At 34.3% G+C, this 144,179-nt stretch overlaps 1 pseudogene; it reads left to right on the forward strand.

Annotated features, from left to right (window-relative positions):
• Positions 1-36,735: 36,735 nt before the first annotated feature.
• LOC149533013 (geranylgeranyl pyrophosphate synthase, chloroplastic-like) lies at positions 36,736-97,862 on the forward strand (annotated as a pseudogene).
• The last annotated feature ends 46,317 nt before the right edge of the window (positions 97,863-144,179 follow it).

A 144,179-nucleotide genomic window follows, 5' to 3' on the forward strand; every position in this document is an offset into this window, starting at 1 on the left:
TGTAAAAGCCAAGCAGAATGGAGGATTGACCAAAGATCTCTAATCTACAAAGTAAAGTTGTAAGTTGTTATCAGATCAAGCCTTACTGGTACTTTCTAATAATTGTATTAGTTTAGGTAAATCCTTTGGACTTAGGTTGACCTAACATTCATTTTTAAATCCTTTAACAAGGTGACATTCCATGTGAATGATCATAAGTCCTCTAACAAGGCTCACTCCTAATAGGGTGATTAAAATCCTTTAACTAGGTCAGATTTAATAGTGTACATTGTAACCTTTAATAAGGTTGGCCTTTCATGGGGCATCACTTCATAAGAGTGAGAATTAGTAGCATGTTACTAGTGGTTTTTCCCAAGTTGGCTTTCCACATAAATCATTATGTCAAATGTGTTTATGAATCTTTATGTTTCATGTTTACATTTCTACAAAGTTGATTTGATAATAACCTACAAATTTAAGTGATTGCATAATCTAATGGATGCATGCAAGATGAAATTTTATGGATATGGGTTCACTAAGCTATGAAATTTTTTATTTTTATTTTTACATCTAGACCTTGGATAACTAATTCACCCCCCCCTCCCCCCCCCTGCCCCCCCTCTTAGTTATTCTAAAGAATTCCAACAATTGGTATCAGAGCCATCTACTTAAGAGAGCTAGTTTGAAGGTACTAGAAGAAAAAAGATTAAGATGACAAATAGAGAGGTACCCAAGCTCAACAAGGATAAATTTCTTGCATGAAAAAGTCTGATGAAGCTACACCTTGGAAGTCTTGGTGGTCATGCAGAATCTACCATCTCCACTAAGCATGTTAATCCTACTGGATTCCTAACTACTAAAGATCTAAAAAAGAAGAAAGAACATAATTAGGCAATGTTGGAGATTACCTCTACCCTAACATATGCCAAGTTTGATGAAATCAAGAGTTGTAATAGTACAAAGAAAATATGGGATGCTCTAGTCACCATCTATGGAGGAGACACAAATGTTCTAAGAGCCAAATCTGAGAGTCTTAGAGGTATGTTTGATGATATGAGAATACAAGAGGGTGAGAGTATTACTAAATATTTCTCTAGGATAAAAGATGTTGTGAATGCTATAAGAGAAACCAATGGAAAGATAGATGATGATACTATGTTAAGCAAAGTGTTGCCTATGTATGCCATTAGAATTGCTGTTATACAAGAACTAAGATGTATACCTAATAAAAATTTGACTCTTGAAGGTCTAGTAGGTAGACTCACTACTTTTGAGCTATCTAATTTTGACAACTACAAATTTGAAAATGTGGAATCTGCTTTCAAAGCTAAGCTGTCATTGAAGGAACCTAATGAGAAGAAGAAGAAAAAGGTATAATATGTTTCTAGTGATAGTGATATAGATGAGGAAGATGTGGAATAGCTCGAAGCACTACTTACAAGGAGATTTCACTAAGGTAAAGACAAATACAAAGGTAAGTTACCTATTATGTGTTTCAATTGCAATGAGGTTGGTCATATTACTACTAGATGTCTAGAGAAGAAAAATTATAGAAGTGGTGACAAGTATACAAGTAGAAGTGATGCAGGAGCATCCAGAGGTATAAGGGCAATCCTGTGTCAATCAAAAAAATGTACTTAGACTTAGTTTCTATTTTATGTGTTTTCATTTCTGGATACCCATTTGGGTCAAATAAAGGTTCCAACTCTCATAGTTCCACTATCAGTGTTCTAGGATAGAGTATTTGAACAACTTGAAATACGTGTAAATGCCAAAAAATAGGAGTATGTAATTGAGCCATCATTTTGGTGAACTAGAAGGTATAAATTGGCCGAATGATTGTAATTATAATTTAGAGCATTCTAGAAAAAGAATTAGGTCGAAAGGCCCCATGGTTTGAAAGTTATTGCAATTTTTTGGTTTTTAGAGACCTCCTAAGAATGCTTCAAAGTTAGGTTAGGGGCATTAAATGACCTCAAATAGGTCCAAAAAATGGGGGACAAGTGAATATCCTCCATAGGGCTATAGAGAAATTTGAGAGCTTTCCAAAAATGTAAACGGTTCGTCAATTGGAGCTATGGTTCAAAAGTTATGCCTCCCAGAAGTTTGGTTACTGTTTCTAGATTCTTTTAAATTTGTGCCGACTTCTAATGCGAGTTCTAGAACCTTCTATTTGGTCAGTGGATGCCTACTAGCTCTTTCTAGAATGTATTCCTAATCCTTAACCCTCTGGGGTCTATTTAAGAACATTTCTGGCATTGTAAAAGGTCATTCAAAGTGGAGTTTGAGAGGAGGTACTAAAAGAAGACATTATCTCTAGATTTATACTATTGTAAGCCCTTAGGGCATGTTTTGAAGTCTATTTTCTCTGTACTGAATGTAATAGCATATTTACATAGCTAATACAAATTTCCCCTTTCTTGTTGTGTCCATTATATGCTTAATACAAATTTACCCTTTCTTGTTGTGTCCATTATATGCTTAGGTTGTGTCCCCATCAAGTGGTATCAGAGCAAGTTTTCCTGAGTGTGTAGACAGAATGCCGACTGTGAGGCAGTTTGCACCATGACTGTGTGGTTGTGGGTTTGAGTTAAGAAGATGCCTCCATGAAGAGAGCATGGTGGAAGGGCTAGAGCTATTAATCCTGAGCAGGTTAGAGCCCTCAAAAAGCAGGTACAAGCATTGCAAGAGGAGCTCCGTAGAGGAACAAATGTTGCCACAGGCAACAAAAGTGAGGAAGACAATGATGAAGAAGAAATTGGACTAGAAGGGGAATTTGGTGGGAAAGTTCTGAATCAGGCAGAGGAAAGGCTTTTTAGGGCCATTACTAAGTTTGGGAAAAGACCTATAATTGATGTGGGTGTATTTTCAAGAAATTTGAAACCAGATGAGTTGATCGATTGGATCAATGAACTGGAAGAATACTTTGAGTATGAGGATATCAGGGACCCAGATAGGGTTAAGTTTGTAAAGGCCAAACTGAAAGCACATGCCAAAATCTAGTGGAAAGAGGTTCAATTGGAATGAAATAGAAGAGGAAAGGAGAAGATCACAAGGTGGGATCGTATGGTGGACAAATTGAAGAAGTAATTCATTCTTGTTGATTATGAGCTTGATTTGTTTAAGAAGATGCATGGGTTAAAGCAAGCAAAAAAATCAATCCAAGAATATACAGAGGAGTTTTATCAACTTTTGATTAGAGTAGGGCATGTAGAAGCAAATAAGGAGAAGGCTACTCGTTATATCAGTGGGTTGCGATCTAGCATCCAAGAGGAATTAAGTCTGGTAAGAATGACCAGCGTTGAAGAGGCATACTAGTTTGCCCTACGAGTTGAAGAGAAGCTAAATAAGAGGTTTGAAGGGAGAAAAAGAGGGCCTGGTCAAGGAGGAAGGGGTAGTGGTAGGTTATCTGGAGGCTGAAATGAAACCCAAAAGAAAAATGAAGATGTGGGTACTAGCAGGAACCACAGGAATGAGGGTTTCAATTGCTCCCTAGATCAAGACTTTGGAAATCAGAGAGGAAGATGTAGAGGATGTGGACAAGGAAGAGGAGGCTTTCATGGTACCTATTTCCATTGCAATGAAGAAGGTCATCATGCCTTTGAATGCCCTCAATGACAAGGAAGGACAGATAGGATAGCTAAGGGTCAAGCTAGGGTTGCTCATGTGGATGAGGATGCACAATCATCACATTCAAAGGATGTAGAAAGAGGAGAGACTTTAGTAAATGAAAGTGTCCTACTAAATGGTGAGATTGAACTAGGACAAAGGAGGAGTTTATTCTGTATGAGATGCAAGTGTGAGGATAAATGTTGTGATGTGATCATTGATGGCGGTAGCACTGATAACTTGGTATCAGAGGAGATGGTCTCTAAGCTAAAGCTCAAGAGGGAGAAACACCCCCAGCCCTATCAGATTGTTTGGGTGAAGGATGATCATAAGGTCTTGGTAAGTGAACAATGTTTAGTGAAATTCAAAATTGGGAGTTACCATGATGAAGTTCTCTATGATGTTATTCCAATGGATGTTTGCCATCTATTGTTGGGAAGACCATGGCAGTTTGATAGGCATGCAGTACATGATGGTCATGCAAACACATACTCTCTAACAAAGGATGGAGTTCACCACAAACTAAAGCCCATGAAAAAGGAAGGTGAAAAGGTATGTAGCAGTGTTAGGATTTTTCTTGTTGATGGAAGGAAGTTTTTAGACGGCATGAAACATCAGCGTATGTGCTATGCTTTGATCCCTAGGAAAGATAAAGAAGATAGTAGTGAAATACCACTTGAAGTTTCAGATTTACTAGGTGAGTTTGGAGATATCATCTCTGATAATGTTCCAGAAGGATTTCCACCAGTAAGGCAAATTAGTCATAAGATAGATTTAATACCAGGAGCTAGTTTGCCTAACAAAGCTTCTCACAAGATGACTCCTACTGAAATTGAGGAGCTAAATAGATAGGTTTAGGAGCTAGTGAGGAAGGGCTTGATTCAGGAGAGCCTAAGTCCATGTGCAGTACCTATAGTACTAGCACCAAAGAAGGATGGAGAGTGGAGGATGTCTATAGAATCTCAAGCTATAAATAGGATAACCATCAAGTATCAGTTTCCTTTGCCAAGAATGGATGATCTTATGGATTGCTTGAGTGGAGCTCAGTACTTCACAAAGATAGATCTCAAGAGTGGCTATCATCAAATATGGATTTGAGAAGGAGATGATTGGAAAAATACCTTCAAGACTAAGGAGGGTCTCTATAAGTGGTTAGTCATGCCCTTTTGATTGACGAACACCCCAAGCACCTTCATATGGCTTATGAATGAGGTACTCAAGAAGTTCTTGGGAAAAAAATTTATTTTCTATTTGGATGATATTATAATTTTCAGCAAGACTTTGGAAGAACATTTATTGCATATTCGTAGTGTCCTTGAAAGGTTAAGGGAAGAGAAACTATTAATTAATTTGAAGAAGTGTATCTTTGCTAAAAGGGAGTTAGTCTACTTGGGGTTTGTTATATCACCTGAAGGTCTCAAAATGGATCTAGAGAAGGTAAAAGCCATCTTGGAATGGCCTACTCCAAGGTCTACTACTGAGGTTAGATCATTTCATGGTCTGGTTAGTTTTAACAGGAAGTTCATTAAGAATTTCAGCGGCATATGTGCACCCCTGACTGACACAATAAGAGGGGATAGAAAAGAGTTCAAATGGACTGCAGCAGCCATGAGAAGTTTTGAATTGTTGAAGAAGAAGGTGATAGAACAACCTATGTTGGCACTTCCTAATTTTTGAAAGGTGTTCTAGGTGGATTGTGATGCTAGTGGTAGTTCTATTGGAGTTGTATTAAGCCAAGAAGGTAAGCCTATTGCATATTTTAGTGAAAAATTGAATGATGCAAAAAAGAAGTATTCTATTTATGATCAAGAGTTCTATGCAATAGTTCAAGCCTTAAAGAAATGGAGGCATTATTTATTGCCAAAGGAATTTATTTTTTCTACTGATCATCAGGCATTACAGTACTTAAATAGTCAACGTAAATTGAATCAGAGGCATCTGAAGTGGGTAGAGTTCTTGCAGAGCTATACATTTGTGTTGAAGCATAGAAGTGGAAAATCTAATAGGGTTGCAAATGCACTAAGTAGGAGATAGTTGTTGCTTACAGTAATGAAGGTTGAAGTAGTTGGGTTTGATGAACTCAAGAATCTGTACCCTAAGGATCCTAATTTTGCTGAAGTGTGGAAAGCTTGCAAGGAGCCTGTTGCTATAGACATAACTAAGTGGTTAGAATATCTAATTCAAGATGGTATGTTATTTAAGGGTAGTCAATTATGCATTCTGAGGAGTTCTATGAGGGAAAATCTGATTAAGGAGAAACATAGTGGAGGGATGGTAGGACATTTTTGTTGAGATAAGACAATTTTCATTCTTAGAGAACATTATTTTTGGCCTCAAATTTCACAGGATGTGAAGAATTTTGTACAAAGTTGTCAGATTTGTCAAGTTGCCAAGGGATTTAGTCACAATACTGGACTATATTAGCCATTGCCTGTTCCATCAAAGCCATAGGAGGACATAAGTATGGATTTTGTTCTTGGATTGCTGAGGACACAAAGGGGTAATGACTCAATATTTTTGGTGGTTGATAGGTTCTCCAAAATGGTACATTTCATTCCATGCCACAAAACTCATGATGTTGTCCATATTGCAGACTTGTTTTTCAGAGAGGTGGTAAGACTACATGGTCTCCCAAGGAGTATAGTTTCTGATAGAGATACTAAATTTGTAGGGTGTTTCTGGAGAACATTGTGGAAGAAGTTGAGAACAGACTTGAAATTTAATTCCACACATCACCCATAGACTGACATCCAAATAGAAGTGGTAAACAGAAGTCTAGGAAATTTGCTAAGATGTTTAGTTGGGGATAAGCCCAAGGGGTGGGATTTGATTCTACCACAAGCAGAGTTTTCTTACAATAACTCTATAAATAGGAGTACTAGTATATCACCATTCCAAATTGTATATGGAAGCAACCCAAGGACTACACCAGAGTTGAGGAAGATAGAGCAAGGGGAGAGGGCAAGTGCTAAAGCTGAAGAATTGGCTAAACATATCAAGTGTCTACATGGGGAGGTTCAGGCACACATTACCAAGATGAATCAAGACTATAAACCTAGGGCTAATCAAAGGAGAAGACGTAAGGAATTTCAAGTAGGGGATATAGTCATGGTACACTTATGAAAAGAAATATTTCCAGTCGGTACTTACAACAAGCTGAAAATGAAGAAATTTGGTCCCTCAAAAATTTTGAAGAAACATGACTTAGGAAATGCATATGTGGTGGAGTTGCCAGATGGTATTCACATTTCTCCTATTTTGAACACTTTAGGCTTAACAGAGTATCATGATTATAGTGCAGATGAGGAGCTGATGTTAGAGCCATGTCTAATTCCTACTTCTAAGAAGGCGAGATAGAGGAGATTATGGATAGTCGTGTGGGAAAGAGTACCAAAAATAGGCAGTATGAAGAGTATTTGGTCAAGTGGAAAGGATGGCCGATAGAGGACTAAACTTGGATTTTAGCAGCCGAGGTTTCCCATTTGGGATTTCATCTACCATTCATAAAGTGACAGGGTCACTTTTCAATCTACCGTGGGTGTCTGATGCAGGAGCATCCAGAGGTATAAGGGCAATCCTGTGTCAACCAAAAAATTTACTTAGACTTAGTTTATGTTTCATGTGTTTTCATTTCCGGATACCCATTTGGGTCAAATAAAGGTTTCAACTCTCATAGTTCCGATATCAGTGTTCTAGGATAGAGTATTTGAACACCTCAAAATACGTGTAAATGTCAAAAAAATAGGAGTATGTAATTGAGCCATCATTTTGGTGAACTAGAAGGTATAAATTGGCTGGATGATTTTAATTATAATTTAGAGCATTCCAGAAAAAGAATCAGGTTGAAAGGCCCCATGGTTTGAAAGTTATTGCAATTTTTTGGTTTCTGAAGACCTCCTAAGAATGCTTCAAAGTTAGGTTAGGGGCATTAAATGACCTTGAATAGGGCCAAAAAATTGGGGATAGAAAAACTGTCTTCATAGGGCTATAGAGTGATTCGAGAGCTTTTCAAAAATGTAAACGGTTCTTCAATCAGAGCTACGGTTCAAAAGTTATGCCTCCTAGAAGTTCAGTTACCATTTTTGGATTCTTCTAAATTTATGCCGACTTCTAGAACCTTCTATTTGGTCAGTGGATGCCTACTAACACTTTCTAGAATGTATTGCTAATCCTTAACCCTTTGGGGTCTATTTAAGAACATTTCTAGCATTGTAAAAGGTAGTTCGAAGTGGAGTTTGAGAGGAGGTACTGAAAGGAGAAATTATCTCCAGATTTATACTATTGTAAGCCCTTAGGGCATGTTTTGAAGTCTATTTTCTCTATAGTGAATGTAATAGAATATTTACATAGTTAATACAAATTTCCCCTTTCCTATTTTGTCCATTCTATGCTTGAGTTGTGTCCCCATCAAGAATAGATGAAGACATCAAATATTACAAAGACAATGGCAAGAAGTCTTGTTACATTTCTAAAGAAGAAACCAAAGATGGATCAGATGATCATGATGATGAAGTGGTGTATGTTGCAATGAAGGATGAAGTTGATGAGAATGAAGCAAATGTACTAGTGTCTTGTGTGAACAATAATGATAGATGGATTATTAATAGTGGGTGTTCACATCACATGACTGGTGATAAAAGTAAGTTCATTACCCTGAATTATTATGAAGGAAATAGTGTAAGGTTTGGTAATGATGCACCTTGTATGATAAAAGGAAAAGGTTATATAAAACTCATAGAAAAGATTTTATGTGAAAATTCTTATTATGTTGAAGGACTAAACAATCTAGGATACAAGGTTGAATGTGAAAAAAATATTGCTAAGATATATGACATTGATGGAAAGATAATTGGAAAAGGTGATGAAACAAGAGGTGATCTATTTTATCTTGATATGGATGATGCTACTTGTCTAATTGTGGAATATGATAATGTGTGGCTATGGCACAAGAGGTTATGTCATGTTAATTTTAATAACTTGGTCAGTATCAATAACATGAAAAGAGTGAGAATTTTCCTAAGTTGAAGAAACTTGACAATATAATATGCAAATAATGTTAGTTAGGCAAAATGAAAAAATCTATTTTTAAAAGTAAGACTCACACTTCTAAAAGAATTTTAGAGATTGCTGATACTAACTTGTGTGGACCAACTAAAGTGTAAACCTACAATAGTGATAAGTATATCATGCTATTTTTTTATGATTATTCTAGGATGGTGACTATCATGTTTCTGAAATAGAAATCTAATGCTTTTCAAATGTTTATGTGGTACTTAGCAAGAGTTGAGAAGGAAACAAAAACAATTCTAATATGCTTCAGATCAAACAAAGGAGGAGAATTTATACCAAATGAGTTTTAGATGTTTTGTAATGATAGAGGAATCAAAAGACAAACATATGAACCTAGAACCCCTCCACAAAATGGAATTGTTGAAAGGAGGAACAAGTTTATAATGGATTGTTCTATGACACTCATGATGGAGAAGAATGTTACTTTGAAATACTACAGAGAGGCTATAAGTATAGATATCTATACCTTCAACCATGTACAAGTCAAGAAAGGTACTCATTAAACATCTTTTGAACTATCATGCAGATATTCACCCAATGTTGAATATTTTAAGGTATTTGGAAGAAAATGCTACTTTCTCAAGGATAATAGAAATTTTAAATTAGATAAAAAAAAGTGAAGAAAGTGTAGTCCTTGGCTATTCCATAAGAAGTAAATCTTATAAGTGTTTAAACAGTAACACTAACAAAGTTGTGGAAAGTGCAAATGTGAAATTTGATGAATGTATAAAGGTACATGAAGCTAAACCTATGAAGGAAATAGAGGAATACAAATATTTTGTATTCTTCTATGAAGGTATGTCTGCTGATGAAGATTTTGTAAATCAAGTTGCAAACAAACAACCAATTTTAGTGACTGTTGAGTCATAGACTATGAATTTTGAGTTGTATTCAGAATTGAATTCCATTTTAGTGCTAAGTTCCAGAATGAAGATTATGCACATTATGATTATGAGATTAGTGTACATGAATGAGATGCTAAACTACCTAAAAGAGAAGCACATAGTGACTCAAAAGTTGACAGACCAAATGGAGAAAGTAGATTTGCACCAAGATTGTCAAAATATGTCAAGAGACATCACCCTACAGAACAAATCATTGGAGATAAAGATGCTAGACTAATGACAAGGAATAATTTGAGAAGTGAGACATGTTTTCTCAACATGCATGAAGCGAAGACAATGAAAGATGCATTAGAGAATGAGGACTAGAGTAAAGCTATAAAATAAGAGATTGACTAGATTGACAAAAATAAGACATGGACTCTAGTTGGTAGACCAAAAGACAAAAATGTGATTTGCAACAAGTGGGTTTTCATAAATAAGATAGATGAAAATAGTGAAGTCAAAAAGAAAAAAGAAAAATTATTTTGCAAGGGATATTCAAAAGAAGAAGGGATACACTATGGTGAAACATTTTCTTCTACTGCAAGATTGGGAGTAGGAAAATTGCTTGCTTACTCTACATACAAAGTTTTCAAAGTTTATCAAATGGATATCAAGTCTACATTCCTTAACGAAGTACTAGATGAAAAGGTTTACATAGAACAACTAGAAGGATTTTTTGATGTTGACAAAAGGAATATGCTATATAGACTACACAAAGCTTTATATGGACTGAAGAAAGCACCAAGAGCATGGTATGAGAGGCTTCATAATTATCTTGTGAAGATTGGATTTGAAAGGACTAATGATAACAACAATTTGTACTTGAAGATAGAACAAGAAAAAGGTATTTTACTATCTAAATTTTTTTTTATGATATCATATTTGGAGATTAGGATGCTTTATGCAAAGCTTTTACAAATGAAATGAAGAAAGAATTTGAGATGTCTATGTTTGGAGAGATCAAGTTCTTTGTGGGATTGTAAGTACATCAAATAAAATATGGTATACACTGTTGGAAATAATCAAGACTAGCTAGGTTACTGAGAGGGGAGGGGTGAATTAGTTACCTCAAAAACTTTAAATCAATTCAATACTTGATCCATACATCATTCATTCATCTAATCTACTATATGCATGAGAAAGATAAACCTTTACAACACATGAACACAGAATTTTGGTGACCCAAAAACCTTCCAAATAGAAAGTAAAACTAGGGTGGGGATGATACCCACAAAAATTTATTGTTGCAGTATGAAGTTAGCATGTTAGGGCTTACACTGATCACTTCTGATGATCTACCCTATTAAGAGCAATTTGGACTGATAGATCCACCTTGTTAGAGGATTTACAAACATACAATGAAGTATGGACTCTATTAGGAGATTTATACAAAGACTGTTAAGTCTACCTTGTTAAATGATTTACAAAAATAATTCACCTATTAGGATGAAATAGTGGATCTACTTACAACTTGATTTCTGATTAGATCCTTGAAGTATAGATCACCTCTTATGACTAATGAATCTTTACTGCTCCTTGTAGACCTTGCTGAATACTCTCCTCTGCTGTTAATTCATGTTTATTCTTCTTAAAACATTACATGTTCATTCCTTAACATAATCATATCTATTTCAAATGATATAATACATTACATATATACTATTCCAATAATTACAATTGCAAGGTTGGCCAAAACACAAGTGAACAAAATATTACTGAGTCGGCCAAACATTAGAAAAAAATTCAGGTTCTTCAAGCTAACTTGGTAACCTTCTAATACTCAACATCCACTGCATTACTTGGCATCATCATGCACTTGGTATAAGTAGAAGCTTAGTCCATACTAATCACACAACATAGCTTGGAACTTGATAACTATTGGATACTCAGTAGATATAGTATCACTTGGTAAAAATTGAATCCTTTGTTTACCTTGTTTTCACTCGATAAAAACTATACTTCCATCACTCAATAAACACTAGCTTCCATCACACAAACTGATGACTCAGTAGACACTTCAAAGCTTGGTGAACATTGTATGCTTGGTAGATACTGCTAGGCTACACACTCACTCGATAGCTACAGGAATGCTTGGTATGAACTACTTAAGTGATGAACCTACAAGGTAACCACTCAATGCTTGGTATACACTATAGAATGAGTGATGAACTCAGTAATAATTCAGAATCAAATAAGTGTTGTCACTAATGAAAAATACAATATAATGCCAACAATCTCCCCCTTTAGCATTAGTGACAAAAAAACTTATGAGCCAAACATTGTGTACACTGACACATTGGATTTGATTTTTCAAAATTGATCTCTGTAAACCTGTTGTATATACATTTCTTACATGTCTTTTGTAATAACCCCTTTTTACTCTTTGACCTGGTATTCAAAATCTATTATAAGTTTAGGAAAATCATTCAAATTAAAAATGCCTTGGATCCTTATTATTATTCAAATTGAGGAATTAAGCATTATAATTTAATTAGTTTAATTAATTTATAAAGTTTCACTCTATAGCACCAAGCAAACTACTATCTTCTGGTCATGACTATCTAGAGATGGTAGATTGACAGTGCATAGGGTGCGTGAAATAAGCTACAAGTGGCTCCCTAGAGGATACTGTCAGGTGCTCGAATTTACTCCACCTCTCTACTCCCTATTTGAAGATGTCATAGCTCAAGTGAGAGCAAGCTTCCTGGACTATAGTTGAAAATATGTTTTAATGGTAATTCTTAAGATTGTTGTAATTGTAACGATATCTCAATATTGTTGTACACATTATTACCATTTGAAATATTTAACATTATGTGTATACATATATATGTACATGTATACACACACACACACACATGTATATATATATATATATATATATATATATATATATATATATATATATATATTGGTCTGATTGCATTCAATTTATATTCATAGATCATTGTCACCAATTTAAGTCGATGAGACTTTGTATTTAATTAAACTTACATTATAAACCAATCATCAATTGGTAGTATGTGCAGTTAATTGCAATTGTTTATAACAAAATTAATCAATTATTTTGCGAACTCTATAATGTGTTATAATGCACGGATTAGGCATCGTACCTAGCAAGAAAGGCTTGCAGGTTGACAGTCCATGGTACAATGTGGATACCTACTATGTGACCAATGGTTTAAGAAGATATTGTGTGCACTGAGTAGGATATAAATGTAGCACCTTATTATTATTTTCCTTCCTTTATTGCTAGATTGATGCATTTTTTTCTACTACCCCTTTCTTATGACCTAAACCTATATATATATATATATATATATATATATATATATATATATATAGTGGGATAGTTACTTATTTAAAGTCACGACTTTATAGCTTGGTTTAACTTTTTCCTATTGTATGATTTAGTGCTTTGCATAACATTTATTTAATAAGCTTTTTTGTTTGTAAGTGTCAAAATTAATAATAATTAATTGATTAGGGTTTCTTTCGAAAGGATGTTTATAATAATCAAATGATACTTATTGAACATAAATAATATTGGTAATAATAAGATTAATATACACAAAAATTTTAGTGTATAATAATATATTTATAACATGAATGTTTATATGGGACTTGGAGATTATATATTTAATATTTATTACAACTTGTATGCCATTTAATTGAAATAATTCAAAATAGTACCATTAAAGAAGTAAATTGATTATATCAATTTTTTTGTAAATATTTGAACTTAATTACATAATATATTTTGATAGAGAAAAACATATTAATCAGGTTCATTACAGTCCCCCCTTCCTAGTTTTGCTTGTCCCCAAGCAATGCTGTATGAGAAAGGATTTCTTCTCTAACCTAGGTAGCATCTTCCTTGGGAAGATTTTTCCATTTTACTAAGTATTCTAGAATAGTCCTATTTCTCAATCTTCTATCCCGATGCTCACGAATAGTCTGAGGTTCTAGAATGAGATTTCCTTCATTATCTAGTGGTGGTAGATCAACACAAGGGTTTATATGATTCCCGAGGACCCTTTTTAGTCTAGATATATGGAATATTTTGTGGATTTTACTATTTTTAGGTAGTTGTATATCATATGCGACTTCTCTGATCCTTCTTAGGATCCAGTATGGTCCATAGATCGTGGTTTTAGTTTTTTTGCTCCATTGATCTTGAGTGAGGATTGCTTGTATGGTTACAATCTTAGGAATATTAGATCCCCAATTTGGAATGACCTTTCTACCCATTTCTGATTGACATAAATCTTCTGTTGGCCTTGAGCATGGCAGAGATTATCTTTGAGAGCTTTCATGATATCAGTGCTTTGTTGAATGAAGTCCTTGGCTCCTAGTATCCTGCTTTCTTGGATGATTAAATCTCCAAATGTAGTGGCTTCATGTCCATATAAAGCCTTAAATGGACTCATCCCTATTGACATGTGATGGGTATTATTATAAAAATATTCTCCCAAGTATAACCATTTGACCCATGTATTTTGTTGTGCTGTCACATAATTTTTGAGGTAGCCTTCTATCCATTTATTGACAATTTCAGTTTGTCCATCTATTTGGGGATGATAACTAGTGTTGGGGGTTAGTTCAGTTCTAGCTAACCTAAAGAGTTCTTTCCAGAATAGGCCAAGGAATTTTCTATCCTAATCACTTATGATATTCCTTGGCAATCCATGAAGCTTAAAAATCTCTTTAAAGAATAACTCTGCTATCTATGGTGCTTTAAAATGCATGGATATGGGAAAGAAATCTCCAAATTTTGGTAGCTTATCCAACACTACTAGGATGGAGTCTTTTTCTTGCACTTTAGGTAAGCCTGTGATGAACCATAGAAATGCTTTCCCACTTTTGATTGGGAATAGGTAATGGTTGTAATAAACAAGTCGGGTAATTCTATTCAGATTTATTTTTTTGACATGTTATACATTCTTAGACATGCTTTATGATGTCCTTCTTCATACCTTTCCAAGAGTATCTTTCTCTTACCTTTCTGTAAGTTTTGTAAAATCCAGTGTGACTAGATAGAGGGTTGTTATGATACTCTTTCATAATCTTTCTTTTAACTTTGGAATTTTTTGCTAGCAATATTCTTCCTCTTATTGTATAAGCTCCTCCACAATTTTGATTTCATCATTGGTTGTGTTTCCTTCAATGATCTCATTGGTTCTTGGATCTTTAGCATATTCTGCAAAAATTTCATTTTTCCAATTATCTGTGATACTAGTAATGGTATTCAATTGTCCTTGCCTAGATAAAGCATCAGCTACCATGTTATGGGCTCCTTTGACATACTCAATATCAAAATTATAAGCTTTGATTTTGCATATCCATTTCTGCTGGCGATCATTAAGGTCTTTTTGACTCATGAAGAATCTTAGGCTATTGTGGTCTATTTTAATATTGAACCTTCCACACACTAGGTATTGCCTGAATTTTGCCAATGCATGCATGATAGCCAACATTTCCTTATCATAGATGGAGTAGTGTATTTCTATCTTAGAAATCTTTTGCCTTTTGAAAGAAATAGGGTGTTTGTTTTGCATAAGCACAACCCCAATACCTTCACTAGAAGCATCACATTGTAATTCAAAAGGTTGTGTAAAATCTGGGACAACTAAGACTGGGCACGAACTCATTCTTTCTTTTAATTCTTCAAAAGCTTCTTGTGCCGCTTCATTCCATCTGAAATTCTCTTTTTTGTCAAGTCTATCAAAGGAAATGCTAATTTTGAAAAATTCTTCACAAACCGTCTATAGTAGCTACATAGGCCCAAGAATCCTCTGAGTTGAGTTAGAGTTTTGGGTTTTGGCCATTCCCTTATTGCTTTAATCTTTTCCTCATCCATGCTTACACCTTTGGCATTGATCTTATGACAGAGATATAAAATTTCTTCTAATCCAAATTCACACTTTGATGCTTTTGCAAATAGGGATTCAGATTCCAATAGACTCAGGACTTCATCAATGTGTTGGAGATGTTCTACCCATGATTTTCTATAGATAAGAAGGTCATCAAAGAAAATAAGAAGGAATTTCCTAAGTTTTTTTTGGAATATATGATTCATACATGATTGGAAGGTGGCTGGAGCATTAGTTAGGCCAAAGGGTAGAAGTAGAAACTCAAAATACCCATAATGACATCTAAATGTTGTCTTGGGAACATCCTCCTTCCTCATTCTGATTTGATGGTATCTTGAACGTAAATCAATTTTAGAGAAATATACTACTCCATGAAATTTATCTATGAGTTCATCCACCCTAGGAATGGGATAGCAATTTTTTATAGTCTTCTTATTTAGGGATCAATAATCCATACACATCCTCATTGTCTCATCTTTCTTTTTCACAAGTACTACTAGTGATGCAAAGGGACTAGAGCTAGGTTGTATGTGTCCCATTGCCAAGAGTTCTTTAATGGCCTTTTCAATTTCATCCTTATACTTTTGAGGATGTCGATAAGGGGTGGTGATCACCAGTTTAGCATCCTTTTCTAATTCTATAATATGCCCAAATCCTCTTTTGGGGGGTAATCCTGGGGGAATCTCTTCAAACACTCTTTGATGTTTCTTAATGATAGGCTCAATGTCAATATGGATGAAAAATTATTGTGGAGTTGATTTATTTAATATTAAAAATTGTGCAATCTATTCTCCTTGATAATGTCATAGTATTCTTTCTATTCTTTTGCATGAAACCAATTTTGCAGAATCATCAGGTATTCTTTCCAATGTTATTTCTTCCCCATTGTGCTCAAAATGGATTTTTAGGTTTGGAAGGTCGAACCTAAAACATCCTAGAGAAAATATCCATGGAATGCCCAAAATTACATCTAAGTCTAGTGGAACCACATGTAGGTCTTCTCTGATAGTATGCTTTCTCCCTAAAGTGATTTCTTGTTGTGGAATCACTTTCGTGCAACGTACCAATGATCCTGTGGCTCGAACAGTAGTAAAGCCTTTGAACTTCTCAATTTTTAATTTCATTCTATTAACCAGTCTTTCATTAATGTAGTTATGGGATGCTCCACTATCCACTAGTGCAATGAATTTTTGTCCATTAAGGGTGCATCCAATTCTTAAGACCCTATTTTTGGAGGGTTGAGTCATAGTGGCTTTTACTTAGTATTCTTCTCCCTCTATTTCTTCTTCATTGCCTTTGTCACATTTTTCCATTTTTCTCACCCTTTCTTCCTCATCATCCTCTTCCATTCTTTGGGTGCAGCGTTTCTTCCCACATCTATGTCCGGGCACCCAGTCTATTCCACAATTTCTACAAGTGCTCCTTTTGCAGCTATGGCTAGGCTCCCACGACTCTTGGCATTTAAAGCATAAATTATTTTTCTTTAATTCTTCTTATTCCTTAGTTGGAATGAACTTTTTGTAGGATTTATCTTTCTTGTGATTTTTAATAGTGGCCTTATTCAATGATTTTTTGTTTGTGTTTGAAATTTCCAATCTTAATGCCATTTCAAAAGCGTCATCTAAGGATGAAGGTTTTAAGGCACTTACTAGACCTTTTAATGAATCTTTTAACCCTTCTATGAAAAAGTAGGTAAAACGTTCATCATCTACTCCTGTGACTTGGATAGAGATCCTTTGGAATTCTTTAATATAATCCTCTATTGTTCCTTGCTGTCTTAATTGAGTTAATTTCTTAAAGTTTTCTTGAGGATGTTTTCTATCAAATCTCTTAATGAGGTTTTGAGAAAATTCTTCATAGGAAGTAATATTTTGGTGTCCTTGGATGATAAGTCCATGATGCCACCAATCATGTGTTGTACCTTCTAAGTGTAGGATCATGAATTGAAGTGCATCTTCTTCCATCATTGGACTAAGTGTAAAATAGGTATTCAATTTTTCTAGCCATGCGCGTGCCATAAGTTTTTCTGATCCATCAAAATTTGGAAGTGTCACTTTATTTACTTTACTTCTAAAATCTTGATTCTGATGTCTTTTTTCTTTCCTATGACTTTCTTGCCTATTGGCTTCACAGAATTCCCTGAATGTTACTAACTCCCTAATTTCTAGTTCAAGACTGGCATAAGCTCTAGCATTTTCAATAGCAGTATTGGTTGCCTGACCTTCTTCTTCCCTCAAAGGGCCTTCCCTTGATAAGAAAGGGCATTTGGGTACTTGAGATGGTCAAGCTCTATTATTTTCTAAATGGTTTGAGCTTATGTCTCTTCCTCCAGAATTATGGTTTTTGAGATTGTTTATGGAATTTCCCATATTTTGCAAGGCTTGAAGAAGCGCTTGATTTGATCTTTCTATTTTCTCTGCTAAGGTTTGGTTTTTCTGTTCCATAACATTTCTAATTTCATTAGATAATTTATCACTCATTTTTCCTCCTCTTTTCATTTACTATATTTTCAATATGGCAAAATCAGGCTCTGATACCAATTGTAATAACCCCTTTTTACTTTTTGACCTATTATTCAAAATTTATTATAAGTTTAGGAAAATCATTCAAATTAAACATGCCTTGGATCCTTATTATTATTAAAATTGAGGAATTGAGCATTATAATTTAATTAGTTAAATTAATTTATAAAGTTTCACTCTATAGCACCAAGCAAACTACTCTCTTCTGGTCATGACTATCTGGAGATAGTGCAAAGGGTGCGTGAAACAAGCTACAAGTGGCTCCCTAGAGGATACCGTCAGGTGCTCAAATTTACTCTGCCTCTCCCTCCACCCACTCCCTATCTAAAGATGTCATAGCTCAGGTGAGAGCAAGCTTCTTGGACTATAGTTGAAAATACGTTTTAATGGTAATTCTTAAGATTGTTGTAATTGTAACGATATCTCAATATTGTTGTACACATTATTACCATTTGAAATATTTAACATTGTGTGTATACATATATATGTACATATATATATATATAGATATATACATACACACACACACACACACACACACACATATATATATATATTGTATTATATGTTTGAATATATAAATATATATATTGGTCTGATTGCATTCCATGTATATTCATAGATCATTGTCACCAATTTAAGTTGATGAGACTTTGTATTTAATTAAACTTACATTATACACCAATCATCGATTGGTAGTATGTGCAGTTAATTGCAATTGTTTATAACAAAATCCATCAATTATTTGCGAACTCTGTAATGTGTTATAATGCGCAGATTAGGCATCGTACCTAGCAAGAAAGGCTTATAGGTTGACAATCCATGGTACAGTGTGGATACCTATTGCATGATCAATGGTTTAAGAAGATATTGCGTGCACTAAGCAAGATATAAACGTAGCTCCTTATTATTATTTTCCTTCCTTTATCGTTGGATTGATGTATTTTTTTCTACCGCCCCTTTCTTATGACCTAACCCTAAATATAAATATATATATATATATATATTGTGGGATAGTCACTTATTTAAAGTCACGACTTTATAGCTTGGTTTAACTTTTTCCTATTGTATAATTCAGTGCTTTGCATAACGTTTATTCAATAAGCTTTTTTTTTTTGTAAGTGTCAAAATTAATAATAATTAATTGATTAGGGTTTTTTCCAAAAGGGTGTTTATAATAATCAAATGATACTTATTGAACATAAATAATATTGGTAATAATAAGATGAATATACATGGAAATTTTAGTGTATAATAATATATTTATAATGTGAATGTTTATATGGGACTTGGAGATTATGTATTTAATATTTATTACAATTTGTATGCCATTTAATTGAAACAATTCAAAATAGTACCATTAAAGAAGTAAATTGATTATATCACTTTTTTTGTAAATATTTGAACTTAATTACATAATATATTTTGATAGAGAAAAACATATTAATCTATGTTCATTACATCTTTACATATCTCCCCCATGCATATGGCATGGTATATACATAGCTTATCACTATACATATTATCACTATATTCTCTCTTATTTTCTCCATTGTCTCTTACTCCCTCTTTGACTTTTACTATCTCGTACTCATAATAATCTCTCTGTTTTTTACAATAATGACAAAGGTAATCATACTTATACAAAGACACCAAAATGTGAGAAAAACTTAGAATGTACCTTAAGAATAAGAGCCAATGCCTTATCCTAGTTCTCTTGCAAAATTTTGCAGGTGGAGAGAGCCACTTGAAATTCTGTAGAAAGTTCAATCATATGATCTACTATAGGAAAATTGCTATCATGGATCAATGTTTTTGAATAAGCAATGTGGTTCTGCATTGTGCCTATGATGGGAAGGATCATGTTCTATATGTCTAATAGTGTAGACTGGATCCTTGCTTCCTCTCTCAATAGTTTTGCCTACATATCTCACAGTAATTTGATCTTGATGTGATGCGTGGAGCTTGAACTGGGGTCAAGCTGCAACTTTTGAGCACTGACCCTCAGATCTTCATCAATTTTACTCAATTTTACCTTTATTTATTTTGTGTACTCAGTAACATCAGATAGCTTGGCAAAAAGGGATGTTACATTTGTAAAAGAATTTTTAAGATTTCTCAAAATTGATGATAGTTCAACCTAGTTTATTGCAATGTGCTCAAGCACTTTATTATCAAATTTATTCTCTACCTTTTCTATAAGCTTCTCTTGACTAGAAGTGTCCTAATTTAACTTTTGTATGGCCTCTTCTAATTGTAAAAAAATTTTGTTGAGATGAATCCACATCAACACCTATTTCCTCAGTAATTATATTTTTAGCACTTACAATAATAGTGAATTCTTTATCTCTCTCATCTCTAAGTCATTTTTGTCTTGCTCTTTGCTCTAAACACTAACTGACCAGTCTCATTTCATCAACTGTGGCAGTATCCAAATCTATCTTAGGTATAATAATTTCCTTGTCCAAGTCTATATCCTCATCAATTTCCTTGCTAGTAAGCAGAAGTTTTAGTGGAGTCTTTGGTTTTACTTAAGTGCTTACAATAGTTGATGAAGTTGGACTAGTAGAAAAACTTGAATTGAGCTAACTGGAGGAAAACTAAGAGAGGCGCTAACTATATCCAAAATTGATGTGCTTCTCAAAAATGAAGTATCAATAGGTAATGTACCAACTAGAATATTTACAACTAAAGTACTAATTGGAAAAAAAATTGATGCAATTGAAGCTATGGATGACAAAACTGTAGAACAAACTGGCAAACTTATTATACAAGCTACAATAGATGACTTAGGAGCTAATAAAGAGGGCTATAGCTTGGTAGATGAAGTGCTTGATACTTCCATTGAAGATACTTGCAGCTGGGAGATGACAGGTGATGATTGAGTTATTGATGTGGCAATTGTGCTCACAGTCTCACTTGCAAAAGCTATCTCCATAGTAGATGTAACAGTCTTTGGTGGAGAGTGAGGAAGGGATGCAAATACTTCTGCTGCAATTTTTACTAGATCTTCTTCATCCTTGTCTTCCTCTTCAACTTTAGCATCATCCTTTAGTTCCTGATAGTCCTCAACACCAAAAGTGGCACATGGAACATTATCTCCTACATCATTTTCATTGTCATCATTATCATCTTTGATTTCTACAGGATCATTACTTGGCTTTTGTATATGATAGATGTTCTTCCACATGTTTTTTTTCATCTCTTACAACATGCTCAATGTCCTTAATTAAAATCAAACATGTGTGAAATCTAATCATCATTTTACCTTCATTGTTCTTCATTGCTACCTTTATTTTTACTTCAGTAAGACTAAGTAGAAGATCCTTCAAGGATTGATCATATATGTCCTTTGCCACTTGGGTGGTTGACTCCCACCTTGGTTGCAATCTCACCAATAACTCTTTGGAGATTTGAGGGGCAAGCTGGTCTGGGGAGTATTTCCATTTTCACATCTTATTAAGTGCCAGTTCCTCAATCTACATTTTCTCTGCATCAGTCCTTGTTTCAAATTTCAATGCCTTGAAATTTGTGATGCCAGTTCCCTCTTCCAATTGTTTCAATCTTTCTTGGAAGGTCGGTTGGGGCTTGTAGAATACTACTTCACCTTTTTTCTTACCTTTTTCTCACCTTGTGAAAATAGCTATGGAGGCTTTGGGTGACTTGGTAATGATTACCTTGCCCTTCTTTTTTACTGGCTCTACCTCCTTCTTTGATTCTTCCTCTATATTTTTTGGTTCCTACTCCTCTTCTTCATCCTCATCTTTTCCTTTAGTAATCATTTTGGGCTCGGTAGCAATTTTTAACTTGGCAGCCTTTCTCTTGCCTTTATTAATTGCTTGAGGAAGTTTGATTTCAAGCTCAATTCTGACCTTTGCCTCTTCATATGTTCCAAAAATTGGTTTCTTTGGATCTACTGGCTCATTCACTAGTGCTTCAATAATATCCCTGGTTTCATCAATATTCACCTCATAAGGAAGAGGTTTCACCCATGCAACTCGGGGCCTGACTGCTTGAATGTATACTTTATCATAATCAACCATAAACCATACATCATCTTTGTAGTCTTCAACCAATTTAGGTGGAATTTGAAACCTATTATTCATACTTTCCTTGAAATCTTCAAAATAATTATCCATGATGCTATCAAAATTTACACCCATTTCTGCTACAAACTCATTTATCTGATATAGAATAGGAATATCTTTTCTCCACACAACAATTCCTTTGGATGGAAATAATTTTTGTACATAGAAGAAAAGACATGTCAACAAAGAAAAAAAATTTCACGGTTTGTTCTTTGGAGTCCTAATGCTGTCCATATTCTTGTTCAGTTGTATTAACAATAATTCTAATAGATCAAATTCTAGATTTTTCTTCACAACCTTGAATGCCAAATACACGGCCTCACAGGGTACACTATTCAAATGACTCGAGCTATAAATCTTGTGAGCAATGACATGAATGCCAAACCTTAATTCAACATTATAAATAGTGCTAACCTTCAAACCTCTACCATCCCATTTAACTAGGGTTTTCTTTTGAAATTTGTCTTGACCTAAGGTTTTGGTAGCTTTTGCTTTTCTTAGCATGGGGAGACCAGTAATCCTACAAATCATCTTATTGGTGATTAATACTAGTTACTGTAACCATAGTTGACCATTGTTCACACAAATGAGGATGTACCTAATCCACTTAATCTAGAAACTTCTTGGCATATGCGAGATATGGGTTAATCCTTTGGTCTCTAGATGCTTATGCTTGGGTTTCAAAGAGCCATCAACACTCATTTCTCCTAAGGCATTGTCCATTTCTAGGTTTTCAAACTCTTGAATAGAACATCTAAAATGAGCATGAATATTGTTGATAAGAAGTACCTTTGGTGGAGTTTACGATTGAGCTCCATTGGGGTCAAGTGATTCTGCAATTGATGGAACTAGCTTAAAAGATGGAACCTTCCACTCCACACCTTTAACTAGCATTTTTGAACCTCCTTTTGCCTTGGTGTTGCTTCTACTCTCAAATGCCATTGATGCTCAGTAAAAGATAGGATTTTTTTGAACAGATCCTTCACTAGAAAATTGTTTGAAATCGCTTGGGATTTGCTTGAGTCCACCTAAAAATCTCTTAGCTTTGAAATCACGGTGAAGAATGAAATCAAATTCTACCTTTTTGATGAAAATTTTGTCATTAATGTGTTGTATGAAAGTAGCTAAGATGATATAGTGCTTGACAGGTTTTCATTCATTCACTTGCTCGGTAGAAGCTTGCAACTCGGTGATCAAACAAAACTTTTATTACTCCCGACCTAGCTTGATTGAGTCTATGACTGACCTTGCTCGGTATGAACCAATTTCTTGTGACCCTTTATATCTAAAATGCTGATTAGATCTTTTACTTTCTTTAATTTGGAACTACTCCAGATATAACTTGATGATACAGTTCTAGATCCTCCTTTATGAATCTAATTGGAAATGGTGGAGTCACCCATTTCTTGAGTGACATGGACATTATCTGAACTATTCTACTCGGTAGATTTAGGAATCCACTATTGTCTCATCTATTTCTGAATGTTATCATCTTTAGCTTTCTTTTCATCTTCAATTCTTCCTATATTCGTGCAATTCTTGGCCACATGACTGAGTTTAGTGCATGTATAACATCTTACTATTGTATCTCTTTTTCTCAAGTGATGTCTTGAGCAGTCTTTGCCAATGTGTCCATATTCTCCACAATAATGACATCTACACTAGGTATTGTAATCCCATCCAAAGATTGCCTTAACAAGTTGTTCATCTAGATTGAATGATTTTGATCTGCATTGGAATGCCTTGTGACCATGCTTCTTGCATTTGTGACATTTGCCTTCAAATTTTTATTTTTCCTTGCATTCATTAGCTTTGTGACCATGCTGATTGCAGTTGTAGCATTTTCCATTGAATTTTACTTTTCCATTGCTCCAACATTTGTTTGATGTATGACCTAACTTACCATAGTGATTGCAAGTAGGTTTTTGATTCCTTTGAGCACCTTCTTTGGAAGATTCACCTTCTTCACTATATCCAAGTCTTACTTTACCCTTTTTTCTATGAAGATTCTACTCATTTTGTTGGTTTAATTGATTCATATCTTCTTGAGACTTCATCATTCTTTCAATGATTTGCTTTTCAATATTTAGGTCATTTTCCAATCTTTCACTAATTTTTCTTTTAGTGATTAAATCAATCCTTAGGCTTTCATTTTTAGATCTTAGATTCATGAATTCTTCATTTGCATTGATCCTTTCATTTGTCTCATTTTCAGATTTGTTTCTTTGTTCTAAGATTTCACATAGCCTGATTGATTGGATTTCTTGTTCTCTTTTAAGTTTTCTTACTTCTTCCTATAGAGAGCCATTCTTTTTTAGGAGTTCCTTGATTGCCTCATTTGCTTCATTTGAGCTACTTAATGGTAAAAGGTCTTCAATCTTTTCTTAAACATACTGATGATCATTCATTTATCTTGCAAGTTCCTTCCTTCTCTTCAGGGATTGAGAAAGATGCTCCTTTGCTTCTTTGAGTTGAGCCATGACCATTTCCAGATCTAGCTTTTCATTTTCAATTGCTTTGTCAAGTATGAATATCTCCATTTTTCCTTTAGATCTTTGCTCAAGCTGTCAAACTTTGTCTTAGGAACCACAATGCTCTGATACCAATTGTTGGAAATAATCAAGACAAGCTAGGTTATTGAGAGGGGAGGGGTGAATCAGTAACCTCAAAAAATTTAAATCAATTCAATACTTGATCCATACATCATTCATTCATCTAATCTACTATATGCATGAGAAAGATAAACATTTACAACACATGAACACAGAATTTTGGTGACCTAGAAACCTTCCAAATAGAAAGTAAAATTGGGGTGGGGATGATACTCACAAAACTTTGTTACTGTAGTATGAAGTTAGCCTATTAGATCTTACATTGATCACTTCTAATAATTTTCCCTGCTAAGAGCATTTTGGACTGCTAGATCCACCTTGTTAGAGGATTTACAAACATACAATGAAGTATGCACTCTGTTAGGAGATTTCTACAAAGACTGTTAAGTCTACCTTATTAAAGGATTTACAAAATGGATTCACCTATTAGGATGGAAAATTGGATCTACTTACAACTTGATTTTTGATTATATCCTTGAAGTATAGATCACCTCTTGTGACTGATGAATCTTTACTGCTCCTTGTAGACCTTGCTGAATACTCTACTCTGCTACTAATTCACTTTTATTCTTCTTAAAATATTACATGTACATTCCTTAACATACTCATATCTATTGAAAATGATATAATACATTACATATATACCATTCTAATAATTACAATTGCAAGGTCGGCCAAAACACAAGTGAACAAAATATTACTGAGTCAACCAAATAGTAGAAAAAACTTGGGTTCTTCAAGCTGACTTGGTAACCTTCTGATACTCAGCATCCACTACATTACTTGGCATCATCATGCAATTGGTAGAAGTAGAAGCTCAATCCATACTAATCACACAACCTAGCTTGGAACTCAGTAACTATTGGAGACTCGGTAGATATAGTATCACTCGGTAAACACTGGCTTCCATCACACAAACTGATGACTTGGTAGACAGTATGAAACTCAGTGAACATTGTATGCTTGGTAGATAGTGTTGGGTTGCACACTCACTCAGTAGCTTCAAGAATGCTTGGTATGAACTACTTAAGTGATGAACCTACAAGGTAACCACTGAATGCTTGGTATACACCGTAGACTGAGTGATGAACTCGATAATAATTTAAAATTGAATAAGTGTTGTCACTAATGAAAAATACAATATAATGCCAACAATATACATCACTCGATCAAAATATGTAAAGGAGATATTAAAAACTTTTGGATTGGAAGATTTCAAACTAGTAAGTACACCTATGGTGATAGGACATAAATTGTCAAAGAAAGGTTGATTCAGATGAGGTGAATCAAACATTATATAGGTTTATGATTGGTAAATTGCAATATGTAGTGCATAGCACACCTAATATTACATTATCTATTGGGATAGTTGCAAGATTCTATGCCAATCCAAGGGAGAATCATTTAATGATTGTTAAAATAATAATGAGATATCTAAAAGGAACAAAGGATTATGGTCTATACTACAAGAAAAATGAGAAGTTTGAATTGAGAGCCTACACTGATGTTGATTGGGCTAGAAATATAGATGACAAAAAGAGTACTAATGGAGGAGAATTTTTCTTAGGAAAGAGGTTAGTTACTTGGACTAGCAAGAAGCAAAATTGTATATCTCAATCTATTGCTGAAGTAGGGTATGTTGCTATTGTAGTAAATTATACAAACATTGTATAAATCAAACAACTACTCAGAGGTATGAAGAAGGAAATCATTGAAATTATGATACTTTATTGTGATAATAAAAATTCTATCAATATATCAAAGAACCATGTGATGCATACAAAGACTAAGCACATTTCAGTCAAATATCATTACTTAAGAGAGTTAGTTAAAGATAAAGAGGTGAAAATGGAATATGTTAGCACAAAAGAGAAAATTGTTGATATCTTCACAAAAGTATTACCTAAGGATTCTCATCAGTATCTAAGAGGTAAACTAGGGGTGATACCCCTATCCAGAGCTAATTGAGAAACATGAGAAGTGCCCTACATCACCTAGAGTTGAATATTGTATCTTATAACTTGATGTAGTGTATCTTACTTTAGGAGCTACCTAATGTAATCAAAGAGCCAAAATAACAAATTGGTCACAAGCTAGGTGATAGAGGGAGTACTTGCAATTTTTTAATATCTACATATTAAGATGATAAGTCTTTGGCATTGTTTCCAAAGAGGGAGAATTATACAAAAGGTTAGAATTATACTGAGGAAGAATTGTTGTCAAAGAGGGAGAAATCCTAATTAATCCTCTGGAGGAAGAAAACATAGAAAATATATACCAAGTAAGAGGAGAATAGTGTTGTTGAAAACATAAGAAGAAAGAGGGAGTGATCAACACTGCTAGAGAACTACAAGATGACTAATGAAGGGAGTCATAAGGAAGAATAAAATGTATGTTGATTAGAACAAAGTTTTGTAACCTATACAGAAGTTGATGATAGAGGCAGAGAATCAATACAAGGAATTTTTTTTTGTGGTATTGTTGTTGGTATGGTTTTCCATCAATGCCAAAGAGGGAGATTGTTGAAAATAGATTTATACAAGTATGTAAGTGTGTTTCAATCATTTTTTTGTCATTGATGTCAAACTAGTATTCATTGGTAAGAAAATTTCTTATATGATATGAGTACTATCATTTACTTGATTAATGAAGAGGATTTGATAAAATGAGGTAAAAATAGCACCTAGAGGAATGGTTGAGTTATAATATGGAAAAGAAGTACAAAGATTAGATAAGACAATGATAGTATAGTGCATTGAATATCTACTTAAGGTTACAATAGTTGGATATACTGATTAAGTCTAGAAGAACAAGGAAGAAGAATTGAGTCTACAAAGCTTGACCAAGTGGACAATAGGTGTAGAGTAAAGTTAGTGCAAGCTGAGTAAAAAAGCTTTGGAACTAAGTAGAGTCAAAGATCAATTTGTGTCAAGTGAAATAGTGTAAGTCAAGTAAAGTTTAGTTGATGTTGAGCACCAGTAAACTTGATCTCATTTTGAGTGTTTTGATAGTGGATGTCGAGCAATGTAGTTTGTGAGAAGAATTAGAAGCTAGTTAATGTCAAGTGACAACATTATGAGAAAGATCATGAATTAGCTGAATCTGAGTTGAAAAGTTTGATTTCTTAGATTGTGTGAACTGTGTGGAAGATAATCTTGATGAGTTGGTGGCATAGAATTCAAGATGAACCATTTTGAGGTGAATTCGAAGAGGATTGAAGGAGAAGTTTCTAGAGGAACTAAAATAAAAAGGAGGGTAGATTCATTGAATCCTATCTAACCCTAGAATGGATGATGGAGGATGAGTAGAAAAAGATCTAATTTCTCTTTATAAGGGAATACAAGGCATGCAACAATAGTTGGCTAATTGGAATAAAGAGCATAAAGGAGAACCCAAGAAAGACTAGGAGTCTAAGGTTGTTGTTTCATATGGAAAACAAACTATAGGGTCTACATTGGCATACAAAGTAATGAGACTTAAGAGGATGAATGCTTGAATGGTGAACAAACTATCAAAGCTAAAGTGTGGAAAAGCCAAGTAGAATGGAGGACTGAACAAAGATCTATAATCTGCAAAGTAAAGTTGTAAGTTGTTATTAGATTAAGCCTTATTGCTACTCTCTAATAATTGTATCAGTTTAGGTAAATCCTTTGGACTAAGGTTGACCTAGTAGACATTTTTAAATCCTTTAACCAAGTGACATTTCAAGCGAATGATCAAAAGTCCTTTAACAAGGCTCACTCCTAATAGGGTGATTGAAATCCTTTAATTGGGTCATGTTTAATAGTGTGAATTATAACCTTTAATAGGGTTGGCCTTTCACAAGGCATCACTTCAAAAGAGTAAGAATTAGTAGCATGTTAGTGGTGGTTTTTCCCAAGTTGGATTTCCATGTAAATCATTGTGTCAAATATGTTGATGAATCTTTATGTTTCATGTTTACATTTTTACAAAGTTGATTTGACAGTAACCTATAATTTTAAGTGATTGCATAATCTAATGGATGCATGCATGATGAATTTTTTTTATGGATATGGGTTCAATAAGCTATTAAAAGTTTTATGTGTGCATCTGGACCTTGGATAACTAATTCACCCCCACGTAGTTATTCTAAAGAATTCCAACAACCTCGTGACTCTATGATTTTAATGAGCCTACCCCCTGTGTACATCATGAGGAAGTGATGACTTCCAAATGATGTCACTTGTATTTGTAGAAGTTACTATAAGGTGACGATCGTACAATAACTTATATTATGAGATCAAAAAATTGAGTATATGGTGAATGTATTCAAAAGTACATTTTGGAAAATATGCGACTAATGACTAATAAGTTCAGCCACACAACTAAATTTTTTTGTCATGTGACTAAAATTGATCATATTCTACTATATTTTTGCAATTTACAAGCATAGATGACTAAATAAGTGACTAATCTAGTCACCAAGTAAAATCACAATGTCAATCAAATAAAAATGACTAAACTACCAAATAAATGACTAATTAGTTAGTTGCTAATAATCAATCACCAAAGAAAAATAACTAAGTAAATTACTATTTCTCCTTTATAATTATAAAATTTGATTATATAATAATATGCTAATACAACTTATTAGTCCCATTTCATGAGTAGTGCTTGTTTGTTAGTAGACTTATTGCGTGAGAAATCCATTTACACTCATCCAATGCTAAAATCTGACTTTCAGGTGATATAATAAAAATTGACTAATAAATACCATTAGTATAGAGATATTATAATCATAATCAAAATCAATATTTAACAACATTAAACAAATTATCAATTATGGTTTATTGTGATAATTTGCATTTTGCATACTTGCTTTGTAGAATAGGGCCAATTACAAACCTAAAATAGAGGATGGTAATTAATATAGTTAATAAGACTGATCCAAATTAAAAAAATCTCATTGGTTTGATGATTGTATCATGTTATAGTGGTCCAATTATTAAATATGTAGAATATGTGAAATAACAAGTTGATTGAATAGTATATTAACTAATTTTGGAAGTTCAAGAGATTCTAGCCTGAAACAATGTTGTGAGGGTTAGTAGACATAGAATTATGGTCTGAAGGAAGAAGTAAAGGTAATTTATCAAAGAAAATAATTTTTTTTTTTATTGTGTATATTTCTAGATTAAATTGTGTCAAAATTTCCAATTAACTTTATAGAGATACATATGCATATTTGTAAGAGACAAAGTGTTTAAAAGTATTTTGAAAGCTTGAAAGTTAAAACAAAATTAATATTTTATCTCACAAATATATAATATAATTTTAATATCTTAAATTTTAAATTAAATTTATTTTAATTATCTTATATTAAAAATAAAGACAAAAAGCTAACTAATTGTACACATCACTAAATAGATTATTTATTATATTGTGTAATAATTACTTACAAATAAAGAAATAAATAATTAAGAATAAAAATAAATTAAATTAAAATTAAAATTAAATGAAAAAAATTAATTTATTAAATAATTTATAATAAAAAGTTTGGGTGGATAGAAAGCATAAACCAAACTTTATCTAAATTTAATTCCACAAATGAGGAGGAGAACTAGCAAGGAATATTGTTCATGCACCTGAATGTGCTTTGCACCACATTGTATATGGTTAGTGCCAAGCTTAGAGTGCTTTCTAGCCTTTCATCTACCATAGACCTCTAATACTATTAGATTTTGATTTGATGAAAGGTAAACAACAAGATCTATTTCCCTAGCACAAGTAACACAAAAATCGATTCTTATTGTCCTAGCACAAAAATTAATTCATCATCATTGTAATAGTCATGAACTATTTGGTGATTTATAAGTGATGCTCCTCCTCCATGATGACAAGAATACTAAAGATAAAATTGCAATCAATCACTTTGGATAAGGTTTTTTTCAATGTATATCCAAGTACAAAGAAAATATTATTTTTCTATCTTGTTGTTTCTAGTTCCCAAGTAGCTCTCATATTCCCTTCTAAAAAAAATCAATCTTATTCTTTTATTTTATGGAAAGCTTTCTTGTACATATTTTAGTTTATATTTGAGCTTTCTTGAAGGAGTAGCCAAATTAAATGATATATTGATATCTGATAGAGCATGAGCATTTTGATCAAGAACATTTTCAATATCACCTTCAACAACATCACTAAGAATTCTTTTATCCATATCTTTTGAGATTAGTTACATGTGTGCGACTTCTTGCCCCTTGAAGAATTATAGCTACCTTAGGCATCTATATTGAACTCCTTTCCACACCAAGACCAAAAATATCGAGGATTTTGATGAGAAACTACTTTAACCAAAAAATGTGTAACCCACCTTCATTGATATAAGATAGATCTTAGGATGAAGCCTATTAGGATTTACCTAATAAAACCCACAATAAATATTTCAAGATGATATCTATTTAGGACTCATTATCATTATTATAAAGGAATTCCCTATTTAAAATGTTGATTTTCTTGTTTAAGGATTCATTATCATTATTTTTAAGAGAACATGTTGACTATCATGTCACTCTAAAGGTTTTGTTTGGAGACAATAGAGAAATTGTACATGTATGATGTGCCAAGAATATCAGAGATAGCTATAAGAAGAAATAACTAAGAAACATAAGAGAAAAATAATTGGAAATCAAACATTAATAAAGGGATACAATTTATGACTATCATGTGTCATAATATGAAACACAAATATTCATTTTGAAGGTAGTATTGGGATAAAAAAATGATTTTTTGTATTAAAGTAAAGTTTAAAGAATCTTATTAAGTTACCATGAAAAAAATGTTAAGACATGCATATTGGTTACATGGAGAAGTGGAATATATCCCTCCAAGAAGTGTTCTTCACTAATTTTTATAAGTTTTTGATAGTTCTATAAAGGAAATGCAATCACCATGAAGTACAACATTGGACACATCTATGAAAATTACAAGGAAAGAAGATAGTGATTGATAGTGCCAATGTTAATGGTATTTTAAAAGAGATTTGTTGAAAGTCAAAGGCACTAATTTTAAAATAGTTATAATAATTATCTCCAATAAAAAACATGTGCCTTGTAATGCAATAAAGAACATAATCATGATAGTATGGTGAACAATAGATATAATGGTAGTCATAGTGAAAACAAAAATTCAACACAAGTTCACTATTAGAATGCAAAAAAGAAGGTTGTGGAAATGATATAAAAATTCAAAGGGAGTGATATGTGTTTAGGATAATAGTAACTCAAAAGATTGAAAATATGAGATAAATGTTATCATAGCGGTATGTGTTTGGAGTAGTCATTGCAGTGACTTGAAGGCCTAAAATTAGTTAATATTTATGTTATAAGTGAAAGTGATAGTTAAAGAGATCATTCTCAGTTGAAGAGATGACATGGGACACTATTCAAGTGTACAATATCATGGAAAAGAATAGTGATTTCATTATGATAATAGATTGTTACAGTAAATTATGTAATAGAGAAATAGTAAAAGGAAGTGATTTGATATTATGAGAGGATGAGATCTCTAATATTTCCGTAATGGTAAATGAAAAAGAGTTACCATGAAGAGGGAAATAAGTGAGATCCACACAACATTCCTATTTAAGTTAGCAATGACAATACTATTGTATTTATAAGCTAAACTTTGGGCATATAATAATTAATTCTTTTATTAATTATTATCATGCAACCTAGCTAAGTTACTTGTTATGGTTTTGATCTCCTTTTATAATTTATATTTTTGCTCATCAAGAATGTCTCATTTGTGGATCTAGGAATTCTAGCCTCCATAGCTTTTGCTTCTCTCTTTCTGTGATAGGTTTTTGCATGTAGGTGATTCTTGGGACCTATGGGTTTGATATTTCATCAAATTCAACTACCACCTATGGTAAAAAATGACTAGAGCCTCACAAATATCCTTCCTTGAAACTTCATTAGTAGCTATATTTATTTAGACGATGAATTATGGAATATTTAGCTTACAATAAATTTTGTTTGCATGATTTAAGATCTCATTGGTCTATTTTGAATATTTACACATGCTCTTTATATTAAGATTGATCTCATGTAATCCTTAACTTCACTAAATTTCATTTGTATATTTTAAGATCTCTTTGGTCTAGTTGAAAGTTTACACATTCCCTTTTTATTAATATTGATCTCATTTTCCATTTTTCTTCTTGTTGTAACATTAGTTTGAATTTTTTCACATGCTATTTTCTTTAAGATTGATCTCATTTTTTTTAATGTTGTTAAATTCATAACATTATTGAAAATTCATACTATGTATCTCTCTTTAGCTCTATAACCTTCCAAAGACATATTGTTCCTCACAAAAATGCATTCTTATTGAATCAACAACTCGAGCAAAATCACACCATTTATTCTTACATGGTAGATGCCAATGAAAACTAGATCACAGGGATAAGGTAATATAATGTGAATGAATTATCAATAGAGATTGGAACAAACCATAGATATTTTAAAATTTTAAAACATGTGACGTGCAAATGTATAACTTTATAAAAATGAATATAAACAAAGAAAATGATTATCCAACCTATCTATTACCCATAATTTAAATAGAACTCATTCATCTAAAAACTCATTACATCACTCTTACAAGACTAGTCTTGGATTAGTATAAATAAAATAAAATAGTGAAATCAAATCAAATTCTGATATAATGGAAACTAGAAGCCCCAACCATATTTTACATAGACAACCATACTTAATAGTTTGTTTCTACATCGTGCATCACATTCAATTACCCTCTTATCTTCTCTAATATACTCCACTCACCTATAGATTCAATGCCTTTTCACTCCACCCAACCAACCAAATAAATTGCATGTAATCCTTGAGAATTAAATATCTCCTTTATCGATAGCATATATGAAGAAGATTGGAAATACAACCCTTACTTAAATTGCATGTGATGTTGGTGATGAGGCTAATTATTGACTTCATTTTATGATAGTTTTAAACACTTTATTTTACTTCCACCAAGACATTTGTGAACTTATGTTTAATTGAACTAATGATTAACCTATGGGTAGATAGTATGTTATATTTTTCCAATATTATATATATATATAAAATATAGTATTTTATATAACCATCAGAACGTGTGTTCTAATATTTGAATTTAATTTGAAGTTAGTTTGTTTTTCTTTTATGTTTCAGAATAAGTGTCGATCTTCTATTTATAGGGATCGAACCAATAGTGTTAGAAGTTAGAAGAAATTTTATGACAAGAAATTGTTGACCCTTGCAGTGAGTTTTTTTTATAGTTGTATGTATCATTTTCATGTAATGAATTTTTGGAACATAATGAAATAACTCTTGGTTTACATTCTATGTTAATAGATTAGCAGAAGCCAACCAAGGGGGCCCACTTGGGAGGTGGGTTAGATTAGAGTAGTATAGATTTGTTTTCAAGCATATTTAGTATTACAGGTAGAAGTTATAAGTTCCTTCTTGTAGCATCATACTTTGTGAGTGTTCCTACAACATTTATAAGAATAGTTATAGTAGATGAACTAAGTTGGAATATATATTAGTATTTAATTGCATTTCCAGTATTTGTTTTAGTAAAGAGTTAAGTGTGTTAGTTTTTTGTAGCGCTAGTGTAGGTTCTTTCCTTGCATTTTACTTTCCTATAGCATAAGAATAATGACTCATTAAGAAACCTAGTACACATATTGTATAGACCATTTCAAGTATACGTCACTGGGTTGAAAAAATTAAATGCACTTCATGGTGGGGAAAAATAGTCCTTAGATTGAATACACTATTCCTAAGTATGGCCTTTGGCATGATTATTATACACTTGTTCTACAACGAACCATTTTTGGCACCATTGTCAGGGATGTTGTCAAGCTAGGAGCATTCTTGAGTCATAGTTCTTAGTTAAGTTTTTTACAAATTTTTAGTCTTAAAGCTTTCTTCACTAGTGTGAAGAATTCAAATGCATGCATCGAAGAGGAAGATGACATGACAAGATGAATATGGTAGATTAAATCCATGAGAGCCTATTAATTTGAATGAAGAAATTGAAGATGAAGAAGTTAAGTTTCCTTTTGAAGATGCAAGCCCTATTTTTCCTACAAAATCATCCTCAAGAGTAGAACCTATAGATACAAGTGGTCTTCAACCTTTTGCTGAAATTTTGGTCAGTTTCCTTGATAATACTACTCCAAATCCACCAATTGTTAATAATCCAATACACAATGTTCCTTTTTAGCAGCAACCTCATAATCTAATACCTCCAGTAATGACACAACCTACTTTTCTATTTCCTCTCCCAAGCCTCATAAATACTAATAATCTCAAGAATATACCTACAATTACTCTTCCAAAGTTCTATGGCCTTGCAACCGAAGACCCTGATACTTTCTTGTTTGAATTTGACATAATCTGTCATAGCTTTGACTACAACACTGATGCCCATAAGCTCAAATTATTTCCAGCAACATTGAAAGAGTAAGCTTTACAATGGTTCATGGGCTTAGGAGCCAATGCAATAGGAACTTGAGATGAAATGCAAAATTTGTTCTTGGATAAATATAAAGAGTATTGCAAAGAATCTAGTTCAAGAGGAGATGATATCTTTAGGATATCACAAAAGGAGGAAGAAACATTGGAAGACTATGTTTCATGTTTCTTGTATATATTGTAGAAGAACCCTCAGCACATGTTGTTTGAGGATTCACAAAAGCTAGTCTTTTTGAGAGATGTGAATGATAATTGTCTAAAAGCACTAGACCTAATGGTTGGTGGTGATGTATATCAATTCTCCTGGGATGACCTCAAGGAAATCTATCAAAAATATTCAAGGTCAACTATGAAGAAAGGCTGAGGACCTCATTCCATAGTCACTAAAGGAATCAGTTAGGGTATTTCAAAGCTCAAGATATCTAACCTATTGTCAAACTTCAAGTAGGACATCATAAATGATGTCATTACACATCTTGACACAATGACTACAAAGAAGAAGCATGCAAAAGCTAAATTATAACTAGCTGAATACTACCCTCATTGCTAGAAGCAAAAGATGGATTTCCAATGCAAAATAGTTGCTAGCATGGAGAACCAACATCTTCCAATTGAGTACATCAAGATAGATGGAGATGATGAGCAAGTATTATTTGTTCCTCAACACTAGCCATGGACCGAATGTCAAGGTATGCCTCAGGACCCTTTGTAAAATTCAAATTTATATGGTAATCAGTGGAAAAATTGTAATCCCCAAGGCCCCCCACAATATAATCAACCTAATTGGAGTAATGCTTGGAAAAATAATCTACAACAGCCCTAATGGACTCAGAACTCCCAAACATCCTAGCCCAACCAATAGAATAACCAATGGCAGAGCCAATAGGACCAATCAAAACCATCCTAGGGGAATTTGTAGTCTAAAAACCAGTGGAGAGGGCCTCAACAATAGGCTAACCAAATTATAATACTCCACAATTACCACCCCCAGCTCAACAACCTACACTAATACCACCACTTGTGAATCTTGGACCTCTAAAGCAGACATAGTTACTATTGTGGTGTCCACAACACACCCCCCATTCCTCACTAGGAATGGGAACCCCCTACTTTTTTCAACTCTCGAACTCACAATTCGAGAGTCGGGAGAAGAAAATTTGGTTAAATGTTTGAGTCATAGAGTCAAAATTGAAAAAAACACAAAAAAATTAAAAAATTGAAAACACAAAAAATAAAAAATTGAAAAAATCACAAAAAAAAAAAGAAAAGTCAAAAAAAACAAAAATATTAGACAATGGAGGGGTTATAAAACCCTTGCCCCCCCCCCCCCCCCTTTCTTTTCTTCATTCTTTTTTACAAGTAACACATGCATTGGAGTAGGGAGGGTAAGCTTCTTCCCCTCTTCCCCACATAATAGTCTTTCGCACCTGTGTAGTGCCCCATTTGGGCACATGTGCACTGTGACCTTGGGCACGTATGTGGTGGTGCTTGCATGGTGCTTCCCTAGGGAATGCGTAGTGTTTCCCTTGGTTGTATGCACAACACTCCCCTTGGGTGCACATGTGGCAGTTGTGCCACACAATGTCATCTTAGGGCATGTGCGTAACGCTGCCCTCGAGCGGGCACGCAGTAGTGCTCGCATCGTGCTACCCTCGAGTGGGCAGGTGCGCAACACACTCACGTCACACTACCCTCAAGTGCCTGCACGATGTTGCCTACATGGGATTCCCCTTGGGCATGCATGCTACCCTTGAACGTGCGTGTGGCAACGTCTGCCTTATTTTAATTCTTTTTTTAATTTTCACAAAAGTTTTTTAAGAAAATATATATATATATATATATATATATATAATTTTAAAAATTAAAATATATATATATATATAATTTTAAAAATTAAAAATATATATATAATTTTAAAAAATTATAAAATTATAAAATTATAAAAAAATTTAAAACAAAAAATAAATAAGTCCCCGAGGGAGACCTTTTTTTTTTCTTTTACATTTGTTTAATGCTATCTTAGGACTAATAACATTTTCTTTTCTCGTGATGTGCAAGTAATGTGATTAAATGGCATCCACATCTAGAGCAGTAGTGAAACCAATTGTTTTCAAGTTTCAAGGTGTACCCCCAAAGTTGAGGTTATATGATGATTACACTAAGATCAAAGATACTGACCTCATATACACAGACTTGGGAAATTTTTTAAAAGTTTGCAACAATCTAACACAAAGGTCAACCATGATGTTTGCACTAATCCATTCTAGATTGGTGAATGCAATGTCACATCCATGGGCTATACAATCAACTAAACTAATCATGACCTTGTCTCAACACTTCATTCCTTATGAAAGGGTAGTTAAGAGTGTCACCAGGGAAGTTGAGTTGGATCTGTGACTTGATAACATCAAGAAGGTCTTCCACTTTCCTAGAGTCAATCAGTTCTTCCGAATCTCCTATAAAGTAGTTGAAAGATGGTATAAGGAGCATCACCAAGAGGCCATTGATATCATACATTCCTCATACCTCATTGAGAAGCCACCTTGGGGAAAGACAATCAACAAATTGGATATGACTTGGGGATACATGAAGGATGACATTAGATACTCTATCATTCTCCTAAGCAGAGTCATGGGTTGACCTGTAATAGGTCATCTCACTCCATTCATGGTCAAATTCATTAAGACCATCAAGCATGCAAAGATACAACTAGATTGGGCCACCACACTAAGTGAAAACTTGTGTGAGTAGCTAAGGATGGTGAAGGACAAGAAGAAATTCTATATTCTTATATGGTGTATCTACTTGCAACAAGGGCAACAAACTATCCTGGGTTGCACAAGAAAGGTAGTATCCATGACCCCAATGCTTGGCCATACATAGTTTATCCTCAATTGGTGAAGAAGAAGCTCTCAGCTCAAAGTAAGGAGTATAGAATCATGAATGATGCATTCATCTTTGCGATCATTTGGTTCATTGAGGGAGATTATGGGAAGAGGTTGTCCAATGAAGCCAAGGCACAGATCATAGCTCTCAAAGCCTACTTCATCCAATTCAATACATTCACATATATTCAAGTAGGTGGTGCATCTATCAATCTCAAGAAGCTCCCAAGATATCCAAGTGACAAGCTGGTTCTATTGGAGATCTCCCAGTAGATTGAGTCAACATATGAGAGGATTAAAAGACAATAGAGACCCTGCTAGGAATGGCCATTGGTCATTTGGCCATATCAGGTGAAGCAAAAATAGGATATTCTGACCTTCAAGTGGGAATGGGAGAACTATCCTCTTAAAGAATACAACTCTCCTCAGCCATACTTTGACAATGTTGGTAAAGTGGAAAGCCTAGTAGGAAAGGACTTCCATCATGAGGATGTCATTGAAGATCATTGGATGAATGCCACAAATGACTATAATGTCTGCATTAGGGACAGTGTAGGATGACTTTGTATTTAGTAGAAAAGGCTCTCCATTTGAATATCCCTGATGAGATAAAGCTACAAGACTCTAAAGAATCACTGGATCCCCTATTCAATGTAGATAAAGTTGGTGAAAGACCCATTTTGAATGCAGAGATTGATAGAGAGGAAGGAGATGACATCAATCATCAAGCGAGACATGTCATTAGAACGACAAAGTATTGGATCAAGAAACCTTTACCACTTGATTTGATTCCTGATACTATAATCTTCCATGCACATGCTTGCCCAAAAAGGGGTAAGGGAAGAAAATTCATAGTTCCAATCTTTGTGCTCCAGTCTCCTATTATGCCTGAGACAGTCTACCAGCTTGATCACCTAGTGGGATATTATCACCCTCTTGAAAGGAAGGGAAAGAAGAAGAGAACCTCTCCTCAAAGGATTCAAATAGAATAGGTTGCAAAACATGTGTCTTCCTAGCAGCATGAGTAGAGCTCACAGGATTCCCAAGGTATTGGAGCCTCTCAAATATAGGATGAACCTTAGTTGCCTCCTGTTGTGCCAAGCCAACCAGAAGAGGGAGAGATTCTAGAAGCCTCCATTCCTCCTGTACAAGAAGAGCTTCCTTCTCCTTTTGTCTCCAAGAAACATAAGAGGATCAATATTAAGATGAAGAAAATGCAAACGATCAGTAGAAGATTAGTACCTAATCCATCTATTCTTGAAACTATTATGGAGGAAGAAGAAGATGAGGAAGAAATAGAATCAGAAGAGGAGGAGGAACAGGTACCCCTATAAAGAATAACTTAGTTAGAAAAAGCTGTAGAGTTGGAAAGAAGAAAGAGTGCCACTAGTACCCTGCCATCCACCCAAGTAGAACCATTAGAACTATCTTCTTCAAAAGATGAAGTGTAGCAATGAGTGAATGAGAAAAAGGAGCAAAGTGAGGATTTTTTCTCTATGAAAAATTTTGATTTCATGCCTGTGGGTATAAAGTTGGTTGGGGATAAGATTAGAGGCACCCCCCTATAGGTGAACTCCAATAGGAAGATTAGATGTAGATACGACCAGATACATAGGTTCCTGATCTAACTCCTCCATCTCCACCACAGATTATGGTGGTAGATAAGGGTTTAGTAACTCCCCCACCTCCAAGTTTAGAAGAAGAACAAGTTCAAAAGGAACCATCCCCACAAGAGCAACCAGAGCCAAGGGCTACTAATGAAGCATCAAAATATGGATAGATGGTAGAATATGCACAACAACCTTCCCAAGATGCCGAGGAGCAAGCTACAGGATCTACAGAGACTGAGGCTACAACAGGAGAGTCTTCACAATAGGAGATGACTCTAAGAAAGAGCGATAAATGGAAGGAGGTAGTTGAACACATCCCTTCATCATCAAGAGCTAGATCCACAAGAAAACATATCTCAAGATGGTTCCAAAAGGAGATAATGATAAGTGCCAAGAATTAGTTCCATGCTTTAGAGGATGATATTTTTGATATTGCAAAGATCTTGAACAAACCTAACTCTCAATTACATGATGCAATACCATTTGTGTTTATCACTACCATATGAATCTGGGATTTATTTTCACAAGTGGCCCTCCCTCTTGAAGGTATAGATGCAGAAGCCATTAGCCTTGAGGATTATTAAGTGAAGGCTATTATGTTGGGAAAGCCTACATAGGATTCAACCTAACCGGTGATGACTATGGGAGTCAAAGAGGTTCTCAGGCACATGGAGTAGGATGAGATTGAACTATGAACTCTTTAAAGGCAAGTTGAGATCCTAAAGGGATATCTAACCAAATTTGTTGGTCCTCTTGATCTTGAGCATCCTAAGGAGACTCTAAATACCATTCCTAGAGAAGGGGAAGGTGTACGGCTCAATCCATTTTTGAGAGCTTGTCAGGAATGGTGAGAAAGCCTTGAAGATAGAGGTGTTACCACACTCACAGGAAATTTGAAGTTACTACATGCTATGCAAGAGAATGTGAATAAGATTGTAGCAATTTTGAGGTAGGAATTTAGTATTGTGTATGAGGTATGGGTATGGAGCAAGGATTTTTAGACTTCACAAGCCATAAAAGGGAAAAGGTATTGCACTTTGATTGATGTATATACCAGAGAAGAGCTAGACTTGATTGATGATTGGATAGAGAAGATAGAAAATGGCAACAAAGTAATGGAAACATTACACAAGGAGATCCATCAGCTGAAGGACCAAGCCTAAGAGAAAATTTTGGAAGTAGAAAAGTTGTATAGTGATGCATGCTTGGATATTTTTGAAGAGGAAGCATCCAGTGATGAAGACATCAGACAATCCTTCAGAATAGAGGAAGCACTATTAGAGTTGGACACCAAACTTGAAGATTTTGCAAAGAGTCGAATTGAGGTGGACAACTACAAATAGAATCTAAAGGATAAATATGAGGCTTTAGATCTTCCAGATGCAGCCAAAATTATAGAGATGATAGAGAAATTCATGGGCAAACATCCAAACATAGCTTTGGAATGAAGAAGAACAAAATCGAGATGCTAGAATTTCAATTTTGACACTTAGTAAAATTTTGAGATTTTGACAATGTCGAGGTTCATAGCTCTACCATCCAAAATTATAGAGATGATAGAGAAATTCATGGGCAAACATCCAAACATAGCTTTGGAATGAAGAAGAACAAAATCGAGATGCTAGAATTTCAATTTTGACACTTAGTAAAATTTTGAGATTTTGACAATGTCGAGGTTTGTAGCTCTACATTTTCATGCAACTCTATAGGTTTGTTGCTCCACATTTTCATATAGGTCCATAGGTACACAAGTCTATAGCTCCACAATTTAGACATGCACTGACAGTTAACTACCAGTTCCAAAAATAATGCCTTCCATGCATCAGGGACGCATTCAAACCATAGCTTAACTCTGACACATGCCTAGTGAAGGACCAGCTTCTATGTTTGGTACATCCATGCACTTCCACCTTGACTGATGGATTCCTCCTACTTTCTCTCTCATGCTTTCATTATCTTTGACAAGTAAAGGGCTCATGCATCCAATTAATGAATAAAATATGGATGGAGTCCCTCTAAGCACCAATTAGATTGTTAGTTTGTATATATTTAATTTTTTTTAATGTTTTAAAAGTATTTTATTGCATGAAGATATCTCTCACTCTCAACACAAATTGAGAATATGATTTCTTATAAATACCCCATTGTAAAATGTAACAAGGGCTGTCATTATTGTGCAATAAAATTATGCTTTTGGTGCTTGCATTTGGAGTGTAGTGATTATTGCCTGAATGTGTCATGTTTTTGTGAATTTTATTCATGAGATTGTGATTGAGCCAAAGGTTTATTGCATTGTTTCTAGTTGTGTGATCTTTTAGTTTTGTGTTTGTTACAGATTTACAAATTCTGCTGATGTATCTAGCTTGAGGAGAAATCACAAATTGTGCCTACATAACTCTTTGTCTCACACGAGTGCACTTTTCATGGCCTTGTGATTTGATGAAGAGTGAATTATCATTTGGTTATTGAAATTTCTCATTGATGATTGCATTAGTGGATTCTAGGAAGCACTACTCTTGTTTTCATTGTTTCCTACCAATTTCTTCAAAAGTTTAACTTGTAGCATGTTGTTTTCTGTAGCTTATGTCTATTTAGGATCTCAATTTCTTGTTATTTGCTTTCAATTTTGTTATTTTTTTTGCTAACCCCTTGTTAGAATAGGAACTCCATTTAGTTGCACTATTAGATTGCATTCATTGAAAAACTAGAAAATACACAAATATCATTCTTTTGTGTGCTATTTTGAGATAGAAAATAGATTTACTCCATTCCAAGATCATAGTAGAACCAACAAAGGCCTCCTTGTGAACAATCACATTTATCTTCAACTGAGTATATTTTGGTACATTGCAAGACAAATACTGAACCTTGGAGGTGATCCCAAAAAGATTAGCTTTTCAAGAGAGAAATTGCACAATGGATTCCTATCATTGACCTCATGCAAAATGACCACCCAATAGAAGTGATGCTAGAAGGAGGGACCCTTTTGACTCCTGAAAAGAAAGAAAATTTGTTAAAGTTTTAGAATTTCACACTTTTACAATAATATACACTTCACAATTTTTTTTTTTAAAATCCTAAATTTTCTGACAAATTCAAGTCCACAGCTCCGTAGCTCTGTAGGTATAGAGGTCCATAGCTTCGTAGCTTTGCAGGTGCACAAAACTCTATGGTGCACAAAGTTCAAAATATTGAGAAAGTGTACTTCTGCAGAGGTGTGCTTTTCTCCAAAAAATTGATGCAAGTTGGAGGATATTGATCCAAAATCCCCATTTCAGTTAGCATTAAGGTCTATGCCAAGTGTACATGAGTTTCTCAAGCTTACCCACTCCTATAAACCACATAGTGACAAGGGAACATCCTGAGTTCAACCACTTCCATTCAAACTTACATCATCTTCTTCAACTCCACCTCCACTCCAACCACCTAGTGAACCACCACATATTCTGATAGCTACTCCCCAAAAACCACCATTAGGTCCACAAAACCATCCAATGGCCTTTTTTTCAAATCTCATGGACTCGCCAATAAACTTGAGAGGTGCACTCCATGACCTCCCAAAGAATCTCGAGAAGTTTTTCCTAAGATTCATCTATGGTGAAACATGAACTGCCAAAGATCATGCCAAGGTTTTCAAAGAAATTTGCAATCGAAAGCAAGTGGCCAATGAGCATGTGGTTCTTCATTTATTTCCCTACTCTTTGGGAGAAATTTCCTTTAATTGGTACATCAATTTTCCACCTAGATGCATTAGAGATTGGGATACATTTGAAAAACTATTTTTGGAACAATTCAAAACATTCATCAATCCAACTATGATACATCAACAATTCATATCAATCAAAAGGAACCCAATTGAGATAGTTTCACGCTCCAACCATCACTTTCATATGGCCTACCACAAGTTGTAAATGCCATACACCATATTGGTTGAAGCTGCTATTCAGATTTATTTGAATGCTATGGACCCTCTTATTGCGATCTTTTTGAGGAGACTTCCTACAACAAATATTGACACATTGGACAAAGTCTTTGAAAAATTGATCACGTTCATGAAGCAAGACAATCCTAATGGAGGAGGAATGATGCTTTCAGCACAAGTAGTCCCTACAATACCAACATACCCCATGGGAGCATCCATAGTGCCTAGCTAGTTCATACTTATGAACCCAGTTCCATTACAGCAAGCACCCATTCCAAAAACTCAAGCAATAACATATCCTAGGTATGAGCCCCCCAAAAATAGCTTTCTTTGAATAGAAAGCAATGGTTCTAGTGGAAGTAGATAACAATATTCTTTTGGAAGTTGGTCAAATGAAGAAGACCATGTCACAAATGAACAATGAGCTGACACATCTTAGGTTGTCACAAGGAAAAAATAACAACTTCCAAAGAAATAATGCTGGCCCCTACAACAAAAATTTTGGTTAGAATTACAATAGGAACTTCAACAATAACAATAATAGCAACGATCTAGGAAACAATGGTAGAGGAAACAACTTCAATCCTCCTGATCGCAATAATGGCTTCCAAAGGTAAAACCAACAATGGAACACTCGACTGAATAATGGAAGCATTCCTACTAATAACAACAACAACAAAATTCAATATGCTGATATCAATTAGTATGATGATAGCCAAAATGTTCCTAACAATGATGGTTCATACTACAATGGTAATCAAGAGGTGAATCAAAACTCATAAGTAAATGACAATCCTCCTATTCAATTCAATGCTATGCTATTGGAATCTTATGATTCTACACAAAATACACAAGTGGAACAACAAGCGAATGAGGAATTCCCATTCCCATTTAGCCAAGAACCAGACCTTCAACATGATGAGATGTTTTCCTTTTGAAATAAAAATTGGAATACATACAACCTCATAAATAGAAAGGATCCCTTGATGGATGGGATTCATCTAGGTTTGCAACCAACTCCACCTGATCCAAGAGCAAATAACAATCTACCACCGGTAAGACCAGTCCAAGGAGGACAACAATATAATAATCAAGTGAACATACCAATAATACTGAAGAACCCCACTTGGTCTACTAAAAAGTACAATTCAGTAGAAGATTTGAATAAAACTAAAGCCAATATGTCCATGTTTGACATGTTACAGAATTGTCCACAACAAAGAGAAGATCTTATGAAGACATTGGATAATACAAAGGTTTCACACAATACAAATGTTGTCCCTCAAAAGATAGTGTCATAATAAGTAAATGTTGTAGAAGTGATACCTGCTATGTTCAAAGAAAAAGTTGAGGTACCCCCATTTTTGTTGAGCATAAGGATATATGGGAAGAATATTCACAATTTCCTCATTGATTTAGGAGCTTCATGTAAGGTAATGTCATTATCAATAGCTCAAAGGCTAGGAGTTAGTCCTCAACCCTCTAATCGAGTGGTGATATAGTTCGATAAAACAGAGGTAAAATTCATTGGTGTATTGAAAGATGTGCAGATATAGTTAACAGTTGATCCTCAGATCCAGGATGTTGTTGACATACATGTGGTAGATATCTCGAAGACATATAGATTACTTCTAAGCAAAGAATGGACAAAAATTTTGAGAGGATGGTTCTCTACAAACTTCACTCAATTGTGGTTGCCATGGAAAGGATTGAACAATCAAATCAAGATAGATGCTGAGCCCAAATTGAAAACAATAATCATAGATTACAATGCCCCGAATGAGATAGCATTCTTACAATTAGATTTGGGTTCATACAAAGTGATGGTATTGGATATGGTTCTAAACAATACACCTCAAGATCAAAATGAAGAACCTAAGGTGTCATTGCCCAAAAGTGAAACCGTGACATAATTCATAGACAGTATGGTGATTTACAATGTTTAGGAGAAGAAGTTGATCCCAACATTCTCCTCCTTCTAGGATTTTTTCGGTTACACAAAGTTAGTCGCTCTAAATTCAAATGTTCATCATGTCAAGAAGCAGTTGCAAAGGTATTGACCCACATGATGGAAAACAAGGATACAAAGACCTCAATAGATGAACTCACAGAAAGTCAAAATTCTGTGAACTCATCCCACCTTGTTGACAAGATTGAAGAAGAAAGTGGAGGTCTAAATGTATCCTATAGTGATACCTCTTCAAATGGTGGAGGTTTGACTTCTCCTCCTCTAGGGATGATCAAAGTACAAAGAAGAAGATGATATGTGAAAAATAAAGGATGGACTTTAGTAGTCATTCATCCTAAACCTAAAGTTGAGGAAATCAAAGAGCTAATATGGGAAATTCAATATAAACAAGAAAAACACACACTTCCTATATCTATAGGTTATGAAGGGAATTCATCAAGTCCTGCACAAGGAAAGTTAGAATGGGTTCCTAAGAAACAATCATTCAAGGCTCAAGTGAAAGAGAACTTAAGGATGAATAAGCATAAAGTTAGAAAACCCAGGGAAAATGCAATTTGGACACTCCACTTCAATGGTTCTAGGTGCAAGATGAGAGCCAGTATAGGTATCAAATTAATCAACCCAAAAGGTAGGTCTTTCTATGCTGCATATCGATTGAAATTTAGATGTACTAACAATGGTGCAAAATATGATGCATTAATCTGAGGACTCTTCTTTGCACTGGAGAAAGGAATCATAGCTCTTAAAATTGAAGGGGATTCCCAATTGGTCATATGACAAGTAAAATCCATATACTCATGCAACAAAAAAAGATTACTTGCTTATAGAAAAAGGGTATGGCACATATTCGATTACTTTGAGGCCTTAAACATCAAGTCCATTCCAAGAAGCAAGAACATGGTAGAAGATGCTCTTGCCATCTCAGTTAGTGCATTGCAACTAGTTCAGAGAACCAAGTTGAAAAGATTTTTAGTAGAATTGGTTGTTGTTCCATCCATCCCTAATAATATCACAAACTTTCAGGTCTTTTAAGATGATCAACATATACTTGAGTTTATCATGTGTAGTTGTCATTTTGAGGGACAAGAAATTGATGATACACTAGATGATAGACCTAAAGATGATGGACTTGAAGATGAAGATGGGATTCTAAATTTAAAAAATAACACTATTCTGAAAGGGATGGTTGAACTTGAACACATCTTTGATCATGATGAATCGGCACTCAATAGAAGGGGAACTCAAGAAAAGGGAATTGAAGAATGTGATTCATACAATTTGGGTATTGATGAAGAACCAAGAATGGTACAAATATGAAAGGTGTGCAACTCAAAAGAAAAGGATGACATGCTCAAATTACTCATCAATTATAAGGATGTCATTGCCTAGAGCTATGAAGAGCTAAAAACTTATGATCCTAAGATTATCACACATGACATTCTATTGAAGCTTGATGCAAAACCATTCCGACAAAGACAAAGACCGGTAAATCCTCTCATTGAACCCCTAATCATGAAAGAAATAAAGAAGTTACTAGATGCTAAGATCATATTTCCCATCCACCATTCCACATGGGTGGAAAATTTGGTTCCCATGTGGAAGAAGATAGGAGAGATTCATCTGTGTTGGCTTTCGTAACTTGAATCTAGCATCTTAGAAGGATAACTATCCTCTACCCTCTCTAGATGAGGTATTGCAAATTGTTAATGGTTCCAAAATGATGTCATTCTTAGATGGTTACTTAGGATATAATTAGGTGATGGTTGATGAAGAAGATAGGCTAAAGATGACTTTCACAATGAAGTGGGGAACTTTTGCCTATAGAAGGATACCCTTTGGACTAATTAACACAGGAGCTACATTTCAATGTGTAATGGATGAAGCTTTCAAAGGATTGATTAACAAGTGTATAGTTATCTACATGGATGACTTGACTATCTTTTCAAAAGATCAAAGCACCCATATTGCTAATCTAAGGTAGGTATTCAATAGATGTCGCAAATATGACATATCTCTCAATCCCAAGAAATGTTCATTTGGCATTACTAAAGGAAAGCTCCTAGGACATGTTATTTTTGAGGCTAGAATCTCCATTGATCTAGATAGAGTTGAGTCTATTTTGAAATTAGCACCTCCACACAGTCAGAAGGAATTGAAGTCTTTCTTTGGAAAGATAAACTTTGTGTGAAAATTCATAAGTGGATTTGCAAAGATAGTTTTTCTCCTTAATGACTTACTCAAGAAAGGGGCTAAGACAGAATGGGTGCCTGAGATAAAAACATCATTTGAAGATATCAAGGTTACCATTTCAACGACCCTAGTTTTGGTGAGTCTAGATTATGAGTTACCTTTCAAGATCTATTCCTTTGCTTCCAAACACTCTTGTGCAGGGATCCTGACACAAAAAAGAGAGAAGGAAGATGAGAGACCAATTTATTTTATGTGTTGTTGTTTGAAGAATGCAGAGGTGAAATATTATAACCTTGATAAATAGTCATTTGTGCTTATCAAGGCAGTAAAGAAGTTTTGTCACTACATACTTAGAAGTAAGGTGTATGAAATTGTACCTAATCCAACAGTAAAGATGCTTTTGATGCAGAATGAACTTGGTGAAAGGAGGGGAAAGTGGATGGAAATACTTCAAGAATTTGATCTCAAAATTCAATCTATGAGATTAGTCAGAGGTCAAGGGTTGTCTAAAATGATAGCTGATTACCAGGATGGAAATGAAAAGGAATTCAAGTTTGATGATGAGATAGATGAGGATGATCAAAAGAAGATGGTTGTATCACAAGTTGACATTAACCAAGGAGTGGTGACAGATGTGTGGTACCAAGACATTGTTTATTATCTCTTACAAGAGCAATGCCCCAAATGGATGAATAGTTCACAACATAGGGGACTTAAGATGAAATGCGAGTCTTACATGTTACTTGATAACAAGTTGTATAAAAGGAACTATGAAGGGATCTATCTGAAATGCTTAGGATGTGAAGAAGCCAAGGATGTCTTGGAACATTTCCATGACAAGTATAGTATAGGACATGGTTCAGCAGAAGCAACATCTCACATGATTTTAAGATTTTTTTATTTTTGGCCCTCGATATTAAAGGATACTTTTGAGCATGTGCATTCTTGCCATATATGTCAAACCAATGTTAACAAAGAGAGGCACCCAACAATGCCACTACAATGAGTGTATGAGGTGCACCCCTTCACAAAGTGGGGATTGGATTTCATAGGACTAGTCAATCCACCATCATCAAGTGGACATGCATTCATCCTTACAATTATGGATTATTGTACATGATGGATGGAGGCAGAGGCATTCAAAAATTGCACTGCTAAGGTGGTGACTGACTTTCTAGAAGAACACATTGTTACTAGATTTGGAATGCCTTTTTCCCTTGTGTGTGATAATGGGTCAGCATTTGCATTCGCATTCCTAACCCAAAGGGCATTTGAAAACAAAGTCATTATCATATTCTCTTCAAATTACTACCCACAAGGAAATGGGGTAGCGGAATCTACAAACAAGAACTTGATCAGAGTAATAAAATGATGATTGAAGGAGAATCCTAGGGATTGGCATACACAACTGAAATATGCCCTATGGACAAATCAAGTGAGTCAAAAATACTTTGGGGACTTCTCCATATTTTCTTGTTTACGGGCAAGAACTAGTGTTCCCACTTAACCTTAGAATTCTTGTTTTAAAATTCATGAGTGGGTATGCTGAAGATGCTGAAAAAGTAAAAATCAAGTTGATGAATCTTTTAGAGATGGATGAAAAATGAATAGCTACATCAGAGCATATGGCTTAACATCAAGAAATTGTAAAAAGATGGTTCAACAAGAGGGCCATGATCAAATCATTTAGGATTTCTGACCTTGTTCTACTCTAGGACAAGGCAAAAGAAAAGTCGGGTAGTCACATCAAGTTTCAAGGCCCTTATCAAATCATGGAAATTCTGGGAGAAAATACTTTTAGGCTCAGTTCCTTACAGGGGGAATTTCTTCCCTTGCCCATAAATGGGCAGTTTTTGAAGCATTATTTTGAAGCCTAAAAGACAAAAAAAAAAAAAACCCAAAAGTTAGATTTCATTTCCGCATTTAGCTTAGATTTTCATTCCAGCAAGTGTGTTTATTTTTTCAAGAGTGTTTGCTTTCATGTTGTGTGTTTTCTTTCAATTGTTTGTTTCTTTTTAAAGTTGCGTTAGTCCTAGGGGGTAAGGTGTACTTGAGATTTTCTCTTAAGATTTCACTAACCACTCTTTGGTTTCAATTTCAGGAAGAGGTATTTATTTGTCAAAACATTTAGATGATTGTGTTCTTATACCAACCAAGCAACAGATATTTCTTGTCTAAATAGGGGATTTTTAGTTTGGAAATCAAAGGCCTAGACCACTAAGTTCTCAACACTTTGCAAATTTAAAGATTCGATTGTTTTAGGTGTTGTTGATTTGAAGTCAAAGATGGTGAGAGATAATCCAAATTTCAACTAGTTTAAATAGGAGCAGTCTCCTCGAAAGGTTACTAAGATCCATGATTTAGCGTGAGATTTTTTTGAAAGTTCTAAAAGAGGAATGCAAGGGATGTTCAGAAGAGATTAAATCCAAGAAATGACACTGATGTTCTGACTACACAGTCTAAGCGTAGTTAGGATATAGAAATTTAAATTAAAAAAACAAAATATAGTGTTAAGTCTAAAGGATTCTAAAGATCGAAATTGGCAAAGGATACGTTCTCAAAAAAAAGTATCATGTATTCAAAGTATTGTTCCATCAAAAGTAACATTTTGAATGACTTGAAGCAATTATTCAAAAGCCAAAATATTTGAAAGAATGTGGCATCCCGCCAAGAGCCCTTGAACTGATTCTCTCATCTGGTCAAGTAATTGATTAATAAAAGCCTTCATAGAGATTCTAAATGAATGAGCTAAGAGGAGTGGAAGATTGTTTTGAGTTGTCAAAAAACTTTGATTGGCTACATCCTAGCACATCAAAAGGAATGAATACACAATGCAAACACTGAGTTGGAAAGTTTCAAGTTCTAAGATTTTGATTGAAGAGTCATTCGAAAGACACTCGAGATATCCAAAGCTTGGTTGGTGTTTGACACATGTTGGAGGAATGTTTACTAATGAAGAAATGCTTTGGTCATTTCTTCCTTTTTTCGGAGCTATTTATTGTGGTGTCCACAACACATGCCTCATTCCTCGCTAGGAATGAGGACCCCCACTTTTTTTGACTCACGGATTCATAGTTGGAGAGTCAAGAGAAAAAAATTCTGTTAAATGTTTGAGTCATAGAGTAAAAATTGAAAAAAACACAAAAAATAAAAAAAAAATAGAAAACACAAAAAAATAAAAAATTGAAAAAATCAAAAAAAAAAATAGAAAAGTCAAAAAACACAAAAACATTGGAAAATGGAAAAATTTGAGAGGCAAGTTTCAAAATTTTTTTTAAAAAATTATTTGGAGTGCCCAAAGGGAGGAGTTATAAAACCCTTGCCCCCCTTTCTTTTCTTCATTCTTTTTTACAACACATGCATCAGAGCAGGGAGGGTAAGCTTCTTCCCCTCCTACACGCTAGTCTTTCGCACTTGCGCAGTGCCCCATTTGGGTTCTCACGTGTGTTGTGACCTCGGGTGCACACACAATGATGCCCTTAGGCATACTTGTGGTGGCACCCACATGGTGCTTCCCTAGGGTGTGCGTAGCACTACCTTCAAGCATGCACATAGCACTTCCCTCAAGCGCATGCATGGCAACTGGCTACATAGCACTGCCTTAGGGTGCACGACGACACCCATGTCATGCTACCCTTAGGTGGGCACGTAACCCTGCCCTCAAGCATGCATGCACTGCATGCCCATGTTGTGCTACCCTCGAGCGTGTGCGTGTGGCACCACCCATGTGGCATTCCCCTTGAGCCTTGAGTGTGCACGCAACACTGCCCTCAAATGCGTGCATGGTGATGCCCGCCTTACTTTAATTATTTTTTTTGTTTTCACAAAAAAAAATTTAATATATATATATATAATTTTAAATATATATATATATATATATATATATATAATTTTAAAAAATAAAAAAATTATAAAATTATAAAAAAAAATTCAAACAAAAAATAAAGAAGCTACCTCAAAAGCATGGAAAGGCTTTTGCATGGGACTATGGTGATATGAAATGGTTGAGTCCTACATTATGCACTCATAGAATATACATCAATGAAGGGTGTCTACTGCTCCATCAACCCTAGAGAAGGATAAATCCAAGCCTTAGAGGAATAGTTATAAGTGAATTGCAAATATTGCTTGATGCTAGTTTTATTTATCCTATATCTGATAGTAGATGGATGTCCCCTGGTCATAGTGCCCAAAAAGGGAGGGAAATGTTAGATTTTTTTAGATTACAGAGAATTGAACAAGACCACCAAAAAGGATCACTTTCCTTTACCATTCATAGATCAAGTTCTAGACACTCTAGCTAGAAAGATGTATTTCTCTTTTCTAGATGGGTATAGTAGTTATAATCAAATTAGTATTGCTCCTGAAGACCAAGATAAAACCACATTCACATGCTCATGAGGTACTTTTGCATACTCTATTTTTCCATTTTGTCTATGTAATGCTCCTGCGACATTTCAATGAGTTTTTATTAGCATCTTTGTTGATATATCACATGACTATATGGAAATATATATGGATGACTACACAACATTTGGAGTCACCTTTGAGGAAGCAATGATGAACCCTAAAAAAGTTTTGATAAGGTGTCAAGAACATAATCTAGCATTTAATAGTAAAAAATGTTTCATGCTCATGTAGGAAGGTGTGGTACTTGGTCATTTCATATTAGTTGTAGGAATACAAGTGGATCCAACTAAGATAGAGGTAATTCAAACATTTCCCATATCCACAAAATCAAAACATCTAAGATCTTTTCTAGCTCATGTTGGATATTATAGACATTTCATAAAAGACGTTAGCAAAATAGCTAGTCCCTTGTATACATTACTAACTAAAGAAGTTGAATTCATTTGGACATTTGAATGCAATGAAACCTTCTTGTAGCTTAAGAAATTTCTTACTACAACCCTAGTTTTACAAGGCCCTGATTGGACTTTTCCTTTTCTCATATATATAGATGCTTCTAACAATGCCATAGGTGTAGTTCTAGGACAACAATCTCAACATCTTGAAAATGCAATATATTATATTAACAAGAGCCTTCATGGACCAGAGTTAAACTACACAGTGACTGAAAAAGAACTATTAGCAGTAGTTTATGCTTTGAACAAATTTTGGCATTACATAACTAGCTATCCCATATTTGTTCATACTGATCATGCAGCAATTAAATATCTCATGAACAAACTTGCTATAACAAACCGGTTAGAAAGATGGTTACTATTGTTGCAAGAATTTGATATCACCATCATTGATAAGCTTGGAAGAGCCAATGTGGTAGCTGATTATTTATCAAGAATCCACCAAGATGAGAATGACACTACTCTGGTAGATGATGCATTTCTAGATGAGCATTTATTTCATATTGCTATTCAAACTCCATGGTATGCAAACATTGCTAACTACATTATAGCTAATAAAATGCCAAAACATTTATCTTATAAGGAAAAGAAGCTACTTGTAGAGAAAAGTTTCCATTTCTCTTGGATTGATAATATCTTATTTTACACTGGACCTGATCAAGTTATGAGAAAGTGTGTGAGAGAGGATGAGACATATGACATTCTACATGCATGTCATAATGAACCATGTGGAGGGCACTTTGCAGATAAAAGAATAGCTTTGAAAATTTTAACAATTGGTTACTATTGGCCTACACTTCACAAAGATGCAACTAACTATACATGGAAGCATGACAAGTGTCAAAGGATGAGGTGACCAACAAGAACGGATGAAATGCGTCTCAATCCACAACTGGCATTAACACCATTTGACAAATGGGCTATGGACTTCAATGGTCCAATTGATCCTCCATCCAATGGGAAATCATATATCCTTGTGTGCACTGACTACCTAACAAAATGGATTGAAGTCAAAGCCATGAAGCATGCTCATGATCACAAAGTTGCAAAATTTTTGTATGAAGAAATCTTTACTCGTTATGGTGTACCCAAAGAACTAGTCACTGACCAAGGTGCTTAATTTACTTCTAATCTAACCACAGAACTAATGAAACAATATAATATCAGGCACCAAAAATCAAGCCCCTATCACCCTCAAACTAATGGACAAGAAGAAGTCACAAATTGGGAGATACAGCCTCTCTTAACAAAAATAGTTCATTTGCATTGTAGGGATTGGAATAGCATATTACCAAAAGTTGTTTGGGCCTACAGAACAACGTGGAAGACTACTACAGGGTTCAAACCATTTGAACTCCTATATGGGAAAATAGAAATGCTCCCCATTGAATTTGAACATAAAACTTTAAGAACTGCACTAGAGTTGAACATTGAACTTCCTGCAGCACAGAGAGAATGTCTTCTACATCTTAATTATTTGGATGAAATTTGCAAGACTGCTTTGGAATGCACTAAAATTATATAGAAGGAAAGGAAACAATGGCATGAATCCCACATTAGCAACAAAAATTTTCAAGTTGGTGATTGGGCATTGCTATATGATTCTAGATTTAAAGATATACTAGGCAAGCTGCAAACACGATGGTTGGGTCCATATGAAATTAACCATTTCTTTGCAAATGAAGTCGTCCAATTGACTACCATTGATCTAGTGCCTATTAAGTTATTAGTCAATGGCCATAGACTCAATTTATATAAATAGCCCCAAACAAAAGAGGATTTCCTATAGTAGTTTCAATAGCCAAATTCAAATTCACACCAGGTAACTCTTCCTATAGTAAAAGGCTAACCTTCTACCTGCAGCTCTTCAATATTAATTTTTTCGTGCATGCCCATAATAAAAAATTTATGTCCACATAAAGTTCCAAATTTCTCCATTCATTTTCTAATTTCTTCTTTTCCAACTTATCTCACTTCTTTACCTACCACCCACCCACCTTCCACGTCATCATTTTACAATGCTTTCAATAAACACCGCAAGTTTGTTGATGTATACTATCACTACTAATGTACTTTCTACCACCTTTTGGTATGTGCAACAATCAACTCACAAGTATAATCTTTTCAAATCTTTATTCATTTATAGTACATCAATTTTTTTGGTTATATAATACTAAATTATTCATATTATGGTAGTGTTATGCCAGTTCCATACCCCGTACTAAGTCTGACAAGTGTGGACACTTGTCCATATTTCATATGAGGTAGGGAAGGTTACTAAAACCCAATGAAATTCCTATTTATTCATAAAGATTTTTTTTCCAAATATTTATACTTCTTTTATTTATGAAACTCAATTGCTATAAGTACACAAGTGTCTAGGTGTCGTACCCCTTATTCTTGAATGATTCCTTACTATTAGGTTGTGATGTGACCCATATTTAATTTTCAAATGATCCAAATTCCATTTTCAGATGATTTTCACATATCCATGATAAACCAAATTATTACTACATATAACAAATTGTTATGACATTAATTAGCTAAAAAATGAAATGTGAAAATGGGTCCATAAAACAACAAAAAAAGAAAGCCTAAATTTATAGAAGGGAAATAGTGCAAGCAGAGTAGAGAGTGAAATTGTTAGGTAGAATGGGTGGACAATTTTAGTGACAAGAACCAATGGAGCATATTGTCTTACTCTCAGATGTAGAGGCAATGAGGAGATTTAATGTGTCTAGCTGGTTAGGGTATTTCCTATGTTTAACTATGTCTGATGAAGAAGTAGCCACAAAATTTACAAGAACATTTAATAAGGGAGAAGCTACTATATACCCTAATGAGGAATGTAGGGTTGAAGTAAATGAAAATCAAAATGATCCCCCAATAGGCCAAAAAATAGTTCCCATAATGAATGAGTTAGTTTATTCAAACACTAGCCTAGTTCCCTATAAACCAACATGGCTTATAGATTTTGTAAAGTTGTTATGGAAGGAACAGAGGAAGAGGAAAAATAACTATGAAGAGGATAGTGGTTCCATTACCTTGAAAAAACTTCTTTTCCAATTTTTTGGACAACATATGCTTGCTACAACCCTATGGGAAGTGGAGAGGAAGAAAATGAACAAAGTCATAGTGTCCCTAGGTGAGGAAATTATAGATTTGAAAGAGAAATGGGCAAACCAAAAACAAAGGATGGATCATGCCCTCAAATTGGTTGATCAAGCACTTGCTTGTAGACCACCACCTCAGATTTATGCTATACGTTTAAAGGAGCAATTCCTTTTATTCCAACTTATGCCAAACCTCAAGAACATAAATGCAGAATTCAAATCAGCTCAGGAATTCTATGGTTTATACCAGACTCTACCATCCTGGTAGAAAAACTTGCTCTATGAGTTATATGTGCACAATTTTATAATTCTTGTAGAAAATCAATGGAATCATTTACTCTATATAGGGGATATACATTTGAGGGATTTGGTTTCCTAGATGCATAATGAACCTAATTATGATAGACAATTGAATAATTACATAGATGAGGTAAAAATAGAGCCTCTATCATTAAGAGCTGAGAGCAGTAAACCAGAAGAAATTCTTAGGTACTAGTTTAGATTAACTTATGGGGATAAGAAGAAGGGAGTAAGGGATATAATCTTCACTGCTAGAACCAAGATCTGTGCAACATATGAGAACCTACCTTACTTTTCCTTTCAAAGAGCCATGGTTGGTGCTAAAAATAGGTGGGCTAGATTACTTGAGAAACTTAAAAGATCAGAACCACACAGTCCTATCAATTTAGAGGTCACCCTTCACTAAGTTCCAAATTATATAGAGTTGGGGAAATAGGCTAAGCTAGAACTATGGTGCCCACTCACTATGCAACCCTGAATGCTCATGTGGCCCCTGTATGATATTAATGTTGACAAACTTGACAAGTTGTAGGAGGACAATAGAAGGGAAGTTTGGGAGAGAATACGAGGATTCTACTACACCTTCAAGAGTAGCAGGAAAGGAAAGACTAAAGTTGGAAAATTTAGGTCACTGGCTAGAAAATGCAATGCTTGAGGACAAGAATCATTTTACTAGGGGGTAGATGATGAGGCTAATTATTGCTTCTATTTTATGATAGTTTTACATGCTCTATTTTACTTTCACCAAGACATTTGTGAATTTATGTTTACTTCAACTAATGATTAACCTATGGGTAGATAGTTTACTTTAAATAACCATCAGAATGCGTGTTCTAATATTTGAATTTAATTTGATAGTGCTTATTTACAAATATCTCTACATAATAACTAACCTATTAGCAAAGGAAGTTGAAGATGGTTGGAAGTATTCAAAGGGAAACATTGAAGATAGCCAACAATCATTGAAGGAGAAAAGACGTTAAGGTTTAACTGTAGTGGAAAGAGTCATAACAGTACCAAGGGACATAGCTGCTAATATGGAGGAGCTATGAAGAATTCTTATATTTCTCTACATTTATTATTGTGTCAAAGCAGTTGTCCAGACTTTTTTTTTTTTTTGTGAGCTATTATCTTTTCTTTTTTTTCTCTGGCGGATTTGAAGTTAGTTTGTTTTGCTTTTGTGTTTCAAAATAAGTGTTGGTCTTCTATTTATAGGGATCCAACCAATAGTGTTAGAAGTTAGAAGAAAGTTTATGACAAGAAACTATTGACTCTTGCAGTGAGTTAATTTTATAGTTTTATGTATTGTTTTCATGTAATGAATTTCTAGAACATAATGAAATAACTCTTGGTTTACATTCTATGTTAGTAGATTAGCAAAAGCCAACCAAGGGGCCCACTTGGGAGGTGGATTAGATTAGAGTAGTATAATTTTTTTTTCAAGCATCTTTAGTATTGCAGGTAGAAGTTATAAGTTCCTTCTTGTAGCATCATACTTTGTGAGTGTTCCTGCAACATCTATAAAAATAGTTATAGTAGATGAACTGAATTGGAATATATATATTAGTATTTAATTTCATTTGCAATATTTGTTTTAGTAAAGAGTTAAGTGTGGTAGTTTCTTGCAACACTAGTGTAGGTTCTTTCCTTTCATTTTACTTTCCTGTAGCATAAGAAGTCATTAAGAAACTTAGTGCACATACTGTGCTAACCATTTCAAGTATACATCCTTGGGTTGAAAAAATTAAATGCACCTCATGGTGGCGAAAAATAGTCCTTAGATTGAATACACTATTCCTAAGTATGGCATTTGCTATGATTATTATACACCTATTGTGAGGGAAATCAATGGGTATGTGCAGGATCATGGTCAACCAAACTATGGCCTTAAGTAGTAGTGAAAAACTAGCAAATCAGGTTTATGTCAACTTGACACATAATTTTGAAGTGGTTCTACACTTTATATCAAAAATTTGTAAGAAAATAATCTATAGGAAATTGAATGTAGTTTCTAAACTACTAGGCCTTATCTAGAGAAAAAAATATTTGATTGGTCAAAAGTTTAGATTTTAATGTAGTACTATGAAAATTTTAGGGCAAAAATAAAAAGTAGGTGTATGATTGACCACCTTAATCAAAATCAAATGATAATATTTTTTAATATAATTATACATATAAAAAGTAGACTCATGCCCTGATGTGACACATATTTTTGGGTATTTTTATTCCAAATAAATAATTAAATATGAATTTTCTATTATAAATTTTCCAGACTAAAAAAACTCACGTGTTTGACCACCCTAAATAATTGAAAACTTTACCAAATTTTTTTTTCCCCTTATACTAGGCAAAGCATACAATGTGATGCAATTTTTGGATTTAAAAAATGTTATATCATTTGAAAGTTATAGCTATTTTCTAATTAGTATGTCAATCAACACTTTACAATCATCTTCATTAAAAATCAACTAATAAATAATTATCAAACTCAAAATTTGATAGTAATTATATCAATGAAATCTTGAGAATGTTATAAAAAACCCCTTTTCATTTCATTGAATTTTGATGAAAATAATATTGTCAAATGGCTACTCAAACTCTAAATGTTAGTGAAAGCTTTCTCAAACATGTTTTTTGAGTTGACCAAACAAGTTTGGTAAATACCAAGCCTAATCGGGTAACTGATTTTAAATCAACTATTGATTATAGATCGGATACTCAATATGAAATTGGGTACTTGAAAACTCCTAATTTTTCAATTGTTGATATTTTGGAGGGAAACCACCCATATCAAATGGAAATAAAAATTTGGGAACTGTGGGCACTATTATTATTATTACATATGATTATGATTATTATTATTAAATATAATATAGTAATATATATGATAATAATTATTATTATTACATATATATAGTAATATTATATGATTATTATTATTTTTAAGCAAAAAGTGTCAATAATAATCATATATAGATTAATAAAATATATATGATTGTTATTGTTATATAGTCTAGTAATATATTATTATATCAAAATATATAATATTATATTATTATTAAATATAATATTGTCATGAAATGCATCAAAAGGTAACCTATTTTGACGCATTGGAACTAGCCAAATGGGTCCCTAGGGATCTTAGGGCCCCTCGGGAGATATGCTACCATGAAAAGCATTGAAAGAGATCAAAAGTTAACCTATGATTCCTTTTGACGCATTGGACCCAACTAAATTGGTCCCTAGGGGTCCTAGGGCCCCTAGGACCATATAGTATCATGAAATGCATTGAAAGGGCTCATAAGTTAACCTATGACCCCTTTTAACACATTTGAACCAATAGAATCTATCCCTAGGGGCCCTAAGTCCCCTAGGGACATATGTTGTGATGAAATGCATTGAAAGGGGTCATAGGTTAACCTATGACCCCTTTTGACACATTAGAACCAAACAAATTAGTCCCTAGGGGTCCTAAGGCCCATAGGGACATATGGTGTCATGAAATACATTAAATGGGGTCATAGGTTAACCTATAACCCATTTTGACACATTCCAAATGGGTCTTGAGGGGCCTTAGGGCCCCAAGGGACATATCTTGTCATGAAATGCATCAAAAGGGGTCATTGGTTAACCTATGACCCCTTTCAACACATTCAAACCAACCAAATGGATCCCTAGGGGTCTTAGGGCCACTAGGGACATATGTTGTCATGAAATGCATCGAAAGGGGTCATAGGTTTGTTAGAGTAAATAATTAATTATTAATTATTTATTCTATTTACTTAAGCTTACTTAGGTAAATGCATTTCATTTATTACTTGTAGTCTAGGAGTTTGTTATAAGTTGTTGACAATATGGGAGTTTTTTCTCTCCTAAGTCATACTTATCCTCTCACCTTGTTCGAGGACTTTTCACCTCATGTGGATGTATGCTTAGTTGTCACACTTATCTCTTAGCATCTTCTAGCTTGTTTTAGGAGATTCCTTGAGCTCTTTATATTTGAGCTCCCTCATTGTATTTCACAACTCAATATCACTTCTTGCATATTGTAAATATATATTTTCTTGTGTTGCAATATCTTCTTGTCTCTCATGTCTGCTTAGGATTTTTCCCTTGCTCCACGCTCTTCCTTCCTCAGCTTACCTTTGACAATTTTTTCATGCAGGTGATATTGGGCATCTTTGGAGTTAGATTTCATCAACTCCAACATGATATTAGAGCTTTTTTGTTGTTGTTTCATTGAAGGATTTTTGAAGCCGTGATTTGAAGTCATAAACCCTAGCTTTTTTGTGCATTTTTCTTCAAATTAGGGGAATAGTGAATTTTCAGAGTACATTAGACCTAAAAAGATGCTACCATTAGATCTAGAAGGCCGTTTGAAGTTAGGATTCATATATAACTTTTTATTTTTGGAGACAGCGCTCTGGGAGGCAAAAAAAATTATTCAGAGGGCTTCCATACGAACTGTACGAACAATTTCAGGCTTTAAAATTTAAAAAAAATGATTTAGGACTACGGCCACTACAGGGCCACTCACACTCAGCTAGAGTGCTACTTGCGCTCAGTCTCCCCACAACGCTTAGCCCAATCCTCATCGCAGAACTGCTATGCTAGAGCTCTGTCTAGGAGCCACCGAAACACATCACCTCTACCCAGTCTCCTCTGACTATGCTGCCCACTTCATTAGTAGCCACATCGGTGGGTATAGTAATCACCGAGTCAGATTTCCTACACATTTTCAGCTAGTGTAGGGGTGACACATGGCCTGGGTGCCACGTGGCACCTTGCCACGTGGACCCACCACATCACCCCTTCCATGTCAAATTTTTCCACGTGGCCTCTTTTTTTGTTGCGACGGTCTCCAAGCCATCAATTTTAATGGTGTGATTTTCTGACATCATCCTACATCATCCTCTTGCACCTCTCTAAAGGTCATTTTGACTTACCTACAATTTTTTGGCCATAACTTGAGCATACGGAGGTATTTTTTTGATCCAAAAGAAGCATCGAAAAGCTGATTCTAAGACAAAGAGATTGTTGTAGGTATTCTTAGGTTTTGATATAGTTTTCTTGCCCTTTTTAAAGTTAAATTCAAAAGTTCTATTTTTGACTCCAGCATGCATATCTTTTGCATCCCATGGTAGTTTTTTGAAAAGATTATATTTTTGGAAAGTTGGTTTTGTCACCTTTTCAAAAATGTAGTCCTTTTCCTTAGATTTTGGCCCATCCTCTTTCTATCATGTTTTTCACATTTTTCTATATGGTGGATATCTTGGGTGTTCTAGGTCTGAGGATCAATTTTCTAGCATGGTTTCTTTTGTTTTACATTGTACTTTCTTTTTTGTCAGCTTTTTCCTTGTTCTAATCATTGTAGACATCATTTTTAAGCACTTTTGTATACGCACTGAGATAAAATGACACTTTTGCATTTTAGGTTCATGAACATTATTTTTGAGTCAGTTGTACATGCACTTTTTTTATAAAGCATCATGGGGGGATAGTTATTTGTTGTTTTAGGCCTTCTCCCTTTGTCAAGTGAGTGTCCCTTCCATTAAATTAGCCCCATGCAATGTCATTGTGACCATGTCTTTATAGGTGTTTGTACCTCTTCCTCTCTCATTGTTCTTGGTTTGTTTGCAAAGATTTTTGGCCCACTTTCTTAGTTGCCTATCATCTCACCCCATCTACATTAAGGAGGGGTTATGATGTTTTTTTAATGCCTCCTTGGTTCGATGGTTTGATAGTGTGAACTATGTATTCAGTGGTTGATCCTATATACAAGGTGATTGCAGTGGATAGCTACCTTTGCATTTCGGTGAGATGGATCATCTACCATATAGACATGCTTTGATCATACCTTCTTCTTCTTTGGAGGTTCTTCAGATCAGTAATTTTCTTTCTAATGGCAGATTTTGTGGCTCTTCATGCTTTAGTGATGCTCTTCATGATCACTTTTTGTTCTTGTCTTAGGGGACATTTTCCTAGTTGGAAGATTCTTCAGTTCTTCACTAGGCTCTTACCTCTTTTTGGGAGAGGTTTTTCCCACATAGTTTTCTCTCTTTCTCCATTTTCAAAGGTTGCATCTCTTTGCATTGTACATGGGTACCTAACATGGCCTTGTTGTTGGGACCCATTTTTCATTTTTATCTTAGTTTTGGGAGCTTAAGGCATTTCTCTAAGTTGCACTTAAGGGGGGCTGTTAGAGTAAATAATTAATTATTAATTATTTATTCTACTTACTTTAGCTTACTTAGGTAAATACATTTCATTTATTATTTGCAGTCTAGGAGTTTGTTATAAGTTGTTGACAATATGGGAGTTTGTTTTCTCCTAATTCATACTTATCCTCTCACCTTGTTCGAGGACTTTCCACCTCATGTGGATGTATGCTTAGTTGTCACACTTATCTCCTAGCGTCTTCTAGCTTGTTCTAGGAGATTCTTTGAGCTCTTTCTATTCGAGCTCCCTCATTATATTTCACAACTCAATATCACTTCTTGCTTATTGTAAATACATATTTTCTTTTGTTGCAATATCTTCTTGTCTCTTATATCTACTTAGGGTTTTTCCCTTGCTCCAAGCTCTTCCTTCCTTGGCTTCCCTTTGATAGGTTTTTGCATGCAGGTGATCTTGGGCATCTTTAGAATTGGATTTCATCAACTCCAACAAGGTTAACCTATGACCTCTTTTGATGTTGAACCAACCAAATCCATCCCTAGGGCCCCCCTAAGGACATATGTTGTCATGAAATGCATCAAAAGGGTTCATAGGTTTCAATGCATTAGAAACAACCAAACTAGTCCCTAGGGATCTTAGGACCCTAGGGATATAAGTTGTCATGAAATGCATTGAAAGGGGTCATAGGTTAACCTATGGCCACTTTTGATGTATTTGAACCAACCAAATCTGTCCATAGGGGCCCTAGGGCCCCTAGGGACATATGTTGTCATGAAATGTGTCAAAAGGGGTCATAGATTAATGACACATTTCATGTTCCAATGCATCCAAAGGGGTCATAGGTTAACCTATGACTCCTTTTGATGCATTTGAACCAACCAAATCAGTCTTCAAGGGCCCTAGGGCCCCTCAGGACATATGTTGTCATGAAATCCATCGAAAGGGGTCATAGGTTAACCTATGACCCCTTTTGACACATTGGAACCAACCAAATTGATCCCTATAGCTCTTAGGGCCACTAGGGACATATGTTGTCACGAAATGCATCGAAAGGGTCATAGGTCTTTTGACACATTTGAACCAACCAAATCAGTCCCTAGGGGCCATATGTTGTCATGAAATATGTCGAAAGACCTATGACCCCCTTCGATGCATTAGAACCAACCAAATGGGTCCTTAGGGGCCCTAGAGCCCCTAGGGACATATGGTGTCATGAAATGCATTGAAAGGGGTCATAAGTTAACCTATGACCCCTTTTGACACATTGGAACCAACCAAATGGGTTATGTTGTCATGAAAAGTGTCAAAAAGGGTCATAAGTTTTTGACGCATTTGAACAAACCAAATCGGTCCCTATAGGCCTTAGGGCCCCTAGGGACATATGTTCTCATGAAATACATTGAAATGGGTCATAAGTTAATTTTTGAACCCTTTTGACGCATTGGAACCAACCAAATGGATCCCTAGGGGTCCTAAGGCCCCTAGAGGGGTCATAGGTTAACCTATGACCCCTTTCAATGCATTTGAACCAACCATATCTATCCTTAAGGGCCCTAGGGCCCCTAGGGACATATGTTGTCATGAAATGCATCAAAAGGGGTCATAGGTTAACCTATGATCCCTTTCAATGCATTGGAACCAACCAAATGGGTCCCTAGGGGCCCTAGGGCCCTCAAGGACATATGTTGTCATGAAATGCATCAAAAAGCATCATAGGTTTTTGATGCATTTGAACCAACCAAATTGGTCCCTATGGGCCCTAGTGCCCTTAGTGATATATGTTGTCATGAAATGCATTGAAAGGGGTCATAGGTTAACCTATGACCCTTTTTGATGCATTAGAACCAACCAAATCAGTCTCTAGGGGTCCTCAGGCCCCTAGGGACATATGTTGTCATGAAATGCATTGAAAGGGGTCATAGGTTAACCTATGACCCCTATGACCCTTTTCGATGCATTATAACCAACCAAATGGGTCCCTATAGGCCCTAGGGCCCCTAGGGACATATGTCATTATGAAATGTGTTGAAAAGGGTTAGAGGTTAACTTGTGACCCCTTTTGACATATTGGAACCAACCAAATGGGTCCCTAGGGGCCCTAGGGCTACTAGGGACATATGTTGTCATGAAATGTGTCCCTAGAGGTCAAGGCCCCTGGGGACATATGTTGTCATGAAATGCACCAAAAGGGGTCATAGATTAATGTATGACCCCTTTCGATGCATTGGAACCAACCAAATTGGTTTGTAGGGTTCCTAGGGCCCCTAGGGACATATGTTGTCATGAAATATGTCAAAAGGGGTCATAGGGTAACCTATGACCCCTTTCGACATATTTGAACCAACCAAATTTGTCCTAGGGGTCATAGATTAACCTATGACCCCTTTTGATGCATTCAAACCAACCAAATGGGTCCCTAGGGGTTCTAGGTCCCCTAGGGACATATGTTGTCATGAAATGCATCAAAAGGGGTCATAGGTTTTTGACATATTCAAACTAACCAAATGAATCCCTAGCGGTCCTAGAGCCCCTAGGGACATGTGTTGTCATGAAATACATCGAAACTTATGACCCCTTTTGACACATTTGAACCAACCAAATCGGTCCCTAGGGGCCCTAGGGACATATGTTGTCATGAAATGCATCAAAAGGGGTAATAGGTTAACCTATGACCCCTTTTGATGCATTTGAACCAACCAAATTTGTTTGGGCCCCTAAGGCTCCTAGGGACATATGTTGTCATGAAATGCATTGAAAGGGGTCATAGGTTAACCTATGACCTCTTTCAATGCATTAGAACCAATCAAATCCATTCTTAGGGCCCCTAGGGACATATGTTTTCATGAAATACATTGAAAGGGGTCTTAGGTTAACCTATGATCCCTTTTAATGCATTGGAACCAACCAAATAAGTCCCTAAGGGACCTAAGGCCCCTTGGGACATATGTTGACATGAAATGCATTGAAAGGGGTCATAGGTTAACCTATGACCCCTTTTAATGCATTTGAACCAACCAAATTGGTCCCTAGGGGCCCTATGGCCCCTAGGGACATATTTTGTTATGTAATATATTGAAAGGAGTCATAGGTTAACCTATGACCCCTTTCAACACATTGGAACCAACCAAATTGGTCCCTAGGGGTCCTAAGGCCCCTAGGGACATATGTTGTCATGAAATGCGTCCCTATGAGTCCTAAGGCCCCTAAGGACATATGTTGTCATGAAATGCATCAAAAGAGGTCATAAGTTAACTTATGACCCCTTTGAATGCATTTGAACTAGCCAAATGGGTCCTTAGTGGCCCTAGGGCCCTTAGGGACATATGTTGTCATGAAATACATCGAAAGGAGTCATAGGCTAGGGTACCTAGAGACATATGTTGTCATAAAATGCATTGAAAGGGGTCATAAGTTAACCTATGACCCCTTTTGACACATTTGAACCAACCAAATCTGTTGCTAGGGGCCCTAGGGCACCTAGGGACATATGTCATCATGAAATGTGTCAAAAGGGGTCATAGGTTAACCTATGACCTCTTTCGATGTATTCAAACCAACTAGATCCATCCCTAGGGGTCCCAGGGCCCGTAAGGACATATGTTGTTATGAAATGTGTCAAAAGGGGTCATTGGTTAACCAATGACAATTTTTGAAGCATTGGAATCAACCAAATCTGTCCCTAGAGGCCCTAGGGCCCCTAGGGACATATGTTGTCATGAAATTCATCGAAAGAGGTCATAGGTTAACCTATGACCCCTTTTGACATATTGGAACCAACCAAATCTATCCGTAGGGTTCCTAGGGCCCCTAGGGACATATGTTGTCATGAAATTACTATATTATATTTAAAAATTATAGTAAAAATCATAATAATATAATATAATAATCATATATATATATTAATATATTATATTTATAGGTCATAATAATAATAATAATAACAATAATAATATATATTACTATATTATATTTAATAATAATAAGAAAAATCATAATAATATAATATAATAATCAAATTTGTTCACATTGCCCACAAAATTTGTTCACTTTCCTCCAAAATTTGGGCATCAATTTTGGGTACCTGTTCTCATATCAGGTATCCAATTTGGGATCGGATACCCGATATGAGATCGGGTACCTGAAATACTAGCATGTTTTTCCCAACATATTCCCTGTCACCGCAGACCCGACAATCACGTTTTTTGCAGGCCATTTTCACAGATTTGGAGAAAACTTTTTTTGCGGGCCCATATGATAGAAAAAGGTTCTATAATATATGATTAAGTTTTTGATATTGTCTTTTGAATGGGTAGCGGTAGTCATCAAAAGGCTAAATGAAAAAGGAAGCTATTGAATGAAGACATTGCAGCATATAGGGAAAGGGACAAGCTAAATCACTGAAGGAAGAGACAAGGTATGTTAAATGTGAGTCAAGGTGACGATGTATTGATCGAAGGTGAAATCATAGAGTTAGATAATGAATATGTGTAGTTAGGGAATGAAAATGTATCAATTGATAACGATAATGTTGGGATTGAAAATTTAGAGAATGAAAATTTGGAAAATGAAATGCTACAAGGTCATAATGTAAATTGTACGATTGACCATGTTGAAAATTGTAATGCACAGGAACGTTACATATCTCCTAATTATAATCAACATGAAGGTTCAAGAACACCAGAATGGATAATTGAAAGTGATGAAATAATTATTACCAATTTGGAAGGGAAAAAATTAGAAGGAACCATTTGGTTATGGGCTTCAAGACTATATAAGATGTTTTTCAACAACAAGATAGTGGTAGATCAATGTCAACTTTTTATTCACTTATTAAAGATGCAAAAGATGAGACCTGTGCTTTCCAAATTGAAGATTCATGTCAATAAAAAATTGGAAAGAAATGTCATTATTGTGAAGAAACTTTTTAGTGCTCTCAATAGAATTAGGAAAAATAGTAGAGAGAAGGATAAGAAAATTGATTGAAGGGTTATTATGACCTCTTTGGTATTTCATCATTTGAAAAAGGGTAGATATATGAGACAAACTTGTATTGACTTGAGCCTAAATTGTACTACTTTGAGAAGTGCACTTAGTAGATAAGAGAGAATTGATGATCCTCTTCAAAATAAAACATGGGCTCTTGGTGGGAGACTTCCACATTTTTATAAGAAGCTATCTGATGATGTGAAGGAAGAAATTACACAATTTTGGCACTCTAGCTCAAGAGTATCACCCAATTCTAAAGACATGTTAATGTTGAGAATTGGCATTAGAGACCACATGCCACATCCTAAACATTATTTGGAGATAAGTCAAACTATTTTGTTCAAACAATTTAGAGAGAGAGTCATCCAAGATTTCATATATCACAAAGGGCTTTTGAATCTTTGAAGCCATTTTATTGTGTGCCACTTAAAATTTGAAATAAATGTTGTTGCAAATATCATGTCGAGTTTTCTATACATGATGAACTATTATTCTCCATCCATTCTACTTTGCATAGTAAAGAAATGTTGGAGAATTGTGGTGCCAGTGGTCTTCCAAAATCATTAAGAGATTTGCTAGATCATTTTTTATGTCATAGAGTTGATGTTTGTTTCTTTTATAGAAATGTTGGCTTAAATAAAAAGTTTTCAGAATGTGGTGGCTTTTCCAAGTTTGACACATATTTCCATGAGGGGTGCGAACAAGATCTTGGAAAGACAATAGTAAAAAAATTTGGTATATGAAACAGTGAAACACACATTGAAGAGTGGGGGTGAGAGCTCTAGATGTGAATTGTTTGCAAAAGAAACCAATGTGGCTAGTTTTATTTACAATTTCAAGATAAATCTTTTCTACAAGTATGCAAGACATAGTCATAGGTCTTAGTGGTTGGATCAAAAATTTAGAATGTGTAAGGAGACCTTCCCATTGGCACTATTATATCAGTTGTTGACATTGTTGAGAACTATACATTGTAGCCTCAAAATGAGACACAATCTCAGTATTACAACTCCATTTAGATTGCTATTTTTTTCCATATAATATATAGACATGCCCCTAATAGTGTGGAAGATAATCAAAACATTATTAGAGAGTACCATTTTTATATGAGTGATGATAGATCTCACTCTCATGAGTTTGTGCAACATTATTTTGAGAATCATTTTGATTTCTTATAGGAGCATGCAATTGCTATGGATAAATATATCATTTGATCAGATAATTGTACAAGTCAATTCAAGAGTGCTTGCATGTTTTATTGGTTGTGTAGGATGCACCTAGAGAGGGGGGGGCCTCATATTTGGAGTTCTTTTTAGTTTGGCCATGGAAAAGGGGAACATGATGGAGCAGGGGCATGTGTGAAGAGAGCTCTAGTTAAGGAGCAATTGAAGATTTTAGGAGCAGAACTTCTTGATGCTTGTAGCATTGTTGATTAATGTAGTTGAGTATTATCACAAGGGGCAACTCTTGATTCAATAGTACATAGGTTATTTTGGTTGGTTGAGGATGGGTCCATAGATAATAGATTAGATTGTGCTACAATGAGAGACTCGTCAAAAATGCATTCATTTAGGAGCTCTGATTCTAGTACATGGACCATTTGGACATGACAGCTTGCTTGCTTTTGTTATAGTTGTTTTCAATGTAATTGGAATTACTGTGAGTCAAGTGAGTTGGTGGAAACATGGGCTCCATATTATCTTACTCCATTTTCTATCATACCCTCTATTAGAAATGACGACATAGAAAGTTTACTTGAGCATAACCATCTATCAAATCTTCTTTAGCTAGGACATATCTTTGCATTGGTTGCACCACAAGGGATTTATAAGAAATCAGATTATTGGTTAGCACATTGTGTAAGAGGTAAAAAAAAATATTGTACAATTGATCATGGATGCTGATGGATTCACATATCCTACTGGTTCATTGGTTGTCACTGGAACATGGTTGCAAACATACATGCTTAGAAAGAATGGAATTCCTACAGTTGAAGACTATCAAAAGCACAAAACAATTATCATGTATTTGCATCTTATTATAGCAAAAAATGTAAAGTTTTTGAAGTGTCAAGGAAGACCTAAAGTAAAATAACTTTTTACTATTACTAATGTTGATCATGAAGCCCTATTAGAGACCCTAAAATAGAGAGAGAACCCTACTAGAACACTCGACTAGGTATATTTACTTCTTATGTTATTTTGTTCATAATGATTCAGTGAACCAATGATTATCTTGTTTAATACAATTAGTTACTAATATTTTTTATGATATTGGAATGTAGGTACATCATGAAGAGTAGCCATGCATGAAGATAAAAAACTAAATAAGGAGCAGAATGAAGAAAAATCTATTCTATTTTTGACACTACTTTTATTGACACTATGATTTTTGACACTACTATTTTTGACACTAGAATTTTTGGTAGTTGTGTATTAATATAATAATGATGAAACACTTGAGATATTTTAAATTTAAACTTGTTGATTTAATGTAAGAAAAAATGATGATTTTACTTAATGCAATTTATGTGGAAGGACCTAAAAAATGATAAGTTTAATACATAAAAACAACAAACTTACACTGTGCCCAATGCCAAAAACTTGAGACAGGTAAAAAATAATGTTTTTACTTAATACTAATCCTAGTGACACCCTTTTTCTAGCCACAAAGAGCCTCCATCATCTGCAGCCACCCCGTACCAAAAAGTCTCCAAGGTGCTCTAAGTGCATGTTGAGGTCAATCTTCTGAGGGTCTTAACTTAGAGCTTGTGGGGGTTATAGACAAAATGTCAAATGCTACAAGATGGTAATTTCAAGGCCTAAAATAACCTATCTCATTTTTGAGAGATCACATTCCATTTGGATTCGACACAACAATCTCACTCGATGCCAAAACTCCCAGTGTGCCTCAGTTCATAGGTGCATCACAACGTAACTTTAAAACCACTAATCTTCGTATCAAATCATCAGGGCCATTAGCTTTAGATGGTGGGTGAACCCTATTGACACCCTTTTTCTAGTCATAGAGACCCTCCATCATTCACGACCACCCCATACTGAAGAGTCTCCAAGGTGCTCTAAGTTTGTGTCGAGGTCAAACTTCCAAGGGTCGTAACTCAAAGCTCATGGGGGCTATCAATGAAACATAAAATGTTATAGGATAGACATGATCATACCTAAAATAACCTATATCATTTTTTAGAGATCACATTCCATTTGGATTCAGCACAATGATCTTGCTTGATGCTAAAACTCACAGTGTGCCTCAGTTCATAGGTGCATCATGGTGTAACTTTGAAACTACTAATTTTGGCATCAAATAATTAGTTCCATTAGCTCTAGATGGGAAAGTGAACCCTAGTGACACCCTTTTTCTAGCTATAGGGAGCCTCCATCATCCGCAGCCACCTCGTATCGAAGAGTCTCGAAGGTTCTCTAAGTGTGTGTCGAGGTCGATCTTTCGAGGGTCATAACTTAGAGCTCATGAGAGCTATCAATAAAATATTGAATGCTACATGACATTTATTCTAAGACCTAAAATAACATATCTCATTTTTGAGAGATCACATTCCATTTGGATTTAGCACAATGATCTTGGTCGATGCCAAAACTCATAATGTGTCTCAATTCATAGGTGCATCACAGTGTAACATTGAAACTAATAATCTTGGCATCGAATCATCAGTGCCATTAGCTCTGGATGGGTGGTGACCACTCTATATCAAAGAGTTTCCAAGGTGCTCTAAGTGCGTGTCGAGGTTGATCTTCTGAGGGTCATAACTGAGAGATCGTGGGGACTATCGATGAAACATTGAATGCTATAGGACAGTTATTCTAAAGCCTAAAATAACCTATCTCATTTTTAAGAGATCACATTTTTTTTAGATTCAACACAATAATCTCCCTCGATGGAAAAAATTGTAGTGTACCTTAGTTCATAGGTGCATCATAATGTAACTTTGAAACCACTAATCTTTCCATTGAATTGTCAATGCCATTAGCTCCGGATGGATAGGTGAACCCTACTAACACCTTTGTTTCGGCTATAGAGTGCCTCCATCATCTGTATCCACTTTGGTGTAGGAGCACCTAGGTAGTCTAATTTGTACATAGTGCTTCTTTCTTGTCATTTCGGCTTGTAGTTATGCTAACCACATCACTAGTAGTTTAATAAGACCTATTAGGTCCTTAAGCAAGGTCAACTTAGTTGCTAAGTGGGTTTTTTCTCTTAGGTTACTAATATGCCTATAACATCACAACATAACTTTGAAACTGCTAATCTTGGCATCAAATTGTTAGTTCCATTAGCTTTGGATGGGTAGGTGAACCCTACTAACACCTTTCTTCTGGCTGCAGAGTGCCTCCATAGTTCATAGCCACCCTAGTGTAGGAGCACCTAGGTAGGCTAGTTTTTACATAGCACTTCTTTCTTGTCATTATAGCTTGTAGTTATGCTAGCCACATCACTAGTGGTTTAATAAGACCTATTAGGTCCTTAGGTAAGGTTAACTTAGTTTCTAAGTGGGTTTTTGCTCCTAGGTTGTTGTTATGCCTATAAGTTGCTCAATAGGGGTTAGGTTGACCAAAGTGGTAGAAAAGTTGATCAAGGGTCAAAAACCATCTTGGAATGTCTAAATAAACCTAATAGGACCCCCTACCAAGTTTGGTGAACTTTTCTAATTAAGAATTTTAAGTTATAGAAAAAATTGCATAAGTTGCAAAATTGCAATTTTGCAACTTTTGTAACTTTTTCTTGCAAAGTTAAAAATAAGTGCAAAGAGTTAGTTAGGGGTTTCAGCATGACCATACAAGTTTGGAAACACCTATATAAGGTGTGAAATGACCTTGCTATGATTATGATTTTAATGTGCTAACAACAACATCTAGTTGAAATTTGTTTTAGATATTGATTTTTAGTTATTGAAGAGTTATTGGTTGATCCAAACTCATACATATCAATGTCATGATGCTTATGGAAACCTTGAATCTTTCTTTCATTAACAAAATATCATGTGGGCTTGTTAAGTTGAATGTGTAGTAAAGTCTCATAATAACACTTATTCTCATTTTTCTTTGTAAAGTTGATGTACCAAGGTGAAGGAGGTGGATTGTAGAGATTACTTCAAATTAAACATTGCATCAAATTTGATAATAAAGGTTGTTAAAATATTATTCACAAATTATTGCATTTGAATCGAATATAACAAATATGATCAAAATGAATGATATTCCATAAACATGAATAATACACATGATCCATGATAAATTGAACACTACTATACTAAATTAATATGTATATCATTGTGCACATAAATGATAAAAATATATATCAAAATACATGTATCCATAGACAAATTACACAAATATATATCAAAATACATAGATCCATATACAAAATGTGGTCAATCATGCCATCAGAATGTGTATAATATCAATGTTTCTATAAATAATGTGGCATATGCCATCTCAAAATGTCTCATGACACATCCTATGACAAATATACTATCCTAGGCTATTGGTGGATGATCAAAATGTAGCTTCTTCACTACTCTAGGTGGATTAGATGCCTCCTACATAAACAAAAAAAGGAAAACCCAAAGTTGGACTACTAAACCTATATGATTCTATGTATCTAACATTGAATTACTCAAATGCATAATGATCTTTTTATAATTAAGATTTATAGTATTAAACTTTCATCATAAATACCTCTCTTCTCAACCTCCTACACTAAGTAGGAGTTCTCTCATATGTCCTCAACAATTCTTGAACCTCATTGATTGTGGCCTATGTATGTTCAAATATGTTTGTCAGATGAATCTACAACTTAAACTATAACATTATAATTCATAGCATGTTAAATTTATAACATATAATTAGAATTCAAACTACAACTTACCTATATCAAATACTCCTCTGGATATAATGGCTATGTCAACAAAGATACAAAACTCTAGCATCTAACCTCATGTGCAAAAGGTGTTTCCTATGAGATACAAAATACCAGTTGTTAATATCATGGAAATTAGTTTTGAATTTATTTATGAAAATAAGGAAAATAAAAAATTAATGATACTTATAAATATGATTGGGCTCTTAGTGCAAATGGAAATGCTAGAGTGTCTGCAACATGGAATCTGCCTAGACTCGTCACCAATAGCCATGCCTTATACAATAAATAATGTAATTAAATTTCATTACCACAAATATTTTACAAGAATGCATTGATATTTAATCAAATAGAAAGCACATGTAATTACCTTTCCCTTGTCAATGGGTTGTGCCTCATCCCTCACACTCTGCACCCCATTGACAGGTGATACCTACAAGAGAAAAGAAAGATTAGAAACCATATATGCTACAATATCAAATAGAAAAAACAATGAGAACACAACATAATGTACCGTAAATGTCTCAAGGCCAAATGAAATAGTTGAAAGTGTGACATTATCAACCTGTCTAAGCTCCTCCTTACTCATCAACTAAACATGAATGAAGATCACATACATGTATAAGTCAGTATGTGTTAAAAATTAAAAATTTTCTATTATAAAGATTAACTTTAAATCACATATGTCATAACAAAAAAATGTATACACATATCAACACAAAAGGAGTCCATGCCTCTGCATTCCCCTCCTCTCTCATGTTAGGGTGTGTAGCCTCTATACATGTATCTAGTGTATCCTCATCAAATACAAATTGATACTTAGAAAGATCACCTATGGAATCTAGACAAATATTCTTGCATGTTATGCAAGTATGAGGCACAAAACATGTGATGAGCTTGCTAATGATGAACTCATTCTAGCATCATCAACATGGGGAGGCAACACTAACCTAGCCTGGGATATCAATAGGCTTCTCAATCTATGGATGGCTCTAATAGTCTGAGATCTAGCCTATGTAATGATATCAAGATGCTTTAGTCGAGGAGGGGGGGAGACATTAGTAGGGGGGATAAGAGTGCCAACTTTCTTCTGCTGGGCAAAGGGTCTATCCTGAGCAGCTCCTCCTCCTACACCCATGTTGGGCTTCATGCTCCAATAGTTCACCTTGAAGGAAATAAAATGGAACCTCTAAATTTTTGTGTGGAGGAACATCAAAAACCATATACCAATGATCACAAAAGTTTGCACGCATAGCCTCATTTGTGCACCATTTAATTGATAGTTTGGGCTTTGTGTGTTTGACTTGTTTACCAATTTTTGGGTCTACAAAAAGTCTAACCAAATCATCTTTAGTTATATTTAGGGTCATAACCTCATCATAGTCCAACCCATCATCAAACATGGCATGCATTTGGTCACTCCAGCAGAGAGAAGCATTTTGTTCATTGGTAAGTGTTTCAATATTATCCACTATGGTGTTTAATGTGGATAACATAGGAGCCAATGTGGGTATAGTATTATATGTGGTTTGCAAAAACCCTCAATTTGGCAAGATTTTTAAACATCAAATATTTAATTTAAGGAGGTTTTTGAGGGGGTATGGGATCATTTGGTGGATGGTTTTGAGGGGGCACTAGATCATTTGGTGGAGGGTTACAAGGAACACTATTTCTTGCCTTAATGTCATCATTTCGGTTAGCCATACCTATTAATTTGCAAAGCATAATTTCTATTAAAAACAACCTAAATTTCAACAATTTCTATTAAAAAAAACCTAATTTTTAACAAATTCAATTAAAAATAACTAATTTATAATAAGATTCATTCAAAACATTAAAAAAACTTTTTTAAAAACTTATTAATATCGTATACTTGTTCTGAGATCCAATACCGGAATAGAGGGAACTCCCAAACATAAAGAAAACACAATGTGAAAAGAGCCCTCGGGTTTCTTTTTTAAATCAATGTTACAAGTTTTGGGTATCTGATTTCATATCAAATACAAAATAAGGCTTGGTCCTAACTTTTAGCTTTGGTATCAAAATGGGTGGAAAAAGTCAGGGTGGATTTTGAAATGCTTTTAGACATTTTCAAACTCTATTTTTTTCACATCACCACTTTTTGGCACACCATGATCCTACATATACCCATGCTAAAGAAATTAAATTTCTCTTCTACTGACAAAATATGTGATAAAATTGAAAATACAACCCTTATTTATAGTATAGTTTAAACCATGTGAAATAAATAAGACTCATAACACTACACATAGACAATTATAAACAATCACAAGTTGGAAAATCCTAACATCTTCACCTACATCTCTATTTATGTAACTTAGAGTCACACTATATGGGATTCTACATATTACTCCATAACAACATGTGCACTCTGTAGAAATATTGTAATATTTCTTCTTCGTAAGGATCAATTCATTCCTAGGATCTTCTTGACATCTTCCTACAAATATAAAAAGAAAATATTAGTATTTGTCTTGAGGCATGTACATCAATTCTTGTTTTTCTAAGATTCATTTTTTGTCATTGTGATTGATATGCAATAGAGGCCTTAATAATTAGTCATCATAAGAAAGTATATAAAATGCATAAGGCATCATTAAGTACTTTAATAGAGAATTTGTTGGAACATAACAAATAACCACATTTCCATCTTTGTTTAGCATAAACTTTGTGAAGTTCCACTTTATATTATCACTCAAAGAACCACCTTTGATTGATTTTAAGAACTTATAAATAGGATATGCATTATTACTATTGAATTTAACTTGTGTCACATTAGATGATACAAATACTAAATAAACTAACAAGCATACCTATAAAGGCTAGTTATGCCAATATTTTTTCTTATATGACAAAAGAATTCACATCAATAAAAAATATATATAAACATAACCATAAAAGTTTTAAAAAAAAATTATACGCTAAACTTGTCAAAAATTGGAAATTTAGATTTAAAAAGAGACATTCCACTTTTGTAATTAGCTCATTCCTAATTTTTAAGTATGTATTCAAGCCAAAAAAGTGTCATTATTTTCTTCTACAATTCAAATATCATCCATGAAAAGTCATTTCTAAGGTGAAAAAGAGAGATTTTAATTTGATGTTTGAAATTCATTTTTTTCTACTTGCTAGAAGGAGTATTGAGGCCTAAATAATAGACAAAAAAACTCTAACAAATTGGTCCTCTCACAAAGGTATCACAAAATGGAAGAATCTTATCAGTGCTCATGAATGAAAAATTATAGAATCTCAGTCATCAAAGTTCCTATTCTATACCATTATTTGTATCCATATAGAAATATATTTTCTAGGATGATTAGTGTGTGCATTTACTCTTTTAGAAAGAACAACATCCCTAAAAAGAATAAGTATTTGATCCTGTGCAACGAGTGTTTTATTACAAAGTCTTATATAAATTAAATCCAAATTTAAGACATATAATGGCCCCTAATGATCATTACCCATTCAAGAATGCAAAAAACCATGTAGGTAAAGAATAAAAGTAAACAAAACATAAAGAATAGAGGGGAAGTTGGTATATTTTTGAAGAAGTTATTATTAATCCCATGTCGAATCAAAACTCAAAATCCATTAATCAACAAATCATGAATATCAATGGAAGTTAGTTAGTCACCCAAAGAGTCATCCCCCAATCTTCTCATAAATATTTTATATGCTAGTCTATCTAAGTTGATTAGATGCAATATTATTTAGATTCAACTTATCATGATTGAAATATTATAATCTCTCAAAAAAATCAACAACTAAAACCAAAAGAATCATACCAAAATTTGTAGGTTGAACCCACACCTTAAACTCCTTACTCTTTCAATAATATTTCCTCTCTCACTCAACATTTTAATTTTGAGCCATAACTACTAGAGAGTTGTTAGAAATAGGAAACACTAAGAGTGCAAGGGGGGGGGGGGTGGGCGGGGGGGGGGGAGCGGGGGAGGGGGGGTGAATCAATATTCCACAATTTTTTTTCCCAATTGTGGATATTATTAACAAACTTATAACTTGCATATGAAAGTAGACTAATTAAACTGAACATTAAACACAATAATAAAGTAATGAAATACATAACACCATATTTTGTTAACTAGGGAAACCTTGGCCAAGGGGAAAACTCAATGGGGACATTACCCACAAAATATCCACTAATCAAAAGTATCTTGTGAGAGATGTTGACCTTGTTAGGAGTCTATTACATATGTATAGTGTCTCAATCTTGTTAGAGGACCAAGCCTTCTTATAAGCCTCAACCATGTTAGGAGTTGGTGGTACAATTTAAGAATGTATGCAATTTGAGTCCATTTCCCAAACATGCATTTATACAATGATATTCAATATGAAAAAGAGTAGACACAAAGACCTCTTTACAACTATTCATATCTTCAATATTTGATTTTTCCTTTGTTATTCTTTCTACACAACTTCACATATACTATCCTTCCTCTACTCTATCTAAATTTTGCATCACATAAAAATAGTATTTCAATGTCAAATACATCACACATATCACTTTCAAACTTCACATATCAAAATATTTCTTTTATACCATAATCCTTTAATTGTTGGCCTTCATCACTTCACATGCTTGCCAAAATACAAAATTAATTCTTTTTGACTTAGGGTTAACATCTAGGAGGTCATCCCTAATTAGTTAAGTAATTATTTTGGTATAAAAAAAATTCCTTAACCTAAAGTATTTGTTTCCTTTAAGTCTACTTTGTTTTATCTTTCTCAACATTGTCTCTGTACAACCAAAATATATTTATTTGCAGTGATTGTACAAACTTGTGAACATGCATACGTCATCCTCATACTAGGTTTTATTTGTACCTTAGTGTTCACATTCTAGAAATGCCATTATGAATTGTGTGACCAAAAAAGGTTCATGTGCTAATAGATAAACTTTTTGATACTTAGGCAATTTTCTAATTTTTTAACCAAAAACTTTATCTCCAAGATCTAGTAACTTAATCTCGACTATATGTTTCCATAAATGACAAAATCACATCATGTAACCTAGTAGAATTGCCAAAAAATGTGCATTGAAAAAAGGAGGAAAAGAATAGAGCTACCTCAAAAGTACAAAGAACATCATGCACATTATTAGTGTAACAAATATGTAGATTATTAGGTACTAAAGAAGATGTCCACTACCTATAGAAAACTCTAGGTACAATATTAAAAATATTTTGTACAATATAAAAATAGTTGCTTAAACTAATGTGATCTCTAAAACTTTAGTGAAATCTTAATTAGTTGGGAAATATGCAATAAAGATACTTAAATAGAAACTATAGCCAAAGGTTTCTTTTCCACCATTTGGTAGCTTCTAAAAATGCATGTAAACTTTTTGGAGGGACTAAGGATCTAGCCATGCAAATTGCCAATGTAATGGAGATGATTCATACCATGTCTCTAATTTATGATGATTTTTTTGCATGGATAATGGTTATTTCAGAAGAAGGAATCCCACAAATCATAAGGTCTTTGTTGAGAATGTTAGCATGAATATAGATGGTATTCCTTTAAGGGAGTATATTAAGCATTTCCAAAGCATGTGGAGATTGTTGGAATGAGTAACATGTTGCCTTCATGACTGTGTTTATCATTTATGACAACATAGCATGGTTTTTGTAAAGATTGGTAGAGTAGAAAGCAAAGATCAAGGTTGTACTAACAGAGGATTAATGTTAAAGTCAAGTGTGGTTGAGGATATGTTCTACACTATGTCCTAATGATGAGATTAAGTGTACATGTAGTAAGTCAAAGACACATAGAAGATATGCTTGATTCATAGAGAGCAGTATACATACATAGTTCTTTAGAAGCAGTTTTTGATGGTTGGATTATATCTCCTTACAGAGATAGAATCATGATATGTGAATTTATATAGTGATAGAGGACAGTTTGATGATAATGTTAGTGAGTGTACAAGTTTTGGAGCTACATGTGTGAAAAGTTGTAAAGACTATAAGCCGATAGTGTTGTGTATTTGTGAAATAATTAATTATCTTAATGTGCTCCTATTATAATTAATTGGGAAATCGTCAAGGCTGACTCAAGGGATTATTTTCAGGACTTGTTATAAAGAAATGTATTTTCCATGATTCTAAGTATATGGGATGTGTTCAAGTCATTACAAACAAGAGTAGAGTATTTGGTAAATGTGTTTAAGCTATCCAAGGGATTATTGGATGTGAATTTGGTGATATGGTATCAAGATTAGAAGAAGAAGAGCAATCTATTTGATAGGATAGAGGAAGAGGAAGTAAAAGTACAATTTATTTTTTTAATTTTGTAAGGAATAATATGGAGACTAGTTTCATTGTGAGTTTAGTGGTCTTGCGCTTGAAGCTATTTGGATAGTGGGTTCATGTGCCTTCTACAACTCCTGATAGGAATTGATATGTACTAAAAAAATTTATTGATTCTTAATAGGGTCCATTCTCTGACAAGGAATATTTATATTAGTGATTTTGTGGGTACCATCCCCATTGGGGTTTTCCCTCTAATCAAGGGTTTCCCTAGTTAACATGTTTTTTGTTATTGTGCATAACTATCTTATTGTGGTTATTGGTTATATTTCTCATAAGGTTAAGGATTAGTAAGGTTGATAATTATCTTAATAGTTGGATAGCTAATTCCTCCCCCACCCTCTTAGTTATATTGGTGGACTTTACATTCTAACAATTGGTATCAGAGCATGAGGTCCTTGAAGAGAAAACTTAACAGCTTTGGGAGATCAATGGCGAGTCATTTTAGAAAATAAAGTCCTAAGTCAGATGGAATAAATTTTGACACTCAGAAGATGGAGTTTCTTAGTGGGAAATCATACTTGTGTACAAATTAGAACATGGAATATCCAAATCTAGAATCATTTTGTCGCATATAAAATAATAGAAGTGCAAGTAAAGACAAATCTAGATTCGAAGAAGATAAGAAGATCAAAGAAGGAAATGATCTGCTTATGAAAAGAGATTGGGAAGGTATGATTTTTTTTTTTTGATGGACATGTAAATAATTTGGTCATTTTTCATCCAAATTGTAAGGAAACTCGGGTGTGGAAACAACTTCCTACACTAATCCCTTAAGGAAAGTATTGTGCAAATTCTATTTAAATCCTTACAATTTTAGAATCAATATTATGTAAACAATAATATTGCAGTCAACCATGAATATAGAAAATGAATAGAGAAAGAAAAAACAAACACAAAGATATGCCAGTGGGGAAAAACCTTTTGGTAAAACAACCCCACCCCTCCAAAACCCACACAATGTATTATCTTCAACACAAGGTTACAACACACTTGCAATTCAAGTTCTTTTAGGACACAAAAGACTAATCCAATAGCAACCAAAAATAAACTTTTCACTCTCTCCTATCTAAAACCCTAAAGCTACTTATATCATGCTTTTTCCATTTTAGGGAAATTTCCAAAGAAGAACCATATTAGGGTTTTACCATTGTTTGAAAAAGTAGGAACCCAAAAAGAATTTTGAGTCGATGCCCCAAACCCCATGTGCTAGATAGAGACTCGAGAATATAGCACTCAATGATCAATTACCACATGTCTTCATATCTTCACCCATCATTGTATCTTGCAAAGATAGATCTTATGCATCATAGGAATCTGTCATAACTATTTCAGTCATGATCTTCTTACACACAATTCAAGATGCCGACACATACAAGTGGAGTGACACATGAACATGCCAACTAGACATGTACATCAAACTTAATTAAATTAGTTTCAAAAAATACATTTACAAAACAAATAATAAGAATAGGAATTATCCAAGGTTGAGACGCCTTATTCCTAACATTCTCCCACTTGTTGAACACCTTGTAAGAGCAACAAGAACATAACAGGAACGAATTGTTATAGGCCAAAAGGGCCATAGACTCCAAACACCATCTAAACTTCTTTGTGCCCACTAGTTTTGTCAATGCATTTGCAACATTATTTATAGTATCTACCTTCTCCAAATTTATCTTTCCATCTTCTACCAAATCTCTCACAAAGTGAAACTACACGTCAATGTGCTTCATTCTGGCATGAAAAGTTGGCTTCTTTGCAAGGCAAATAGCACTCTGACTATCTCACCAAATAGTTATCTATCCTACATCAATACCAATATCAAAAAATAATCTCCTAAGATAAATGGATTCCTTACAAGCATGAGTAGTAGCCATGTTCTTAGCTTCTGTAGTGGACAAAGCAACCACGGGTTGTTGCTTACTCATCCAACTAATGGCATTGCCAAACATAGTGAACACATAAGCATTGGTAGATCTCTTACTATCAATATCACTTGCCCAATCTGAATCCACAAACCCATGATTACAAACTAAATGTAGAGCTCCAAAAGAGTTACCATGATAACAAATGTAGTAATCTAATGTACCCCTCAAATATTTGAATACTTTCTTAACTACATCCCAATGTATTGTCTAGGATTAGCCATAAATTGGCTCAAAACACCCATTTCTTGGGAAATGTCTAGTCTAGTACAGATCATATCATACATAAGACTGCCAACTATACTAGCATAAGGTACTCTACTCATGTCCTCCACCTCACTAGGAGATTTTGGACAATCATCTACAGATAACCTTGTTCCCATAGAAATAGGAACACACAATGGTCTACGATCAACCATGTTGAAACTATCCAACACAGACTTCACATACTTACTCTAACTAAACCAAACTATTAGACCTATCTCTACTAATTTCATACCCAAGATGTACATTTCTACCCCAAGATCTTTCATCTCAAACTATGCTAACAACTGAGATTTAAAATCATAAATCATAAACTTATCCTTCCCAAACAGCAACATATCATCAACATATAATGAAATAATAAGAAGGCAATCATTTTCAACTCTAAAATAAACACAATGATTTGACTTTGATCTTACAAATCCAATTGAAAACACAAAGGCATCAAACTTAATGTACCACATCCTAGGAGATTTTTTCAAACAAAACAAAGACTTCTTTAATCTATAAACCAAATATTCTTTACCTTTAACAATGTAGTACTTAGGCTATGGCATATAAATGTCTTCCTTTAAATCACCATGAAGGAAAGTTGTCTTCACATCCATCTATTCTATCTCTAAATCATATATTGTAGCAAGAGATAAAAGAAATCTAATAGATGTCAACTTTTCAATAGGAGAGAATATTTCACCATAATCTATTCCCTCTACCTGCGAGTACCCCTTTTCAACTAATCTAGATTTGTACCTTTCAACATTTCCATCTGCACAAAATTTCTTCTTGAACACCCATTTGATTCCCATAGGTTTCCATCCTTTAGGCAAAGGTACAAGGTCCCAAATTTATTTTTTTAATCCAATGCAACCATCTCATCATCCATGGCCTCAATCTAGGAACCTACATCTTCCATATCCAAAGCCTCTTTCATAGATCTAGGCTTAGCAATGTTAGTAATCAAAGAAAAAGAACAATTGGAATCTAACATAGAATAACCAAACCTTTCTAGTTTATTTCTTACACTTGGTCTCTACAAGGGTTGAGGTTGAGGTTATTCTTCCTCTTCTTCTGAACTATCAATGCTACTAGAGCTCTCCTCATCATTAGACCAAACATGGTCTTTTTGTTTAGTCTTCTTAGGGGTAGGAGGCAACTGAACAATATCTTATTTCTTCTCTTTTTCATCTAGTTGTAGCACAATAGGAGAAGATGTTAGCTCTCTAAAAATAACATTTCTACTATACAACACCTTACTAGTCGCAAGGTCCCAAAGCTTGTATCCCTTAACACCAACACTGTATCCAATGAAAATACATTTGACAGCCTTGTTTTCCAACTTAGATCTTTTCTCCTTTGGAACATGTGTATAAGCTTCACAACCAAAAATGTGAAGATTTCTAATTGAAGGCTTATTACCAAACCACACCTCCATGGGAATCTTACCAACAAGGGCTGATGAAGGAGATCTATTAACTAGATAGTAAGTAGTGGCCACAACTTCAGCCCAAAACCTTTGTTCAAGATCAGCTCTGCTAAGCATACTCCTAGCCTTCTCCATCAGTTTCCTATTCATTCTTTTTGCAACTCCATTTTTTTGTGGGTTATAAGGAGTTGTCTTATGCCTCTCAGTACCTCATTCTTTACAAAACTATTCAAACTCTACTGAACAAAACTCACCACCATTGTCAGTTCTCACACACTTAATCTTCTTACTAGTTTGATTCTCTATAAGAAGTTTAAATTCCTTGAACCAACTAAAGACTTGTTTCTTACTTTTTAGGAAATAAATTCATGTCCTTCTACTATAATCATCTATGAAAGATACAAAAAATATAGACATGGATATTGAAGGAACTTTTATAGGACCAAATACATTAGAATGAATAAGATCCAAAACATCAGAAGATTTATGAGAATTAGAGTAAAATTGAACATGATTTTGTTTACCATAGACACAATGTTTGAAGAAGTCAAACTCAATATGACATTCATTTAACCCCTCAATGACATTCTTTCTTTTCAGGGTTCTGAGACCTTTCTCACCAATGTGGCCAAATCTCATATGCCACAACATTGTCTTTTCTACAGGAAGCTTTCCTTCCAATGTTCTTGCACCCTTAGGTACACATGTTGCACTACCATCAAAACCAATAACCACAGTCTTTTTTATTTCTCTTTTAGATGGTGGGGATGAAGTGATAGTTGCTCTTTTCTTTGAAACAAAAGAACTATTGCAATGAGAAATGCATGCATCAAGATGAAATAGAGTACCTCTCCTAGTACCCTTAGCAAGAACCATAAATCCTTTCATCATCTTACATCCATCTTTAGAAAAAACAACTTGCACACCTACATCATTCAACATACTTATAGATAATAGGTTTTGTGTCAAACCAAGGATGTGCATTACCTTATTGATCCCCTTTACTTGTCTATCATGGAATTTGATAGTGACCCATCCTCATCCAACTATCTTTAGGTGAGAATCATCACCCAAGTACACCTTTTCACCATCAAAAAATTCATACTTTAAGAACTAGCTTCGATGAGAGGACATGTGGAAAGAAGCATCCAAGTCTATAAACCACACATCATTAGATGCATGCATTGCCAAGGATGCAACGAAAGCATCACCATCTTCTTGAGATTTTTCTAAACCTGAATCTAAGGCCTTCTTCTTCTTCTTTAGCTCTTTATATTCTTTATAGAAGTGCCCAGTCTTATCACAATTCTAGCATTTTACCTTAGACTTTATAGGAGTCTTTGATATTCCATAGGATTTGGATCTACCCTTCCCAGACTTGTTGTCATTTTGCTTCCCTCTATCATTGGATCTCCCACAAACAACAAGAGCTTCCTTAGTTGAATCTAAAGACTTTCTCTATGTCTCCTCAAATAATAGTGAAGACACCACACCATCCATTCTGAAAGTGACTAAAGTACTTCCAAGATCCATCACAAGATGGTCCCATGAATCTAGCAAGGAACATAACAAGGTCATACATCAATCCCCCTCCTCTATCTTGACACTATATGATGTCAACTATGCAATCAATAAATTAAAAGAATTTAGATTATATATAATAGATCCTCCTTCCTCCATTCTTAGAGAGTACAACTTCTTCCTTAGGAACAACTTGTTTACTAGAGATTTGGCCTGATACACAGGCCCAAGCCATGTCCAAAAACTATTTACAGTCTTTTCATCAAGAACAATCAGGAGAACTAAATCAACTAGACAGAGTCTAATGAGACCCTTAGCTTTTTAATCCTTGAGATTCCAATCCACTTGAGATATTGATGCGGGTCTCACATCAAGTGAAGTTGCCTCCCATAGATCACAATCTTCAAGCAAGTCTTCCATCTTAAGTTTCCACAATTTAAAATCACTGTCATTAAATTTCTCCACCTCCATTTTTATGTATGATGAACTAGCCATCATAATCTACAAATAAGATTTAGAATTCTCTACAAAAAACTCCCACTCAACTTGAAATTATCTCAAAAAACCCTACCCAACAACTAAGATCAAAACTTGTTCAAGCTCTGATACCACATTTAAGATAACTCAAGTGTGGAAATAGCTTCCTACACTAATCCCTTAAGGAAAGTATTTTGCAAATTTTATTTAAATCCTTACAATTTCAGATTAGATATTATGTAAACAACAATATTGAAGTCAACCATGAATATAGAAAATAGCTAGAGAAAGAAAACACAAACACAAAGATATGCCGGTGGGGAAAAACCTTTCGGTAAAACAACCCCACCCCTCCAAAACTTGCTCAATGTATTATCTTCAATACAAAGGTTACAAAAAACTTACAATGCAAGTTCTTGTAGGATATAAAAGACTAATCCAATAGCAACCAACAATACACTTTTCACTCTCTACTATCAACAATTGTAGAGTCACTTATATCATGCACTTTTCATTTTAGGGCAACTTCCAAAGAAGAACTGTATTAGGGTTTTACCATTCTCTAGAAAACTAGGAACTCAAAAAAAAAATTGGGGTGATGACCCAAACCCCATATGCTTGATGGAGACTTGAGTGTATAGTACTCAATGACTAATTGCCACATGTCTTCATGTCTTCACCCATCATCATATCTTCCAAAGATAGCTCTTGCATGTCATAGGAATCCATCATAACAATTTTAGTCATGATCTCCTTACACACAATTCAAGATGCTAACACATGCAAGTGGAGTGACACATCAACATGCCAAGTAGACATGTACACTCACACTTGATTACATTATTTGCAAAAAGTACATTTATAAATAAGAATAGGAATTATGCAAGGTTGAGACACCTTATTCCTAACACAAATGTCCTAAGAGAATTTTAAAAATTAGAAAGAAATTTCTATCTGATGATGATGAAGAATTTATAGAAATTATGGTAAGATTCTTGAATGATGGTGATGATAAAGATAATAAGCCTAAATTGGTTAAGAAAGAGGAAGTAATGGAAGAAACAACTTTAGTAACTATTATTGATGATTATAATGAAGATGCTAATCTGAAGACTAATAAAGACAATGTTGAGTTGTTTTATGAAACTAATAATGACTTTTAGAATGATGTACAATTTTTTGAGGAAAGAGGAGAACTAAGAACTGAATCAACGTAAGAGATAAGAGTTGAGATAGAAACTCCTACACCTAACAAGAACATGACAAAGAATCACCCCACATAACATATTATTAGTGGAAGAAAAGATGAAGGAGTAATGACAAGAAATAGAGTACATGAGGAATTATGTGTAATTTCTTAAGTTATAGCTAAGAGTACACATTATGAATGCAAAGATGATCATTAGATTCAAGCAATGAAGGAAGAACTAGATTGGATTATGAAGAATGAGACATGGGAATTGGTTCCTAGACCTAAAGAAAAAAATGCTATAGGAACTAAATGGGTTTTCAGAAACAAGATGAATTAACAAGGTGAAGTTGTGAGAAACAAAGCTAGACTAGTATGCAAGGGTTATTCACAATAAGAAGGAATAGATTATGAAGAAACAAATTCCCCTATAGCCAAAATGGAAGCAATGGTAATAGTTTTGGCTTATGCAAAAAGTAAGAAGTTTAAAGTTTATCAGACGACTATCAATCAACCTTTCTAAATGAAAAACTTCAAAAACAAGTTTACACTGAGTAGCCTAAAGGATTTCCTTTGACAAAAGCAAAAGACATGGTATGCAAATTGAAGAAAATATTATATGGTTTAAAACAAGCACCTAGAACCTAGTATTCAAGATTGGGCAAATATTTGGCCAAATTATGATTTTCTAAAGGTACGGTAGATGTTAACTTATATTTGAAAGAAATTGAGAATGGTTTGCTAATAATTGTGATAATTTTTTATGACATAATATTTGGAGGTAATGATGAAGCAAGTGATAAGTTTGCTAAAGAGATGAAGAATGAATTTGAGATGAGCACAAATTGTGAGATGAAATTTTTCCTAGGTTTGTAGATTGTGCAAAATAATAATGGTATTTTCATTTCACAAGCTAAGTGTTTGAAATAATTATTGAAAATATTTGTCTTGGAAAGTTGTATGTCTATTGGTACACCAATGGTAACTAGTCACAAGTTATGTAGCAAAGTTGAGATGCCTATAGTTGAGCACAAGAAGTATAGAAGAATTATTAGAGGTTTCAAATATTTGACTCACACCATACTAGATATAGAAAATGTAGTTGGGATTGTAGCTAGATTCCAAGCTAATCCTAAGGAGTGTTATTATGCATCAATAAAAAGGATATTCAGATATTTGAAGGTGTATCATCTTGAAATGGAAGCACTTCCATGTTAAGAGTGTTTAGCACTTTAAGTAAGAAATTTTGGGGTCATTTCAAGCACCTTGAATGGGTCTTTGCATGTATCTAGCTGTTGTCCCCATGTTCTTCTTATCCCTCTCTATTTCTAGCCTATTTCTAACAAACTGCATTATGAGACTAAGGACTTTGGCCTCTAAGTCAATAATGACCTTTTGGGTCAAGGTTGACCTTGACCCTAACCTAGGGTAGGGTCAACCTCATCCCTAGCCACAGGTCTTATTTTTAGTTTCTGAAAGTTTTTGGGTTCTTGGGCTTCAAAAAGTTTCTTTTCCCACTTTTGGGTCATCCTTTTTGGGTTTCAAAATGGTAAATATTTAAATTACATTTAATCTAGGTCTATTCTTAGGGGTTAAGGTTAAATGGGATTTAATTCTCCTATGTTAGCCTTCTCTAGGAGTTATTGCCCTAGATCACTATATAAGAAAGCCTTCTTCCCTCATTTTGACAATCGATTATTCTATGAGTGCATCCACTATCTACGAATGAGAACCCACCTACATGAAGTGAAGTTCTACTATCTATTAAGAATTCAAGAATTCAAGTGTTCAAGCATTCAAGATTCATCAAGGAGATCCATTGTTAGCCATTGAAGAATTCAATCTCTTTAGAGCCCTCTTGTTGAATATTTCTCTATCCATATTCATCCAAGCCTTCTTCTATGCAAAGATACATTCAAGATTGGTGTTGAAGATTTAATGTAATTGATTTTAGGCATCCTACATACATTTCTACATGTATTTGGAGCATTCATAATTGTGGAATCAAGGATTCAAATCCTCTGCAAGGATTTCTATATAAGAAAGGTGAATAGTTCCATTTACTTTGTTTATACATATATTGTTTCAATTATATTTCAAGGTTAATTCTTTACTGGGATTTTACTAAGGAGAATCCCCCATCGAACAAACAAAACCATTTTTCTTTTAGATATAGGTGTGGAACAATGAATTGTAGAGAAAATTCAGATATCCTTTTTGTCAAACTTTTGAGATCTGTGAAGGAAATTTTCATCAGAGCAGAAAAGGTGAAGGTCAACTTTTCAAGGCACAATTGTGCCCTGTCAATAGGGCCAAGGTTGACCTCCCTTCAAAAAGAAAAAATATTTCTAGGTTTTCTCCATCTCAAGATTTCCAGTCCAAAACTGATTGTATAATTTCTTAGAATTGAACACAAACATGAGAAATCAACATTTTTCCTACTTCAAGGTGAGTATTTTTCTTTCATCTATTTCAAGATTTGAGCATATACTCTCCTATGAATAGAAAGAACACTAACTGAGCTTATTTTCACCCTTTTTCTCCATCACTTGATTCATTTTTGCATTGAACACTCTCTTGTGTTTAATCAATTTGGATTATTCCTTTTGGAAATTAGGGTTTACAAGAGGTTTTCATTTCCTTTCTATTCATTTTGGTGAACCCGACACATGTACCCTATTTTCTTTTGTGAAATTACATGCCCTGTTGTGGTTTATGGTTTTATATTTCCTTTTATTTGTATTAAAATTAGATTTAGTTTATGCTCTTGCATTTTAAATTCAAAAATACAAAAAAATTGCAAAGATTTCTTTCAAAATACAAAAATATTTATGGTTTATGTTTTCTAAGTTTAGTTCATTTCCATTGCATTTATTTATGAGCTTTATTACTTCTAGTCCTACTTCTAATCTTAGGATTATACATAGTCATAGAATTATGGGTACCTTTGAGCCTGAGTCTTCTTCTTCTTTCCTTAGGATTCTGGATGAGACTTTGATTCTCCCTAATTCTAATCCTCTTATGGAGCATAACTCTTCTCACTCATCTCATGATGAGGATGATGCTTTAAGAGTTCCTCTTGAATAGGTCCAAAAACTTTCAATAGTACTTGATAAAATGGGTAATTGGCTTCTTCATGAAAACCATAATCAAGATTCTATTCAAGCTATCGAGTCTCTTAAGAAAGTTCTTCGTGATAGTGACCAAGGTGTTAATTTATTGTGTGGTATTAATCACCTTATGCATTCCAATATTAAACCTTTAGCTCAATAAGCTCAAGATTTAGGGTTGTTTCCTCATGTCACTAGTGTAGAACCTTCTTTTGTTCCTTTCCCTAGTGTTCCTACCTATACTCCTTGCTAATATTTTTATTCAACAATTTCAAAACAACATTGGCCTGCAAGTGTCTTTGACTGACTTGATGCATTGTAAACAAAATTATAAGGAAAAATTGACTGAATTTATTGGGAGATTTAAGCATTTGCATGCTTAGATTTCCTATCCTATTCCTTATATTGATATTCAATGTATGTTTATTTCAAATTTGCAAAAGGAAATTAGAGATAAGATTTTGCTTACTTAATTTACTTCTTTTCAACAACTATGTGTAATTCTTTATAAGTGAGTCAATTTGAGAGCACCACTCAAATGGCTCCTATTCCTGTTGATAAAAGTGATGCTGCTCCTAATCCAAATAAAGTTCAAAAATTCAACAACTATGTCAAGATAAATAAACAAGAAAATGTAGGTGTTGATCAAGTTTTTGTTGCATCTCATAATTGAGGATCATTATATGGAACCCAGAGGGTCTTCCTAGAGGATTATGAATCTTGAATTGAAAGATAGTTTCAGGGAAGAAGGCCAAATAATCGAAGGTCATTACCAATGAACACAGGGGATCCTCTCAGAGGGTTAGGAAGCTAGATTAAGGGATCCTCAAAGATGTGTAGAAATAGTAACATTCTTGGATATCAATCATTAGAATTGAACCTAATAGATTATGTTGCTAATAATTTCTATACGTAAACATGTCTTATGGAGTGGGGACATTACAGTGGTATCAAAGCATGATCTTGTCATCCTGTAGGGTTAAAGAGGATCTAGAAAAATAATTTATATGGAAGACTAATGTAGAAAGTTAAGGAATATTAGAAAGGATCCCAACATATTCATGATAGCAACATAATAATTTGGATTAAAATAAATATACATTTCAACTCAACAAAAGAAATTATCTAATTACTCGAGGACAAGTAATTTGAGGAAGGGTGGACTATCATATCCTCATTTTAAGATAGAATTTTAATAATAATTAGATAATACAATGTTATTAAATAAACAATAAAGTTATATTAAACTTAATAATAAAATATAAAACAAGGAAATAATAATTATTTAATCTATATTATTAATAAAATAATATTTATTGTGATATTTTAAATAATTAAAAATAATAAAATTTCAATGAGTAAAGAAAGAAAGAAAATTAAATACAAGAGACAATATTGTAGAAAGTATGTCAACTTTCTAAATAGAACTTAATAATAAATAAAATAAACACAAATAAGTAAGTAAATAAATAATATAATATAGAATAATATAAATTAACTAAATCTAATGAAAAGTTAATAGATGTTTAACAAATAGACATGACTCCTTAAAATTAAGATACAAAAGTGAGGAGAGTTTATTTTAGAGAGTAGGAAAAAGGAAGAAAAGATGGGAGGAGTTCAAAAAGGAAAAAAAGGAAGAGGAAAGTAGTATGAAAAAAATAAGGAAGTTACTTTCTGAAAAGGTATCAATGACATTGAAAGGATGTGAACATTTTAAAGGGTCATAATTATGAAGAGTTGTGACTCTTCAAAAAATATTTTGATTATAAAGTATTGGGACTTTTCCAAAGGATTTTAGTTATGAAGTGTTGTGACTTTTCGAAAGGATTGTAACTATGAAGTTTTTTGACTTTTCAAAGGATTTGTATTATGAAAGGTTGTGAATCTTGGAAAAGAAGAAATGAAAAACTATATTTTTTCCTTTCCTTATAATTAGAAAATGAAGAATTTTGGAAAGTAAATATAGAGTTGAGATAATCTAGAAGGAATAATTCATTGAAGGGTGGACTAGGGATAGAGCCACATGGACCAATAAAAGAAGAAGGTAAGAAAGGTATGTTTATGGATTATATTTATTTAATTATATTTGTGACTTTATTTATATTAATGAATCTATTGAAGATAAATGTAGTACACATGTTAAGATAGTCTCGTAGGTCTTTGAAGGATAATGGCTAACTAATCAAGGATCATTCTGAGGAACCCAGAGGATTATGAAGCCTAACTTGAAAGGTAGTTTTAGGGAAGAAGGCAAACTAATGAAAGGTCATTCCTCATGAACATAGGGGATCCTCTGAGAGGCATAGGAAGCTAGATTAAGGGATCCTCAAAGATGTGTAGAAATAGTAACATTACTAGATATCAATAATTAGAATTGAACTTAATAGATTATGTTGCTAATAATTTCTATTGGTAAACATGTCCTAAGGAGTGGAGACATTACAACATGATGTGTTAGAAGAATTTGTTACTAATAATGATGGTAAGCTGCATGATTCTAATGATTCTATTCGTATCTTAGATCCTATTTTGATTAATCTAGATGAAGAAGATACTCTTGATGATACTAATGATATTAATGATGAATATGAAACTATTGGCATTGATGTTGACTTACCTAATATGCTTTCATCACAATTAACATTTACACCTAGTATAAAACATTGTGATTCTCAAGAGGATCCTTTTTTGGAATGGACTATCATTCCTACTATGTTGGATACAATCCCTCTTGTGAGTTACCCACTTTCCCTAAATGATATACAATGAGATGGGGAGAGTGGGTAGAATGCTTGATTGGCTTGTCCTTTATGGTAGTCTTTGTTGTGTGTTTTTCTATTGTACTATGTTTCTCTTTGATGTGTTTAAATGTTGTTATATTCTTTTATATGATATTTTTTGCTTTTTTGGTGCAAGGTGATAAATGAATCGAACTTGGTGTATTATTATTCTATATGTATCTCTATTATTCTATATGTTGTTTCATGTTATGTTTTACTTGTGCTATTGTTTATACATGTTTCCTTGTGTAATCTTCTTGGATCCATGACTTGGTAGCACTAATTCTTTTTGGTCTCTAGGTCATGGTCCAAAAGGATTCTCCTTTGTATTTCTCATGTGATCTTTCCTCCTTTGTGATTGTAGTTCTACTTTCTTTGGGGAATGATGTCAATTCATTTACAATAATATCATATATATATATATATATATATATATATATATATATATATATATATATATATATATATATATATATATATATATATATATATATATATATATATATATATATATATATATATATATATATATATATATATATATATATATATATATATTACCTTATCCTCATACCAACTCCATAGTAGGTAGATCTCTTTTTTGTTCTTTGTATGTTCATGTACTATTTCCCTTGATTTTTCTTCATCTGGGGGAATTTTGTAGTAGAAAACATAATCAATGGAGTTGTTTATGTTTCTGTTAAATCCATTGCTCCTATTAAAGTGTTAGTAATGAATTTAATGTAGGGACATATGTTCTGCTCACTTATTACACACACACACAATTTTCAATATATATATATATATATATATATATATATATATATATATATATATATATATATATATATATATATATATATATATATATATATATATATATATATATATATATATATATATATATATATATATATATATATATATATATATATATATATATATATATATATATATATATATATATATTCAAGATAACTTTTCTCCCTTTTGGATTAATAACTAATCCATAAGGCATGGATTTATATTTTAGGATATCTTGATCCCTCGAGTTTCAAATATTATTGATCCCTTAAGGTTGAAGGTATCCTTAAGATTGGATCTCTTTTGCTTTTACTCTTATAGAATAAAATATTCTTGAGGGTGAATCCTTGATGTGTTGACTAGTGAGTAGCCACATTCACTAGGTAGTTCAATTCCATCTTTCCAGCTACACAATTTCCTTGTGTGGTTCACAATGGGACATAATTTCTCATTGGGTGAGATAATCACAATATTTTTTCTTTTTTCTCTTTTTTATAGATGTCTCTCTTATTATCTTGGAGTTGATGAAGACTTGAGTCTCTAGGGGCTTAAGGATTTCTTTGTCTTTCTAATTTTAATTAGATTATCTTTTCATTACAATCTACTTTACCAAGAGTTTGCATCGAGTCCATACTCTTTCTAAAGTGGGGGCTTAATGTATCATCTTCAAATGGAAGCACTTCCATGTTAAGAGAATTTAGCCATTTGAGTAAGTAGTCTAGAGTCATGTCAAGCACCTTGAATGGGTCTTTGCATGTATCTAGCTATTTTCCCCCTATTCTACTTATCCCTCTCCATTTCTGGCCTATTTCTGACAAACTACATTATGAAACTAAGGACTTTGGCCTCTAGGTTAAGGATGACCTTTTAGGTCAAGGTCAACCTCGACCCTCACCTAGGTCAAGGACAACCTCAACCTTTACCTATGGAAGGGTTGACCTTGTCCCTGACACCAAGTCCTATTTTTAGTTTCTAGAAATTTTTGGGTTCATGGGCTATGAAAAGTTTCTTTTTCCACTTTTGAGTTAGTTTTTTTGGGTTTCAAAATGGTACACCTTAAAATTAAATTTAATCTAGGTCTATTATTAGGGGTTAAGGTTAAATGGGTTTTAATTCTCCTATGTCAGCCTTCTCTAGGAGTTAGTGCCCTAGATCACTGTATTAGGAAGCCTTCTTCCCTTATTTTGACAATCAATTATTCTATGAGCACATCCACTATCTATGAATAAGCATCCACCTACATGAAGTGAAGTTCTACTATCTATCAAGAATTCAAGCATTCAAGTGTTCAAGTATTCAAGATTCATCAAGGAGATCCATTGTTAGCCATTGAATAATTCTATCTCTTTGGAGTCCTCTTATTGAAGATTTCTCCATCCATATTCATCCAAGCCTTCTTCTATTCAATGATACATTAAACATTTGTGTTGAAGATCTAATGAAATTGATTTGAGATATCCTACATATATTTATACATATATTTGGAGCATGCATACTTTTAGAAACAAGGATTTCCATATAAGCAAGGTGAATAGTTCCATTTACTTTATTTATGCATATATTGTTTCAATTATATTTCAAGGTTAATTCCAAACTAGGGTTTTACTAAGGAATGCCCCCCATCCAACAAAAAAAACCATTTTTCTTGTAGATACAGGTGTGGAAGAGTAAATTGGGGAGAAAATTTAGATACCATTTCATCAAATTTTTGGGATTCATGAACAAAATTTTTATTAGAGTAGAAAAGGTCAAGGTTGACTTTTCAAGGAAAAATTCTACCTTAGGGCACAATTTTACCCCACCAAAATTGTCAAGGTCAACCTCCCTTCAAAAAGAAAAAATATTTCTAGGTTTTCTCTATCTTGACATTTCTAGTCTAGAACCAGTTGCAAAATTCCTTGAAACTAATCACAGACGTTAAAAATTAGCATTTTTCCTACTTCAAGGTCAATATTTGTCTTTCATCTATTTTAGGATTTGATTATATACTCACCTATGAATATAAAGAACACTAATTGAGCTTCTTTTCACCTTTTTTCTCCATCACTTGATCTATTTCTGCATTGAACACTCTCTTGTGTTTAATCAATTTGGATCATTCCTTTTGGAAATTAGGGTTGAGAGGAGGTTTCCATTTCTTTTCTATTCAAAAGGGTACACCTGATTATGGATTATGGTATGATAGATCAATTAATTTCACTTTATGTGCTTATACTAATGTGGATTGGGTAGCCGTATGGATGATAGAAAAAGCACCAGTGGTGGAGTATTTTTCCTTGGAGGAAGACTGGTTTTTTTGCTGAGCAAAAAACAAGACTATATTTCATGGAGTACAACAAAAGTAGAGTATGTGGTAGAAATAAATAATTTTCATGTGGATGAAGTAGATGTTGAAGGATATTGGGATAAAAAATTTAGATCATGTTATCATACATTGTGATAACACAAGCACTATGAGTATGTCTAAGAATCATTTATTGCATTCTAAGACTAAGCATATATCTATTAAGTATCATGTTTTGAGAGAGAAATTTGTAGAGAAATAAATCCCATTGGAGTATGTTAGTACAAAAGATCAAATTTAAAATATATTTACAAAGTCTTTTCCTAAAGATACATTTGAATACTTAACAGTATAGTTGGGGTTATTCCCCTACCTACTTCTAAATAGATGATGCATATATTGCATCAGTCCAATGGTTCATAGTATTGGATTGAATAAAAATGCATCTTGTATGGAAGAGTATCTATGATGAGTAGAGTCATATAGGACTCTTGATAGATGGTTGAGAACAATATCTTTGGATACTTGATATGGTTGAAGACATAGAGTAGATGATTGACATAATGAAGCCTTTGTCATTATTGTCAATGGGGAAGAGTATGCATGAAAAAAATCTCCTCAGTATGAATGGGGGAGAGCATGCATAAATAAGCATTTCATTAGTACTATGGGGGAGAGATTGCATAAAGAATACCATGTCTAGGGGAGAGAATGAATAATGGGAGAGAGATTGAGATCTCCTATGTATAAAGGTTTTAATGGGAGACACATTGAATGGGGCAGAAGTTAAGAGTTGTTTATTGTGAACAAATGATGCTGATCCTAAAGAAAGAGTGAAAAAAAAGTAGTGTTACAAAGGATTTTAGATTTTATTGATGAAGAGTATTTGAAAAGAAGAGAAAAACAACATCAACAATAGAGTGTTGTTTTGGTATTATTGGAACTTAGATGTTTTTCATCTATGTTGTCATCAATGCCAAAAGGGGAGATTTTTAGCATCGATGTTGATGGTATTCCTTTGGGGAAGTATCCCAAGCATTGGCAAGGCATGTGGAGATTGTTGGCATGAGTAACATGTTGCATTTATGACTACTTTCCATTGATGACAACCTAACATGGATTCTATAAAGACTAGCAGAGTAGTTGATAGAGATCAAGTTTGTACAAATAGAGAATTAATGTTAAAGTTGAACATGGTTGAGGACATGTTCTACATGGTGTCTTGATGACAAGGTTAAGTGTGCATGTAGTAAGTTGAAGACATATAAAAGATATGCTTGATTTACAAAGAGCAGTATATAAACATAGTTCTTTATAAGCAGTTTCTGATGGTTGGATTATATCTCTTTACTAAGATATAATCATGATATCTAAAGTTATACAATGACAAAGAATAGTTTAATGATGATATCAGCAAGTGTGCAAGGTCTAGAGTCACACGTGTAAAATTCTGTAAAGATTATGAGCTGACAATGTTATGTAATTATAAAATTATTAATTATCTTAATGTGGTCCTATTATAATTAATTGGGAAAGACTCAATGATAACTCAAGGAATTATTTTGAGAACTTTATATAAAGGAAAGTATTTTCCTTTACTATTAAGTAAATGTGTTGTTTTTAAGTTAGTGTGAACAAGAGCATAGTATTTGGTAAATGTGTGTAAGCAATTCAAGGGATTATTGGATGCAAAGTTGGTGATATGGTATTGAGATAAGAAGAAGAAGAGAAATCTAGTAAACATGAAAGAGGAAGAGGAAGTAAAAATATAGTTCATTTCTATTATTCTATAAGGAATAATAAAGAGACTAGTTGGACAGTGAGTTAGGTGGTCTTTCTCTTGAAGCTATTTGAAAAATGGGTTCATCTACCTTCTACAACTCCTAATAGGGTTGGAATTTCCTAACAGGGATTCAAAGCCTCTTAATAGGGACTGATATGTACTCCTAACTTTGATCAAGGGTTTCCCTAGTTAACATATTTGGTGTTATTGTGCATAAGTATCTTGTTGTGGTTATTGATTATATTTCTAATATGGTTAAGGATTAATAAGTTTGGTAATAGTCATAATAGTCATATAACTAATATACCCCCCCTCTCAATTATATTGGTGGACTTTATGCTTGAACATATAATACTATTGTTCTTGCATGGGATGCTCTGTTATCTTTTGTATTTGAGCATATTGCAGTGGCCACAAGAAAGACTATACCCGATAATAGGATTTTGAGGGTGATATTTGAATTTGGCAAGGTAGTTGCCTCTCAAGGTCTTGTAGGAGGGTAGGTTGTAGATGTTTTGTGTGAAGGAGATTCTTTTTTTTACCTTAAGACTCTAGAATTGATTCATAGACACAAGATTATTATGCTCTTGGAATGTTTAGTTTTAAGTGGAGAAATTCTTGGTGGTGCTACACAATAGAAGATCAAGAGAATAGTATGCTCACTATGTGGAGCTTCTATTTCAAGTTGTGGATGACACACTTGCCATCACTAAATATTTAGAATAATTGGGTAAGATAATGGGGAAAGATATGCTTATTGATAAGGTTACCTATCCCAAGTCGATGGGTCTAAAGAGTGAAACATAATTTTCTACCAAATTGGCATGTAAACCCAAGAAAGAGTTATCTTATTTTTTATTCATTGAAGGCTTCATCCCTGTTGGGTCTTGCATATTAGTTTTCATTCAAGAAAAACTAATGAACGAAATTGCAACAATGCACCATTTTTTTAAATACTCTAAAAATTAGGAGATTATTTTTGTAAGTTTGTATCATTTAAGGGCCAAAATACCAAAGGAAAATATTTCAATAATAATGGAATATAGTTGGTTATTGCAGTCCTATGTGGTTGATCTTAAACTACTTCTATTTTTTTATGGGTATAAACCCCAAATCAATAATTCTTTGAAATATCTTTCCATGGCTCCTTTTAGATTGGTTTGATGAAGGTTAAATTTTATGTTTGCTCTCAAAATTCCTCCTTTTTATTAATCATTCCTCAAGTTGTCATTAGTTTACCATAGCAAAACATTATCAATATAAACTTTCTAGGAATTTTCTCACACCATTTGAATGTGGTACTATAGACCCAAAGAAAATAAACTAATAATATTATTTTTTAATACAAAATTGGGATTTTGACCAGCAACTTTATAAGGAGGCACTGTGAGTTTAGGGACTCATTCAGTGAGCTCACATTAAAGAAACAAAACTATCATTTGAACACAATGTGAAGTTACTACATTGGGGGACATCGATGAATATGCCAAGGAATATGACATTGCTAAGATCATTAGTGGATTACTATATTTTAGGTAGAAGTTTATCCAAATAGTATTAGTATTACATGTAAACACTTGCAATTATATGACATTGAGATCAACCATGGAGACTTCCAACGATCTTAAAAGGAAAGTGAAGTGTTAAAAGTTTGAAACAATGCTAAGAGAACTCACACCCTACAATTGTAGTACCATTTTAGATGAACACCCCTAATAAAACATTTCTTCTATAACTTATATAAAATATTCTCATATCACTTGCCCACATGATTGGCTAAGTAATAATTTTGGTTGAAGAGGTTTTATACGATATCCCATCTATAAAAATTATGATTATAGCTTCCATTGCATATAGAAGAAAATACAAGAAAATAGAAAAGAAAATCAAAAATATTATGGAGGGTAAACTTAGTAAGTGAAATGAGTTTAGAAAACAAATAGAAATCAAAATAGAGATGGAGAAATTCTTACGAACATACCTTGTTTAGAAGAAATGCCCAAAGAAAATATTGATGTAGAAATCTCCACCACCACTATTGAGGGGGAAAACCGTAGAAGAGATCCCTTATGAGTTTTTTACATACACCTATATAGGGGAGATGTCATGATAGAGAACCCTACGTACTGGTATGAAAGGAATGTTGCTAACAAAAAATAAAATCTAGGGTTTATAAATTTACCTGCTTATGAGATGGTGTCACAAAAATCTCCTAAGAACTAGTAAAAATCCTCACATAGATCTACAATAAAGACACCCTAATAGCAACTATAGTCAAAGTTTTATTTTCCACCATTTTCTACCTTCTAAAATTGCTACCATGCTAGAATAACTAGAAACAAAGCCATTTATTATTGCATACACATAACATTGTAGGGGTAATAATATAATTTTTGCATGTAAGACAAGTTATTAATGGAAACAATCTCATCAACATCTATAAACATGATTTCTCGATATTTTTCCATTTGAGTCTAGAGTTCTCAAGATTTTCCAATTATGAGTCCAAATGGGAGAAGTTAGAAAATAATGCCCAGTTTCATTTAATGCAATGCGATCACAATTCCTTTTAAATACTATGAAAAACATGATTACAAAACCTATATTTTACATCCTAAAACCATTTTTATGGTATCTATTATTTAGTGTGAATCAAATTTTGATTGCAAGAAACTTCACAAGGAAGACCTATCAGCCAATTAAAAATAATAATAGACTTTAATATATTAGCACTTACACCAATTAGTACAAGGTTTTAGCCAATGTTGTTTATGAGTCTAGATTTCTATATTTGAGTCTAATAAATATAAAACTAAACATTCCATGTGCAATCTAAAGGTTATAAAAATTTTGATTTCAATTGGGGTGGGAAAATAATAGGAAATTAATGTGTAGGTAAATAGGTTGTTCTTTTGATTTAACTCTTAGATGCCCAAATTTGTGAACAATATCTGGTTACAACAGTTGGAAATTTGCTTCTAAAAAGACTAATCTTCCTCTAAATTTTTAGGTATAGCTCTCTATTGTAGTATGATTTTGCAAGGAATTATGTTTGTCTCTAATAAAAAATGAGGTATGTTCTTAACTCGAGAACAAGAGAGGTAAACCAAGCTAAGCCTAAATATGAACTAACTTAGGCAAGAATTGGTATTTTAAGATTGATTAAGTCTATGAATTCACACATCTTATAAATCCACAAGGCTTAAATATTCAGTAATGTATGCTAACTAAGAATATATTGATATCAGCAGGAAACTAACTACAGAGAAAGAAAGACTAACATCAAGGAAAAACCCAAAGGAATTTCTCTTGAACCTAAGATAACAATACTATCATCTTCAATTCCCTATCTCAAAATAGGGGAGTGAAGCTTTGTTCATTCCTTGATTTAATTTAGATGAAAGAGAAAACATAAAATTAACACAAAACAAAATGGAATAGACAATAATTGACACAAAATACCATTCAATTGCCTCTGCAACATCCAATATTTCACACCAAAAATTAGCTGACCTTTTATTAATTTTTCATTCTAATACATATAGGATTTCAAGATGACCGTTACAAAGGAATTTAAATTGGCTCATATCTTCAAAAATGACAAATGGCAAGGAACTAGTTTTTCCATTACAATCATCACATTAAAATATGAAAGGGTCATAATTTGAATCACTTCGCCTTCTTTCCCTTTTCTGATTTTTTCCTATAGGCCTTAGCAGCGACAATGATTGGAATCAATTCCTCATGCCTATATATATATACATTAGTGTATCTTAAGAGCCATTTAGAATTCTCTCTAGCTAAATCTTTGATAGCACTTAACTGGTCTTGTATTTCCTCCATGGTCATGTGTACACATCCACACAATTTTTGGAGCTCAGAGACTCTATTCTGGTAAGCAGAAGATATCCACATCAAACTATCTATGAAGTTGGAGAAGCTCATTTGCATGACAGTTGCTACAATGATTCTCTTCCCTTGTCCACTAGTCTATGAGTCTGTATGTAGACCTCTTAAGAGTTCATAATCTCTATCCTAATCCTTCTTCACTTTAGCTTCTATTTCCTTAAGCCCTTCATCTGCTACCATTTTCATCTTAGACTTGAATTGCATACTCTAGAGCCACTCAAATAAAGGCTCATCTCCTTTAGACAAGATCTTATCTTCAAAAACTTCCTTTTTCTTCATATGGGTAATCATCTTCACTAAAGAGACACAATCTTCACTCTTAGTTTTCTCTACTGCCAAGGTGGCTCTATTTGTCAAATTGTTGTCCTTCTCTATTTCTAGCCTCAGTATAGCATTGCCAATCTATTCTATAATGGCGAGTCCCTCCAACTTGAGTTTCCCACTCCACTCTCTACCAATTTTCCTAAATTTTTTATCTTCTTGGAGCTGAGAGATAAGTGCTTGGACATCAGTAGCAGTAGGATCACTAGTGATAGGCATTCTAGAGATGCTTGCCAACAAGGTGACCAATTTCTTGATGAAGCTATTTAGTTCATGGATTTTTTCCTTCATTCTGACCTTTGATAATTTAATACTTTCCATTTTTCCCTCTATTACCTCATTTTTTGACTTCCATAAGCCAATCTTGGTGTCATGTATGGCCTCCACAAGATCCATAGAGTATAAGGCAAAATCATTTGTAGACATATCTTTGATTCTTCCTTCTTTGGTAGGCCTTGCAATCTCCATTGTCAAATGCCCTATTTTAGAATCTTGATCAAGGATAGACAAGGTCTTCTACTTTTTGACCTTGCTCAATGTTGGTCTAGACAAGATAGCAAGAGAGAAAGTATCTTTGTTGGGAGCTCCTTCATCTCTCCTCTTTCTTTTTCTATCTAGGGTGTCCTCCAGCCATGAATTTGTGCCTATCACCTTGGAGGTAGTCCTAAGAGAGTGTATGCTAAACATCTTTCTCTTGACAGGGTTCATTGTCTTCATAATCAAAGAGAAAGGATTCTTTAGGGCCTATGAAATGAGCTTTGAAGAATTCAGTCCCTTATCTACCTCTAAAGTCTTCTTTGTTGCCTCATCAGATTTAGTTGACTCACTATCACTACTTCCTCCATCTCCCAAATCCACTACTTGCACTTGGGGACTACTCGAAAGGAGAAGTGCAACACTTCAGATGGAACTGGGCTTCTATGAGGCGAGAGGGAAAGAGTGGCTACACCATCTTTTGATTCCCTTGCCTTCTTCTTCTTAGCTTCTAAGAGAGTTTTTATCACTAAGAGGGAGCCATCCTGACAAGTCTTAGCTATGGAAATACTTTTGTTAGGAAGTTGATCTCCTCCATTTGATGGTTGAGTTGGCCCTTGGGTAATGGCCAAGGTTGCTCCTAATGTGCTACCCTAGGAGGACGAAGCTACTACAACTATTGGGGTAGCTTGAGTGGTTGTACTTTTTCTTGGACTCCTTCTAGTTGTAGTCCATTCGACCCATTTATCAGTCCTTTTGATAATATAAGCCATCATTATATCTAGCTTTTCCCCTAAATCCTCATAAGGTTCCAAGGTTATCCGAGTACCTCTTAGCTTGGTTAGGTAAGTGTTACTATATATGTTTTGACCATCATCTTCTACTCTTCTACATCAACATTGACTTTATACATTTTCACTTGATCAACTATCAATCTAGTGAAAGAACAATCATGGCTCTCAAACTCATCCTTGTAATTAGTCTAGTAGTCCTCAATGGTGGTAATGTACTTGATAACACTTCCAATTTTTAGAACATCCTTTGCGTACCCATTTGGATCAAACATGGGCCTCAATACTTCATACATTTCCAATTTAGACTTAATTTCAAACACCTTTAGCATGTTCTTAGCATCTGAACAAGTGTCACAGCTAAAGGCTCCCATCTTCATGGGAAACTCGTACCTATTCTTCCTCAGACTCTCACTCAACATGTTCACTTGAGTAGGTTTTTGCACAATCTTGATGAGCACAATCATATCATTGGGATATCTTGACAACTTCAAGGGGAAACCATCAAAAGCTGCAAGATGAAAATAAGAAAAGGATGAGAATTGGATGAAATAACTCCCAAATTGGCTGATGGCTTTCATGGCTTCAAGACTAAATCTCCTTTTTGGGTATCCCTGAAGCTCACTATAAATTCTCATAGGGAAAAAATCATTAACTTTCACATACTTTGCATAACTATTTTCTAATTGTAAAAATGGGTAAAACTCATAAGACTTCACATAATCAGGAAAATTTTACACTCTTGGGAGGCCTGGCCATAGTTGTAAAGATGCCAACATATAAATGAGGAAAGAGGACATATAGAATGTATTGTCAAACTTTGTGGCACGAAGAGCATTAGATAGAATCTCGCTTACCTCATGAGCCTAATCAATATATTGGGTGGCAGAAAAGATGACTTGCACTAGAAAGAAATAATTCTCAATGAAATTAAAAGATTCTATATCACCTTCCAATCTATGTAGGAGGACCAAGATATCAATAATCTCAAGTTTGAGATTAGTCCCAAATAGGGTCTTAGGGACCTTACTCTTAGCGCTCTGTGGTTTCTGGAACCATGTCTACATGATTTCCTTCCTTGAGATCATTTTCTTTGTGGAGAACTTAGAAATGGCTCCTCTGAATGTCAAATCTAAGAATTCCTCTCATTTCAAAACTTCTAGGCTATTCATCGTAGTTTTCCCATCGATTGAAATTAGCACTGTGTCATCTAGTAGCACAATTCACCTTGTGTCTAGGTCGTAATGATTTATACACTCATACATTAACTTTGGGGCCTAGATTGCAACCAAAAAAATAGTTGCCTTAACCAACCCACATCCTCAAAGCTTCTTAGTAATGGGATGAATCTACTCTAACTTCACTTTCTTTTGGAAATCCTCCATGTCATAAAAATGAAGGGACGTATCTATGATGTTCTGCAATTGGGACTTCATTTCGTTCAACCTATCAAAACTTGCAAATCTAGTTGCCATTATTTTGAGAATGAGTTTTGAATTTAAAAAATGAGAAAAATAGTTAATATGATAGATATTGTCTGTTTGAAAAAGTTTTGCACATTAGCAGAATAACAGTTCAAGAAAAAGAGTGGTAGTTTGTTCAACTATTCATGTTTCTATATATATGGGAGCCTTAATTCTTTTGTTGATCTTCAAAATTTGTGCCACATGAATGCATTGATGGAGAGATCCATTGAAATAGTAAATGCATATTTTTAATAGATATCTTGGGGTCTTTTCACTAGTATCTTTGGCCCAATAGTAACTTTCTATCTCCCCATACTTAGTTTCCCATTTTCCTTTAAGTTTCAGGAAGTTAACAATAGAGTACTTCGTGGGAAAATATCTGCTAGGTTGAATTTTTCTCATTAACTCTTTCCCGTAATGGTTAGATTCTTTATATTATCATCTTGAGATGTTTTATGCACAAATTGTGGGCCCAATCTGCTTACTACCTAGATATTATTTAAAATCTAGGAAATTGTCTTCATGGGTTGAAAACCCATTGAGGAGAAGACAATTTGTATTTTTCCACCAATGCTTCCCTTTTAATTGACCTTTAGAGCATTTTCCTTTTTGGGTTCAGAAATATCTAAGTGAGGTGTGAAAATTCTATAGGGGCCCACTTATTGTATCTTTTCCTTTAGATTTGCCTTTTGTGGAAAACCAACTTCATGGGTTGGAAACCTGCTAAGGAGAAGTTCATTCTGAGTGTTCTGCCAGATCTAACTATGAAAATTGTGATGAATCTTTAACATTCTTTGAGGGAATAATAGTAAAGGGAAAATGGATTCACCATAGGGTACCTTGCTATTTTCTTATTTTTTATCCATATCTATCATTTGGTGCCCTTCGCAAGAAATCATCTTCATGGGTTAGAAACCTGCTGAGGAGAAGATGAGTTCTAGAATTTTACAAGCTTCTAATTTTTTTCATAAAGTGATAGGCCAAAAGTGGATATAACTTTTAAATGATCATTGTATGAGCAACATGAATCTCCATCAGATTAGGCACTAACCTATCCATAAGATGACTTTGACAAAATGGAGAACCACCCAGCTACGAGATGTGGAGAATGGAAAAATGAGAAATCTGATGGAGACTCATTCCACCTAACGAGACTTAGACCTAGACTCAAACACAACTAGGAACTCACTAAATCACAAGCAATCAATTTTACTAATTAGTTAGAGGATGAAAAGTGGGGCAACAATTGGCTATGTCTGGGGACTTAGACAATCCATGTCCAAGTGAGCAATCCAAAATCTCTAGTTTCATAAAAGTAAAAGGGGCTACACAACAAAACTAAATCAAGGAAAAATAAGGGAATGAGGGAAACAAGGGAAACCTAACTAGGAAAACAAGAAAGGGAACTAAACAGAGCTATAGTACAATACATGGGTTACCTATTTTCAGTTTTAAATTTGATAGAGCTTTAAATCTTGACCATTGTATGTTAGGGGCAGTAACTCACCATCCAGATATGCCAATTTAAATGAATTTTTCCTAAAGGCATGATGAATAGTGAATGGGCCTTTCCATAGAGTATCAAACTTCTTGTGCATACCTTTTGGTGCCTTTCACTTATCCCAAAGTACTACACTATATCCTATCATGAACTTCCATGGTCTCGTCGTCTTATCAAATAGGTTATTCGGTATCATGTGATGTGGTCTATGATTTCTTCTCTTTCTTCTTTGAGTTTTATCAAGTACAAGATACTCTTTTTCAATCCATCTTTATAGATGTTATCTTCAATTACTATTCTCAGTTTTCTCGTAGCCAATTCTAGAGGTAATGGAAGATTAGATTCAGTCCCATAAACCAATTCAAAAGGAGAGATGTTGATTTCCCTCTTAGGGGTCACCTTATCTTCCCAAAGTGCTTCGTGAATCTTCTTGTGCCAAGTTTTTTGATTATCCAACATAAATTTCTTAATAATATTCATTAAATTCTTGTTACTAGATTCTGCTTGGTCATAGATGAATCACTAACTATGATGCCATGCTTGAAAAAAAACTCAATGATCTCAACTAAAGAAAAATATGCCACATTATCTATTACCAATTTTATGGGTACACCAAATCTAACCAGTATGTTCTCCTTCATGAATTTGCAAACTCCCTCAAAATTCATTTTCTTGGTTTCTTTGGCCTCCATCCACTTGGTGAAGTAGTTAGTCATAGTTATAATGTATTGGTGACTAGTGTTGGATGTTGGATTGATAGGACCAATGAAATTGAGGCTCCATTGTTGGAAATGTCCTTCAATGATGACTAGTCTAAGAGGCAAAATGGTAGCTATGGTCTACCTATGAACATCTTACATTTTTTGCATTTTGACACCTAGGAGTAGGCATCCCTAAACATGTCAAGCCAATAGTAACATTGTCTTAGTATTTTGAAAGCCATGATAGAGGATGAGAAATTTCCACCACATGCTTCATCATGGAATGATCTCAACAACTTTTCTTGTTGTTGTTTATCCACACATATGAGAAAAGTACCATCTATAGCTCTCTTAAACAATTTATCATCCCAAATTATGTATTTGGTAGCTTTCAACTTGAGATCTCTTCTTCTTTTTTTATTGTCATACCTTCAAGACATTCTCCATATGTTACTAGATAAGTAACATTCTCAAATCAAGAGTCTTGTAGGCCTACTACCAGAACTAACTACTTCTCTCCCAACTCTTTTGGTTCTTCAGAGATTCTTTTTTTGTGATTACCTTGCATAAGGAATTTCCCCTCACTAGCTTTAGGCTTGATTTCAATTTCATACTCTTACATTTTTGCTATCCATGTTCCTCTGGCATTGCACCCTACATCTTGTTTTGTTAACACACTTTTTACTGCTATGTCAGGTACATAATCCATAGATTGTGAGTGCAAGATATAGAACCTAAAATTCTTTAGTGCCTTGACCACTGCAAAGGCATGTTTTTTGATTTGAGAGTATATGAATTTTTAGAGGTATGCTCATGAAGGCAATAGGAGCTTCTATTTCTTCTTTGTCATCTTGCATAAGGATGGCTAACAAGGTGTGTTTAGAGAAGTAACAGTAGATAATGAAATCCAATTTATAGTCCAGATGACATAGGACTGGAGCATTAGCAATAGTAATCTTTATATTCTAGAAGGCTTATTTCCCACCTTTATTCCATTTTAAACTTGCCTTTCCCTTCATCATATCCACAATACACTTAGTGGTTTCTACAAAGTCTAGTACAAACCTCCTGAGGAAATTCACTTGTCTAAAGAATGACTTAACTTCTATTTTGTTTCCTGGTAGGCTTAATCTTTGAATGGCTTCAACTCATTCAGGGTCGATTATAATGCCTACTTAAGAAATGATATGACAAAGTAGTTTTGCCTCTATCACATAGAAAACAGACTTTTTGGGATTTAGTGAGATTCTGTGTTCTTGACATCTTTGCAATACCTTCTTCAAATCTTCTATGTGGTTTTTCCTCTTCTTTGAAAATGCATTGAGATCATCTAGGTATATAACAATAATATGGTCCTTTAGATCAGAAAAACATTTACTCATACACCTTTAAAACATGGCACAGACATTGATGAGATCAAAGGCAATTTTATGATATGTGAACGTACCCAAATGAGTGGTGAAAGTTGTTTTGTGTTGATCTTTCTGTTCCACTTCTACTTGATTGTATCCCAAGAACCTATTGAGCATGGATGTGATTTTGGCTCCAGCCACTATTTGTAGTAGGTAATCCATGTTAGGAAGAGTGAAATTTTCTTTCAAAGATGCCTGGTTCAAATTCCTAAAATCTATGCAAATCCTTATTCCTTCATTCTTCTTCCTAACTGGTACTATATTAGCTACCCAGGTGGAGTGATGAATACAATAAATGATTCTTTCTTTCAACATCTTATCAACTTCTCAGAATATAGCGTCTTCTACTTTCAGATTATAATTCCTCTACTTTTGTTAGAAAGGAACTGCATTAGGTTTTAGTGGAATCTGATGTTTTGTTTTCCCACCCCTATAGCTTTTTAAATCTTCATAATACCAAGCAAAAACATCTTGATATTCTATAAAAAATTGTTTGGCAGCTTCCTTCTCTTTAGGGGAGCAACACTTTCCAATATTTATCATCTTATGACTTTATGCATCTCCAATATTCATCCCTTCATATTCACCAATAGTAAGACCCTTTTTTGTCCTCTTTTTCTTTATGTAGGCATCATGCCTATTAAATAGTTTTTCCAAAGATACAAAGTACGAGCGAATGATATTACCTCACAATTGGACTTCATCAGTTTGATCTTCTTTTTTCTTATGGTTAGGGTCATATTTATTTCCTTCATTGGGTTGGTTTATGCGTGTAACTTTGTTATTGTCTAATAACATCTATAAAAAAATTTAATCTTCAAAAAGTTGCCAGAATTTTGTGTTGTTAGGAATAGAGGCTCGATACACAATTTCCACTTGATACTTTTAATCTTTGAATTCTAGGTGAGGAAGCAATAAGGAGGCAAAAAAACTAGTGAATCTTCTTTAGTATTCATTTATCTTGGAACTAATTCAATAGAAAATGCATCTATGCCTTCTATTTATTCTAGACCCTATTTCCATAGTTTTTTAACTTATGGTTCATTACAGAGTACTACCCCTTAATTTGTCTCACAATGGGTTCTGCATCACCTAGAGCTTTTAGAATCTTTATTCCTTTTTCCTTCACAGCTATTATACCAAGTAATAGAGCTTTGTATTCCACAGTTTTATTTGTATTCCCAAATTCTAGTTTGAAAGCAACGGGTTTAAGTTCTCCTTTAGGAGGTACCAACACTATGCCTGCACCAAACCTCAACAAAGAACAAATTCCATCAAACTCCAATGTCCATATAGAGGATGACTCTTCTTCTTCACTTAGGATTTTCTTTCTCAAATTTTTGATTTCTTGCTCATTTAGAGCATCTTCGGTAAACAACATGTAATTGCTGAACTCTAGTTCTTGATAGAGAATCTGGGCTTTAGGATCATCTAACTTTAAGATAGTAAATTTTTCTTTTTCTTCAGGTTCCAACTTAACCTTCTTGCTTCCAATAGGTATGACTACTCAAGGCCAGTCTAATTTTATTTCTCCCCCTAGATCTCTACAAAAACTTTTTCTTAAGTGTAAGCCACAGCTTGCTGGAATATTCACAACCAGGATAGTCAATAATAGTTTCTTTTTTGGATGAGAGACTAAAGCCACCTGAGAATCTTTGATTTTTCCAAGTAATAGGACTTGTTTATAAACCATGGAATAACATCTTCCATGAACTTGAGTGAGGGTGAGGCCCAAGGCTCTAGCTACAAAATAAGGCATCACATTGTCTAACACACCTGAATCTATTATGAAATTATTTAATTTGTATTCGTTGATGTATAGTGATATGTAGAATGGGTCGAGTTTTTGCCTAGGAAAAGTCACTAAGACGATTGAATCTTCTTGATCAAAAAGGTTAGACGTCAAAGGTTCATCTTCTTTCTTAATGGTAACATTATGATTCAAATCCAAAGAACCTCCTTTACAATGATCTACTAATCTCTTTAACTTAGAAGGATGATATTTTAGATAGTCATGGAAGAGATTTGGATCTTTGACTCTTTATAAAATTGGATGAAATCAAAAGGGCTCTTTTCCTTACCTGTTTGAGATGTCGATGTTCTTTGATCAATGTGAATTTTATTTGATGAAGAGGTGGGATCACTTTTTGGAATATGATTGGAAGATTGTTTTTTGTTTGTTGACTCTGGGTTAACACTATGTATGAAGTTCCATCAATAGTTTCATAGCATTCACCCTTCGGCTCAGAGTCCAATTCATACTCAAAAAATAAATTTCTAGAGTTGCCATTTGAGTAAAAATCTTACTGAGAGAAAGGAGTTGTAGTATTCAACTCATTAGTGGATAACAACTGCATTATACAAGTTACTTCTAGGTAGATTTCACTATCATGATCTATTGTCAAATGAAACATGCACATATTCTATTTCTTAGGTGTTGCTTTAATTGCCAACCTTGGCTGTGAATCTGTAAGCTATGGGAATTTTTTATCATTGTTCCTCTCTGGCAAATTTTGATAGTTCCATTGGCAAGAGTGATTAAATCTAGGTAATTACCTCTTTATAGACACCAACTCATTTGACAACTTCTGAATCATTTCATTAGATGAAGTAGTATTTCTAGAACTTCCCTTGATTTGAAGTTCTCATTTCCATTTCCTAGTGGAGATCAAGTCATCTTCAAATTTGACCACCTTCTTTTTTGTATTTGCTAAATCTACAAGATTTGACTTCCTTAAATCATAATTGATATATGATGGCATTTCACTTATGAAGAATATTTTTAGATTGCCAGTAGAGGGTCTATCGGTAGTGGGAATCCTATTAGTAATCTTATTAAAAGTTGCAACAAAATCCCTCATACTCATGGTAGGTTTCTTTTTGATAGATTTCAATTGCATTAATTGGATGTGCTCATCTTTTTCCATTTTGAATCTTGTTTCAAAGGCTATTCTCTAGTTGTCCCAGTTTGTGACTAAGCCATCATCTAAATGATAAAACCAATATGCTACATTTTCCATCAAAGTTTCTAAAAATAGCCTTGCAACTACATCTTAATGAGATACTCCTAAGATGTGAGTAGCAATGAAAAAGGCCTTAATATGTTCATTAGTAGTCACTTTCCCATCACTTGAAAATTTAGGAAAGTTCTTCCTCAAACCAAATGGGAGTGGGTGATAAGTTTTTAGTGCTAATGGACCTATCATCATGGCCTAGGGAGCAACCATGATTGTTCTAGCAAGGTATGGCAGAAAACTGACAATTGGAGTAGCAGTTACTCCATGCAAGGCCAATACCTGGCAAGTAGTATGTGAAGAACTTTGATTTCTAACTGGTGAAGGTGGTCTACTCTAAATTTTCTTGTCACCTTTTCACCTAGGAGTTTCTAAGATGGGGATATCAAACTCTATAAGTTTTTCAAAAATAGGGTCTTTCCCACCTTGTTCTTTGGTACTTCTAAGGAACCTTTCTTGTTTTGGGATGCTAGATTAATTTCACCTGTGGGCTTTGCATTCTAATTTTCTTTCTTCTCTTTAGATTTCTCTCTTCTGAACAACTCTTTCTAATAATTCAGCCCTAAATTATTCTTCTTCCAATGTTTGGATAGCATTAATATAGTGTTTTTAATTCCTTTGATTTCTCTAAATAAATGTGTTAAGGGATGAGATTATATCTTCCTAGTCATCTTGGAATCCAAGATCAAGTTGGAGTACTAGGACTATGTTCTCATGAAGTTGTACCATTTTCCCCCATGTTATAGGTTCATTAATCAAGCGACTATTTGTCTCTCCAGTAGATTCACCAAAAATCTATTGGCTAATAGATTGTTATTTCGATTTAACTCTTAGATGCCCAAATTTTTGAACAATATTTGGTTACAATAGTTGAAAAGTTTCTTCTAAAAATACTAACCTTCCTCTAAATTCTTACATACAACTCCCTATTGTGGTATGATTTTGCAAGGAATTATGTTTGTCTCTAAGCTAAAATGAGGTATGTTCTTAACCCAAGAATGAGAGAGGTAAACCAAGCTAGGCCTATATATGAACTAACTTAGGCAAGAATGGGTATTTTAAGATGGATTAAGTCTATGAGTTTACACATCTTATAAACCCACAAGGCTTAACAATTCATTAATGAATGCTAACTAAGACTAAACTGATATCAACAAGAAACTAACTACAAAGAAAGACAGATAACATGAAGGAAAACACCAAAGGGTTTTCTCTTGAACCTAAGATAACAATACTATCATCTTCAATTTGTTGTTTCAAAATAAGGGAGTGAAGCTTTGTTCATTCCTTGATTTAATTTAAATGAAAGAGAAAACATAAAATTAACACAAAATAGAATGGAACAGACAATAATTGACACAAAATACCATTCAATTGTCTCTGCAACATCCAATATTTCACACTAAAAATTAGTCGACATTTTTATTAATCTTTTATTCTAGTACATATAGGATTATGAGAAGACCATTACAAAGGAATCTAAATTGGTTCATCTCTTCAAAAATGACAAATGGCAAGGAACTAGTTTGCCCATTACAATCATCACATTAAAATATGAAAGGGGAAGAATATGAATCACTTCACCTTCTTTCCCTTTTTTGACTTTGTCCTATAGGCCTTAGTGGTGACAATGATTGGAATCAATTCCTCATGCCTATGTACATGTATATTAGTGTATCTTAAGAGCCATTTAGAATGCTCTCTGGCCAAATCTTTGACAACACTTAACTGGTCTTATATTTCCTCCATGGCCACATGTACACATCCACCAATTTTTTGGAGCTTAGAGACTCTTTTTTGGTGACCAGAAGATATCCCCGTCAAACTATCTATGAAGTTAGAGAATTTTGTTTCCATGAAAGTTACACCAATGATTCCCTTCCCTTTTCCAGTAGTCTATGAGTCTATATGTAGGCCTCTTAGGAGTTCATAGTCTCTATCCTGATCCTTCTTCACTTTAGCTTTTGTTTCCTTAAGCCCTTACTCTTCTACAATGATCATCTCATACTTGAATTGCATACTCTAGAGCCACTCAAACAAAGGGTCATCTCCTTTGGGAAAGATTTTTGCTTCAATAGCTTCCTTAGTCTTCATATGGGTAATCATCTTCGATAAAGAGACACAATCTTCACTCTTGGTTTTCTCTAATGCCAAGGTGGTTCTATTTGCCAAAATGTTGTCCTTCTCTATTTCCAACCTTAGTATAGCATTCCTAATCTATTCTATAATTGTGAGTCCCTCCAACTTGAGTTTCTTGCTCCATTGTCTATTGATTTGCGTAAAGTGTCTATCTTCTTTGAGCTAAGAGATAAGTATTTGGACATCGACAGTAGTAGGATCACTAGTGATAGGCATTTTGAAGATGCTTGCTAATAGGGCGACCAATTTCCTGATGAAGCCATTTAGTTCATGGATTTCTGCCTTCATTCTAACCTTTGATAATTTAAGACTTTCTAGCTATCCCTATATTACCTCATTTTTTGACTTCCATAAGCCAACCTTGGTGTCATATCTTTCCTCCCTGAGATCCACAGAGTGTAAGGCAAAATATATATAGACATATCTTTGATTCTTCCTTCTTTAGTAGGCTTTGTGATCTCCATTTTCAGATGCCTTATTTTAGGATCTTGTCTGAGGATGAAAAAGGTCTTCTAATTTTTGACCTTGTTCAATATTGATCCAAAGAGGATAGCAAGAGATAAAGTAACTTTGTTGAGAGTTCCTTCATCTCTCCTCTTTCTTTTTCTATCTAGGGTGCTTCCAACCATGAATCTATACCTATCACCTTGGAGGTAGTCTCGAGAGAGTGTATGTTGAACATCTTTCTCTTGATAGGGGTGATTATCTTCATAATTGAAGAGAAAGGATTCTTTGGGGCCTGTGAAATTAACTTTGAAGAATCTAGGCCCTTATCTACCTCTAAAGTCTTCTTTGTTGCCTCATCAGATTCAGTCAACTTGCTGTCACTACTTCCTCCATCTCCCAAATCCACTACTTACACTTGGGGGCTACTCAGAAGGAGAAGTGAAACATTTCAGATGGAACTGAGCTACTATGAGGTGAGAGGGCAAGAGTGGCTACACCATCTTTTGATTCCTCCGCCTTCTTCTTCTCAGCTTCTAAGGGAGTTTTGACCACCAGAAGGGAGCCATTCTGACAAGTCTTAGCTATGGAAATACTTTTTTTGGGAGCTTAATTGCCTCCATTTGATGGTTGAGCTAGCCCTTGGGTAATGGCCAAGGTTTTTCCTAATGTGCCACCCTAGGAGGAGGAAGCCATTGCAATTGTTGGGGAAGCTTGAGTAGTTGTACTTTTGCTTGGACTCCTTCTGGCTGTTGTCTATTTGACCCATTTATCAGTCCTTGTGATAATCCAAGCCATCATTATATCTAGCTCTTCCCTCGAATCCTCATATGGTTCCAAGCTTATCGGAGTACCTATTAGCTTGGTCATGTAAGTGTTACTATATATTTTTTGACCATCATATTCTACTCCTTCTACATTGATATTGACTTTATACATTTTCACTTGATCAACTATCAATCTAGCAAAAGCATGATCATGACTCTCAAAATCATCCTTATAATCTACCTAGTAGTCCTCAATGGTGGTAATGTGCTTGATAACACTTCCAATTTGTAGAACATCCTTTGTGTACCCATTTGGATCAAACATGGGCCTCAAGACTTCATACAATTCCAATTTACACTTCATTTTGAACACCTTCAGCATGTTCTTAGCATACAAACAAGTGTCATAGTTGAAGGCTTTCACCTTCATGGGAAAATTGTACCCTTTCTTCAACAAACTCCTATTGAATATGTTCACTTGAGTAGCTTGTTGTACAATCTCAATTAGCATGATCATATCACTAGGATATCTCGATAGCTTCAAGGGGAAACCATCAAAAGTTGCAAGACGTAAATAAGAAAAGGATGAGAATTGGATGAAATAACTCTCAAATTGGTTGATGTCTGCCATGGCTTTAAGACTAAATCTCTTTTTTGGACATCCTTGAAGCTCCCTATAAATTCTCATAGTGAATGTATCATTAACTTTCACATACTCTGCATAACTATTTTCCAATTATAAGCATGGGTAAAACTCATAAGACTTCACATCATCAAGAAAATTTTCCACTCTTGGGAGGTTTGGTGAGTTGTAAAGAAGCCAAAATATAAATGAGGAAAGAGGACATATAGAATGTATTGTCAAACTTTGTGGCATGGAGAGCATTGGATAGAATCTCACTTACCTCATGAGCCCAATAAATATATTGGGTGTCAGAGCAGATGACTTCCACTAGAAAGAAATATTAGTCAATGAAATTCAAAGCTTCTACCTCACCTTTCAATTTGTGTAGGAGGACCAAGATATTGATAATCTCAAGTTTGAGATTAGTCCCAAACAAGATCTTAGGGACCTTGCTCTTAGCACTTCACGGTTTCTAGAACCATGTCTACATGATTTCCTTCCTCCAAATCATCTTCTTTGTGAAGAAATTAGGGATGACTCCTCCAAATGTCAAATCTTAGAATTCCTCTCATTCTAGAACTTGCAGGAAATTCACTACAATTTTCCTATCAATTGAAATTGGCACTGTGTCATCTAGTAGCACAATTTTCCTTATGTCTAGGTTGTAATTATTTATACTCTCATAAATTAACTCTAGAGCCTAGACTGCAACTAGAAAACTAGCTGCCTCAACCAACCCACATGCTCAAAGCTTCTTAGTAATGGGATGAATCTACTCTGACTTTACTCTCTTTTGAAAATCCTACATGTCATAAAAATAAGGGATGTATCTATGAAATTTTACAATTGGGACTTGATTCTATTTAACCCGTCAAAACCTACAAATCTAGATGCCATTGTTTTGTGAAACAGTTTTGAATTAATAAAATGAGAAAAATAGCTAATGTGACAGGTATTGGCTTTTTGAAAAAGTTATGGACATTAACAGAATAACAATTCAAGAAAAAAAGTGGTAGTTTGTTCAACTATTCATGTTTCCATAAATATGGGAGCCTCAATTCATCCGTTGATCTTCAAAATTTGCACCACATTAATGCATTGAAGGAGAGATTCGTTGAAACAATAAATGCATGGTTTTAACAGATATCTTGGGGTCTTTTCACTATTTTCATTGGCCCAACAATAACTTTCTATCTCCCCATACTTAGTTTCCCATTTTCCTTTATGTTTTAGGAAGTTAACAATAGAGCACTCCATGGGAAAATATCTGCTAGGTTGAATTTTTCTCATTAACTCTTTCCCATAATGGTTAGATTCTTTATATTATCATCTTGAGATGTTTTATGCACAAATTTTGGGCCCAATCTACTTACTAGCTTGACATTATTTAAAATCAAAAAAATTGTCTTCATGGGTTGAAAACCCACCGAGGAGAAGACAATTTGTATTTTTCTGCCAATGCTTCCCTTTAATTAACCTTTAGACCATTGTCCTTTTTGGGTTTAGAAATTTCTATGTGAGGTGTGAAAATTTTGTAGGGGCCCACTTATTGTTTATTATCCTTCAGAATTTCCTTTTATGGAAAACCAACTTCATGGGTTGGAAACCTACTAACAAGAAGTTCATTCTGAGTTTTCTGTCAGATCTAATTATGAAAACTATGACAAATCTTTAACATTTTTTGAGGTAATAATAGTAAAGGGAACATAGATTCACCATAGGGTACCTTGATATTTTCTTGTTTTTGATCCATATGTATCATTTAGTGCCCTTTGTAGGAAATCGTCTTCGTGGGTTAGAAACCTGAAGAGGAGAAGACAAGTTCTAGATTTTCATAAGCTTCTATTTCTATTGATAAAGTGATAGGTTGAAAGTGGATATAACTTGTAAATGATCATTGTATGATTAACATGAATCTCCATCAGAATAGGCACTAACCTATCTGTAAGATCACTTTGACAAAATGGAGAACCACCTAGCTATGAGATGTGGAGAAGGGGAAAATGAGAAATTTGATGGAGACTCATTCCACCTAAGGGGACTTAGAACTAGACTCAAACACAACTAGGAACTCACTAAAAAACAAGTAACCACTTTTACTAGTCGGTTAGAGGATGAAAAGTCGGGCAACAAAATGATGCTAATGTCACTTATCAAAAAGTTTTCCATCATAGAAGGGCAATGGTTCAATTGTGGTCTCAAATAGAGAAGACCTATATGCACATTAACCATGATGTTCTAATCATAGAAAATCCATTTCGAATAGTGCATGGTCCACAATTTGCAAATTGGTTATTCTACGTCAAAAATTTCTCATATTTATTAGCAATGCAAGGATCTTCCAATGTCTAATCCAACTCATATTGGGCTTGGTCAATGTTACAAATAAAAGTATATTCTTTGTCTCACAAATTACATATGTAGTAGGCATGCAATTTTAGGAGTTATGAAATAGTATAAATGGGTTGAGCCATATTGTCATGATTTTTGTGTCCATCTTTGCATTTACTAACTCCAAAAAGGAAACTCCATTTAAACTTGTCTTCCCAAGATTCCCTATCAAAGCATAGAATGAGGTATTAAAATGAATTTGAAATAATGATGGTAGTAGAAAATGCCTAAGTTTGAGTAGGAGATTGCAATGTTAGGAATTTTTTTAGAGTAAAGTAGTTGGAGCAAACCAAAAGAATGAGAAGATATTGATGTAAGATGAATTGCATGGTCCAAAAACCTCTTTAAGATCAAAATTACTAGAATAATTATCAATTTCTTGTGTAGTTAATCAATTTCAAATGTCATAATAAGAAACAAGTCAATTTAGTTTCATTTAATTGGGAGTTCATATGTTAGAGATATCATGCACAATAGCCACGTTCTTAGTCTTTTAAGTATTTAGATATATGTTTTATAAGAAATACAAAATGTTGTGCTAGTAGTCAAGAGTAAGTATTTTACTCAGAGTAAATTAGATCTCTCTTACCAAAACACACAAATAGTACCAATAACTACTTTAAAATCCTTAAATAAGACTACAGTAAAACAAACAATTTTCTCTATTTTTTCTTTATTGCAAAGTATTCTACACTTGGTAGTTGTTAAAATATAAATGAAATTTTTTATTAATAAAAGTATGATAGTTAGTTATTGGTGTTCATAGAATTGGGATGCAAATTTATGATTAATAATCTAACTATTGAAGTAAATTATATTTAAATTAAATAGGTTTAATTATATGTTCAATCTTCATCTAGAAATGTCCCTTTTAAAAAGGAGGGGCACCTATTTAGAAGAGGAACAAAAGAAAATCTTGTTACAAAGACTCTAAACAAGATGAATATTTGACAATGATTCCACCAAGATTTCCTTATCCAAACTTCTACTACATTTTATATTGTGCTTTAAACATCTTATATTATTCTTCATGCATCTAATAAATTTTAAACATTCATAGTAACAAGGATATCATCAATGAAACTTCTTTTATACATACATCCTTAGCTATTTGTTGCTAGTTCTGACTTGTACGAAGCTTTTGATATTGGACTCATTAATTTTAGAATTTTTTTTCACACTAAATCTATGTCTATGTCGATGGCTCACCTTAAAATATCCCAAAGCTTGAATTAAAATGTTTTCATTTCTAGTATTGCATACTCTTTGTCAATCAACTCCCTTGAGTCCCAAAAGGTGGTAACCACAACATCTCTAGTTAGCAAAATAGATAAATGCATTTACCTTTTAGTGAAAGGGCTAGTTTTGTCGAGACCATAGTTTCCTCTAGTATATAAATCTGGATTTTTGTTATTCTTAAAAGATGTTGGAGTGCTTCCTATTAATTCATTGTTTGAGAGATCCAATACTTTGGCAAATTTTGTGTATGACAAGGATTCTAGAATTTCCCTCATCTAGAATCACCTTGTTATTGGTAAAATCCACTATTTGTAGCAAGCCACACTAAGACCTTAGAAGTTCTCCAATGAACCTATTATTATAAAGATTCAAAAATTTTAGAGAAGTAAGGTTGGATACAAATCTTGGAATGTATATTTATTGGGATAATTCTTTCTTGATGATTATTTTGTAAGCGTAGATTCTACATCTTTCTAATTTTCTTGCTCATGATGAATTCCTTTTCATTTTTTACATTTTTAGGCAATAAGACCTCTATGAAAATGGTATAATGTTAATAAGGGTGAATAAATGGAGGCATTTCCTTACTTATTATTTGGAGAAGAAACAAAGGTAATCTCTGCTTCTCTAACTTATCCACTGCATGATACAAGGACCATGAACTCTCTCTCTTTGATGGCCTATGAGATTGCTGAGAGGGTTCTCATGCAAATTCTCCTAGCTAATTGATGGGCTTTCTATTGACATTATTATTGCAGCCCAAAATGTCATTATTATCAAAGCATGGCATTGACTTCCAAATAAATCACAAACTTGTTGGATGTCCAACCTCATTCTCAAGGAGGGTACTACAAGGAGACCTTAATCGACACTTCTACTACTCTTACCAATTAGTGATGTAGGAGAAAGTGATGAAAATTAGAGGAAAAATAAATAAATAGAAAAAATAGAAAAAATGAGAAAAGAGGAATTTCTATTTTCAAGGTGCATAGGTGGCATAAATAGAAAAATAAGAAAATAGTTGTCATTTCATTTATTGAGGTGTGTAGGTAGCATTTAGAAGTTTATGGAAAGTTCCTTAAATCATGCATTTAATATTTTTTGTGATCCACAAAAGAAATATAATTTTCTAATTGAACCACATGGTGGTGCTTAGCTATATTTGGGTGGGAATTAATTTTGTTTTTTAAGGTAGTTGTATTTACCTTTTATCCCACATTGGTTTTGTTTGTAACATCTTTGGTGGCAATTTCTTATTTAAGCAATGCTTATGAGCATTTGTAATCAAGTTTTCAAGGTGTGATCTCTTATTGTATAGAAGCTTTGGAGGTGAAGGATCTTAGTGTATAAGATCTTGGGTTGGAGGCTCTTCTTGTTGAAGCTATTGGTGTGCAAGCTAGTTGGAAGTTCTTGGTTTGGAAGATTTATTTTTGGAAGATCTCTTATATTGTAAGAATTTGGAGTTCTCTCATTTGGAGAATATTGTAATGAATTTTAAGTATTAGTGGATGCTTTATGAAGCATTTAATCTTCTCTTTGTCTCCATATTATTGTGTTTTTGGTTGTGATTTGGTAAGGCTAGTGTGGCCCTTCATCAAATGGTATCAAAGTAGGAGTTCTTGAGTGTGTGAATAGATCGTTGAATGTGAGGAAATTTTTACCAAGACCTTGAGTTGGGTAAAGTTTGTGAAGAAGGAGTTCTTTATTGTGTAGATTGATCACTGATTATGAGGCAATTTGTATGAGGTTCTTGTGTTGCATGAAGTTTGTCTTATGAAGACTTGACCATGGAGAAGAGAAAGAAGAAGATGAATTTTTTATTGGATGGATTCTAAGGATTCCTAGACTTGAGAAAATTAGATCAAGAAATCAAGAGGCATTACGAGTTGCATTCTTTGATTTACAAAACCAAGTGAATGCATTAGAAGTAGAGTTACAAAAGAGAAGAGCGTGTTACCAGAAAATAAATGTTGATGTGGAAAAGAAAGAAGATCTAGTGGAGTATCACACACACGATATAAAAGAAGAGCAAGAGGATGAAGATACATATATTTGTGAACCTGAAGTTGAAGAAGATGAAAGAAAAGATGAAGAGCATGAAGATGAAAATATTTGTGAGCCAGAAGTAGATGAAGATGATTCAAAGACTGAAATAGTAGAGGATGCATAAAATTCCTTGGTTGGAGGTCAAACAAGTGAAGTTGAAGACATGGAAGAAGAAATCAAAGATGAAGATGTGAAAGAGGTAAATTTCTATGAATTATGAGATGCTAAATTTGAGATGGATTTGAAAGATGATGATGGTTTGCATGAGGAACTTGTTAGTGATGTGTGGTATAGAAAGGAAGATAGGTATGGCATTGTAAAATTTGTTATAGGTGTATTTAATTCAACAATATTGGAAGAGGATGAAAGTTATACTTGGACAAAGTTCATTGCTAAGGAGTATTTTCAGTAGTAGACACTTGTTCTAGCTAGGTATTGGAAAACAAGAAAGAAATAAATATATCGACAATGCATACTTGTTCCAGCTATGTGTTGGAAGAAGAGAAAAAAAAATTAGTAGTGGCTACTTCATTTTGTCAATTTATATCCACAAAATTTTTCCTACCATGGGTGTCTGATGTAGGAGCATCTTGCATCACATAAAAAGGGGGTATGATCAAAATTATTTATTAAAAAATAAAATAAAAATAAAAATAAAAAACTAGAGGAGAGAGAAAGTGAAAAAAATTAGAGGAAAAATAGAAAGAAAGGAGAAAAGAGGAATTTTTATTTTCAAGGTGCATACGTGGCATAAATAGAAAAATAAGAAAATGGTTGTCATTTCATTTATCAAGGTGTGTAGGTGGCATTTTAGAAGTTTTTGGAAAGTTCCTTAAATCATGCATTTAAGATTTATTGTGATCCCCAAAAGAAACGTAATTTTCTAATTGGAACACATGGTGGTGCTTAGTTGTATTTGGGTGGGAATTAAATATTTGTTTTAAGGTAGTTGTATTTATGTTTTATCCCACATTGGTTGTGTTTGTAACATCTTTGGTGGTAAGTGCCTATTTAAGCAAGGATTATGATCATTTTTAATCAATCTCTCAAGGTGTGATCTCTTATTGTATAGAAGCTTTGGAGGTGAAGGATCTTAGTGTATAAGATCTTGGGTTGGAGGCTCTTCTTGGTGAAGCTCTTTGGTTGTAATCTCTTCTTGGTGAAGCTCTTGGTGTGCAAGCTAGTTGAAAACTCTTGGTTTGGAAGCTTTCTTTTTGGAAGCTCTCTTATATTGTAAGAAATTGGAGTTCTCTCATTTGGAGAATATTGTAATGAATTCAAGTATTAATGGATTCTTTATGAAACATTTTATCTTCTCATTGTCTCCATATTATTGTGTTTTTGGTTGTGAGTTGGTAAGGGTGGTGTGGCCCTTCATCAATTAGTTTCTTTAAACTCTCTATATTTGGATACACATATAGAAATTAGATACCAATATAGAAGAATTCATAGCTTTAGGGGTTGAACATGCAAAGCATAGTCCTAGTCCCAACTTTCTCAAGTTACCTTTTCCCCTATTTTATGTGACTCGTATCATTATATTTACAGGAAATAGATTCCAAAAAATTCCCTAATCTAAATTATAGTGTAGGCTCTACATGTGTATAAAGTTAAATATAAAGGCTATCTATATGCTACCCCTATCATGTATGGCCAAAAATCCATGAGATATCCTTCTATAAATTTCCTAAGTCAATTTTGTGCCATTAAGTCTCTTTGGCATTTGTATTTACATTCTTCAACATGGATCTATTCTTGTAGAGTGTCTACCTCCTCTCTATGGTTTAGCTAATTTCTACTTGTCTTCTCTTCTTTCTACTTTTTTTTCTTCTAGATTTCGGTTGTAGTAAAATATTTCTTTAGATTTTTGTTGTTATGTTTCTAGGAGACATCTGATCCTTGGAAAATTTCTGTGAAGGAATTGAAATAATGGGCTTCAACTATGTAGATGCAACATTTAGGTTCCTATAACATGCCAAATTTGTATTTTTTTATGCAGTACCAAATATGTCATTTGATTGAAAAGATGTTTAAAATACCCAAAGAAAACACTAATGTTCATGGAACCTTCATTTAGAAGAAATTAGAGTGACATGAAATTCTTAGAAATGAGGAATGTGAAGGGTAGAATCATTCAAAGAGACTTATTTAGTTTTATTTCACAAAATTCAAGGTATTTCTAGAGGAACTCAATCTATGTAACATTCTCTAAACATTGTCACATTCTTTTTGCTGACATTTTCTCATTAGTTAAAACTAACATTTTTTGTAATGTATTTTCATATACCTTGTTGGTAGTCAAAAAACCCATGTTGTTAATTTCCTATTTTCTAGAATTTACCAAATCTAAATTGTAGGGCCAACAAACCCAACTTTGGTATGTAATTAAACAATAAAATTCCACACTCAATTAATATCTTACTCAATACATAGGCTATAGGGTGCAATCTACACTTGAAGTTCATAAATTTCAATTTACATCTAAAATATAATTGTGAATTTAATCCCTGAAATCACCTATTCACCCTTTTTAACAATCACCAATTATTATCCACACACAACCGAAGCAATTTTCTTGGGAAATTCTGAGGGGTCCCTCTAGAAAGTGAATTGGAGGTAACATCCAGAGCCTTTAGATTAGTCAAAGAAAATACTTTCAAAGCAATAGATCTATCTAATTGAATGTTCCTAAGTTCAAGAGATTCAAGATAATCAAAATTCATAGGCAAAAAAGTAGATATAAATCCACCCCAGTCCCTATAGAAATAATAAAAATGAAGCTAAGCTTTAATCAAACCTTGACCAAAAGATTTGGCTTTTCATCCCTTTCAACAAAGAAATTCATAAAAATTGATAATTTCCAAAATTGTGATGTATATTTAGTATTGAGTATATCCCTAGAAAAAATGGGAAAAAAATCTTGCAAAATTCATGAATGTTAGAAAATATATCGACTAAAAAATTAAAAGATTTCTAAACTCTTGCAAAACCAAAAGATGAAAATATCAATCTCTTCATGCTTATAATTCAAGAAATGAAAGTCGTTGCCTCTTCTTCTTTTGTTCCATTTCCTTCACCATTTTTAGATTTTTGTGAAACAACAAGGGTCGACCATTATATATCATGATGTGGGGGTCATTTTTAGGAGGCAACCAACTTGGTGGTAGTAGGCTTTATCACATGGCATAAGAACTAGAAGAACATACTTACCATCATGACAACAGTAAAAAACTTCTTCCCAAGATAATCTAATTGGCATCTCTTTGGTGTTGCAAACAACTTAGTGTCTTGTGCATTTGTGGTTGCTGAAAGACCTACCAAGAAGACAATGTTGTTGAGGGCCACCTCAAAACTCATCATAAGCACATTTTTTTGTCCTATCTAAACTTTCCAATAGTGACATAATGGTTTATGTGAAGGGAAAAACCATGCAAAGGGACTTTTATAATTAAATTTCACAAAATCAAAGGCATCCCTAAATGAGCTCAATCTACTTTAGTAATACACTATGGGAGAAGCTAAGCTCTAGAAAAATTGTCCATCACTATGTGTTACATAAGCCATACATAAAACTAGTATATTAGTACCTTCAATAGTTTGTTAGTTCCCCTAACACAATTAGATCTAGAATCTACCTATCATTAGCATTCATGTCGTCATTCAACAAAATATTGTTACTAACCTAAGCTACAACCATGGACTATATATTGTGCCCACAACAACCATGTGTAAACTTTAACTACATGTGGTTAACTAACTGGACCATAACTAAAAATTATAGAAATGTACTAAAAGTGGACTACCATGTGTCATTTTTGAAATTTTAACATTTTTTTAAAAATATGTTGTGTGATAATCAACAATGCAAATTCCAATTTTTTTGTATCCATCTTAAAGAGGCAGTAGCATCACACAACATTTTCTAAAAGTCAATTGGATAAAAAAAGGTGAAAAAGATCTACATTTCATTTTTCAGCCATTTAGACAACATCTAATATGGAAAATGATTTTTTGTTGAAAATTTTGCTATGTATTTTGCCTACAAAAGTTGTAGGGTTTGAATATATTAGTTTAGATTATAAGAATTGCAGTGCCCCACCTAGAGATCCTTGGAACAAGGATAAATACAAGCCAAGACTTTTTTTTTAAATTAAAAACAAGTATGGATGCACATGACAGTCAATATATAAGTATCACGTAGATTGTAACAGAAGACTAAACACACATCCAAACACTAGTAGATCTCCAAACGCCACTACTGACGAAAAATGAAAAACTATGGAAAACAAAAAGCACATCCAAATCTAAAATAATCCAAATTTGAAATGTCTCACCCAAGGGTTCAAGGACTCCATAATGGGTATCCTACACACGTCTCAAAAACTTCCTATCTCAACAAAAAGTGTCTGCTAGTTGCATGAGCAAGTTTTCTTACCAACCTGTGTGTCCTTTTATTTCAGCATGGGTGACACTTTCCAGTATCATACGACCTTTCTCAAGAGGTCATACGATATTTTCAAGGTCAAGGAAATAAAGTCTCTAAAGTCATGCAACGCTCTTCATGTTTTGTACGACCTTTCTTCAATGGGCATGTGATACTTTCTAGTATCATACGACATTTCTCCTTAAGGCATGTGATACTTTCTAGTATCGCACGATATTCCTTCTTTGGGTGTGTGATACTTTATACATATTGCCCAATGTTGGAATACGGTCACCCAAAAAATTCAAGAATGCTCCAACAAGAATTTGAAAAGTTAAAAGAAGAGTTAGAACCTCCACATCAGAGAGTACCAGATCCACATATCTAGGCTTGGATACTGAAACACAAAAATAGAAACTAGAAAGAAAGCTAAACTCATCTAAACCATAAAAGCATATGAAGCATACAGAAAGTAACATTGTAATGAACAAAAACAATCAACTAAGTATGTGGTTCCACCCAATTGTAATAGCATCATGAGACCTCAAAGGCCCTAGCCATCCCTCTCATGTAACATCCCAAACTTCCAACTAGATAGTCAGAGTTTTCTTATGAGGATGTCACTACTAAAGTGTAATAACATCATAAGAATAGGAAATCTAACATGCTAATCCAATAAGAAATATATACTCCAACTAAGAAAATAAAAACATCTAATCATATGCTAAACATCAAAATAAGGGAATGCAGCAATAAACAAACAACTTCTAAACATGATATCCAAGCATTCCAATGAAAGCATACTCTGGAATCTGAAGTACCAAGTGAAAACATCCAACAATGATAGCATTAGAACAATAGACCATCTTTGTACACTAGTCCTTAGTAGTGGTATAGATAGCTACACCTCCCAAGCATGTGGAAACCATAGGTCCACTCCCACCATGTTGATAGAGATAATGATCCAACCACAAATACGCATAAAGAAAATGTCCATGGCTAACACTCATGCCAGATAGTAATGATGACTAAAACCAAGATCAAGAGACAATGTAAGTACAATATGTTTGGGTCAAACACTCAATGGGTAACTATGTAGGGGTTGACAACATGGAGAGTCTCTTCACATTAGATAGCCCAAGCTAGTATCGTTAGCATCAACTTCCCAATGGAAGGTGCACAATCCAACTTTTTAATTATCTTAAATTATTACCACCTAGTATTTTTATTTAGTTATCACTTATTTAAAACTTCATCTACCAACCCACTGGGCAATGGTCACTAGGCTGCAAGATAGAAGCGCCTCCATGGATGCTACCCTACCCTACCCATGTTTATCCAATGATAATTTCCCATAGGCATGCATATTCCCAACCCAACCCCAAATGATCATAACTCCACTAAAGTAAAAATGGGATATCGGGCCTCGCAAGTCACCTGATAATATACATGCATGTACTCATGCATGGCCCACCACCATCACAAAAATCATAACGACTAGATGAGAAGACAAGTAAAATATCCCTTAATCAAAAAGAAGCTTGAGAGGATAGATGTGACACACATTCCAATGCAACATAAAAGTGCAACACTGATCTAACTAGTATCCCAATAGATGGTCCAAATCCATGACCAACATCATGCCAATAAAATCCAAGAAAATAGGGTGCCACACAAATTGAGGTAAAAACCCCAAAACTAGAAAACTTTGAAAATAAACCCATTTTCTCTTTGTTGTCACAAAAGCTTGCACCCTTGCCTAAATTTTTTACCTAAAGGAAATCTTGTGAAACATGGAAACAATCTCCAAGCTATGGGACTTGAATTATGAGATTAAGTCTCCAGAGAAGGTTAGCTTCCTTACTATCAAGGTGCACCTAAGTACTCTTTGAGAGGAAAAGGAAGAAGGAATGCATGAAAGAAAACTACCTAATCTAAACCAAAGGGGGTGATGCACCAAAATAGAGTGTTCAACCCTATCTCTTCCCATGCATGCACAATCAACTATCATGACATCAAAATATATAGATTCAAACTTGTTTAATCAAATAATCACATGCAGATCAGATAACTAGATAAATGACACAAGGAAGAAGAGTTTCACTATATATCATTCATAGGCCAAAAAGATATACAATCATGTAAATGACAAAAAACCATAATACATTGATGAGAGGAAAATAAATCACACATAGTACATCAATGGCTGAAATAGATAAAGTAGAATGTCATGAAGTTCAAAGGAAAAGGGAATTTACAAAGTGCATACCAAAGAAATGCCAAAGAAAAGTGAACCCTAACAATGGTTTGAAAATGTGTCTTTATAGTTCAAGCATAACCTCTAGATTGTTTCACAACTTCATCAATGCATTTAAGACTATTAGAGGATGATTGGATGCAATCTAGATAATAGATTTGATCTGGTACACCTTTACGAGCATGAAAATCATCAAGCCCTAACTGGAAGAAACCTCGAAGGTGACATGAAACAATTTCATTAATGCAAAAACTCTTTAAATGGACAATACATCAACAAGCAACATGTCTTTCACATCTTTCTAGCATGGCATTCATTGAGGGGTGGTTGGGATCGATCATGGAGATTAGATCATGTAGGGAAAACTACTTTCTTCCATCCTTGGCTCGAAAAATCATCAAGAATTAGCAGTCAACTAGATCAAGCAACTAGGATGAGCCACATGGACCAATGGTATTTTTTTTTTCCACTTTGCAAAGTATTCATGAGTTGACCATCTTATCCTTTTGACCTTGCCACCTTTTAAACTTAACTGTTATTTGTCCTACAAAACTATGAACTTAACTACAACAGTTTACTACTTACTCTCTACCCAAGCCCACTAAGACATGTGTCCACCTATTTTTATGTCTCTATGGGTAATGCCTTGCATCTTTGGTTAGTGACATAATGACGATACTCGATCAACTTTTCATCTGATGGTCTTGAAGGTGCGTTGGTTCATGTCGATACTTCAACCAATAAAAATCTTGCCCTATGCCAACTATTTCTAATATCCTTTCCTTTTCCTATGGTCCACAATGAAAATAGGACTGACATGTCCACGTGTCAAATTGTCACTATCTTTCCAAGGAAAATTAACATACATTTTTGTATAGCGATATAGTGACAACTGTTGATCATCTTAAATCTGACGGTGGACAAGAGTACATTAAGAGACAAGTCCACCTTTGATATGTGGCACATTTTCACTATACCGCTATGACTTATATTTTATGAAAATAACAAAGCGATAGCCCTAGATCTTGGAAGATTGAATGCATGAAGGGATGCAGGCCTACTAGAATTTTAATAATATGTGATCACATGGAGACTTAAAAAATAAACATATCCTAAGGTTTTAAAATATATTTTTCACAACATGGGGCCATTTGAATATTCAAATAAATGTGGTCATTGGGCGTATTTGATAGACAAAACCTAATCTTGGTGGGAGGGCATAGCTTGTTGCCTCTTTTCTTCTAACTCTATTAATTCTTCCAATATGATAGTCATGGCATCATCTTCAATCAGCTCCAATTTATGAGCTAATTCTAGGGAAGGGAACTCCAATGAGATATGAAAAAATGCTTCTCTTCCATAAACTAGAATGAAAGGGGAGTTCCCAATGGCCCTCTTAGGTGTTATTTTGTCAGCCCAAAGGGTTGATCTCAACTTTTGATGCCAACACCTCTAATTATCCTCTATGGTTCTTTTCATTATCCTGATCAAATTCTTATTGGATGACTCAGCTAATCCATTACCTTGAGGATAGTAATTAGAAGATGTAATCAAATAAATGTCATGATCTTCTACCCATGCACATATCTAAGCTTCTACAAATGACTTTGCATTATCTTAATTGATGGTGGAAGGAGCACCAAACCTAGTTACAATCCCATCAAGGAATTCAACCACTAAATTCTAAGTGGCATCCTACAAAGCTACCACCTCTATCCAGCTCGTAAAGTAATTAGTTGCAGCAAAGATCCACTTGTGACCAGAGATGCAAGGTGGATTGATTGGGCCAATAAAATCTAGCCCCCACTAAGAAAATGGTTGACTAACCTAAATAGGATGAAGTGGAAGAGCTGCAATTCTTTTCTTACCTGAAAAGAAGGCACATTTTTCACACTTCCTAGTATGCCTATGGCAATCATGGAACAAGTTAGCCAATAATAATTTGATCTCATTATCTTCATGGTAGTGGTTCTTGCTGAAAAGTGGCCACCATTAGGACCGTCATGAAGCTCCTTAATCATTCTCTCACCTTGATCTACATCAATACATCTTAGAAAAGCTCCATTGAAGTCCCTCCTAAAAAGAATACCATCAACTATGGCATAAGGGATTGACTACAATTTGAACTATCTTCTTTTAACTCTATCCAATCCTTGAAGATATCCATTTCTTGATAAGAAGGTCATCATGTCATCTATCCAATTCCTTGGGTTCTCATCTCTTACTTCTTGTTGATCTATCAATACCAAGATGACTTCTTCATCTGATTCTTGAGATGAGACCATCTACTTGCATAGTCCTTTCCCTCTTACCAATTTAGTGACTTAGATTTCCACATCATACTCCATCACTTTATTAATCCAACTTGCTCTTTTTGGATTGATGTCTTTTCTCACAAGGAATTCCTTGACACTTGCATGGGGCACTCACAAATGGATCTTATTTTGGGATAGAAGATGTTTGAATTTCTTCAAAGATCATATGACTACAAGGGCCTATTTCTCCACATAACTATAGTTACCCTCATATCCTTTAAGCCCTTCACTAAAGAAGGAAATGGATTGCTCTTCATTCCTATCATTCAATTGAGTCAAAACAACAAAAATACTTTACTCACCTCCTAAGGTGTAAACAATGAAATCCCTCTCAAATTTGGGGTTGATAAGGGTAGGGGTTGATGCTACTGCTGCATTGATCTCTTCAAAATTGGCTCTTCCTTCCTTGGTCCATGTAAAGACCATGTTCTTCTTGAGCATAGTTGTAAGAGGTTTCACCATGGTAGCTAAATTAGGAATGAATCTCCTCACAAAATTTATCCTACCATGAAAATTGTGCAACCCTTTCTTGTGACTAGGAAGAGAGAGAGCGAGTATTGCCTTTGTCCTCTCTAGTTCAATGGTTGGACCATCATTGGACACAATATGCCCCAAAAATTTCCCTTGATTAGTGGCAAAGACACACTTGCTTTAGTTTAGGGATACACCATATTCCCTACATTTAATAAACACTTGTCTAAGGTGGCCAAAATGGTCCATTAGATTCTTTGAGTATACCATAATGTCATCAAGATAGACCAATACAAATTTTTCTATCATATTCTTAAAGGCCATCTCCATTTCCTTTTGGAAAGTGGTACCTACATTTGTTAGCCCAAATGGCATCTTACTATAAGCAGAGGTGCCCCACTTTGTGGTAAATGTTGTCTTATATCTATCAGCATCCTTGACCAACACTTGATTGTAGCCTGAAAATGCATCTATGAATGAGAACCTTTATGAACCACTAACCTTGGATAGGGTTTGTTCCATGGAAGGAAGGAGATGATCATCCTTAAGGGAGGCTTGGTTAAGGTCCCTATGTTGACATTGTAGTCAAGTTTTTTATTAGTGACACACACTTATTTAGACAGAAAGTATCTATTGAGCGTATTGTATAGTTAATAGTGTTAACCAAGTATTTTAGGCTTTGCCAATTTCTACAATCAATACCGAGTTCAAGGAATAGTATTTAGTTTATGTCGAGCTGTTTCTACTGAGTTGATGATTATTAGTGTAAACCAAGCTTCTTAGTGTTTACCAAGCTTCTTAGTGCAAACCAATTTGTGTAGTGGTTCCTGAGTTCATAGTTTTGGTGATGTGAATCCACTATTGACTGAGCCACTTAATGTTAATAAAGTGATTCAGTTTATACCAAGCTCTTAGTAATAGCATTAACTGAGTTATGTAGTATGAATCAAGTGACTCAGTTTATATGTCGAGTTTCACAGTATTCACCAAGTCACTAATGCAGACCAAGTTCAGACTACTTGGAAGTGATCAATATGGATTGAGCTTCTATGTCTACCAAATGCATGATGATATCAAGCATTAATAGTGGATGTCAAGTATTAGAACCTCACCAAGTTAGTCTTCACAACCCAAGTTCCTATAGTTCGGCCGACTTTGTGTATTTTGTGTAAACTTGTATTGTAGCCGACTTTGTTGAATTGTAAATTAGATTGGTATATATGTAATTTATTGTATCACATCCAAAGGCATGAAATTAGAGAATTTAACAAGATACAAGGCTACAATATTATAAGGAGTAGAAAATATTTATCTATCATAGAAAGGTGATCATTACACTCAAAGGAATCCCATTCAGCAAATCAAGTTGTAGATCAGAGATCAGCCACTGGTTCATCCTAATAGGTGAAATAGTTAAATCCTTTCATAAGGTAGACTTAATAGTCTTTTTTAAATCTCTTTACCAAGTACATACTTTATTGCATATTTGTAAATCCTTTTGAAAGGCGATCCTAGCAGTCCTTATTGCTCCTAATAGTGCAGATCATCAAAAGTGATCATTGTAAGCCTTAATAGGCCAACTTTATACTACAGTACTAAAGCTTGTGGGTATCTTCCCCATCCCAATTTTACTTTCTATTTGGAAGGTTTTTGGGTCACCACATTGTTTTTCAAAGTGTTATGAATGTTTTAATGCTTTCAATTTTTCATGCATGCAATTAGATTAGAATACACATGAAGGATTAATTGATAAATAAAGGATTAAGTTTTATTGGTTACTAATTCACCCCTCCCCTCTTAGTAACTTAGCCTATCATATATTTTCAACAATTGGTATCATAGCTTTGTGGTTCTCAGAGAAAATTTTAACTGCTTGAGCAACGATCAAGAGGATATGGAGGTATTCAGACTTGATAAGGCTATTGACAATGAAAAGTTGGATTTGGAATTGGCTATTGGGCAACTCAAGAAACAAAAATAGCAACTCTCTCAATCCTTGAAAAGAAGAAAAGATTTTGAAATTTAGATGAATGACAAACTCTATATTGAAGAAAGAATTGAAGACATCCATTCAGCAAGAAATTTTGATGAAGCAAATGAAGCAATCAAAGAAGTATTAGAAAAGAATGGTACACTTCAAGAAGAAGCTAGAAAGCTGAAAAGAGAACAAGAAATTTAGTTAGTAAGATTTTGTAAAGTCATGGAAGAGAAAAATAAGATAAAAGAAGAGATAGAAGGAAAGAACAATGAAATTCAACACATATCCATTCAATAAGAAAACTTCATTAATAAGCTCACCAATGCAAATGAGGAAATCTTGAATATAAGATCAAAGAATGAAAGATTGTAAAATGATCTAAACACTAAAAGGTAAACCAATCAGAGAATGATGAAATGTCAAGCAGGCATGAATCAACTAAATGAATAGATCCAATATAGACAAAAGGGAAAAGTAGGACTTGGATATGTAGAAGAAGGTGAATCATCCAAGTAAGGAGCTCAAAAGAATCAAAGACCTACTTGTAGGCATTGTGGTAATTCAGGTCATACATCAAACAAATGTTGGAGTAATGGGAAAGCTAAATTCCATAGAAAATGCTACAATTGCAATCAACATGGTCATAGAGCTAATGAATGTAAGGAGAAACCTAAATTTTAAGGAAAATGTCACAAATCCAAGAAGCATGGGCACAAATATTCAAAGTGAAAAACTAAGTTATTGAATCCAATAGAATAGATTGTAAAAGTTATATTTGGTTAGGACTACAACACTTGGTGCAAATACCATTACTATGGAGAATTTGGACACATTAGAATGAATTGTGTAAAACATCACATGAGGACAAGAGACACTACTAGAAGATGTTTTATTTGTATATAAATTGGTCATCTTGCCAAGAATTATATGAATACTAGAAGAATTGAAGATGAAAAGAAAGCTAAGGCTAATAACATCAAAATGCAGATGAGACAACAATGGATTCCAAAATATTTTGAAAATACAAGTCCAAGCAATGATGAACATGTCACTCAAGAATTGGGTGACTCAAGAATTTTGACTTGATCTCCCACAAGGAGAACTAGAACTAGGATTCTAAAGAAAACATCTTACATCAGCTCTAGTCAGCTAGAAAGAAAGATCCATATCAGCATTCAAGATGCAAATGGATCACTACACATTTGAGGAATTCTATACATTATTGAGCGAGGTTAGGTTGCAAGACCCTACCAAGCAAGGTTAGGAGTTACTAAAGTAATTTTGTGGAAACTAATTTGTGAATGTTCCTATAGAGAATTTAATGCAAGTTGAGTGGAAAATATTCTATCATTAACAAAGCATTCATACCAGGCATTTATGGTAATTGAAAGGTGAAATTTGATAAAAAGGGTAAAATCAAAGTCATTTATCACCATAATTTTTCAAGAGCTAATTGTGAAGAGCATTTTTTTTTGCATTTGAGTGATTTGTGCAAATTACTATTAAAGATTTTTGTGTCTTTGCAAACCCTACTGAGTGATGGCATCCACTAGCAACAAGACAAAGAAAGGATTATAAATGTTGGTTCAAGAAATGGAATGGAAGGCACCAAATTTCAAGCTTAGTCTGACGATTATAGAAACCTTAGATCCAACTGGAACACAATCTCAAATTACATCCAAGGTACTATTGGTTAATGATATTCATTCACATTTTCAATGTTCTATCCAAGATATAGGAAATCTAGAAATGGATGAGTGTTTGGAAAAGCTATGTGTGAATGGCATGTTAAAATCAGAGCATCAACACCTTGAAGCAAAGGGTTTGATTCAAATTCCTCACATGCCACAAGATTTATAGATTAAGTGGATAAGATTTATTCTTAGTTGTGTCCATAATGGATAGTTGTGGTTGGAACAACCTATTTTGATAACAAAGAAGATAATCTATTAGATTATAGTTCTTCCAATGCTAGTGAAGGCTAAAATGACTAAAATCCTAAGTTAGGTAGAACTAGAGAAGAAAACCCTTGCCAAATGGGATGGAAGGGGAATGAAAATAAATTGTGTTACTAATATCGAGTTGAAGTTCAATACACATATAATTGAAGGTAAGATGTATAGCTCCATTCGTCTAAATAGTGTATCCTGTGAAGCAATGGATCTCTCATTCAAAGTGGTCAAGAACAATATGTCATTTGACCTAGCCAAGTTTATGTTGAATCAGTTCAACAAAAACATGGAAAGCATTAGAACTTCAAAGAATAAACCTTGTAAGTTTTGTTCACTCTTAACTTGTCTATTTTTCTTTGTGCAAATTTTTTTCCCATCAAAACGTATAGTTGTATGGAGGAAAGATGTACCTATTCTTTACCAAATCAATGAGTATATAGCATAAATGGGAGAAAACTATGTTAGTATCATGGATAACTATTTTGATGCATTTAAGGATAAGATAAATAATAGATTCAAGATACCTAAGAAAAAATTTTAAGACTACAAAGATTATATTTGTTTCATGGTTGATTGTGATTAAGTGTATATACAAGCAGTTAGACCAAGAATTGTATGGGTCAAGCCTTTAGGTTATGAGGTTAATATTGATGAAGCTAAAGACATTATTGAAGCACTACTAAATGAGCCTATTAATCCAAAAGCTACATATTTTGGCACTTATGATGAAGAAAAAGAAAGAATAGAACTTGAAACAAAACTCCATTAGGTAGTTAACAAAGGGAAGAAAAGGATTGCAAAATTGAAACAATCTAGCACCACTCTCCTTTTGACTGAAGGAAAAGGAGATGACATTGAGGAAGATGAAGTAGAAGATGAAGAGAAGTAAGAATAATAAAAGCTAATAAACAAAAAGGTGAGGTTATTTTAACTAAACCTACCAAACCATCTACTATAGTATTCACAAGGAGGGCATTGAGGAAGAAACAAGGAGGAGATGTAATCTTCAAATGGCCTCCACCCTCATTCCAAGAAAATTTAAAGGAAATTGACACTAGAGTTGATATGGAAATTTTCAAATCACTAAGGTATGAGACAAGAAATGCAAAGGAGAAGAAGAAAATTGAAGACATTGTTATGTCTAAGATGGGCAAATGGAAATATTCTCTAGACCTTCTTGTATAGTAGATTCTAAATGATTTATTGGAGAAAATTAAGCCAAGATGGGAACATGCTATAAAAATTGCTAAAAACATATACAAGCAGACCCTAAGGAAACTTATGTCAAGCTTGAATGACAAGGAGGTGAAAAATCCATCAAACAAAATCAAGAAAAACTTACCTTGAAGTCTAATACTTGTTTGATATTGATAAATGGAATTGAACATGTGGTAAGGAATGCCAACAACACATGGAAAAAAAAATTCAATCTCCATAAGCAAAGTGATTTTTTGGTTTATGTTAGTGATAAGGATAATGATGATGATTAAGATCACAAGGAAGAAGAAGGAAATGATGGAGAAGAAACACATTATGAAAATATAGATGATGAACAGGAATAGGAACCTAATGAGGAGAATCTACCTGAGATTCAAAACATTGAGGAGAATGACCTTGAGAAGATTGCAACAATAGTCATAACCTCACTTCATCATTCTCTGAGTGAAGCATTGAAGACACCAAGCTCTAAGAAAGCTATTGGAGGATTTGAAAGTTGAAGCACTTAATCAATTTTGCACATGTTTAGCTCGGTACCTCATTGACAAAAGTGACAAGCACTTCATTTGCTGAGCAATCAGCACTTCCTCCTCCATCAGTTTTGGTCACACAAGGTATTTCTTCAATAACTGTAGTATCTAATTTTTCTTCCAGTCCTACTATTTCTACTATTGTTTCTATTTTGAGCATGCAAATAATAAGTACAAAGATAGTTGAGACCAAACCTCAACCAAGTACAAATTTTTTTAGCAAAGGCAAGGATAAGGAAGAAGAAATTGATCTTGATGAGGAGATAGTTATCCCAAATTGGGATATCTCCAATCTTAATCCTAATCAAATTCATATAATAAGAGAACTTCTTCAGAAGAAAGCTAAGCAATAGAGGCTTAGAGAAGAAAGGAATAAAGAACTTCAAGTGCTTGAAGATGCAAAGAATATTCTTGTAGAGGCACTCAGCACTAAGGTTGACACTTCTCAACCAATTTTGGCTCAGTTAGAAGAAGTAGTCCAAAAATTCAAAGAATATTTGAATGGAGAAGAGAAACTATTACAGAGAGCAAAGATGAAATTTGAGAATAAATTTTTGGAGCTAACTGCATAAAATATTGCAATACATCAAGTAGACTTGTCTACTATTCTAGGCTCGTTAGAGACCTCTTCCATCTATGTAACTTCTTTATTCATTAAACTCTATGAAACTTCCAATTTCAACAAGAAAACTAAAGATAAAATTTCAAAGATTGATAAAGATCTAAAGGCAAGTGCACAATAGTTGCAACTTGACATAAGTTATAGCTTCACCCACTATACAAAGATCAGATTTCTAACTGATATGCAAGTAGAATTGCTAAGAGAAGAAGCTAGGATAAGAGCTACACTAGTAGACATAGAGGCCATGATTCCCCCAAACATGGATGCATCGCAAAAACATATTGCACATGCTAAAACCCTCATCCATGATAACAACTTCTCTATTGCAAACTAGATGATAGAACTATTAGTAGAAGTTCAGATTGCATTGCACACAAGCAAGGTGTTGTAAGAAAATTGGGACAAGACAATGGCACTGATTCTTAAGGTACATTATAATTTCTTGTTATTGTAGACACCTAAATTTGATTACACCACTTTGGTAATCCTATTTAGCTATCTCTAAAGGCATCATTAATTAAATTCCTATTTAATTAATCCTTTGCCATCCCCTAACTGATTAATTTAATTAATCATCTATAGTCCTAATTGATAAATCAAATAACCCATCATTTATCAATTAAATCCTATTCTCTTATCTAATTCCAAATCCCAAATTTATTAAAATCACTTTAATAAATAAAGCCCTCAAATCTAATAGCCCCTAAACTATCCTAAATCCTCCATCTAGCCTAATCCACCCCATCCACCCATACTAACCAAGCTTAGCCACTAACTCACCCACCCTCATTAATACCGTCCACTTGCCCATCTCTAACATCCCTAATCTAATCCTAACCCAAGCCTAACCCATCCCCTAATCATTTTCACAATCCTAAATGAGATTAAGACTTTCCTAAACCAAGCCAAAGTCTCCCCTCAAAATATCCCAACCACCAAGCCATGAATGCTATTACAAAGCCATAAATTACTCTTACAAGCCCATTCATTGCTCTTACAAGCACTTATGAGGGCCATTTAAAGCCTTGAGCCTCCTTTTTTGACTCATCCATACCCTTTCCTCCACCCACTCTCCCTATGACATGTGTCACTCTCTGATTGGTGCTAAACAAGCACAATCCATGTGCTCCCCTTTGAGTGCATCCTGACCCTCCCTCACCATCTTGCCATCCCTGCATCTTAGCCCTCCATCCCTCAAGCCTCTTGCCTATAAATTGAATCCCCTCCCAAGCCATTTTATCACAATCCATCAAGTAAAGTTATAATGCCATTTTGAGAAACAAAGCCATCAACCATACCCTCATAATGCCAAATTGAGAGCTCACAAGGCTACCAATTTGCCATTATCCATCTATAACATTGAAGTAATTGAGCAAGCAATTGAGCATACATCCACATCAAAGGACACATCTACAAAATAAAGGAAGCATGGAGTGTTTCCTCCTTTTGGTTTACATTCCTTAATTTTTTTTCTTTGTCTTATCATAAGTGTGGCTTAATTTTATGTGTTTGAATGCTTTCTTTCTAACATTGTGTTCCTTAAGCATATCGAATTATAGCTCGACATTTTGGCACGCCCAGTGGGACCCCGTATTTGGGTCAATCTAATCAATTTTTGGGTTCTTTGTGTTAACTAACCAAATTAACCTTATTTGCTTGTGTGTTTTTGTGATAAGTTTGCTAATCTTGCTACAGGTACATAGGTCACCTTTTGGAAATCGCGCTCCCTTCCATGTCATCATGTTTCATTTTTGATCTCTTCAAAACCAGGTTATCTTATGATCTTGCGACTCCAAGAATGCGATCCCACGACCACGGGAATGTAGCTATTTGTCAGCAAGAACGTGAACCCACTTCTACGAGTTTGTTGTTCATCCCCAACTAGTTTTTACCATATTTCCAAAAAAAAAAAATTCATCCCTGCTAAACGTTTCTCTATGAGAACACAAATCCGCTGACCTATATCTCTATGGGAATGCTCTCTCAAGAACCTGTGGGATCGTTGTTTCCTGGGATCACTCTACAACCTTTTAACCTACGGCCTCAATTTTTATTGTCACCAGTTTTCTATCCCACATCCCCGCTGACTATTTTTGCAATCCTGTGACTACGAGATTGCTGCATTAACCTACATGATCGCCTTGCCTTTCAGACCAAAACTCAGTTACAACTTTTTTGCATTCCCGCTGACAGTTTTTGTATTCTCGCACTTGCAAAAATGCATTCTTAACCCATGAGTTCACTGTAAGATTTGTTTTTCTCAAAATTTTGATAGTTTTTCATTGCAGGTTTCATGCTAACGTGTTTTCTACAAGTTTTATCATCATATCTTTGAGCTCATAATCAAACCATAATCATATCTAAATTTCAAATTTTAAAAAAAAAAAAAAGAGTATAAATCAAAATTTGACTTTTAGTGGTTCTGTAGGATATGGACCATTTTAAGAATTTTTATGTATATCAAAAAGAACAAAAAAAGTTAAAAATATTTTTCCCATAGTTAAGCTTTGATTTTGGAGATTTTTTGGTGACTAATCAAATCATTTTTTTTGTAGCATTGCAGGTTGGAGCGACAAACCTAATCATGTTTTTTGTAGGTTTTTTTCTTAGAATGAACTTGCATGTTTAAACACATCTCTTATTGAATGAATGTCATTTAATCAATCTTCAATCAAGTTTTTATTGGAATGCATGCTTAAAACAACAAAACACAATCTTGAATGCAAAGGATCAATTAATCATTGCTATACCCCACACTTCAACTTTGGGTTTTAAAAAGAATTCACTCAATCTTGAATGCCTAAAAATCAATGAACATTGCATGATTTTGACACATTTCAATGATGCTCACATTTCTTATGTTGATGATCTCTCGATTTCCATTACGCTAATGATGTTGTCAAGTTGGAATGAACATTGTATGTCATAAACATGAGTGTCTTCAATCATAGCTTACAAAATCTAAATCATCAATTAGAATAAACGCGTGTCTTTTAAACCCAAGATCACTTATGTGGTCTTGTTTTACACTTTTTAGGAGGCCTGCTTGGGGATTTCATCACCCCTTGGGATGACCTCAACTCCAGCATTCTAGCAAAGTATAAAGATCAGGAGGTGAATCCAAAGACACCTCTCTTGGAATCAAAATTCTATCACTCGGGCTAAGCCTCAAGGAACTTTATACCCTTGAGAAGTGAAAGAGGAGAAGTGGGTTACCACTCCTCTTGACTGTGTGACATCTTTTTGGTTTCATCTATAGATTTGGGCATCACATACCTTGCGTATATCAAGGACTCCCTAGCTAAACCAAATTTCATCCTTGTAGAAAGCTTCCTAGGATGTTGGTGTGTTTGACGTGCTTGCTCCAAAATTTTGTTTGCTTGTTTATTCATAGCTTTTGAATGAATGTTTGCCAACTTTGGTTGAAATCCTAGAAAAGCAAAAATCTCTCAACTCAAGGCATACTTAGCATAGTCACTGCCTCATCAAAAAATCATCCAAGCTCCCCTGTCGCAACTGAATCTATCTAGTTCTTTACTTTAGAACAATCCCAAATCCAAAGTCCATCCAAATCATCCCCCCCGGATAGCTAGCAACCCAATCCAAAATCACCCAAGCCTTTAAGGAATTTGTTGTTACTCTGCTAGAGTTTGCTATCCAATCAATCTATCCAAATCCCTCAATCTCCCCAAGGTTATCCCTTTGACAGAGCTTTGTCTAGGGTAATCTAGCCTTGTCACTTTTCATCCCTCATCACCTTAAGCTAAAGGTTGGGATCCATAAGTGGTCAATCTTGTTTCATGCCCATAGGATCATTTGTGTATCCTCAAGTTGACACCAAAAGCCACCAATCCTACACATAGGAAAGAAAAACTCTCACTTTTTGACAGCATACCCTTGAAGTATTCCATCCACAAGAAAGCCAAAAATCTCTAGCCAATACTCCTTAGGTTTGTCATGTAGCTTTGACTCTCCCTTGGAAATCTTTCATCAGCCAATCCAAAATCTACGCTTAATCAAAATCCAACCATGAGCTTTCATGTTCATCCATATGCAAGACCCCATCCCCATTGAACTCATCATCAAAACATGAAATTCCAATCCTATTATGGTGATTTTGGTCATCCCACCTTTTCTCCCACTCCATCCTATTCCAATGATGATGATGATCTTGTCGACTACGATGGATATATTGAAAGCCTTAGAGATATTCCTCCAAACATCCTCCATAATCCAAACATTCCTCCCAACTACTCCATCATTCCTCCATGTATACCCACTAGTACTCCTTACCATGCCTTTGACAAGGGAAATCCATTATTAACCTCATCCTTACCTCCTTCCTATATTGTGCCCACATATTCCTCTTATACATCTGTCATACCTCCATCTTCCTCTACCTTCATCTCTCGACCTCCACCATTCCAGAACAATTCTAGTAGCTACATCCCTAGTCCAAATCCAACATACCAATCTCTTCCAAATCCTCCAACCAATCCTAATTCTATAATGCATCACCTCAATCCCCTTACTCCTCCCAGTCCAACACACGCATCTCCAAGGAATTTTTCAAGGAAGTCTAAAGCAACTCCCTCTCCCACTCCCATCACTCCTCTTACATTGTCCTATCGCTACCATCCCTATCGTATCCACCCCACTTATCAAACCCCTTCCATCTCCTACCTCCCATCCATTGAATCCCTCAAAATTCCATCCACATCTCCTCCTCCTAGCATTACCCAAATCTCATATAATGAACCTAATGAGTCCATCCTCCATCAACCCATCCTCATTGCAGAACCTCCTACCCATCCATCTACCTCACTTAAAAAGACCATCCATACTTCTCCTATCATACCATCCACTCCCACCCATTCCTGTCAAGATCTTGTCCAAAAGCATGTTGAAATATCCCCTAACACAACAGCAAATCCCACCATCCCACTTATTCCCCTACATGATCCACTTTTACCATCCCCTCCATATTTGAATCCTACCATCACACTTGCTCCATCTCAAGATCCATTCCCATCACTCCATCCAACTCAAGATCCTCTCCTTCCATCCCCTTCGCTCCATGATCATGCATCTCCCATAGTCCATGATGTTAGATCCATTAAAGAAGGACTAACTATCATATATGAAGCTTTGACTCCTTCAGCTAGTAATGGACTTATGTCTTGTGTTCCAAATAATGAACATCATATTAAAGAAAGAAATAAAAATGTATCTCTAGATGTTGGTATCCCCGCTATTCCTACATTGTCCCAAGTCCTTCCATCTCCACCCCAAAGTTCCCATCCATCTTGTTCTACATCTCTTTTGGGCCCTTATCCTACTTCTTTTCAACCATCCATTTTGGGTCCATATATCCCTTATCTAAATCCCTCACCCTTTCCATCCATTTTGGGTCCTTATATACCTAATATGAATCATTTATCTCCTCCATCCATTTTGGGCAATTATATCCATCCATATCCTATGTTCCAATCTATCCTTCTGTCCCCTCAAATCCACTAGCTAGATCATCAAAGGCACTCACTCTTGAATCCCTTCCAACCTTTAAATCCTATCACTCCATCCATTATCCCTCCATCTCATCCATGCTCTTGTTCTCATCCCATGGATAATCAAAGCATATTGGATGCCAAAATAAAAAAGCATAAATCCAAAAATCCACAAAAACCCAAGTCTCGACATGTACCTTCTACAATACATGTTCAAGAAGAGAAACATTTGATCCAAATCAAAGAAAAAGTCAAGAGGCCGCAAAAGCCCAAGCTAAAAAAGTGAAAAATCATGTGGATACCCAAGATGCTCATAGAAGAAACGCATCTCAAAGAAAAATCTCAATTGGCATCCATTCATGCTACTCAAAAAGACTCATCCATCCATCCTTTATCCAAATCCCCATATATGCATCCTTCATCCCCTCAATCCACTCTTAGTCCATATGCTTCTTCTCCTAAATTTCCCATCCTCTATCTTCCAACTCTACTTTTAGTCCTTATCTTTCTCTTCCTCCATTTTCTCCTCAACCTCATTCACTACCATCTTTCCCACTACTTTATCACCTCTCAAGGTGAGTTCCAATGATGATCTTTCCATTTTACTCATCCATTTACCCCCCTATCTTATTTCTTCACATCTATTATCTGCCAAACTCCCACCCACTATTCCACTTGTTCAATCCAATCCTTTTCCATCCATCCTACCAACATCTATGCGTAAAAATGCATCAAAAAACGTCAAAAAAATAAAAATAATAAAATAAAAACAAAAAAATCATCCATTGGTGAAAACTTCGCAATTCAAGCGCCATGGATAAGTACCATGATGAAAACTTGGCAAACAAGCATCATGCATAATCTCTCCATCCAAATGCTCTGCACACTTGGGGGCACGTTCCATCACCCATCATACTCATCTCATCCCACCATACCAACCACATCCTATCCATTTCACTCACCATCCTCCTTTGGATCTTGAAAGAAGTAAAGTCCACCACTAGATACATGCTTTTGGTCATCCCTTTGACATCCATTTTCCATCAAATTTTGTATCCACCTATCCTTTATCTACCCATTCTTTCATCCATCCAATCCCTCCATTAGCTTCATACACCCATCCTCCTTATCCTCTACCTCATTCACCTTTCCTATCCTAGCTTCCATCTCTCTCCCTCATCCTCTTGTTGAGCAATATTCAATCCTATCACATTCCTCATAAACATCCTCTTGAATAGCATATTATAATTGGGGGCACTCTGTTCCTTGGAGACCGTGTCGTGTCCATCTTTCCATCAATCCTTATCTTTTTGCATTCCTCTACCCACATCCCCAACACCAGTCATCCCCCTTTTTATCTATCCTTGCATCTCCCAGCATTACCTCCATCTTTACATCACCTGGTACATCCCTTGTCATTGGTATCTAGTCCTTAGCTATTCTAGCCCTTAGCTATTCCTCATCCTGAGCTTCCATTTGCTATCCTCTCATCCTAAGCTTTTTATCTGCTATCTCCTCATCCTAAGCTTTTTACTCCCTCTATCTTAAGCTTTTCAAAAACCATCTTCTCCTTTTGAGCTTTTCATCCCCTCTATCTCCTTATCCCACGCTTTTCCTCTACTTCCCCATCTCAAGCTTTTTATCCACTTTCTCCTCATCCCAATCCTTTTATCCACTATCTCTTCATCTTTATCTTTCTTGCCGCTATCCTATCATGTTGCACTTTTTTCTAGTAATCCCTTGTACATCCTTTGATCTATTAGTTGTATATTCCTTGCACATTAGTCCTTAGCTTAGTCCCATTGTATACTCTCATTTCTTTGCATCAGTTCTTGCTTGATCACAAATTGCAGTTCTCTTGGTTAAGTGCTTTAGCGAATCCTTGTACGAGATCGCTTGTCATCAAAATGTTGTCCTAAAGAGTTCTGCTTGCCTAACTCACCCTAGTCCTTAATATTACTGATAGATCCTTGCAGGATGCATCCTTTCTCTCATCTAATCTTGGTCTATCAGTATCTAGTCCTACTAATCTCTTTGGCAAAAAGTTAACTTTTTTATGGATTTGCATTTTCTTTCGATTTATTTTCTTTTCAAGATTTCAAGCATGATTCTTAATGTATCTCTTCCAAGTGATTTGGGTTGTTCCCTCCTCATGGTCACCATGATCTTTTATATCATGGTGTGCTACGAATGGGGCAATCCAAGTGCAAGGTCTTGATTAGGTCTTTTTTCTTTTCTTTTTTTTGCTTGTGGGTTACCCAGTGTCGGTTCCACATTTCTTCCTCTGGGATTCATGTGCGATGCTGGGGCAATCCTTGTGTGTTTGTTTTGAGTTAGTTCATCAGTCCTTTGGACGGTTGGTGACATGGCCTTGATGTTCTTGGTAACCTTGGTAATTAACTAATAGTCCTATAGCAAATCTAGTGCTCAACTATATGGTGGTACTTCTCTTTGAAGTACCCCCCTGCTCAAAATGCTTCAATGGATTCCCTTCATCTCCATTATCTCCCATCCATATCCAGCATCTGTCTCTCCTACCCTAGATTATGCATTAGTATCTCTTTGAATCAATATTCACTTTTAGCTTTAGGGATCCACAATCCTAGTCTTAGGGATCCACCAAGCCTCATCTTTTGAGATCCACAATCCTAGTCTTAGGGATCTCTGAAACCCATCTTCTGCCAATCTGATTCTTTGAAATC

Source organism: Cupressus sempervirens, chromosome 10 (genome assembly GCF_028749045.1).
Source record: "Cupressus sempervirens isolate cs-2001-9-10 chromosome 10, ASM2874904v1, whole genome shotgun sequence".
NCBI classification, from domain to species: domain Eukaryota; kingdom Viridiplantae; phylum Streptophyta; class Pinopsida; order Cupressales; family Cupressaceae; genus Cupressus; species Cupressus sempervirens.